The sequence below is a fragment of the Cynocephalus volans genome, chromosome 14, assembly GCF_027409185.1.
Source record: "Cynocephalus volans isolate mCynVol1 chromosome 14, mCynVol1.pri, whole genome shotgun sequence".
In the NCBI taxonomy this organism is placed as follows: domain Eukaryota; kingdom Metazoa; phylum Chordata; class Mammalia; order Dermoptera; family Cynocephalidae; genus Cynocephalus; species Cynocephalus volans.
Genome location: NC_084473.1, coordinates 100,597,614 through 100,719,509, shown reverse-complemented (window position 1 = coordinate 100,719,509; position 121,896 = coordinate 100,597,614). Strand labels below are relative to the sequence as shown.

The 121,896-nt window shown below is 40.7% G+C and overlaps 2 protein-coding genes across 2 annotated transcripts; one reads left to right on the top strand and one right to left on the bottom strand.

The window, feature by feature from the left end:
• Positions 1 to 746: 746 nt before the first annotated feature.
• On the bottom strand, positions 747 to 20,177 carry MFSD9 (major facilitator superfamily domain containing 9). Its single transcript, XM_063078809.1, has 6 exons — positions 19,964 to 20,177; positions 15,772 to 15,859; positions 14,664 to 14,707; positions 9,750 to 9,879; positions 6,823 to 7,032; positions 747 to 2,983 (listed from the first exon to the last, which is right to left on the bottom strand). Exons 1-6 carry the CDS (start codon positions 20,126 to 20,128, stop codon positions 2,190 to 2,192), a joined length of 1,431 nt encoding a protein of 476 aa, XP_062934879.1. The 5' UTR covers positions 20,129 to 20,177; the 3' UTR covers positions 747 to 2,189.
• An 18,965-nt stretch (positions 20,178 to 39,142) lies between these two features.
• Positions 39,143 to 88,672, top strand: TMEM182 (transmembrane protein 182). Its single transcript, XM_063078757.1, has 5 exons — positions 39,143 to 39,463; positions 39,702 to 39,801; positions 41,458 to 41,556; positions 70,850 to 70,987; positions 86,930 to 88,672. Exons 1-5 carry the CDS (start codon positions 39,332 to 39,334, stop codon positions 87,148 to 87,150), a joined length of 690 nt encoding a protein of 229 aa, XP_062934827.1. The 5' UTR covers positions 39,143 to 39,331; the 3' UTR covers positions 87,151 to 88,672.
• The last annotated feature ends 33,224 nt before the right edge of the window (positions 88,673 to 121,896 follow it).

Sequence of the window (121,896 nt, the reverse complement as noted above, 5' to 3'; positions counted from 1 at the left end):
TTTACTGTGCAAACAAATGAGCTAGCAATCTGGTTAAAACGGTCCCCTGCAGGTTTGAGCTGCGGCCTGAGAGTCCGCATGCCTAACAAGCTCCCGGGGGAGCTGATACTGCTCCTCTCTGGACCACACTTCGACTAGCAAGACATCAGACCAGGCAGCACGAACTGCTAAGAAAATACTTACCTAAAAAAAATCCTGCTAACAAAATACTACAATCACTAGGAGAGAGTAACAGAAATGTTTATATACCAAGGTCAGTCTTTGGACTGCAATATTTCCATGCGTCTGATTAATTATAAAGCCTCATTAAGTTTATAGGCTTCTTTTAACGTCAAAAATAAAGTGCTATGATTTTAAAAATAAAAATGTGGCTATAGATGAGAGCTTGTAAGAAACCTGATTATTTCTGAGAGTAAAGAAAAGACAATCTTTGGAGAAACTCTTCTGAAATTTGACTTCATGCATAAACCCCTCCGTATTTACTGTCCTTTTGAGTCTAGTCTCCATGACATCTAGCATGCTCGTTAAGGGCAAGGCCATTTTACGTAATATTCTGGTCTCTGCAAAAGCACTTAGTGCTTGTGTAAAAGCTCACAATTCTAACACCTGATAAAAAGTTAATATTTTCTTTTATAATTAAACGGAAAAAGGACAATCTTCAGACTAAAACATACTTCTAATTAATTTTCATAAATATTTGATTTTATCCTACACAGAACTTATAAAACTAAGGAAATATTTTTTCTGCTGTACAAACAATAAATATTAAAGTTATAACAAATTAGTTTATTCAAATACCTTTTACAGTTATATGTGTGTTGGGTTGCATATTATCTTAGTGGACTAATTAAGAGGATGAAAAGGAATGTGAATTTAGACAGCATGCGAGGAAAAGAGGGAGCTCCTAAATAATTTGTATTAATAAATGATGCAGCCCCAGTGGTCCACGAGCCTGGGACATGCCTTCCTGCTAGTCTATGCTAACCCTCCCTGTGGGCTTCTCACCTGGGCCCTTGGCCGCCGCTTTGGGAATAGCACTTGAAGGAAGACCTAGAAGAAGGCACACCGAAACATTTCCCTGCACATCAACATAGCTTTTCTCTTTTCAGACATGAAATTATGAGATAAAGGGAATGATTTTTAACACAAGACATGGCAGAACCCAGTTCCTCCAATATGGCATGCCACTCTGCATAAAACATTCATCTTAAAAGCATTCCGGCACTTAGGTTTCACCACCGGGTTCTACTGTCAGGATGCAGCCTGAGGGGAATGCAGGCTTCCAGGAAGAGACCAGCACAACCCATGTCCAGGTGGATGCAGTCCGACTGGAAGCTAGCTCAGCTGGCTCAGAGGCAACGAACACGGAGTAGGCCCAGATATCTGTTTGTGCTGTCAGAGGACAGGTGCTGAGAACCGGGAAAGGGGTAACTAAGACACTGTGATTACAAACAATTTCAAGTCCAAATTTAGTCAGCTATTAATAAAAACAGCCAAGTCTCTGGCTGTTACTTTATTCGAAACCAGCATGTGTCACTCTGATCCTTTTTCTACCTCCGTGAGGAACTGTCTGTGGTGGTTGCTGAGAACCACAGATTTCTCCTCCTCACCCAGGCCCCCTGCCTCAGTCTCCAGGGTGGGGTCAGCACTTGAGTTTTAACCGGTGTTGAGAAAGCTTCAACAGGCTGGTTCCAACAAAGGAACTCTTCAGTCTCTAGGATTCTGATAGCAGAAAAGCTCTGTCGTGGCTCATGGAATTTAGCGGCAAGCCCATGCTCCAGTGGTCCACGGTCAGTGTCTGGTTAACATGCCGTATATTTTCCAGCAGGGAAACGCCTGTGGTTTCCACCATTCTTCTGCTTGTCCTCTTCTGTTATTCCACAGCCATTTCCCCATCCTGTAGCTAGTGGCTTTTCTGCCCTTGAACCTTTTAACTTCACTCGCCCAGCAGGGATGAGGAGGCTGTCGGGTAAACGTGCAGGAGCCCCCCTTTGGGAAAGCTTCGCTCCCACCTCGGCCTTCCCACGTGCACTGTGACTTCTGCCCATAACACAGGGGCCACTGAGCCCAGTCGAGGGCCCACGGGGCTGCGCAGCACCACAGCACACCACCTGTGCATAACCCAAGTTGCACTCGCACCACCCACCCTCGTCTGGCCTCTGTCCCTGACCTCACACCTCTGCTGCTTCCTACTCACTTTTTAATGTGTCACTCCTGCCGCTGCTAAGGCGAGGTTTGTTTAGTGACATAACGCACACAGCCGCTAAGGCCAACGCAGCCCCCAGACTGGGGGGGCCGCAAGGGCTCACCTCCTGGGCGAGTCCCGAGAGGAGCGGGGCGATGACGCGGGCCACCGCCGTCACCGACTGCCCCAGGCCGAGGAGGGCGCCTCCGGCCCGGGCGCCGCCCACGGCCAGCTGCAGGTCGGTGACGCAGGTCCTGCCCACGGCGCTGGAGAAAGCCAGCAGCGCGGCGCAGGCGGCGGCCAGGCCCAGGGTGCGCGCGGCGGCGAAGAGCCCCAGCAGCGCGCCGGTGAGCGCGCCCGAGCGCAGCAGCAGCGCGCGGGTGTCGTGGCGGCACAGCCGCAGCAGCGGCCCCAGCGCCAGGCCGGCCAGCGCCCCCAGGCCGCTGCTGCAGCCGATTAGGTAGCCCGTCGTCCTGGGCCGCACCCCGAAGCGCTCCTCCAGGGCCAAGGCGAAATTGCTGTGGTACAGCATGACCGCCACGGCCATCAGCAGGCGCACCAGGTATATGTCCCACATGGCAGAAGATACCAGGCTCCTCATGTCGCGCAAGGCCCGCACGACTTGGCCCCAGGGCGGCCGCGCAGCCTCGTCCCACGTCGGGGCCCCGTGGGCGGGGGCCGCTGCCCGCGCTTCTCTGCAGACTGTCTTTCCAGAAACCGCGTGGCTCTCGCCCGATCGCTGGCCGCCCTTTGTCCCGCCGACCTGGGCTCCATGCCACGGAAACAGCCACACGAGACCTGTTGAAGCAGCAGGAGACCCGTTGTTAGAGGAGGCTGGTGCACTGAACTCATACAGCGCCTCTCCGGGGCAGAAGCAATCGTTATGCTAGATTACTCATCCATATACTTTTATACTAGATTTACTCGTCCGTATGTTCAAATCCAGTTTTTTACCATGTTCACAGCTCCATTTCGACTGCAGGATTCCAGCAAAAGACTCTTCACCTTTTAAAGAAACACCAAAACTATACCTACAAAACACTCACTGTTATCTCTCCAGCTCAGAAGCATGTGACGGTTTGCTGTATCCCATCATTTCATATCTAAATTCTTAAGCATTTAAATTTACATTTAAATTCTTTCCTTCATTAACTTTCTGATTATCTACCATATGCCCATCCATCCAGCCATCCAAACATCCAGTATTTATGGAGTGCTTCCTAAGTCCTACGTCCTGTGCTCAGCGCTAGGAATATATTAACAAACAAGACAAGGCATATGAAATCCCTGTCCCCAGGGAACTTAAAAGGGGGTTCAGACAATAGGCAATTAGAATAGAGTGTAAGGGCCACCCTAGGGAAGCCACGGGCTGCTATGTAACAGTGACAATGGCCTTTGCTTGGAGGGTGGATAGAGACAACCTGACAGTAAGGACCCTAGGAAGTGCCTGCTTGGGTCCTCTCCCTATCAGGGTCACCATGGTTTTTTTTAGGTCACAACTGCAAAACTTCAGGGGGCACATTCTCCTAGGCCACAACACACCAACTTATGCAGCAGATCTGACCGCCATTCAGGTCATCCTACCTCTGCTCTCGGTATGACTGGCACATTCCTGCCTCTTGTATTATTTATCCCACACCATCCAAACAGAATGACCTCTTGCCAATCTGTGTCCAAAACTGTACTTGAAACTGAACTCAAACTTGCCATTCTACGACACTCTTCAAAACTCATAAATACAGGTTTTTAGGCCTTCAGCACTTAAAAGTTCAACCTGGACCAGTGGCTATCTAGTGCTACTTCATGTTGTTTTCAGGGGCTAAATTTGTGTATGTGGTCTCTCCAAATACAGTGCAAGTGCTTCTGTCACGGACAAACATATTACAGAAAACCAGCCACCTGAGAGCACGGGTCTGAACTTTTGATCTATTCATATCTGTAAAAGGGCCCTTGGCCAGGTCACAGAATCTTGATAAAAACGTAAAAAGAACTGTCACTGATGGATTAAAAGAGTACAATTAAAACAATAAAAATGATGATAATGGCAACTAACAACTATTGATGCTCAGCGTGAGCAAAGCACTGGGGTAAACTGCTTACAATGCAAAACCTTTTAGTTCTCATAATGAGTTTTGTTACCCCATTTTATAGATGAGGAAGCTGAGGCAATTTGTCCAAGGCTCATACTAAAAAGTGGCAAAGGAATTCGAACCTGAGTCTGTTAGACTCCAGAGTCTGAGTTCTTAATCATTAGAACAGAAATCATTGGAAAAAAGACATGAAAAGGCTATCTCAGGCAAAGTGACAGATCAGAGCAAGGAGGTAAGAAGCTGACAGGGTAAAAGCTAGCGTCATTGGAAAGGAAAGAAGGCAAACTGGGATGAGAAAACAGCAATACGTTGTGTTACTGCACTGGGAGCCAAACCCTGGGTGAGACACTGTCTGCTGTCTAGCCGGGGTCATTCTCTCACCTCTCCTCGGCTGCGCTCTGCAGCAGACCAGGCCACCTATCCCCAGATTTCTTAAGTGGAAAAAACAAACCCCTATTACTTTAAGCCACTGTAGTTGGAAACCTGTGCAGCGGAGTGACTCAGATCCATTCACTGGCAAAATATTAAACAGCACTATCACTGGAGAATCCAAACTGGAACTCTGTATTCACTTTCTTTGTTCATACACTGACTTTTGATATTGAGTATATCACATTCTTATGCCTTCCTTTACATGTGAAGGTACCTGGCTACACCAGCTGTTCATGTGTTTGAAGTGACTGTATCTAGATATGCATCAATCCATCGGGCCTTCCCTCTTGGCTGGGGCTACAGGTTCAGTTCCTGGCAGAAAATCATGAAGTATTCCTAAGAGGATTGAGATTAGACTGATGAATTTTGCTTCCCACGTCTGATATCCTAACTCAACGTGGAATTCATCACTCAAAATGGAGCCCTGAATACGAAGATTCAAAAAGTTGCAGTAAAGTAGAATATCATTAAATATAAAGAAAACTGAAGCACAAATTCTCTTCTTTATGAAGTCATTTATCCAATTGCCAGCTGTGCACCAGTCTGAGGGCAAAAAGGATGAAAGATGCTTAAAAGCATCTGCATCCAAGAAGCTCACAGTCCAGTATATTTTCACTTATTTATCAAATATTACTGAACATCTGCTACATGCCTGGCCTACTTTGCACAGGGGCAACAGCAGTGTGTAAATCTGACAAAATCCCCGCCCTTGTAGAGTGGCTTACTAATTGTGTGTGTGTGTGTGTGTGTGTGTGTGTGTGTGTGTGTGTGTGTGTGTGTGTGTGTCTGTGCATGTGTGCGTGCGTGCGTGTGTCTGGAAGGTGGAGTGATGAATAGAATATAAGCAGAAAACAAATTAATATAATTTCAGAAACACTAGCAGAAAATTGATCTATTTTAGGCAGAATGATCAGGGAAGGACTAAAGAAGCAGATATTTGAGACCTGAATGATGAGGAGACAGTGCCAGACATGTGGGGAGAATGTGGCAGACAGAGGGAAAAGCCAGTACATTCCTGCAGGAATGCACCTGGCATGCTGACGGTCCACCAGAAAGCCAGTGTGGCTGGAGCCCATGGAGAGAAGGGGAGAGGGAGAGAGGGAGACAGGGGCAGGGCCTGCCCACCCCATGCAGGCTTTGTGAGGCAAGTGCATCGATTACCCTGATGGGAAGCCACTGGCGGGTCTTGAAATAGGGGATGGCAGAAGTTTCTTCCTTTTTTTCCTTCACCTCCATAATTTCATTTGTTTTTAATAAATCCATTAGAAATAAAGCAGATGTTTTCATTTAAATTATAACTGAGAGAATATGGATCATGCAAAAGAATGAAATTAGACCCTTAGCTTACACCATACACACACAAAAAAACTCAAAATGGATTAAAGACAAACATAATACCTGAAACTGTAAAACTTTAAAAAAAAAAAAAAAAAAAAAGAGGAGTGAAACTTCTTAAAATTGGCATGGCAATAACTTCTTGGATATGATACCAGAAGCACAAGCAATGAAAGCATAAACAGACAAATGGGACTACATCAAACTAAGTTTCTGCGCAGCAGAGGAAATGAACCAGCAAAGTGAAAGGCAACTTGGAAACAATCACTAAAGTGAAAAGCAACCCATGGAGTAGATATGATCTGCAAATCATATATCTGGTAAAGGGTTAATATCCAAAATATGCAAGGTGCTCCTACAACTCAATAGCAAAAAAACCCCCCAAATTACCCGATTAAAAAATGGGCAAAAGATCTGAATAGACATTTCTCCAGAGTGGCCAACATCCATACGAAAAGGTACTCAACATCACTAATTACCAGAGAAATGCAAATCAAAACCACAGTGAGAAATTACCCCACACCTGTTAAGAGGGCTAGTCTTAAAAAGGAAAAGAAAAAAGATAAGTATTGGTGAGGATGTGGAGAAAAGAGCCCCCTTTATCCTGCTCATGGGAATGTAAACTGGTGCAGCCACCACGGAAAACAGTAGGGAGGATCCTCAAAATGACTTTCATTTTTGAACAATTCTGCCTATTCTGAGAAAAACACACAAGAAAATAGGTAGATTGGTCTGTCTGAGCATACAAAACAATCCTCTCATGATTAAATGTCAGTTTACCGGCATTGAGAATGAAGATGGAAAAACAGACAAAGGCTGTCAGATAAAATCCGCCATCTAATTCCGTGAGATATCCGCCAACCACGGGGCCCAAAATGAAGCCCACACTGGATGCTGTATTGAACTGTCCAATCACAAGTGGCCGTTCCTTCTCTGTAACCAGGTCAGAGAGCAGAGCCCTCGAGATGGAAAGGGTGTGTTTAAAAATACCTGCAAGGAGACAAGAAACATGCTTTGTAAGTTTTTCCAGATCATAAGCATCTCCCTTGTGATCCCGCACTTAACCTCTACCCCGATCTCCATTTTCTTTGAAACCCTATGGCCTGCAGATTCCATCCCACGATATGTGGATTCCTGGTCTAGCGCCATGATCCTAGGCAGTCACCTTATCTCTCTCTGGCAAGGAAGACCCTGAGCCCTTGGCCTGCCCGCCTTCCGTCATGACGTCCCAGCATCTCCAGTAGTCTCTGTTATCCAACTGCAAGTCATGGTGGCCCCTCTGTTCACTCACAGAACAAATATTTACTGCATGCCTGTTGTATGCCCAGCACTGATATTGACCTTGAGAGAGAGCCCTGCTGTTCTAGAGCCTGTACTTTCCCTGGAGGAAATATAGAATAGATATTAGAAGGTGATAAAGGCTACGGAGAAACAGAGCAGGGAAGGGAACAGGGGAATGAGTAGAAATCTGATGGCACTGTCGTCTAACCAAGACAAACTAACTTCCTACTAGTAAGAGGTTTGCAAATGTGTTGACACCAACTGAAAGCCGTGATATGACTGTTATCAAGAGATTAAAGTATATGTAACAATGCTACACTCCTCACACTTCTATGGAAGCATGTGATTCCTGTGCCCCCAGACAGCCATGTGCAGAACAAACATGCTCAGAACACATTGATGGACTCTGGTGACAGATTGCCTGTCATTGGAACAAGACACAGTCGGAACTCAGTAAAAGCTATGGGCAGGTCAACCTGCATCACTCTTAGACATGATGCAACACAATGGTTTTCCATGACCCCCCTCGCAGGAAGTCTCGGCCCACACATCACAGAGCCGCCACGTGCTTCAATGCATTAGTCCTGGTTCTGTTCCCAGCTCTGTTTCAAAATTAGCGTGGGTGTTTGCCTGATAACCAGCCTCTTTGGGAAGCAAAGGTAAATTAGGTAGAAAGACTCTGTCTAGACCTGTTTCCTTAAATGTGAGAAAGGACTGGGTTAGAAGATGATTCTTAAGAGGTCTTATGGGAATCTTGTAATTATTTTTGAAAATATACGTGTCAGGTTCACCTTACATACCTGAGGGAACAGGACTGTGGTAAGTGTCCTGTCAACAACCCAGACTAGGCTTCTCTATCTTTCAGAGCTGGGGTAGTGGACAGAGAGGGGAGGGGAAAGCCAGGTGTCTAACTCAGGCACATTCGAAGTCAGTGCCTCATTTTCAGGCCACCAGGATCTGAATCCACAACTGCCTCTGTGCAGCAGAACCCTGGCAAAGTCTCCCCCCTCCCCGGCTCCCACCTGTTCAGGAACCACCAAACCCTGTGAGGATTACATGAGCAAGAAGGAATTTTGTGTATAGCAGACCTTGTTTGCAAGCTCATGATGTTCATGTTAACAGAACTATCACTACTTAAGTCAGGCGCATTTCATATTGAATAAAAACATTTTAATCCTCCTCATAAATGTCTACTCATTTTTTAACAGTTCTAGGTTCATATTCATCTCCCTGTTTCTTTAGAATTATGAATAGTACATACCACTGAATGTTGGAGTACATTATATTGTAGAAAAACACATTGCTAACAAAACCAAGAATGCACAATAAATTTGACACTAGATGCACACAGATCAGTTCTCAAGTGTACTTTGTGTTTGGTGGTGTGGTTAGGATGACTGACCACATTTAAGCAAAGACCTTCATAGAGCATTTCTTTAGTCAACAGAAGGCATGGTATAAATTTTGGAGGGTGAACTCAATAGACTTTCAGAGTACAAATGTATGCCACAGAAATGGTGTGTAAATCCCAAATGGGCTGATCATTAACTACATGTTAAAATGACGCAATTCTGCTCTGTTCTTCTAGGGTGTTAGTTAAAAATGAGCAGCTTAACTGAATGTGGGCAGACGTCCAGTGCTGCGGACTTGTCGACCAGGGTAGTGAAGTCTGTTGGTGCTCCAATGGGTAAGGTAAGGAAGGAAACACTGCCACTCCAGGGCTCTAATCATGAAGAAAGGCAAAAAGAACAAAGAGCTTCCACAGTCACATCCACCCACCAGTCACTACCAGGCATTCACGAGTGGTGTTTTAAAGAAGAAACAAAATGCTTCAATGAATGGACAAAACAAAAGCTATCTCAAAATGTGAGTAATAGTCAACACCAGTCTGGAAACAGAAAACTAACCGATGAGCTGCTACACTGCAATCCTAGTCTCCTTCCTAATCAACAGCCAGATTCACAGAAGGCTGCAGGAAAGTACAAAGGTAAATCTCCATTTGAAGTCAGGAAGCCCACTGAGGAAGGAAATAGTAACCACAGTGCTGGCCAAAGACATTTAACAGACTCTTGCTGGCTGAATGTAAAGAGAGGTCAGGAGGAAGGAGACGAGTCCCGATGCAGTAGCACAGCTGTGCACACTGACCAACTCTGAGGAGCTCCGGGCTCCATCAACTACAAGGTTTGTAGCTTGGGAAAAGTTAGCAGAGCCCCTGGGCAAAGGGAAGTGCTCAGTACACAGCAGCTGCTAGTGCTACAGCTACTACTGTAATTGCTGCTGTCATTTACTCTCTTTATGTAAGCTCTAATCAAAGAGGCAATGTGAAGCAGGGACAGGCTTTCTATATAGATACAGATAGATATATACAGACAAATACGTAGATTTATTTTTAATTAAGGAGCACACATGCACGGGCCAAAACTCACCTGCAGGGACTCTTGCCAGGACAAACAGGAACACGTTGGTGGCTCCTCCAAGAAGGAGGTAACCCAGGGCACTGAGTAGAATGCACGCCAGCAAGGAAGACCGTCTTCCGACCACATCGCTCCAGCAGCCCTGAGGAAAGCAGAAATGGAGGAAGCCCTCTGACACACTCTGCAACCAACACAGCCACGCAAAAAGCCAACACAGTACGACCTGCTGGAAGATGTCAGGGAATGTGATTTAAGATCCTTAGCTGCTCAGTTCTGTTATGCCATTTGCCAGAGTGAGTTATTTTCTCTGGTGTTCCCACAAGGTGAGTGGGAAAATACCACGTGGTTTTCTTCATCTAAAAAATAAAGCCTGATGGTCTGGTAGCTGAGAACAGCTGAAGAGATGGTGAAGTATAATTTATAAAGCCTCATTTTTGTCTTCCTTCTCATTACTTTATGTAACCAAACTCCTCAGAATATGAAAGTATGAAAATACCTCATAATCCCAAACCTACATATATTTTAACACAATGGGCATACAGTACACTCGATTTTGTGACTTGCTTTTTTACTTAACAATATGACTTGAACATCATTCCATGTCATTAAAAATTTGACTTTGTTATTTTTCATCTTATTCCATATTCCACTATGTACCAATATTTATTTAACAAGTCTACTTTTTGTTATATTTTTAGTGCTTTTCAATTTATCAAAAATATAAATAATACTATAGTAAGAATCCTTATAGCAAACTCTGCAACTTTCTTTGAGAATTTCCTTAGAATAAATTCCTAGAATTGGAATTGTCAGGTTAAAAGGCAGACAAATTTTTAGGCATTTGACATATATGAACAAATTTCCCTCCAAGGTGGTCTACAATCCCACCGATGTGTAATGAGGAGTCTCCATTTCCCATGCTCCAAACAACACTACATATTGTCAACTTAAAAAATCTTCAAATTTGTTACGTGGCATCTTTTTCTTCTCTTCCTGATGAGAGAGTTCTTTTACGTATGTACTATTTGCATTTTCTGTTGAGAGAAGCAAGCAAAGCAATGTGTCTGCCAGGGACAACTCCCACATCTGAGAAGCCTGGCACCCTCCCAGGCTCGGGCTCCCGCCTGACACACTCTATGCAAGTGAGAGTGTTCACTAGGGCCACAGAGGGGGCCCAGGATGGAGCTTGCCCAGCAGGGAGTGGCCTGTGTGATGGTGGCCAGCTGAACACCCAGCACCTCTCTGAGAGTGGGAACGCGAGGCACACGAGGGCCGAGCAGCCCATGAGCAGCGGAGCCAGAGGCAGATCAGGGAATGCTGAGTAGGCAGAGGCCTGTGAGGAAGAAAGAAGGCACAGAAGGGTGGTGGTCAGTGCTGCACAGAGTCCTCAGGCCCTGGGGAGGGGTCACAGACACCTCCTGGGATAAAGGGCAGCAAGGTGAGCGGAGCTCCAGGGCCACCTTTGCAGTCGCTCTTCTTTCAACCCTGTAGCAACATGCTTAGCTAAGATCGAGCCTCACTCCAGGCTGAAAGCTCTGGCCTTTAAAGATGCAACTGGAAGTCATTGGGCAAAGCTTCTGAGGAAATTCGTTAGAGGTGGGGCGCACGGTGGCCAACTCAGCCGTTTGCTCCTCACCCTCCCCTTCTTCCTGCTTAGAACATTCCAGGGATGCTGGAGGTTGAGCAGCCGGTTGGCTGAGGAGGGTCATGCAGGAGACAGCAGGAGCCTGGGCCTCTAGTGGCAACCCAGACACACGGACGACCTGGGGCTTTGTACTCCCTTTTCTTCTCCAGAGCCTCTGGAAAGCCCGTTACTCCCCATGGACTGCAGCCTAACCAGTGCGCCCAGCTCAGAGTGCTTCTACATACTGAGGTTCTGGGTGAGGCTTTGTTTTAAAAAAAAGAAACATGTTTAAAATAAAAATTGCTAAACACTATGATAGCAACAGAGCACTGTCTGAGGAGGGTCAAGAATGGGGTCCAGTGCTGTGACACCCTGGATGAGCCCGGTTCCCAAGCAATGCGCTGGTCTCCACTGGTCCTGGCTAGGGGTGACTGAGACTGCTTCCTGCTTCCCTCATGCCTCAGTGGCACTCTATAACCTTTCCCCACCCTCTCAGTCAACCACGGATTCTCAGCCCACCTTTCTTCCTTGCCAAAGCCAACTCTACCAGCTCATGCCCTTTACCCATTTTTATTCATGGGTTTATCTTTTTCTTAAGGACCTAAAAGATCTCTTTACATAAGGATATAAACTGTCATAAAAATCCTCTATAAAACATTTTGAGGGTAAATCTTCCAAAAGATTGTCATCCTCCTACGAATGTCATCAATCATTTTCCCCAATTTTCATTTCAATGGATTTTAGAAATTAGCCACACTCTTCTATCAGGGAGAGGAGTCACTGGCTTCCTTGTGCTCACAGGACAGCGGTACAGTCTGGTTCTCACACTCTGGGCCAGCCTGCCTGGGATGAACTCTGGACTCTTATGCCATGACCTATGCCACGACCTCAGACATATTAGTTGGCCACTCTATGCCTTAGTTCCTCTATCTGTAAAGTAGGAATGACAGTAATATCTACGTCAAAGATTATCTTCCCCGCCCAACTCTTATTATATGTGCTTACTATAAAATGAGTCATTAACGACACACACTCACCCTCTGAGACAAGTTATTATAAGGATTAAATAAAATCAAGTGCTCAGACCAGGGCCTAACACATGATAAGTACTTAATAAATGCTAATCATTTTTATTAAAACATATTAAAAAGTATTAGCCAAATCTGAGAACACCTTTTCTTCATAAAGATTTCTTCTTAAAATTAAAATCTTTTTATAAAACTTAAAATATGTATTTTTCAAAGCATTGGTTAAAAAGGAGAAAGGACTTTTTTTTTTTTTTTACAGCTAGTTTTTTTTTTTTTTTTTTTTTTTTTACAGCTAGCAGGAGGAGAAAGGACATTTTAAATAGCATTTCTTTATCTGAAGCTATTAAATTCTAGGCATAAGATTTATGAAATGTGCTTTGTGTAAACATAATAAAACAAAGAATCAATTTGAAAAACAGGGTAGGGTTCAGAGTTGGCAATGAAAATTCACATTCATAAAATGCTATCTATGTACAAAGTGCTCTGATAAGTGCTAACGAGAAACAGGGAAAGATGGAAAGAAGGAAGGGAAGGAAAGAAGAGGAAAAAGAAAGAAAGAAAAGAAAAAAGAAAGCCAGCAAGCAAGCCTGGTCTTTATGTTAATGAGGCCAGAGCCCAGTAAGAAAGAAGCATTTGAGTAATGAACATACACTGTGGCCTAACAGATCTAACATATATACACATCAAGTACTGGAAGTATTTTGGAAGGGAGTTTCCAAATAAAGCAAAAAATGTGCTTACTTAGATGTAGCCCCAATTTTTCTCTCACAAGAACATGAAACACTGCCTGAGAAGTGCATTACTCTCCAGTACAATCCCATAACTTTCGTTATATATTTACTTCTTTACATAATTAAGGCAATGGCAGATGACTTTTAGGAAAAAGTAAAATGGATTTAGTGTCTGGATACTGAGATTAGGTGACTTAGTCAAATTACTTAAACTGCGTGAGTCTTAATTTCCTTCCACATAAAAGGGAGATATCAAACTAGTTTGCTAGATTATTACAAAGTTTAAATGAGAATAAAACTTATTGTTATGCAAATTTAGTACATGGAAGACTTCAGAACAAGATAAATCACAGAGTGGTTATTTACTTAAAAATTCATATGGAATCTGACTGAATTCCTTTACAAAATATATTTTACAAGGAAGAAACTCTGAGGAAACATAAGAACAGTACATGCTGTTCACTAAATTTTAGGCCTCTGGGCCAACTGTGAGAATAAACTGACTACGCCAGTGAGTGAACTGCCTGAACCAGCGTACACAGAAGTCTCCAGACCAGGTGGCCACAGCAGAGTGCACAAGGGACAGAGAAGGGGAAGCTCGGCAGAGGTCTCTGAATTTCTAACAACTGAGTGGTCAGAAGTAGGAGAGTGACAGGATCACTAGTGCATCTTTCTGCTCCATGTTGCGGACATACAACCAACCATTCCAAATGGATTCTTCTGCTCATATCCTTGAGTCTTGTAAATAGTGAAGCATTTAGTTAGAAATGCACTTCAAATGGAGTTCTAGAAATCTGCATGGATATAATTACATTAGTGCCCCCGATCCATTCCACAGTTTTGTTTTCAGTGGTTTCAGTTACCTGTGGGCAACCACAGTCCAAAAATAGGTTAGGGAGCACAGTACAAGAAGATATTTTGAGAGAGCGAGCCCACATGCACATAACTTTTATTACAGCATAGTGTTATAACTGTTCTATCATTAGTTATTGTTGCTAGCCTCTTACTCTGCCTAATTTATAAATTAAACTTTATTTTAGGTATGTATGTCTGTATAGAAAAAAATCTTGTGTATGTAGGGTTCGGTATTATCCGCAGTTTCACACATCCGCTGGGGGTCTTGGAATGTACCCCCTGTGGAGAAGGGGGGACTACTGTATTATCAACTAAATGAAACAAACAATAAAACTGGTAATAACTTTTGTTTACATTCTTTTCTCCAGTATAAAGTTAGCAGAGAATTATAGAAAGAACCTGTTACAATTTAAAAATTATTCTCATCCCAGATCTATCACTGGCTCAGTGTGTTCCATTCAGAATAAGCCATCTGAGCCTTTTTGGCCTACATCTTCTCACAGGTCAAAGGAGGCAGACAGACATCAGAAGGATCTTCTCGATCTAACAGCATTGTGTATTCTGCTAATCTGCACGCCTACTTTTTGGTAAATCTCAAGTGTCCGATTTTACTACAGCCATGATCGATAACTCTCAGAGGCATATAATTATGTCTTCAAGATGCATTGCCAGATGGAAGATAACTTACCACAAATGTGCTAGAAAAGAATTGCAAGATGCCATAGGAGGAGCCTGCAAAGAAATATCAACAAAATCAATAAAGTCAGCTAGACCCATCACGAAAATCGATTAATTCGACAACAACACAGAAATTAACAGAAAAAGGTTAGGGGAAAAAAATACTGTTTTTAAAAAAGGAAATTGCTCCACATCTTTTTCTGCCCCTAGTTAGGAGAATTTAAGTAGTACAATTTTAAATAAAAGGCCTTCAAAGTAAAATTGAGGTTAGGCAAAACAGAGAATAAAATCAAGGTTTGACCTCGGAGACAGAGAAAGATAGTCCTCCTTCCATTATGTGAGAACTGTGTAGCTCCAACTTATAAAACTATAGAGAGAGTACTGAGAAGAGTAGAAATCTGAATTCTGGAAAAATTCCAAGTCTTAAAATTTTTATATTGTCACATGTCTCTAACATTCTACAGTTTTGCAAAATGTTTTAATTTTATAAAGAACTTACAACGTTTTACAGAGTTCTTTTACTTCCATTATCATGTTACGGGTCTCTTCTGCTTTTCCTAAAAATCTTCATGCTCCTGGGTGGTCCAGGGAAATAAAAATCATGACATGGACTATGATTTAACAAATATTATGCACAAAATTGTCCCCCAATATCTGCACGTACAGCTTGTGAATGAGGAAGGGTTGTTAGTCTTAATGATTTCTCATTAATTAGCACAGTCCATTCCCTGCTATCTCCTGCCTCTTTCGTAAATCACAGACTTCCAGATGAAATTTTTATGCTGCAAAGGTAGAGAAACCCTATGGGCCTCTAAGATGTGTCAGTGCTGGTGTAGGAAGCTTATAGCTAATTTGCTAAGTCTTACCAAAGTCCTTTCCCACAAGGTAGATTGTTTCTCTGTCTCTAAAAAACCATCCCACCTGAACATAGGTTGTCTAGGAAAAGATGAATTACATTGCTGTAGGGTAATATTTTAAAACATTCTGGAGATTAATATTATCTCATTTCCCACTTACCTTTGGGTACCATTTGGCTATACGACTCAGTTATTTTCAGGTAAATATTCAAAGGGATTTAAAATTCAGTGCTCTGAAAATGAGCAGTATCAGCCGCTCACCTACTATTCCAGCAACTGTTGGACTTGCTCCAAGAGACCTGACATGACGGCTCAATAAAGGGATGACCATGCTTACACCAAACAAATCCTGAAAGAAAACAAGCACTGATTAACTGAAATAAGTAACCAAAGCCTAAAATTACAAAGTGACTTTAAAAATAAAACCATACCTAAAGTCTTCAGAAAACAAGAAATCATAACTGCCTTCTACAGTATGCCACAGTAATCAGCTGCCACCTGTACCGCTTGGATTACCCTGACCTAGGATTCACTTTAACTTCAGCTTCTTTGTGACTGAGTCTTAAAGTTCTAGGAGGATGTGCTACAGAAGTTCCTCAAATAAAACAAACAAATGAACAAACCCCCAATTCTCTGTGGACAATGAAGTGGGAAAGGATGGAGTAATAAGCAATTCATACTTTCTGGTGAAGCAGCACTTGCTTAAAAATATGAATTTCCTCCAGGAGTTAGAGAAGATGACTAATGTCCTAGGACGTATGGTTTAGTCTTATAAGGTGTATCTAAGAAGAAAGGCTCAGTAAAGCAGGAAGGAAAGAGGAGCCTGGTGTATTGGGGGAGGTTGACCGTTTGCAGTTAAGTCATAGAAAGTGCATGGGCTTTGGGGTCACACACACGGTTCTCGGTTCCAGCTCCATCACTTCATAGATGTATATCCTTGGAAAGTTATTTAATGTTACCAAGCTTCAGTGATATCATCTGTAAAAAAGGGGGTTAATAATACCTGCCTGGTAGAAATATGATGAGTCTTAAGTGACACATGGTTGGAAAAGGTCTGACATACAACAGAAGCTCAAATGTAGTTTCTACTTTCTTAGTCCTGGGGAAAAATATGAGACTATCAGCCAGGTATTCTGACGGAAACTGTTCACTTTTCCTTTTTACTTTGTTCTTATCCTCACTTCACTTGATCAGCTGCTACAACTGGTTTAGGGAAAATGCACTGTACACGCAGAGTTTTCTTTTCATTCAACTTAAATTCCTTCTCCCATAGACCTGCTTAATTGGAAAGAAAGAATATGCACGAAAAATATATTTTCTTTGGTCCCAGAGTTAATCTGTTTGCTTCCTCGACCCTGACCTCCCATCCTGGTAGCTGCACATTCACATACTTACAGAAACACAACTTCCACATTCACTTTTTGGTGGTCCTTTTCCAAGGTTACATCTTTAGATGGCCATATTTCTAACATCCAGTGAGTCTTAAACATCTCATAAATTTACACTATCAGAACATTGGTTTATTATTTGATTTTACTATTACTTAAAACTTCTTTCAGTTCTGAGCCAATTTCTTCTGGACTTTACTGTCAGTTTTGTCCCATCAGCCTTCTGATGCTTACATCATTTAAAAATACATTGCACCAGCCACCTACTGAGTCTTCGGAATCACTCAGAAAAGAAAATCGATGGTCCAAGAAGTTCCCACCCCCAGAATTCCCAGTACCATATATCGTTTAATATTCAAATGGTTATTCTAAATAGAAGATGAAAGAGAAATATTTAAGACAACAGGCTGAGATCTATGGAAAGCAAATATGAAAATACAGACCCATAAGCAACAACTGATGATCGGTATTATTTTAACACTTTGTAAGTCTGAAAAATACTATCTTTCTCCGACAAGGCTAGCCACTGGCTCTTTCCTCTCAGGAAGCTCTGTTCTAAAATTGTCTTCTCCTTTACTATAAAAGGCAACTCCTCCTTTCTCTGAATCCACAGCTTCTTCAAAAGCACCATCTTTGAGTGCACACTACATTTGGCAACTGGTTATGTGTTCGTAACCATTTTTAGGAAAGTCTGGTTACAGAGGGGCACTTAAACCTTTCACTGAACATCAATATCTCTCAATGAAAATTGATGGATACATACATTCAAAAGTTTCAGGACCTTTCTCAGGGTAGGAACCCCAGTATTTCTTGATGAATGGACTACCTCAATAAAAATGAATTATCACCTGAGAAAGGCTGAGGAAACAGAATATAAATCTCACCAGATATCTGGAGAAAAGAAGCGGCTAAAATCATAGCTCTTAGCACCATCTTAGCATCCTAACCAAACAGGCCTAAGGATCACGTTAGTATTCCCTCCAAAACAAATTAAAACCTCAAGTACAAATAAGCTAAAACCAGAACATTTTGGGAAATTATTTCTCTAATCTTGCTCCCTTCCTCTCCCAACGAAAGACCATTTTCCCAAGAGCCTTATAACTAAGTTATATATAATATTCTGTAGATGTTACCTAACAAAAAATCATTAGATCCTTCAAGGATACAAAAAGCCGCATATGTTTTAATTGCTTACAATGTTTTCCATTAAAAAAATTCCCACTCTTTTAACTTTTGGGAAATCTTACATTTTTTCTTAAAGATATTAGACATGTAATGATTCTCTTGAATACATTATTAAAGTTATTAAAATTTTACATCAGACTTGCTAGATCAGACTTGCCATGTGCATGGCGAATGGAAAATCGACGAGAAGCTGTGAATATTCAAAACTGCTTTTTTTTACTGTAAAACTCAAACGATTTTGAATTCTAGGTCATGTTAGTTTCCAAAACTCTCTGAACTCTAGTCTGAATTTTTCAGGTGAGGGCCCAAATCTTTCTCATCTGGCAGAACCAGCCCGAGTAGCTTCTGAGGTAGGGGTGCAGGAGCTTGGGGTCCACATCTCCTACCAGCCAACTCCCTTTCCATATGTGAAGAACCACCCATGCTCACTGGTTTTGACTTCTGGATGACTAGAACTGGAAGAGGCACCTGCATCCCGAGACCAAACTAAAAAAAATCAAAGGTACAGGGGAGCCAGAAGCAGTGTCTGCCTCTGATATGAAAGGCATTGAGCTTGAGGGCGGGCCAGGGCGCAGGGTGGGGCCTGCAATGTTAACTGGAGGCAGATAGATTCTCTCTAAAAAGCTGACGTACCTGAGTCTCATGGCTCTGTGTGTACAATCCTTTGGTGAATATGCTTTTTCATGATCTTAATTATTCAGCACAGAACCTTTATCAACTCTTGAACACCTTGCATGGAGGAGGCAGGAGGGGTGAAGACTGCTTCTCTGCTCCTCTCCTTCCTAAACATGGCTCAGCGTCCTAACTGCTCACCCCCTTGAAGCATCAGACTGGGGGGGGAAGTGATGGTCTTAAACTGCATCTGGGCAGAAAACATCAGTTCCTCTTTGCCAGAGCCCAGGGCCATCAGATACTATCCTCAAGGCCTCAGGAGAGTGCCTTCTCCCACTGACACTACCTAACCATCTCCTTTTGCCCTCAAGATACAGTCCCAGCAAAGAGGAAATCCTACCGAGCCCTTATTCCAGCTCTGTTCTAACCTGGATTAGCTCACAGCCAGGGCTACTGAACCAGGCCTAGACTTGGAAAGGGAGGAGTGAGATGGAGGATCTAGGTAGGGTTCCTGCAGATAATGCCCAGAAACTACCAACAGAGTAAGATTGTAAGCTCCTAGGTGCAGGAAGTGAGCTCCACAGCACCTACCCATGGCAGTTGTTCAGAAATTCCGTGAATCAGCTTACTAAACTTTTCATTTTACCTGAGAAATTACTACTTAGGGACCAAACCAGGACAGGGACACACGAATTATGATGAAACCAAACCTGTGTTGTGCAATAAACAGTTTGTCAAAAGGCAGATGTGTACAATTCACCGTGGTTTGCATTTTCAAACATTCAAGTCAACCAGAAACCCCAATGAAAATGTGTTTAAATCTGTCCACGTGGGGCTATCCATGGCGAAGTTCCCTACCTGTTCTGGTGAAAAGACATGCGTGTCCCCACCGCACCAGCCGGGCTTTTCTTAGCTTGCCCAAGCCCCGCTCTCTGCCCTGCAAGCGCTGCACCTGCCACGACACTTAACACCTGGGATCACCAGGATTCACACCTGAAGCTGCTGCAGGAGCTTCTTAAAGGACAGGGAGGGGCAGGGGCGCGGCACCGGGCCCAGGTGGAAGCTCGCGGGGCGATAAGGCAGCGTGGCCAGGTGCGTCGTGAAGGGGGTGACGAGCAGGAGGCGGCTTGAGAGACAGGGCGGCACCACGCCAGGCAGATGGCGGGTTCCCAGCCCTGGCTCAGCTTTACAAACCCTCGGGAGCCCCAGGAAACAGCCCCGCCTGGGTCCCAGGTCCCGACGGCCCCAGCCCCAGCGCTCGCACTCACCAGGAAGCCCACCAGGTAGAGACACAGCAGGAAGCGGCGCGCTCGCACGGCGCCGGGGCCAGCAGCCCCCGCCTCGGTCCCTGTCCTCGGCTCCTGCCGCGGCTCCGGGGTCGCCGAGGCCTGTCCCACTGCGGAGCCCAGGCTCTGGCGACCCTGGGACTCCATGGGGGCGCTGGCGAGGGGCGCGGACACCACGGCCGCCGCCGCCGCCGCCGCCGCCGCCCGGGCCCGCCCCCGGCGCGCCAGCCCCGCCCCGGACGGAAGCGCGCGGCGCGCGCCTGCGCAGAGGGAGCGGCGCGGGGTTGCTGCTCGGAGTCGCGGGCGCCGAAGCGGCTGCGCGCTGCCGCGAGTTTGGGTCACTGGTGGCTGGGGAGAGGGCGTGCCACCAAGCGTGTTAAGCATGCGCTAGTTTTGTGATGACAGTGGTGGTTCTCTTTGTTTCCTCGGGTTGGAGACTCCGCTGTACCTGTCAGTAGAGGGCAGGAGGGAATTTTGAGGAGCTGTCCCTCCTGTATGGGGTTGTTTGTACTGGGTGGTGGCCAGCTTCAGCTTGGAGAGCCACAGAGCTCTGTCAGTAGTTGGCTGTGACAGACCCAGAATAAGTTAATGTGGCTCTACAAGCTTAGGTTTGCCTATTTGAAGAAAAGAGGAAAATAATGTAGGCTCACGTCTGGAGTTGTGAGAATTCTACATATGTTTATCGAGCACTTTCTCTTGTGCTGTGCAATGTGAACAAGGCAGAGATGGTCTCTGCCTGAGCTGAGGTTACACTCTCACGGGTTAACAATGAGTGCACAATAAATGTCATATGTAAAAAATAATAAACATCCCCCAAAGAAATAAATACAGTACATAAAATAATATTGTGACAAATGGTATAAGCAAACATGGTCTTGATGTGAAGACTAATGAGGTGAAGAGTGAGCTGCTTTAGAAAGGCAGTTGGACAGAGGTGACATGTAAGCTGAGAAGTGTTGAAAGAAGATACGTGTGGCTGAAACTCGGAACAAACAGGTCAGCAAGGTAGGCAGCAATGCTGATCATTCAGGACCTAAAAGGCCATGGCAGTGCTTTGGGGTTTTATTCTGACTGCAATGAAAGGAATTAACTGGGTGTTTGACACCAAATAGTGTGTATAAATCACTTAACATCGTGTCTAACACATGAGAAGTCCTTAGTATTAACTGTTTTCTAGCCCCTCTTTTATTCAGGTATTTGTTTCATTACTTATCCCTCTCTCACTCCAGTATCACGAAGAATTTGAGATTTTACTGAGATTTTGCTCAAAATCTCAACTTAATTGTGCAGTTTGCTGAATTCTGACATCTGTTGAATTCAAACGTGCAAAGTTTCTTATGAGAAAATTAGGGCACTGTTTAGAAAGGAATGTGGTACTGAGACTTAGAGTGGAGATGTGATTAAATCCAGATGAAACTGACAGTCTTGAACCCTCTAGTCATACTGAGCCTCCCTTGCCAGTAGAACTAGTTTGCCCTCCTGTATCTGAGGACACTACCTTTCTGTGCTTGACATTTTACGATGAACTTATTTGGGATAACCTAGGAGAGGAATGCTCATTTCCCTCAAGACCCATCAAAACCACCCACTGTAGCCACTAGATAGCTGGAGTGAAATCTCACCATGCACCGGGGCATAGGTACATACACACACGACCTGGGAAGAAATTGCTTACCCACCAAAAGAATTGAAAGACTCTGCTAAAGTGTAATGAACAGAAACCTTAGAAACATATGGGGGAGAGGTTTCTTAGGGTGTTAGATAAAGGAAGAAAAAAATGTAACACTAAATTAGACATAACTCACTGACATGGATGCATTTGCTAGAGATTCCAGATGTAATATGTTAGCTTGTGCAGCTAGAGGTGGCTCTAATAGTTTACCTGGTTGGTTGACTGAATTTAGACTACAAGGTGGCTTATATCTAATAAAGTTTAGATGCCAGAGTTTTCCTGGCATAATCTGGAGAAGGTAATCCAAAAGCTTGGGGAGATAAGAATGTTAGAGTGGATTTATCATATATGACTTGCAAGCCTAACACCCAAAGATATTGCACAAGAAGGCTCAGAAGACACTGCCTTCACTAAGTCATTGAGAAATGTGTTCGTGGGAGGTGCACTTGCATTCGTGAAAAGGTTTGTGATTGCTTTCTTTTGTAGGTCAGGTCTGGCCATAGGGAATGCCATCATTGAGATAAGCTCTCTGATTTTTTAAAAAATTTTTTAAATTTTAATTTTAATTTTAATTTTTACTTTTATTTTATTTTGTCGATATACATTGTGGCTGATTATTGCTCCCCATCACCAAAACCTCCCTCCCTCCCTTCTCCCTCCCCCCCCAACAATGTCCTTTCTGTTTGCTTCTCATATCAACTTCAAGTAGTTGTGGTTGTTATATCTTCTTCCCCCCCCCCCCGGTTTGTGTGTGTGTGTGTGTGTGTGTGTGTGTGTGTGTGTGTGAATTTATATATTAATTTTTAGCTCCCACCAATAAGTGAGAACATGTGGTATTTCTCTTTCTGTGCCTGACTTGTTTCACTTAATATAATTCTCTCAAGGTCCATCCATGTTGTTGCAAATGGCAGTATTTCATTCGTTTTTATAGCTGAGTAGTATTCCATTGTGTAGATGTACCACATTTTCCGTATCCACTCATCTGATGATGGACATTTGGGCTGGTTCCAACTCTTGGCTATTGTAAAGAGTGCTGCGATGAACTCAAACAACTTTACAAGAAGAAAACAAGCAACCCAATTAAAAAATGGGCAAAAGAGCTAAGTAGGCATTTCTCTAAGGAAGATATACAAATGGCCAACAGACATATGAAAAAATGCTCAACATCACTCAGCATCCGGGAAATGCAAATTAAAACCACATTGAGATACCATCTAACCCCAGTTAGGATGGCTAAAATCCAAAAGACTCTGAACGATAAATGCTGGTGAGGTTGCGGAGAAAAAGGAACTCTCATACATTGTTGGTGGGACTGCAAAATGGTGCAGCCTCTATGGAAAATGGTATGGAGGTTCCTCAAACAATTGCAGATAGATCTACCATACGACCCAGCTATCCCACTGTTGGGAATATACCCAGAGGAATGGAAATCATCAAGTCGAAGGTATACCTGTTCCCCAAAGCTCCCTGATTTAAATGAGGACGAGATTCCCAGATTATCAGAGGCCAGATGGGAGCATTCAAACTCCAAAGACAAAGTGAGCACATTTATCGTTAGCAGAAGAAGAGATGTAGCAGTAATTAAAGTGCCTTGACCTGCAGGGATCTTTGACTATGGCTAATTGACTATAGTATTCCTAGGTATGAAATAGATAGAAAGCCTACTTGAGTATTGATTGCTTAACTTATGTAACAGAAGAAACTCTAGATCTGATACTCAAAACCCTGACTTGATTTGCCACAAATCAAGAGAGTCACAGGCTGTAACTCAATTACTAATTCAACTTACAAAGACCCTTCATTGAAGGGGAACCAAGGTAGCCCTGAGGATGGATCTTGTAGGATTCATGTGAGTACATCTCATAAGCCTTCTTTCATCAAATTCTTCCCTAAGGAGCCTACAGCCATTTACTAGACTGTGTTATAAAAAAAAAACAAAAACAAAACAAAACAAAACAAAAAAACCAAAAAAAACTTTGGGGATTACTAGACACTGACTCTGAATTGACACTAATTCTTGAGGACTCAAAATGCCACTATGTCACACTAATCAAAGTAGAGCTGTACTGGCAGTCCCCAAGACCACCTCCAGATTTAATGATTTGCTAGAAAAATTTGCAGAACTCAACATATAGTTGTACTTGTGGCTAAAATTTATTAAAGGAAAAGACACAAAGCAAAATCAGCAAAGTGGTTTCCATGGGTTGAAGGCTTAAGGAAAACAGGCACAAGATTCCAAGAGTCTTCTCCCAATGAAGTCACATAGGAAGTGATTCACTCCTCCAGCAATGAGTTGTGACAATATGTGTGAAACATTGTCTACCAGAGAAGCTTGCTAGAGACTTAGTGCCGGGGTTTTTATTGTGAGTCCCATCTCTATTGAGCACCTATCAAAACTCTGGTGTCCTCAAAGGAAAGCAGGTGTCCATCCTTAACCACATAGTCTGTACAAACAGTGTAGGCTCAGTAAGTCACTCTTACAAGTTAGGATAATGGTAACCCTCTCAAAATCTGAGTTACCAGCTGCCAGCCAAGAGACAACATTTTAAGCAAATTTTTCAAAGGCTAACAGACCTGCTACATTAATTCTTTATTGCACACATGCTTAGAGTATTCAGTTGACAAATGCAATCTTAGCTTATATCTGGCTCACAGTGGACCCAAGTGATCGATGAATTTTCTCATTTCTTGAATGTGCACTCGACAACTGACAGTATTCACACATTAGCTCTCTGACCCATGGGAGAGCTTTATTATGGTAGAAAAGTTGAAGCCCTAAATTTTCTTAACAAGATAGTAAGAAAGAAGCAATACTTTATTCCTAGGGGAATTAAAGAGATTAAAAGAAGCAAAAATGGTTATACCTGTTATATCCCTATTTAACTCACCTGTTTGACCTGTGAAGAAGTCAGGTGGATTGTGGAAAATGACTGTGTGTTATTGTAAACATAATCAGGCGGTGACTCCAATTGCACCATAGTCATTCTCAAGGAAAAATAGACTCGATGCTCTACAATAGAGCAAGGAGGACTATATCTGGAAAACTACAAAAACATGCAAACAAAAAAAGGCAGAACTATTGAAGAATATGCCCATCATTGTCCTTCTTTGTAATACTGGAATATTTCTGTTCTGTAGACATTTCTCTTTTACTGGAAGGCATAATGTTAAACTTTGTCAACAGATGGTGCTGAGGAACACTGCATGAGGAAGGAGCTTCTCTTCTAGCCTGTGTGCTTTTCTTTCTTCTTGCTGCTGTGGAATGTGGCAGCCGGAAGAGTGCAGGACACCTAGTGGTCCTTAATTCCTAGAGAATTTCAGTGGCACCCATCAGGCAGCAAGTTCCACTGGCACCTCAGGTAGTTGGTATACAAGTAAATCTCACAAGTGTCCCAGCATGTGGTTCTCAGGCCATTTCCACATACATCCCATCTGGTGACTTCCCAGTGAGTTTCATTACTCCCAAGCTAAGTGAAATAGGCAAGAGATAGATATAAAAGACATCTGTATTTGAAAGGAAGAAGTAAAACTGCCTTTATTCACAGACCACATGGTCATCTGTGTAGAAAATCCAAATGAATATATAAAAACAAAAAACTACTAGAACTAATAGAGTTGGGAGAGACTGGAGAATACAAGGTCAATATACACTATTATTCATATGTGCTATTAGAAATTAGAGTTTAAATACAAACTCATTTTGAAAACATTAAATATTAGATAGGGACAAATATAACCAAAAAAATGTGCAGAGAGACGATTTTCATTGGGTCTAACTTCTACACTTTATGATGGGGGCACCAAGATGTCAAAGCTCTCATAGGCTACACTAAATGTATAAAAATATTTTTCTTTCTTCAATATAAATTAATCTTAGCTTACTATAACTTTTTTACCTTAAGCTTTTAAACTTAAAAAGATTTTTTTTTGATTTGTAATAACACTTAGCTTAAAACACAAACTGCACAACTGTACAAAGATATTTTCTTTTTATATATTTTTATTCTATAACTTTTTTATTTAAAATTTTTAGTTTTTTTTAACTTAACCTTTTTTGTTAATAACTAAGATACAAACACACATTAGTCTATGTCTACACAGGGTCAGGATCATCAATATCACTGTCTTCCACCTTCACATCTTATCCCACTAGACGATCTTAGTAGCACTCATGGAGCTGTTATCTCCAATTATAATAATGCCTTCTGGAATACCTCCTGAAAAATCTGCCTGAGGCTCTTCTTGAAATCTGTTTTCAGAAATCTGTTCATGGTGGTTTGCTTTTTTTTTTTCAATCATAGATTTGCTTGTAAACAGATAACGCACCGTAACCACTCCTCACCATTAAAACCTTTCAGTGTTGGGGACCACGTTTACAAATTTTTGAAGGAGCTTGATGAGGTCAGCAAAAGCTTCTGCTAAACCCTTCACTGTAATTTTTCTTGACGTTCTTCTTTTTCTCTCCTACAGTTCATTTTCTCTCACCCCTTCTTCAGCTGTGTGTTACTGTTCCAGTTCCAGTAGCATCTCATTTGTCAGCTCCTCAGGGATCATTTCTAGGAGCTCCTTAAGGTTATCCTCATCCACATACGTATTGAAGTTGTTGGCCATCTCAACAACAGCCTTGTCGAGCAATGTGTTGCCCTACAACGTTATAATGGCTATGACACCACTAGGCAATAGGAACTTTTCAGCAGCATTATTGTCCCGTTGGACAGCCACTGTAAATGTGGTCTGTTGCTGACCAAAACGTCATTATGGGGCACATGGCTGTACATCATGTCTGTCTTTCAGAATCTGCAAGATGCAACAAAAGCAGTGCTTAGAGGGAAATTTATAGCATTGAATGAATATGCTATAAAGAAGAAAGACCTAAAATCAATAATCAAGCTTCCATTGTAGGAAATTAGAGGAAGAGCCATCCTAATGTCTTGGTTTAGAACCAAGTCTCTCTATATACTACATTCCTTCTTCCTGAAGATCTTTCTTTAACCTTTCTTGTAAGGTAGATCTGCTGGCAACGAATTCTATATGTTTGATGTATAACTAGTCTTAATTTCCCCTTCACTTTTAAAGAGTGCAGAATCCTAGATTAATATGTGTTTTATTTTTATTTTTTCTTCCAGTCCTTAAAAGATTTCACTAATTGTCTTCATCCTTGCATGTATTCTGATGAGATATCTGTGGTTACTGTTATTCTTATTCTGTAGGTTCTGTAGGTAATTTGTCTTTTTTTTTTTTTTTTTGCCTCTGACTGCCTTTAAGATTTCTTTTGCTTTTAATTTTCAACAGTTTGAATATGAGATGCCTCATGTGTATTTTTTCTATTTTGATATTTGATACTCTCTGAGTTTCTCAGATCTGTTGTTCAGTGTCTCTCATTTAAGAAAATTCTCAGGCATTATATCTTCAAATATTTCTTCTGCCTCATTTTCTCCATTTTCTAATTCTAGGGCTCCAATAACATATATGTTGGACTATTTTCCATTGCTCAATAGATCTTGAATGGTGTGTTCTGTTTTTTTATTTCCCCCCTCTCTTTTATCTTTTTGCATTTTAGTTTAGATAATTTCTATTGCTCTATCTCAAGTTCTCTGATTCTTTCTTTGGGTTTGTTGAGTCTGCTAATAAAACTGTCAAAGGCAATCTTAATCTCCATTACTTTGTTTTAATATGTAGAAATTGCATTTGAATTTTTATTTAGTTTTCATTTCTCTGTTGATGACACCTATCAGGTCTTGCATGTTGTTTACCTTTTCTGTTATAGTCTTTAACATATTAATTATAGTTATTTTAATGTCACTGTGTAATAGTTTCAACATCTGTGTCCTATCTGGGTTTGGTTGTGATGATTGCTTTTTGTTTTTCAGACTCTTTCCTTCCTTCCTTCTTTCTTTCTTTCTTTCTTTCTTTCTTTCTTTCTTTCTTTCTTTCTTTCTTTCTTTCTTTCTTTCTTTCTTTCTTTCTTTCTTTCTTTCTTTCTTTCTTTCTTTCTTTCTTTTCTTTCTTTCCTTCTTTCCTTCTTTCCTTTCTTTCCTTCTTTCCTTCTTTCCTTCTTTCCTTTCTTTCCTTCTTTCCTTCTTTCCTTCCTTTCTTTCCTTCCTTCCTTCCTTCCTTCCTTCCTTCCTTCCTTCCTTCCTTCCTTCCTTCCTTCCTTCTTTCCTTCCTTCCTTCTTTCCTTCCTTCCTTCCTTCTCTCTCTCTCTCTCCAGCATTATTGAGGTATAATTCACATACCATACAATTCACCTATTTAACACATACAATTTAATGACTTTAAGTACATTCACAGAGTAGTGCATCTATCACCACAATTTTAGAATAGTTTATTCACCTCCAAAATAAAAACCCATACATTTTAGGCATTACCCACAAAACCTCCAAACCCCTTCAGTCTTAGGCAGCCACTAATATACTTTCTATCTCTCTATATTTGCCCATTTTGTATATTTCATATAAATGGAATCATACAATATATGTACCTTTGCAACTGACTTTTTTCTCTTAGAGTAATGATGCCAAATAATATTTTATTGTATGGCGATACCACATTTTATTTATCCATTCATCAGTTCATGGACATTTGTGTTGATTCCAATTTTGCAATATTATAATGCTGCTATGAAGATTTGTGAACAAATTTTTATATGGAAATATGTTTTTATTTCTCTTGAAGTGGAATTACTGGGTCATATGGTACCTCTATGTTTAAACTTCAGAAGAACTGTCAAACTGTTTTCCAAAGTGACTACACCATGTTACATTACTACCAGCAGTGTTGAGAGTTCTAACTTCTCCATATCCTCATCAACTTTTTTATCATGTTGATTATAGCACATTCTAGTGGATGTGAAGTGGTATCTCATTGTGGTTTTGATTTACTTTTCCCTGATGGCTAGTAATAATGAACATTTTTCAGGTGCTTTTTTTGCCATTGCATTTTTTCTTTGAAAAAATATATGTTTAAGTACTTTGCCATTTTGAATTGGCTTTTGCTTTTTATTATTGAGTTGTATGAGTTCTTTATATGTTCTAGATACAAGTTCCTTATCAGATTTGCTAATATTTTCTTCCATTGTGTGAGTTATCTTTTCACTTTCTTGTTAGTGTCCTTTGATGCACAAAAGTTTTAAATTTTGATTATGTTCAGTTTATCTATTTTATTTGGTTGCTGTGTTTTTGCTGTAATATCTAAGAAACCATTGCCTAACCCATGGACATGAAGATTTATGCCTATGTTTTCTTCTAAAGTTTTATAGCTTTAGCACTCACATTTAGGCATCTGATTTACTTTGAGTTAATCTTTTTTGCTTATTTTGTAAGGGAGGGAAGGAGTGGGCCATGGCTCAAATGCCACAGACTCTTGCCATTCTTACTGAATTTTTGGTAGATTTTAAAAAATAAATGTTTCATCATTCACTATATGTCTTTTGGACAATTTCCTTAGACTTTAAATGGTTGGGAGTTTTAAATAGTTTTCACCAGTTATGCATGATTCTCTGGGGAGTAGATTAATGGAAGTACCAAGTGCCATCCTGCAGGTGGAACTCAGACTGTTTTTTCTTGCTTCTTTCTGTTCTGCAATATTTTTTGAAAGCTTGTCATTGTATAGAACAGCAGATAGTGATATATACTGGTTAGAGGTGAGTACACCTTTCCGTCTACTGTTCCGTCAGTGTGAGGATGTGTGTTCATCTAATCTCTTCGGATATTGTCTTTGCCAGTAAAAGTGCCATAATCTGTGTAGTCTCAGTTATGAGAAATGTAGAAAATAATACAGATCCAACCAGTTCTACATCTTTGAGTACTATTTTAAGTATAGGGATGATTACTACCCAAATATTAATGAGCAGGGAACATGCATATTAAGCTTATATACAGGATGGTATTGATATCCAAACTTACCAAATATGGTGACAGAGGGCCTGACAACCATACTACTCTGGGTAGTAGTTAGAGTCAGGAAGGTATACGGTAGGTAGAAAAGTGGTCTTTCCAGGTTGAGTTGAGGTGTCATGTAAATGAGAAATGTACAGCCTAAGGGAAAATAAAAAACCCAGAATCCTAGGTGCCTAGCAAAGTATAGAAACAATGAAACAAAGAAAAGACAAAATCCCAGAAGGCCTATTAAGTGAGTCCAGAGCAACTTGTATAGACAGATTTGGCTGTGACAGGATCTCTTTTGAAGCCACTTAGACCTATTACTTTGTACATGACTCCTGTAGCCTTAAATATCTGACATTGCCATTATTAGGAACTTCAGTAACTATTCTGTGCTGGAATAGTATGAGTATTGAAGGGCTTTTAAGATAGACAATATATTTGTCAGAATAGGCTAGTTCTTATGCCACATTTGCAAATCAACCCCTGAAACCTCAATGATGTAAGACAGAAAGCTTTATCCCTAGATCATATTACACCCTATGAGGGTCAGGTAACTCCCCCAGGTGGCTTTCTCTCTGCGGTGATTCAGGGATCCAGGCCTCTTCCATTCTGTAGCTCCTCTGTCTCGATACTTAAGTTTTCACGATTGCCTCCGGAGGCAAAGTGGGAGATGAACAAGCCTCCCCCATTCTCAAAAGCCTTGGACTAGAGGTAACTTTTAACATCTGCACAGATGACCAGAATCCAGACAGATAGCTCCAATCCAATGTCAAGGAGACCTGGAGATCCAGGGGACACTAACTGTCTCTGCCACAGACAGCTTGTTTGCCCCTCAATTAAATGCCCTCAGCTAACTCGGTTCTTGAGGTTCTGATCTGTCTGTTCCTGTGAGTGGTCCTCTCATTGCAACTTTCCTTGGTCTCTTGGTTCCTAATCTGTTACTGTGTCCTGTATACAATTCTAAGTCAACAAGAAAAAGCATAAGTTTTGATCTAAAAGCAACTGGGGAAGTACTCAGGTTAAAGTGGGAAAGGGTATAGAACAACTTTTTAATAGATTATGTGCAATGTGACGGGTCCTACGCCAGGCACTGTCTAAAGATATCTCTTTTTAAATGCTTAGATTCTATTGGTCAGTCTACGCTGGCTTTTACTATGACCAAACACAAACAAAATAAATCCTTAATTGCTTTCTGCCTCAGTTTTCCTAATGTGAAATAAATAATGTTAAAAAAAGAAGGATTGATATTACAAGTGCTTTGACCTCCTCAGTTAAATGAGGACTTTTTCCTCACCTTTGTTCTCTTTCTTCTTTTATTTTTTATTCTGAGTTCTCAAATTAAACTAATAAAGTAACAATGACACTACTTAAACAGTATTTACTGTAACATTAATTCCAACCAGGGCTTTCTTTCACACTTTCATTAAAACTAGTCTTAAATCATCTTCCCATTTATTGAAGCTGTGATTCTACACCCACTCTTAAAGCTTTAGAAAGGAAAAAAATAATTTTAAGCAGTCAAATTTTCAAGGACAACTCTGAAATAAATAATGGGTGAGGCAAATCCAGGACTACTAGTGGAATTTATCATAATAAATGGACCAGATTCCTGGGTTTATGCTTTTTAAAGAGTACTCTAAAGTTAGGCACTGTTTAAAGAATTATTAAAAAGAACAAGAATAACAAATGCTAGTGAGAATGTCGAGAAAGGGGAACGCTCCTACACTGTTGGTGGGACTGTAAAAAGGTACAGACATTCTGGAAAACAGAATGGAGGTTTCTCAGACAACTACAGATAGAACCACCATATGATGCAGCAATCCCACTGCTGGGTTTATACCCAAAGGAATGGAAATCATCATGCCGAAGGGATACCCGCATCCCCATGTTCTTCATAGCTCTATTTACAATAGCCAAGATATGGGACCCACCTGAATGTCCCTCAGTGGATGACTGGATAAAGAAATTGTATTTGTACCCAATGGAGTACTACTCAGCCATATAAAAAAATGAGATTCTGCATTTGTAGCAACATGGATGAGCTTGGAGAAAATTATGTTAAGTGAAATAAGCCAGACAGAGAAAGAGAAATACCTCATATCCATACTCATATGTGGGTGCTAAGAAAGTGGGAAAGAGAGAAAGAAAGAAAAAAACATAATACTATGTTAATCTTTCAGAAGGAAAGAACAAATGTATGGTTGTTTAGAGGTGAGAGGGGGCAAGGAAGAAGGGGATGGAGAGAAATAGGGTAAGGGGCATAAAGAATAATTAAGATTTGTAATATGCTAATGATATTAATTTGATCAACATGTGTTGTACACTGTTGATGGTAGTCAACATTGTACCCCCAAAATATGTATAATCAATTATGCTTCAGTAAAAAAACAAAAACAGCTTTTTACTCATAATTATCTTGGAGCTTAGGATCCTGAACCTACTTTTTTAAAAGTGGCATTTTTTTAAAAAGTAGAATGAGGGGTCAGCCCCGTGGCTCACGCAGGAGAGTGCGGCACTGGGAGCGCCGAGGCCGCAGGTTCAGATCCTCTATAGGGATGGCCAGTGCCCTCACTGGCTGAGCGTGGTGCAGACACACAGTGCCGAGGGTCGTGATCCACTTACCAGTCAAAAAAAAAAAAAAAAGAGAGCATGTTTGCTTTAGAATTCATAATAGTATAAAAGAAGTATGTAAATACAGTGAGCTATTATGCAGTAATGAGAAGAAATGAAATACTGACATGCTAAGTGAAAGAGGCTAGTCACAAAAGACCACATATTGAATTATTTCTTTTATATGAAATATACAGAATAGGCAGATCTATAGGGATGGAAAGTAGATTAGTGGTTGCCAGGGGCTGGGGGTGGAGAGGAAATGAGGGGTGGCTGCTCATAAGTGATTTCTTACTGGGGTGATAAAAATGTTTTGAAACTGGATTATGGTGATGGCCACAAAACTCTGTAAATATACTAAAAATCATTGATCTGTACAGTTTGATCAGGATAATTTTGTGCTATATAAATTATATCTATGAAACTATTTTGGAAACAATTTTATAATTGTATAGAAAATAGTATTTACATGCATGTGTACATATATATTTCACATAGAATGAATTTCACCTTATTCAAGAAAAAAATCATTTCTATTTACATGATGATATAAATTCTCTGTAAAATTTAAAAATTATTTTAAATTTCTATGTAAAAAATACAAATATTTGCTCTTTTCCACTCTGCACACAAAAAAATTAAATGTGCATATGGTACAAGTAATGAATGTACATCAAAATGTTTCCAATAATAATATCTGGGTGGTGAGATTACATGAGATTGTATTTTCTTCCTTGTGTATTTCCCTGTTTTCTATTCAGTGGTCATATTGATTAATTTATAATAAATAAATGTTTTTAAAAATAAAACAGGAAAAGATAGCTGCCTAACTCCTCAACAATGAAAATAAATTAAATTTTATCTAGTTAGTATGCTACTTGCACAGATTCAGTTCCAAAATATTTCATTTTCTGGTTTGAACTCTGAAGCGGTTGCTTTCTGCCTATTTTTCTGCTAGTAAAAACAAAATAAGCATTTTTGCTATCTCAATTAAAAAATTCAGTGTTTAAAATAAAGTGGCATGATAGAAGCTTTGCTGGACCTTACCCGGATCTGTACCATATTAAATACAAGGCTTGAAAAGTGAAACAGACCAACTTGCATGCGTTTCAATGGTTATAACTAGGACAGTCATTCTTCTACCTTCTTTCTGTTGATGTTACATCTGTCCTGAGGAAATTCTGCCATCTGAATCTTCTTTGAAGCAAAAGCACTCTTTTCCAGAACTATCTTTTTTTTTTCTCGTGTCCATCTCCCTGATGTGCCATAATAGATCATTCTCCCAAAGGTCAGTCAAAAGCTTATGAAAATGAGTTTTATAATGATCCATACAGCAGTAGTTCCCAAGGGGATATGTGGAACCTCTGCAGACATTTTTGATTATCCCGTCCTGGGGGAGGTGCTATTGCCATCTAATGGATGGAGGTCAGGAAGGCTGCGAAATGTCCTACAACACACAGCAAAGACTTATCCATCCAGTATATCAACAGTATTGTATTAGCTTTCTTGGGCTGCCATAACATGATACCACAGACTGGGTAACTTGAGAGATATTTTCTTACAGTTCTGGAGTCTGGAAGTCCAAGATCAAGGTGCCATCACGGTTGATTTCTGGTAAGGACTCTCTTCCTGTCTTGTAGACAGCTAACTTCTTGCTGTGTCCTTACTTGGCCTCTTTTGTGTGTGTGCCTGAAGAGAGAGCTCTCTACTGTCTCTCTTTATAAAGGCACTAATCCTGTTGGATCAGGGCCCCACCCTTATGATCTCATTTAACCCTAATTATCCGACTTAACAGACCCTATCTCCAAATATAATCACATCAAGAGTTAAGGCAACACATAAATTTTGGGGGGATACAATTTAGTCCATAACAGGTGCCTAGGCCAAGAAACCTGCCATAAAGAGGTGTAGAGTTGCCTCATTTTTCTCATCCGTAAAATGGGGAAATCACAATGCTTCTTGAAGTGGGTTACTGTGAAGATTAAATGAGTTAATAAGAACGAGGCACTTAGAACAGTGCTTGGGACAGAGTTGGTGCTCTGTAAGGGTTGAACATTATCATTCTGTTGTCATTTTTGTTGTCTAGCTATTGTGTTATTTGAGTATCCTATGTTCTAATTTTTAAGTGCTTACCCCATACTGCACATGTAATTAAATTAAAAAGAACTTAAAGGACTTGGCTGAGCAAAACATAAAGAGGAGACTGTAGAATTGTCTATGCAGGCACCGTGGCAGCCCCTTCAGCGATCCTGTGTCCATGGCCTCTGCATGGGCCACTTCTGACTATTGCTCACCAACACAACCCCAACTACTTTCTCCTCTAGGAGACCTGGTGGCACTATGGTCACACCATGCCTCCTTGCCTCCACTGTCTTTACCAACTGGATTGTCTTTCCTTTGGGGCATGTGACTGAAACTTGCTCGTACACCCTGGGCTCATTGGAGCGTCTTACAAGAGCCTCCTCTGGAAAATCATCAGAAGAGGAGCTAAGAGTCCATCTACATCTTTCCTGATAAAGTAGAACCTAGTTACAAAGGTTAAGGGGAAAGCAACATACCCCAGAGCCAAGCATAATAAATTTTTTTCTCTCTTTAAATTAAGACTCAAGCCATTGCACATAAGCATTACGCAAAGCATCTTCACAACCAAGGAAGAGAAGAGGGCAACCTAGCTTATGGAATGTAACATGTACTCTCAGAAAGAATTATTTTAACATCAACTAAAGAGATAAGTAAATTAAATTGAAATTATAGTTGTTTAAAATGCACATTTGTTTATAAAATAGATGCATCATTTGATTTTTAGTTTTATGTATGAAATCATTTCCCCTTTGGTCCCCAGTATTGTGTCTGAAATGTTTTATTGTGTGTTGATTGCATTTGAAGGCTGGTTTTTAACAAACAAATTCTAAGTTTTTTTCTCCCTTTCAAGAGTTACTGTATTTAACTGCACTAATAGAATCTCTCTTGGGAACAGATCCTGGAACTAGGCTGCAAACCCTTTTGTAAAGTAAAGGATATTTTTGTAATGTAATTTCCATTGTGTGAGTTACTCGAGTAAGAAACTCAGTTTAATGGAGAGTAAACTGCCTGAATTAATGAGGTGCATAAGCTTGTGGATCTTGCTATAGTTGTGTTAAATGTGAGCTATTCATCAGGGCATTGCTACTTTAATGACAGCATATTAGTTAAGGCTGTTCAGCATCAAATGCTATGAAATTAGTTAAGTCCTTGTTCTGCAATATTTGTATGATGTAAAAATCCCAACTGACCATAGTGTACTGAGGAATGTAAATTTTACCTGTGGCCAGCAGATGGCAGTGTTCAAACCAATTCAATCCAACTCAGTAAGATTGATAGCTGAATTTTTCTAGAGCACCTGCCCTAGGAGTTAGGGTTGTAATAGTAAACAAAACAGAACCACTCTCGCTCCCATAGAGTTTATTGTTTTTGTACTGTGTGTAAGACTAGAAAGCCTGTGAATAGTCCCTCAAAATGTTTACAATGTGGCATTTTTGTCATTTTAGTGGGTGGGTGGGGGAGGCAGTGGGAATTATGCCCCCCAAGAACCATAAACTATAAAACAAAACGAAGATACGGAGACACATGGTTCATAGGCAGTAAAAATCTGTTTCAATAATTATTGTAGGGAAGCAGTTGATTCTCAGGCTCATGACTCCGTCTACTGACCTATGTCTAGGACTGTGGACCACGATCTCTTATCTGTAACCCTTTGAGCCAGGTGTGTTAGAACTCAGAATTTGGTGGATTTTAGAAAAGTGACATGATGTGTATACTATACATGACCTAATGGCCCCAGTGGAACCTGGGGACCCTGTAATGAAACACGTTCATATTTATGAAATAAAGTATATGAGAATCCACGCTACAATTTATATATAGCCTCATTTCATTCAGGTCTGTTTGCCAAAAGATTTTGGTTTTCACAGACTCTGGGGTAATGGAACAGCAGAAAATGTATTGTGGACCTATAATATATTATCCCACATAAAAAAAGAATCTGCCCTAAAATCTCCAAAAAAAGATGTTGTAGCTTTCCTTGGTAAAGCATTCCAGTTTTCTGTAATACAGATTCCTAGACTGTGGAAGCCATGAGAGTTTGATTTCTATATTTGTTTACAAATTTGATCAGCATTGTTGGGTACTGAGCACTGTCATGCTTGTGTTTTTTAAAACTAAAATGTACCAGAATTAATTTTGTTTAAGAATGTTTAAATAGTTTCATTAAATATTTTGAGATAATGAAAAACGTTAAAATATCAGGATTAGAAATTTTGACCCTAGAAAAAAGAATGTTTTGCCCATTATCACTCACAAATTAAATATGACTTGAGATTTCTGCTAAGTTTCCATGTATCTAATTGATAAAAACAAAACAAAACAAAACACACAGTTAACTAAATAAAGAGGCATAGGATCAATACAGGCAGTCTTCCAGTGTTTGACTGACTTCAACCCTTTGCCGATGCAATAAAACTATTCATGACGGAACTATTATGACCACTAACATTTTCCACACTTTTATACACCATTGCACCTACCCTAGCCCTCACCCTCATGCTAACTATATGAATTACCAATGCCCTATCCACTAATTAATATCAATGTAGGAATATTATTCACCTCAGCCACATTTTGCCTAGCAGTATGTTCTATATTCTAATTAGAATGAGCATCAAACTCAAGACATGAATTTCAAAATATTCAACCAAGCCTTTGGTTGCCAAGTTACAATTTGTGAAAACCAAGGGGACAGCTTACTATAATGTCATGGAACGTTCATGATTTTAGCATTCTCTAGGTTTTAAAAGATTGCTTTTTTAACTTTTATTTTATAATTTAAAAAAATTATTAAAAACATTTTTACCACAATTTCTCTAAAAGACTTTAAAAGAGATGTTATTCCCAGAAAATCAGGAGGGTCTCCAAATAAAATTATGGCAGTAGAAGTAAGCAGGATAAGGGAAGGAAGGGAGGAATGCCCAAGGAGTTCAGGAAGGTTTCCAGATGAAAAAACTGAACTAAACCAAAGCAGCGTTCCTAACAGGGCATGGTGCTCCTTCTGATACCGGATTTCACAAATTGTCTTTGTTGGTTTGCTTCATTGTTGGGTGTTTATCATGTTCTCAAAAGTACTTGAAGCAGTGTGCACAAACGCACGTAAAATAACGAGCTAAAAAGGCCTGTGCATGCGAGGGAGAGTCAGGCTGTGCAGGAGGGAGCCGTGAAGTCTGGGCCATGGCTGCAGCGCCTCTGTTTGTGTGTTAACCTCTGGGCTGTCCAGGGTGCTAAGTGAGGAGGCTGTTGTGATGCTCGTCCCAGCATCCAAATAAGAAAGGTGGTGGTGTTAAGTTGTTAGACTGTACCCAGAATATTTCACCATGCCTCCCTTCAATCAAGTACTTGAAAATTCCAGGAAAGAACCAGAACAGAGGAGATTTGGAATTCTATCAATCCAAGATATTTTTAAAGGAGCAAAGTGTTTAACTTAAAAAAAGAAGATATATATTTAAGGATGGGGCGGGGGCTGTGGTTTGAGGTGACATGAGATGACGGCCGTCTTCAAAATACCAGAAAGTTCTCTCACATAACAGAGGATTTCAACTTGTCCCATGCAATCTCAGAGGACAGAATAGGATAAATACCTGGAAACTCCTCAGATGCAGCTATTGGCAGAAAGTTAGGCAGTGCAGGATGGCCATTACTGATGTCCTTAAACGCCATAGGCTAGAATGCCATAGTTGATGGTTTGGGGAGTCTTACAAAAACGATCTGAACATTAGGTGAGGGATCAGCTCAGACAAACTCTGAAATTCATTTTAACTCTTCCAGCTAATGATTCTATGGCTTAGAATTCCATTCATAGCCTTTGAACACCTCCATTGCAAATAGCTAGAGCTGGTCAGGGCCCTTCATCCTTACTAAAGATCTTATTGCCCTCACAAAATCTGCCATAACAAGCTATCTCATGCCAGACAAAAGGGGAGGTGAAGGAAGCTGGTGCAGTTCAGATGCCTCCTTAGAAGATTAAGTGGCCCACAGAAACAACAGCCAAAGGGACAGTATGAGGTTTTAAATAGCACACAAATACTTAAACAAACAACAACAAAAAACAACTCTATGGCATATTCAGACATTTAAACAAAACAAACTGTAAAGAGAAAAGGCTTGAAGAAAGTGTAGATTTATTACTCTTAGGTGGTCTGCATGGGTATTAAGTACGAGGATACTTTAAAAAGTTCATGGAAAAATAGAATTAAAAGATAATATAAACCCATATTCAGAATTTAAAATATAGAAAAATGAAAGAGTAGGCCAAATTCTTTCATCTTAATCCAGAAAACAATATGTGTTTTGTGACTTTTTCAGTCCACTTTTGGGCTGGTTATTTGGAATAACTTGTATAAGATTTATGAGCTGCTGTAGAAAGTACTGTTTTTACATCACTAGTGTATGCTGCATAAAAGTAGTTTTTATACTTTCAAGAATTATGTTCCCATGAATACTCTTGATCTTTTAAGTGCACATCTGAATGTCTAAGTTTTAAACCTGAACTATATTCTGTTATGTTAGACCATTGACCAAAACATTTTTTTCTATCCCCAAAATGTCCAAAAGGAATTAAGAAATTAATAACAACTTCAGTTATATTCCAGAGAAATCTTTTTGGTCTTCTATAGCTGCAGTTTATATATTTTCAAAGAAAGTCTTAAGTGTCTTTGGGGTTGTCATGATCATTCTAGAAGGAGAGGAGCTTAACCTTGGGGCTGATGCTGTCAGTGACATCCTAGTTCTTCCATCTTTTTTCTGCTTGTATGGATTACCCAGCAGCAATAATGATAATCCAAGCCAGCTCCTGATACTTCTCTCTATAGTCAGAGGAAGGTCAGCTATTTTTTGATCCCCAGAGGAGAAAGACAGCTTCTCAATCAGTATCTTAAAATAGCCAGCCATTCTCAGCTGCTGGGCTGGAGCCCCTCCAGGGCAGAGCAAAGGGAATACGAATCAAAACGAGAAGCCACCAAGACACAAGTGACAACAGGCTTCTCAAGAAGATTCTGCCTACTCAAAAATCTTACTCTTTTTTTTGTTGTTATTGAGAAGCTAGGTGTCTGCCATTTTTACATTTCTTATTTTATTTAAAAGGAAATCAGTGAATCAAAAATGCGGCTAAATATTGCCATTTTCTTTGGGGCTGTCTTTGGTGCTTTGGGGGTTTTACTCTTTTTGGTGGCTTTTGGATCAGATTACTGGCTTCTTGCGACTGAAGTGGGGAGGTGTTCAGGTGAACAGAATGTGCGTCTCTTCTTCAACATATGAATGTACCTGGTAGAGATGAAGCTAGCCTTGTGTATGCTCTGGAAACCAGAGAGTAGTAGTGAAGTGTCTATTTCTTCATAGAAGAGATACATAGAAAGCTAATGATCGTCCTTATTTGAGATAAAATGCATTTCTTTAAAAAATTCCTGGTTGTGATAATTCTGATTATATTCCTTGTGTTGACAGCAAGTGACTTCATTTGTGTTCTGTGCAGATAGAAAACGTCACTTTCCATCACGAAGGATTCTTCTGGAGATGTTGGTTTAATGGGATTGTGGAAGAGAATGGCTCGAATATCTGGAAGTTCTGGTACAGTAAGTGCAATTTAGCTTTGCTTTCCCCTTTGTCTCTGAAGTAAAAATGAATTGCTTCTTATTTAGTACATGTCACTTACAAGAGGATTGGATTCTTAATTATAAAATTTGAATAAGATGTCTTCAAAAGGTTCATGAAGAAGTTCCTTTTCAGTAAGTAGAAATGGCTATAGGAATAATCATTTTATCTTCTACTATGAAATAGAAGTTTGAATATTTATGACAAAATGGTATTATCTGCTGTTTCCCTGCTCATATTTAAAATAATAACACTAACAAACACAGCAGATATTATCTCTAGTATTTTTTTTTCAAGTGTCTTTTATTGCTATGCTACAAATAAATTTTTTTTGGCTATAAACCCTTGAAATCTCAAATGTAAAAGTCCAGAAATAGAGATGTATTATTTTATATTCATAGTTTCAAAGTTAAAAGAGGTTTCTCTTTTTTTTACGTAATGAAACTTAATTACCAGAGCGGCAGATGAAAGCTTGTTTTATTTGGTCTTCAACCAAGTTTGCGGGTAACAGCAAGAGGAGTCCTGCTTTTGATGTTGTGTTCTCTCAAAGAAATGTTAAGGTTCTTTTCCAAAGTAGAATACATTTTTAAACTATGATGAATTTTTTTCAACTTTATTTCTTATATTGCATTAATCTTTGAAAGTCAATTCATTGAAAATAGCTAACATTTATTTTTGTTTTATGGCATCCAACCTCAAAAGAAGTATTTATTATCCTGTGACTTATTGAGGGTCAAATTTATTAGTCTTCTTATCAAACACCACCGTGAAAAATCAAAGTATGGTATTTACACAGTAGTTCAGACTGAGGAATATGTCATAAAAATATGAGGTCACCGAAGACTTCAGCAAGCTGATAGCAAGGTGGCTTATATAAAAGCAACAAAGTAGTGGTGAAGTGGCATTATTCTAAGAGGATATCTGATAGACTATCACATAGTGCGTTTTGGACAGAATAAGCATGCAACTTGCCAATGAAAGTCAGACTTTGGTGAAGTGGAGAAGTCAGTGCAAGAGGAAGATTTTGCCAAAGACTTAGAGAGATGAAGACCATTTCACTATGCCTTATAGTGTACATAATTAAAATTTTAAGTTTTCAGATAGCATAAAAGTTTCTTCCTGTGGTTTCTTCAAATACTAAATATATGTTTGAATGCTTAACTTGTATGATCTACCGTTTGCATGTTTTTCCTAAAACTAGAATGAATGTAAAGAAATTTTCTCTTAATGGGAACTAATCAAGTTTACATCTGCTTATTAGATTTTTAAAACAATAATTTTTGAATACTTACTGCGTGCTAGGCATTATGTTAGGTACCACAGAACACGTGAGAATAAATAAAACATGGTGACTTCCATTTTAAGGTGATATTAAGGGCATTTGAGTTTATTCCATTGACATATCATGTAGTGAGTGAGATATTCTGGATGAATCCACCTTCCAGGTCGCCCATGCTTCTCAGCAGGAGTTTTTTAGGGGGTCGTTCGCCATCACGAAACAACTCTCTGAATGTGGTTTTGAAAGCAGCAGTTTTAGTTTGCTTTGTACCCCCTAGCCTCTGCATTGCTTTTGCATTAGGAGTCAGTCATCACTGAGCTGCTCAGTAACAAATACCACGGTCTGCTCTTCTTCGTAGCCAATCAGCCACCGTCCAAGAACTGCACCCACGCTTACCTGTCGCCGTACCCCTTCATGCGGGGTGACCACAACTCCACTTCCTATGACTCCGCAGTGAGTAAGTACCCGCTGTTGTCTGCAGAACGCCTCTGGGAGGGACCCAACTTTCTGAAGAATGCCCATTGCAGAATTTTTGTGGGCAATGAAAACATAATTTAACACTTGTAATTCCAATATTTTCTCTGATAGCAATCTGTTAGATATAAAAAAAGAATTATTTTTAACACACCATTGACAATGTTAGTAGAACATGACTTTGTTCTAAAAGTAAAGCTATTGTAATTTATTTGCTACTTATAAAAATAGTTTTTTAAAAATGTGTTTTCCAACATGAAGATAACGATGTGTACTAGGAAGAACTCAACTCCTTCTTTTTTTTTGGTGGGTGGCTGGTACAGGGATCTGAACCCTTGACATTGGTGTTATCAGCACCGTGCTCTAACCACCTGAACTAACTGCCCAGCCCAGAACTGCTTTTTAAGAGTTTAACTGACTCACAACTAGTCTTATAATTAAAAATATTGCCATATAAATTCTACTTTTAAAACATTTTTTTGCAACTATTACACATGAAAATATGATTATGCAACTGTATCTGTACAAAATGTCTGAATTCTATTGTGTGTGATGTCCCATAGAAAATAGATATCAATTAGAAGGTGTATGAAAAACATGAAGGTTTTAATAACCCTAAATCCAAGGGTTCGTTCAGACAATCAGTGTCAGATATGGAAAAACTATTTGTTTTCCGAAAAGAATATCTAATGTATTTAATATTTTGTACAAATTATATTAGTCAGTGTTTTCCAGAAAAAGAGAACCAACTGTACATATCTCTCCCTATACGTATATATGGAGAGAGACAGAGAGAGATTTTAAGGATTTGGCTCATGCAGTTGTGAGGCCTGGCATGTCTGAAATCCATAGGATAAGCTGGCAGGCTGGAGATTCAGACAAGAGTTTATGTGCAGTCTTGAGTCTGAATCCTGGAAACTCCAGTATATTTTTATGTTGCAGTCTGGAGGCTGAATTCCTTTTCCTTCTTTCTTACAAGGAAACCTTGTAAGGCCTTCAACTGATTGGATGTATCCCACGCACATTATGAAGGGTCATCTGCTTTACTCAAAGTCAAAGGATTGTAAATGTAATTGCATCTAAAAAATACCTTTACAGCAACATCGAGACCAATGTTGGACCCAACAAATGGATACCATAGTCTAACCAACCTAACACGTAATATTAAGCATCACAGAACTTAAATCTTTATGTTATCCAACTATTTTTTCATTTCTGTCAAATACTCAATTCCATACATTATAATTTGTTTTAGGTTTATCAAAGAACATAGTGTTTGATTATATTACATCATTAACACAATACTTTACCGAGCGGTTGTGGGGTCTGGACAGGAAAAGAGGTGAGAGGACCTGTAGCTGTACTTGTCCACATGGGTTTCTTGGATTAAAAAAAAAACTGTGGCTATTTTCCTTGAAAACATGTGTAGTGTGGATAGCCCCTTCCATTAAGTACTGCATGCCTGAGGCATCTAATTTGCATTAGTCAATACCCCTTTGATCATGGAGCATGTGGACTCTCTTGCCGGGAAGAGAAGAGATGGATGGCACAGGAAAGAGTAGGACATACAATTTGTTTCACAGAGAAGTTACAACAAACGTGCCCCTTCCTCCACATTTTTACTTTTATAAAAAGAACTAAGAAGTAATAGAGGGTTGGCTTTCTGGAATATTAGGTATTTGCATAAATATTAGTATTGTTGTTGTTACTCATATGTTGAGGTCCTGTGATGATATAGATATCATAGGCATCATATATTTTAAAAGGAATATTTGAAAAGTCTGTGCCTTAAGGAGATAGTGAAGATCTTGAAAAACAAGGTAGTATAATCTATGCATAATAATTATGATGGAGATGGATAGTAAATACATGTCAGAAAAATTATACTGCAATTACTCTTAGAATTATTATGTAGCACTGCATATAATTAGTGTGTCATTTTTTGGATCTAGTGAAAAAACCATATCCAATTTTTAAAATTATCAAACTCCTCTTTGGAACACATACTGTAACTCCTTATTCACTTTAGGCAACTTTGTCAAGCACTTTAAGTAAAAATAACTGAGATGTCCAAAATATGTCCTGCAACAGAATTTGTATAAAGTTTTATTTATCCTCATAGTAGTGCACAAAGATATCTGATGTTATATGAGTGTTTGTGTGGTTTATGTTTTTGTTTGTTTGTTTCCTGTATGCAAGAGGCATAGATTTCATCAAAAATATTCTGAGTTTTCAGTATGTTTCTCCTATTTAGTGAGACTACATAGTCTTCACTAGACTCCAGAACCACTATTTAACTTTAAATAGCTTCATAATTATCAGGTATTATATGCTTTCCAAGTTATCTTTGATAAATTGAAAGTATTTAAAAAATCTGAAGTATCATGGTCTAGCAAATTATTGGTAAAATGCCTTTGTATTCTCCTGAGTTTTTATAATTACAATTGGAATTCAGTGAAAATAATATAGTGATGTATGATTTTTCTGGAGTGACTATTTTAGAATCATAGGACACTACTGATGAAATTATTCTTCTTCATGATAAGATCACTGAGATTTAGAAATCACGTGACAATCTGCCTTCACATAGCTGATTATTGGTAGACCTAATGTGAGGATCTAAGTCTTTGGTTTTTGTTTTATTGATAATCTTATAAACTGCAGTGAACAAAAAAGCTGATTGTAGTGCTTATTATTGAAAAATATAAATCTTTTATTTGTATCTCAATCAAAGAATAAATTAAACTTAAATTGCCTTTTTCTACCTTTCTATCTGCACCTGACCTGAATGTGCAGTCAGGTCTAATTCAGTGTTTCCTTTCATTTTTTTTTTTAAACTTCAAATACATACTATGAAATTCAATTATTCTCAAATCTAGTTATTTGAATGATTGCCCAAGACTAGTGAGGGTGGTCTAATTCTCAGAATTATTTTTGAAGCAGGCTTGTGTACTTCGAAGTCCATTAAATAATTCCATTATCCTTTAAGACTTGTCAGAGTTTAGATTTCTGGTTTGTTTTATGCTTACATTCAGTCACAGTTCATTTATTTAGTATCATTTGGTAATGACGTACTGAACATAAATTAATTTTCAAGATAATTCAACCCTGAGTGAATTAATTTTTCCCTTTCTTGGTGTACCCCTGGCCTTTGGCCACCCCTCCATCAAGTAGCTGTAATTGTTTGTTTACCTCAGTTTTTTCATTATTTATTCTAGCCCCCTTAAGGTACAGAATATAACCTATTCATATTTATATCCCCAGAACTTAGTATGGTGCCTGATAATTAGTAAATGCTTAAAACTTTGTATAGAATAATTTTATGCAAAACTTACAGTTGGTATTTTTAGCAACAAAGTACTTGAGTTTTATTTTTTCCAAGTGGGATTTTTAAAATCTAAATTACACATGGATTTTCTCCTTAAGCAGAATATATTGAAAATAATTTCTTGAAGAGTTGGAATGAACACGCACAGGCAGTTGGCTACCCTGTCCTTCTCTGAGCTCCTCAAACTCAGTATCTGTCCCCTTGCCTCAGGCCTTTGTATTTACCCTCCCCAGACACTGTTCCCCTTTTCCCATCCCTTCTTCTATTCATTTTTCTAACAAAGAAGATTTATCCCTTTAGCTAGCTCAAACTTCAGTTTTCTAAGGAAGGCTCCCTTGCTGGCCCCCTTCCCCACTAACACATGGAGTAGGCCAGACTCTCCTTTGTAAAACTGATTCTTTATTTGATAATTCATATCACAGATTATAATTATTTACTTGTGTAATTATTTCATTCATGGATTTTCTTCCCAATTCAATTCTAAGCTCCATGGGGGAGGAGGTCTTGATGCTTGGCTGAACACTCTACCCACTGTAGATGGATAGTTTTCATCTAGAGCTAAATGAATATTTGGGGGAGACTCCATTATTACCTTGTACTGTGGTATTAATACTGATACCCCGAGTAACTATTGTGTGTAGGATTTTGTTAATCCTTACTATGTGTACCTAGATTGCTCTTAAGAAATTTTTTTCTTACAGACTTTTTGTAATTTTCAGTCTTCCACAGTTTTCACCTGTTAGCTGTCCTTTGCTTTTACGGTCAAAGCGTATTTCTCTAGTGTTCTTTTCCCATCTTTCCTTCCTTCACCCTTATAAAAAGAGGAAGCTAAAGTGAATGGCATGAGACTGGAAACAGAAAGGTGGCTGGGTGAGATCCTAGCTGGCAGTGCATTGGGCTCTAAGAGATAGACAGCAAAGAGTCTGAAAAATGAGGGCTGTCTTCCTCCCATGACGAGAAGGTCAGAAGAAGCTGCCCTGCTGCTGCTGCTGCTGCCAGGGAGCCTTTTCTTCTATCATCCCTGGCAGGTGCACTGTCACCTACATGCTCTTCCATCTGTATAAAAGCAGAACTGTCCCGAGTATTTGCCACTTGGCTTCTGCCAATGCTTTGTTCATCAGAACAGTGTCCTATGTTTCTTAGCCTGGGACCTGGAGATTTTGGCTTTGTAGCCACTCTAACAGAGAAGAGCAAGGGAGAAGGGCTGGGCGTGAGAGCTGAGAAAATCAGCAGAGAGACTCCACCTCGGCGGTGGCATCATCATCCTGCCCCAAAGTCATCAGGGGTTGAACACGGCTGGGATGGTGAAGGCGAGCAGGAAAGAATAGATATTATTGATATTTAAAGAGTTAACATGCAAAGCTTGGGTGCAAACAAAAGAAAGCTGGAGGAATCTAGAATGATGGAGAAATTTCCTTTTAAAGAAGGTGTAATTCAGTTTAAACAACATACAGTAAAAGGGACAATGTTCACTTACTCCAAACAATAATATTATTTAGTGTTTTTATTTTCAGTCCTTTTTATTTGCATATTGTACATAGTTTTAATCAATATGAATATAAATCTGTATCTTGCTTCTCTGTTTTTATGTTAGCACACATTTTTCCATGTTTTTACTTCATGGTTTGTCAAATTGTAAATATGTTAGTTGCTCCTTTCACATTAAAAATAATTTGATGCATGTAACATTTTTCATAATTAGTATTAATTCTTTGGGTTATATTTCCAGAAGTGTAGATGGAGAATCAAAAGGTAAGAAGAGGTTTACTTTGCTGCTGATATTGTATATGAAATTGTTTGCCAACTGGCACTGAACTGTGAATTATTTTCAACTAAGAAAATCTGGTAAGGTGGACAGAAATGCTAGAATTAAGAGGAGGGAAATGTTTTGAGGTGGCAGGTGGAGATGTAGTTTGGCTTAGACACAAAATTTGAGTTGATGGTGGAACAACACTATGAAATAATTCAGCAGGCAGCTTGATGTGCAAGGGTTTTTTTTGTGAAAGCCATTAGCACAGCAGAGGCGGTGAGAAATTGCAGAGGTGAATTTTTATATCAAATGTAAGCTTTAAGAAAAAAATTACAGGAAAGAAGAAAATAAAATATTAATTTTTTTTAGTGGGAGAAGGAAAGGAGTAAAGACAGCCCACAAGTGAGGAAGAGAAAGAAGCATCGAGAAACCAGCCAGGTGGCAGTCTTGTGTGTTGTCAGAGGAGCCAGAGAGGGACAGTCTTGGGAAGCAGGCAGTGGCCCTCAGCGGCAGAGGTGCAGAAGGGACGAGAACGAGGAGTGAGCAGAGACTGGATCATGTGCCAAAGTTCCTGTGGCCCCTGATAACTCCTCCCAGCAGGGGCTCAGCTGCAGACACCCACAGAGGCTGCTGTTCCCAGCACCTGCTCTACACCCCAACCACATGCCCGGCCGGCTCACCCCAGCCACCCAGACCTTCTGCTCCGTCTCCCAGTCCAGCTCACTGCCCGCTCTCCAGGATTGGACCCGAGGGCTCTGTCCTCCTTTCCTGGTACTGCCCTTCCTCCCTCAGGGAACCCCTTCCATTTTCCTGCACATTTTGTCACCTGATGCTCCTCAGAGAGCCAAGCCCTCCCCAGGCTCCCTTCTCCCTTCTCTTTTCCCAAGAGGAGAGGTCAGGAAGCAGTGGCTGTCATAGAGGGGGTGCAAGAGAGCGATGGGATGTGAAACCCCACAGGCGGATGTTTCCGGAGTGAGCAGCGGGGAAGTTGAGACCTTTGCAATGAGCCAATGCTTGGGCTTGGAAGAGCTACCAAAGGAGCACAGCATTGCAGCGACTACAGAGTCACTGCAAAATCAGCCACACATACATGTGAACACACATGCAAAACTTGCTGTATTATACAAGGCACGATAAAACATAAAAATGTATGCCCTTACACTTGACAGTTTGCAACAGCACAGATATGAATTTCAGTTTGGGTGTAGAGTTAATATAAATGTAAATAACTTCAGTAACCTGAGACACACCAACGCGTCTTAGGTATCTGATCTTATCAGGATGTCCCCTCACCGCACCCTGGCTTGCAGATCGATTATTCTGGTGTAGTTGGGTCTTCCTTATCAATTTTCTTTATGTGTTCATACATGATGATTCTGGACATCGTCCTAAATTTGCCAAGTATTTTAAAATATTTCGGCACTGCTTTAGTTGTATAGAAAAAACACGCATGGCAAAATCTACTGGAAAACGCAATTCAGTTCTTTTTGTTTGTTTGTTTCACTCAACTTAATTTCCTACTATTTGTTCAGACACGTGGGATCACACAGCCATGACCACAAACACAGCATCATGTTACAGGGGTGGCTGCAGTTCCTGGTTAACATTTGACTCTTCCTCTGGGCCCAGCACAGGCTGCGTGGCATTCTGAGTTGCACACCGCTCCCGAGGCAGTGCTCCCAGCTTTGAGTTTGGCAGTTCTACCCCAACAATAAATCTGTAATTAAAAATCTCTTTCTTCAGAGGTACTATTTTGTATTCTCTACCGTATATTCATGGGCTACTAAGGATTGCTTGGAAGTGTATGTAAAGTCCCTCCACTAACAAGAGACTGTGTGGTTATTCGTGGCAGCGTGGCATGGCTTCCCTCAGAGGAGGACAGGGTTCCACGTCCATGGAGGCTTCTGGTGGTCTCTGAAAATGCCTGCCACACTCAGAAGTAGGAATCTCATGTCATGATAGGGGTCTCCTCGTGCTGTGGAACAGGATTTCTCAACCTTGGCACTGCTAACATTTTGGGCTGGATAATCCTTTGTTGTGGACTATTCTGTGCATTGCAGGAGGTTTAGCTGTGTCCCTGGCCTCCACCCACCAGATGCCAGAAGCTCCCCCTCCTTGGTGACAACCAAAAATGTCTCTGGACAATGCCAGATGTCCTGGGGGTGGGTGGGCATAAAATCACCCTCTGATGAGAAGTACTGGAGTCTTCTAGACATTGATTCCCTGCACTTCTGACCCAGGGCCCAAGCTCCTCTTTGAAGTTGCACTCATCCTGCCTACACTGTGTGCCCAGTTCCAGTTCCGGGTCTGAAAGCACATACTAACATTTTCTTTCTGCCCCTTCTTTTATGCAGAGCATTCAAACCAAAAATGAGCACATAGCTCATATAGGCCTCTCATCTTTAAACATGATATCTTCTGCCCCAAGCTTTGGACCTTTCCTTAGAAGAGAGTATTAACTAGATTCAATGAAAGAAAATTATTGAGTGCCTATTGTATGCTGGCACTGTTTTGGATGCTTCAGATTGATCAGCACTAAATTCTTGCCTCCATGGAGTTTTCATTGCAGTGAAGAGGCGTAAGTCAGTTGAGACTTGGAGGGGAAATAAAAGATCAGAGGCGTGTGTGTGGAGGGGGTTTCAATACTACCCAGGGTGGCCAGGAAGGCCTCATGGAGAAGGTGCTGTGTGCGTTGACTTGGACAGCCCTGCTGGAATGTGGCCTCTCCCATCCTGCTAGCTCTCTCTGCTGGTTCCCTGATCCCTCTTTTGGGATCTCTGTACATCAGTGCTGTACAGAATATTTAGCACAGGACAGGCTCCTGGTATGAATTCCAAGCCACAACAAGCTGGACTTTCAGTTTGTGTTAATCCCCAGGTGCCACCACCCTGGCTGAGAGCACTCACGCAGGCTTAATCTCCACACACCGGTTTGTAAAGAGAGCTAAGAATAGTTTCAACCTCATACAGTTGTTTTGAAAATGAAAAGAGATAATACAAATGCTTAGCAGAATGGTTGCCATGTAGTTGGTATTCAACAAATGTCAGCTATCCTTATGATGATATGCCAATTTAGAGCACCCAAAATAAGTCATCGGGGCACATGAATTCATCAGAGCTTCTCCCTAGTGAAATGCATCCTGCTGTGTGTGTGTGTGTGTGTGTGTGTGTGTGTGTGTGTGTGCGTGTATGCGCGTGTGTGCACATATAGCCACATCAAGCATTTGGCAGTTTCTGGCAATGAGTAAGCTTCATAAATAAATGTTCATTATCATTATCCTTATCACCAGCATCCTAGTACATGACGGTTAATATTATGCGATCTGTACTGGCCAAGATTTGCTACTCTTTATCTGGTAATATCAATTAAAATTCACTCAAAAAATACTTGCTGAGCACATACTATGTGCCGGACACTCTTTTAGGTTCTGGGGAACAGTAGTGAACAAAACAGATCCCTGCTTTTGGGGGACTGACATTCTAGCGAGGGGTGTCAGAAAAAGCAACATAAATTTGGCAGTTGTTAAGTCTGTTTGAAGACAATGGCCCTGGAGAAGCATGAACCAGGGGAAGGGGCTGGAGACTAAGAGCCTGAGGAAGTAGGGGGTGGACAGGTAATAACTCTATAATGTGGTCAGAGGAAAGCGTGCCCCTGTGCAAGTGATATTTGAATGGGGACCAGAAGAAAGTGAGGGAGTGAGTCTTGTGATACTTGGAAGAAGGGCGTTCCAGACAGAGGGAACATCAGATGCCGGACATCAGATGCTCCCAGAGGCTGCAACAAGCCTGCAATGTGCAAAGAACAGAAGAGAAGCTGGCATAACTGGAGAAGAGCAGTGAGGGGAGAAGACATGGCCAGGAAGGTAACAGGTGCAGGGGACCTGCCATTGAAGGACGTTGCCTCATACTCAGAATGACATGAGAGGGGTGCCCGTGGAGGGTTTTGGTCTGATTTATATTGTGAAAGCATCTCTCCAATTTGTTGCATTGTTAACAGCCTGTGGAAAGGGAAGGGTGGAATCAGGAAGCTCAGGTAGGAGATCTGCTCTATTGCAGATGGATAAACCCAGAATATTAGGAGTGAAAATTTGTTTAACTCTAGCCTAGTGCTATTAAAATTATTTAACAACCAGTAAGAAAATCTATCAAATGGACATCTCCTGTAGACAAACAAAACAAAATAAAACACCAAAAAGCTGTGTATGTCTGGGTTGCTATGTACCTTAAAATGTCAGTCCTGAATTCGGAGTTTTTTGTTTTGTTTTCTTTTTTGATTGTAAAACTATTTTATTATAGAAAATTTCAAATGTTCATAGAAGTCAAGAGTATAATGAACCCAAACGTTGCCATCACCCAGCTTCAATAGTTATCAACATGTCTTGTTTTATCTATATAAATCTATATAAATAAACTACACTGGATTATTTAAAGGCAAATTCCAAATATTGTATAATTTTTATCAAAAACTGTATCAATGTAAATCTTTATCTTTAAGGTTCTACACCAGCTAATTGTTTTTAACTTTCTATTTTGAAGTAATTATAGGTCCCCTGTGCCTCTCCACCCAGTTTCCCTCACTGGTTGCACCTTACGTCACTTGAGTACAATATCAACACAATACCAGTGTGATGCATGTGTATATTTCTGTGTCATTTATCACATGTGTAGATTCATGTGATCACCACCCCATTCACGATACAGAACTATTCCATCAACACAAAGATCTCTTTCATGTTATTATTGTCACCTCTCCTGCCACCATCCCTATCCCTTAGCAACCACTAATCTGTTATCCATGTCTGTGATTTTGTCATTACAAGAATGTTATGTAAATGGAATCATACAGTATGTGAGCTTTTCAGACTGTTTTTTTAAAAAGCCTATGCCATTGAGATCCATCCTGGTTGTTGCAGGTGTCAATAGTTCATTTATTTTTATTGCAAGGTAGTTTGTTTACTAATAGGGCATTTTGGTTGCTTTCCTGTTTTGGGCTATTACAAAGATTGTGTACTGTTTTTATGTGGACATAAATGTTTATTTACCCAGGATAAATGCACATAAGTGAATGTTTAGGTTTTTAAAAAACTGCTGAACTGTTTTCCGGGGTAGCTGTGCCATTGTACAAGCCCATGGGAAAAGTGTGAGAGATCTAGGTTCTCCGTACCTTCACCAGCAGTCGTTACTATTACCATTTTTTGCTTTAGCCATTGTGTAGCCTTCTAGTGATATCTCAGTTTGGTCTTAAATTCCGTTTCTTCAGTGTCTAGTGACGTAGAACATCTTTCCATGTGCTTAGTTGACATCCATATATCCTCATGAATGAAATGTCTCTTCATGTCTTTTGCTCATTTTCTAATTGGGTGATTTGTCTTTTTTTACAAGTATTTATTTTTATTTATTTATATTTTTATTTTTTAAATTTTATTTTATCAATATACAATGTCGTTGATTTTCTTGTCCCTTTACCAAATCCTCCCTCTCCCGCTTCTTTTTACTGTGGAGTTTTTAGAGCACTTTATATATTCTAGATATGAATCCTTTATCAGATATGTGGTTTATAAATTTCTCTCATTATGTAGGTTATCTTTTCATCACCTGTATTAGGACATTTCTGTTGCTTATAACAAAATACACAGATCTGAGTAATTAGTAAGAAAACAAAATTTATTGCTTACACTTTCTGAGGCTGAAAAGTCCAGAGTCCAGGGAAGCCATCTGGTGAACATCTTCTATGGTGGTGACTTTACAGCAATGCAGGGGTCTCTCATGGCAGGAAATGGCAAAGCAGAGAGAGAGAGAGAGACTCTCACATGCTCTCCTTCCAAAGCCCTCAGAACCATGCCCCTGACCACCATTATTAATCCATTCACTACTGCACGGTCCTACAATCTAATCGCCTCTTTAAGGCTCCACCTTTCAATTACCATAATAGGATCTCCCACCCACTTAACACTGTCACAGTGGGGATCAAATTTGGAGGGGACATGCAATCCAAGGCATTGCACCCTGGCCCCCCAAAACTCATGTTCTTTTCACATACAAATGCATTCATTTTGTCCCCAAAGTCTTAACTTGTTTCAACTCAAAAGTCCAAAGTTCAGGGTCCCATCTGTGAAATCAAAACAAGTTATCTTCTTCCAAGATACAATGGTGGGACACACAAAGGATGCATATCCCCATTCAAAAAGGGAGAAATAGGACAAAAGAAAGGGGTAACAGGTCCCAAACAAGACCAAAACCCAGCAGGGCAGACATTAAATCTTAAACCTGGCAAATCATGTACCTTGACTCCATGTTTGATGTCCTCTTCATCACCTTAATGGGACTTTTGCAAAACAAAAGTTGTAAATTTTGATGAAGTTCAGTTTATTGATTTTCAAAAATAGATCATTCTTTTGGTGTTATGTTCATCAATCGTCAAGTCTTGAAGATTTTCTCCCATGTTTTCTTCTAAACATTTTATAGTTTTATGATTTCCACTTAAATCTGTGATACATTTTGAGTTAACTTTTGTATAACTCATTTTTGGGGGAAATGTATGTCCTGCACCCTTCGTTGAAAGGGTTTTCCTTATTCCATTGAGTTGCTTTTGCATCTATGTCAAAAAATAATTGATCATACCTTGTATGCGACTATTCAGAGATTCTGGGTTCTGCCTCATTGATCTATGTATCTATTTCTCTGCCAGCACCACACCATCTTGATTATCTTAGCTATATAGTAAATGCTGAAATCAGATGGTGTGATTCCTCCTATTTTTTAAAAAATTGTCTTACCTGTTGTAGATCCTTTGACTTTCTTTATAAATTTTAGAATAATGTTTTCTATATATCTACAAAAAAATATTGCTGGCATTTGAATAGGAATTATGCTAAATCTGTGTATCAATTTTGGGAGAACTGATATATTTATTATATTGAATCTTCCAATCCATGAACATGGTATATCCCTCCATTTATCCAGGTCTTTGATTTTTTTCATCAGCATTTTGTAGTTTTTGGCATTCAATATTGTGTGTGTTTGTTACATTTACAGCTAATTAATTCATTTTTTGAGCAATTGTAAATGGTATTGTATTTTAAATTTCAGTTTCCTGGTGTTCAGTGCTAATAAATAAAAATGCCATCGATTTTTTTAAATTAATAGATTAATTTAGGGGAGTTTTACATTTACAGAAAAATCGAATGAAAAATACAGAGTTCCCATGCCACCACCTACACAGTTTCTCCTATTGTTAGCATCTTGCCTTAGAGAGGCACATTTGTTACAACTGATGAGCCAATATTGATACATTATTATTAACTAACATCCATAGTTTACGTGAGGGTTCACTCTTTGTGTTATACATTCTAAGAGTTTTGATAAATGTATAATGACATGAATCCACCACTATAGTATCATATAGAGTAATTTCACTACCCCCAAAATCTTCTGTACTCTGCTTATTTATCCTACTCTCCCTGCAACCCTTGGCAACCACTGTCTCCATAGTTTTGCCTTTTCCAGAATGTCATGTAGCTGAAATCACACAGCATGTAGCCTTTTCAGGTTGGCTTCTTTCACTTAGCAATATGCATTTAAGGTTTCTCCATGTCTTTTCATGGTTCAATAGTGCCTTTATTATGTTGAATAATATTCCTTTCTATGGATGTATCACAGTTTGTTTATGCACTCACCTATCGAAGGACATCTTGGTTGCTCCTAAGTTTTGACAATTATGAATAAAGCTGCTATAAACATTGATGTGCAGGTGTTTGGACGGCCATCAGTTTTCAACTCTGGGGTGAATACCAAGGAGGACAATTGCTGGATCGTATGGTAAGAGCATGCTTAGTTTTTAAAGAAACTGCCAAGCTGTCTTCCAAAGTGGCTGCACCGTTTTGCATTCCCTCCAGCCATGAATGAGAGAACCTGTTGCTCCAAATCCTCACCAGCATCTGGTGTTATCAGTGTTTTTGGACTTTAGCCATTCTAATAAGTATCTCACTGTTTTAATTTACAATTCCCTGAAGACATATAATGTTGAGTATCATTTCATACACTTATTTGCCATCTATATATCTTCTTTGGTGAGGTTTCTGTTCACATCTTTTGCCCATTTATTAATTGGATTGCTTGTTTTCTTATTGCTGAATTTTAGGTTTTTAAAAATATTTTGAATACTAGTCTTTTATTAGATATGCGTTTTGAAAGAGGTATTTTTTGCAGTCTGTGGCTTGTCTTTTCAGTCTTTTAATGGAGTCGTTCACAGAGCAGAAATTTTTAAATTTTAATACAGTCCAACTTGTCATTTTCTTCTTTCATGGACAGTGCTTTTGGTATTGTATCTAAAAAGTCATTGCCCAACTCAAGATCACCTAGATTTTCTCTTGTCTTCTAGGAGTTTTAAGTTTTCCATTTTATATTTAGCTCTGTGATTCATTCTGAGTTAAATTTTCTGGAAGGTGTAAGGTCTGTGTCTAGATTCATTATTTTGCATGTGGATATCCAATTGTTCCAGCATCATCATTGTAAAGATTGCTCTTCGTTCACTGAATTCCCTTTACTTCTTTGTCAGATTAGTTGAATATGTTTTTGTGGGCTCTTTTTGAGCTCTATATTCTGTTCCATTAATCTATTTATCTATTCTTTCACCAATACTACCATGTTTTTATTATTTTAGCTTCAGAGTAAATCTTGAAGTTGATTGTGTCAGCCCTTTTACTGTGTTCTTCCCCTTCTACAATTGATTTTTAAATGTTTGTCTTGTATCTTGCACACTAACATTAGTTCTAGGAGGTTTTGGAGATTTTCTACATAGACAATTGTGTCATCAGAAAAATGGGGCAATCTTCTTTCTTATTTGTATACTTTTTATTTCTTCTTCTTCTTCTTCTTTTTTTTACTTTTAGTATTATATTTTTGGGTTGATTTCTAGTTTTACTCCATTGTGGTCAAATAACACACTTCATATGATTTCAATTTTATTTTTAATTGATTGAGGTTTGTTTTATGGCCCAGGATATGGTCAATATTGGTATATATTCCTGGACGTTTGAAAAGAATGCATATTCTGTTGTTTGATAGAGTGTTCTATAAATGTTGATTAGATCCAGTTGGCTGATGGTGTTGTCTAGATTTTTATATACTTTCTAATTTCCTGTGTAGTTGTTCGATCAATTAAAGAGAGAGGGGCTTAAAAGTCTCAAGCTGTAATTGTGGATTTGTCTATTTCTCTTTTCATTTCTGTCAGTATTTGCTTCACATGTTGTATAGTTTTGTTTGTTTGTTTGTTTTGTTTTTGATGCATGCACATTTAAGATTGCCATGCCTTCCTGGTAGATTGACCTTTTTATCAGTATGTAATGTCCTTGGTAGTTTTCTTTGTAGTGAAGTCTACTTTACCTGATATTAATATGCCACTCCTGCATTCTTTTAATTAATATTTGCATGGTATACACTTTTCCATTCTTTACCTTCAGTTTACCTGTATCATTATTATTGAAGTGAGTATCTTAGAGACAGCATATAGTTGGGTGATGTTTTTCTTTCTAATACCTGATCTGGGAAGCTCTACATCTTAGTTTGTATATTTAGACCATTTATATCTAACATCATTATTGATATGTTAACGTTTAATTCTGCCATATTAATTTTTGTTTTCTGTTCTGTTTTTCATTTCTTTGTTTTCTTTTTCCTGCCTCCATATAAGTTATTTGAAAATTTTTAAGGATTTTTATTTATCTATAGTGTTTTTGAATCTCTTTGTATAACTCTTTGTATGACTTCTATAGTCATTGCTCTAGGTATTACATTATAAATTCATGTTATCACTGGTCTACTTGTGTTGACATTTACTAATAAAAGTGAAGGTAAAAGTTTACCTTCCTTTATGTCCCTTTACCCTCTGACAATTATAATTGCCTCCAAATTTTTTCCACATATATTGAGACCCACATATGATGTCTTACTTTTTTTTTTTTTAAAAACTTCAGTCATCAGGCCTATTTTTTCTCTGTCATTCAGCTGTCATTTCAGACTGGGTAATTTGATACTTTGAAACTTCAAGATAGAATAATGAAGTTCACTGATTGTTTCCTCTGTCCCCTTCATTCTGCTGTAAAACACATCCATTGGGTTTTTTATTTTGATTACTGTATCTTCTAATTCTGAAATTTCCATTTGGTTCTTCTTTATTCTATTTATTTATTTATTTATTTATTTAATTTATTCTTTTCATTTGATTCAAGCACTTCTATATTTGCTATTGAAACATTTTTTATCATGGCTGCTTTAAAATTCTGATCAGGGCTGACTGGTTAGCTCAGTTGATTAGAGCATGGTGCAGATATCACCAAGGTTCAGGGCTCAATCTTTGTATTGGCTAACCAGCAGAAATAAATGAATAAATAAAATAAAATGAAATAAAATCCTCATCAGATAATCTCTACCATCTAAACTCATCTACTATCTCTCTCATCTTGACATTGGTGTCTATTGACTGTCCTTTTTCAATGAAGTTGTGATTTTTTGGGTTCTCAATATTACTAGTGTTTTTTTATTGAAACCTAAACTTTCAGAATATTATGTTATAAGAACAATGTAGCAAAACTTTTGACCCAATGTTTTGCCTTCTCAATTTCTTATCAGGCTCACCACCACATTTCATATCATTCATAAATGATAAACTTTAGTACTACTTGAATTCCAGTGCTGGCATAAGGAATTTGACCCAATGAAATTATCAACAGTTGGAGCCATAAAATGCTCAGAGGCACCATTGTAATTCCTTCTTAGCTATTTATTTATATTTTTGTTTGTTCTGTCTGTTTATTAATACCTGCTAACATGTTGATAATTCATTAAAAAAGAAAAATAATTTTTATTTGTTATTTTATAAAAGTCACTAATACCACAAGAAAAATGACTATTTCAAATTTTTTTTTTACTACAAATTAAATTAAATGATGGGAACATATATGGGACTTGTATTATATGCAATTGTTGTGCTGGCCCACCTATTTTATTTTTTATGTATTACCCCTTTGAATCTTAATGACTGCCTTGTGAGGTAGGATTTATTGCTGCCATTTGAAAGCCAAGGAAACTGAGAGGATTTAGGTGTTTCAACCCAAAGATCATGCTCTTCAGTGAGCTGCCTCCATTTCCACAAATTTCTCTGTAATCAACTTCTTGATAACTGTATTAGTCTGCTTCTGTTGCTTATAACAAAATACCTGGAACTGGGTAATTTGCAGGAAAATGAAATTTATTGCTTATAGTTTCAGAGGCTGGAAAGTCCAAAGTCCAGGGTGAGGGTCTTCTTTGATGGTGGCTTTACAGCAATGTGGGGACCTCACATGGCAGAAAATAGCTGAGCAGAAAGAGAAAGAGACTTTGTTTTGGTCTCCTTTTAAAGCCCTCAGAGCCACATCCATGACCTAGGGCTCAGTCCTCAGAATCTAATCACCTCTTCAAGGCCCCACCTTTCAATTATCATAATAGGATTTCCCACCCTCAACAGTTACAGTGGGGATTAAGCTTCAATGAGATTGGGAGACATAATTCAATCCACTGCAATAACATTATAGAGAAAATTGTGTCTTGTGTTCCTCATAACCAATATGCACTTTAAAACAAAATCTATTTGTTAATTAGAGAAGATTTGGAAAGTTCTACTACTTTACTTTTTAGCTTTGGTATAGTGAGTCAGTATCAGTTTTTCTTTTCCTATTCACTGCTCTTCACCAACAAACTAAAGTGACTTTTAAATATAGTTATTTTTACATTTGATTGATTTTTATCAGGTGCTTTTCCTAGTACCCAAATTCATTGCTTTAAGTCTGCCCATGGCCAACACCAAGGCTATTATTTACATCAATAGATACTTGATTTAAAATTGTTAAGGAAAGAGAAACAATTTTATGTAGAGCAAAGCGTTAACTTGTTTCCAGAGCAACAGCTGTTGTTATGCAATATGGAGGGTATTTGCTGAAACAGCTTGCTATGTTGAGTAGCCAGAGAGGGAAGTCATCCAATGATGTATCCTATCACCGCAAATAACTAAGTAAAACTAGCCTCCTATTAAACCATGTACGTAGTAGCTATGGGAATACTACGTTTGATTTGTGCAATGATTTTCTGCTTAAAATAGGCAATTTTAGAAGGCTGGTCCTTTCAAGTGAAGACTTGGAAGTTTGATATATGCAGTTCATTATTGAAGTGAAATATTGACAATCTGCATGCTGAGACTCTAAGCACAAGAGTCAGAGGTGACCTCAGAGCTGCTGGTTCTACCTTTTCCTAGAGAAGCAAGCAGAAAACCAGGGAGGCTGGTTAAGTGATCTGCTTCTAAAGAACACATGGTAAATAGTCGTTAGTGAGAAGAACTCAAGGTGCCAATAGAAGTTCCCACCACTTTTCTTCAGCTTCATCCCCCGAAGAGACCAAGTCAATGAAAGGTGCCCAAGGAACATTTTGCTAGTGTACTTAGTGAATGCTGACTTTGAACACCAAAGATCATGTTTCTTTCTAAGTGGTGGAAATGTGACTCTCAGTCTGTCTGTGAATAAGCAGAGTGTGAGAGTTTGTTGCAGAGTAAACGAGGCACGCTTGCCCTGCCAGAGATGCCAGTGGTGTCCCAGCTGTCTTGTCTGTCCCAACGCAGCACCCCTCTTGCTCTGGCTGTGCTGACACTCCTCGCATGCGCGCTTCCCATCCCAGCCTTGCCAGGTCTCGCTTCTGAACTGACCAGCTATTTTTCTGAGGCATTTGCTGCCAGCACAGCCCTCCCACCTCAGCAGCTGATAGCTACTCTCATCTCTCTATCTTTATTTTCTTCCTAGAAATGTTTTTGCTTCTTTCCCTTTTTATTTTAATTTCTTGATAGGGTCTCTTTGCTCATTTCCTTTGCCCTACCAGGTGGGCTAGTTTCCATGAAGTATTGCCAGTTTTTTTTTGTTTTTGGTGACTTTTTCTCTTTAGAAAAAAAAAAATCAGGGTAATATACATTTCTGTAAGAAAGGAAAGGGAGTATGTGTTTTTCTGCCTTTTCTTTTGTCTATTTTTTCTCACCAAAAACACCTTCCTCCCCACCCCAACCAGAGTATGAACTTTTTATCAGTGGTTTTGGTCCTTAGAGTTGGAAGCTCCAGGTGGATAAAAAGCCAATTTTAAGTTAATCAGTGGTTTTTCATATTTGTATGGAAAGTTCACACAACTCAGGCCAAAATGCCCCATTGGAAAATAACCACATCTGACAAGGACTATATGAGGTGTCTCCCGCTTGCTGCCTCCAGCCGCTTCCCCGGCACCAAAGCTTTTCACTGATCTGCACCTTCACACTGAGCTCCTTGCAAGCAACTCTCCAGTCCCCTCCTTGCTGTCCTTTATGCTTTCTGCTCTGGCTGGTTCCGCTCTTTACTTTAAGAATCACCTCCCCCAAGAAGCCTTATGCAATGTGCTAAGACTGGCTCAAGCACACTTGCTCTATCCCTGTGTAACATCCATCTATACTTTCACCTTGCACTTCCACAGCTGATTGCCATCTGATTGTGTGTTTCTCTCCTCTTAGGTCATGTGGTGGGACATATTGCACTTTTTCCATGTTGTATCACCAGTAAGTGTTTCCCTAACACAGTACCTGATACAACATAGACTTTCAATCAGTGTCTGAGCATTGGGTAAATGAAAGCATGGAATTAAATTTAGTTGTTAATCCCTTCTTTTGTGGGTGTCTTATGATACAAATAGAGGGGGAAATATCAAATCATTTTAGCTCCATGTAATTCCTAAACTAACTCTTCTGATGTAAAAATGGTAGAAATTACTTTTAAGTCACACCCGTAAGAGGATGATTCCTGGGTATGTAATAGCAAAGTAATAAAAGACCCTAAGATTCCCTGGATAAATGTGATTTCTAGGATTTTAGAGATCTGTAGAGGCAAATCATCTGAAAGACAGGAAAATGAGGACTCGGGGGTCCTAAAATACTTAGAATAGAATACCTACAACTAAGTAAGTAAACCTTTGCTGTAATTATTTCCTATTATCTGTACAAAAGCTTTGGGCAAGCAGATTCCAATGTAATGTTCATAAAAAGTATATGAATAAAATGTCCTTAAAAATGTTCCTTTCATGGCTTAATATAAAGGAGAATAAGTTTTTGCAGGTGTAGGTCAGATTTTTTTCTTAAGGGATGGGTGAGTGAGGAAATTTTTCTCTTCTGGCATTTTTAGAGCTGGGCAGGAACACTTACGGGAATCCCTGATGTTCTTGGTTCGTTTTCGAGCACTGCTGTTCAGGTGCATGAAAAGATGATTACACAATCCTCAGTGCTCTTCTGAGGACCCAGGTGTTACCATCTGATCACTTGATTCCTCAGCTTCTCTTTTTCAATTGCCTTTTTCTCCCTGGCAGGGATTTAGGTGATAAATACTGTCCAACCATTGTGGTAATGGGTCAAGACTGTGGATTCATTTCTATTTTGAGTCAGTTCATTTCACTTTGCTCCATGGCCGTTGAATATACCATTAACCTTGAGATTACAGTGGGGATTGAGTGATACATTATTGATTATTATATTTCATTGAGCATCTATTGTATGCTGAGCATAAAACTTCCACTAGGCTTAGAAAGATGAGCAAGACTGAGTCTCTTCCCTGGAAGAGATCACAGTCAAGAGTGGAGGTGAGTGTGTAAAGAGATGATGTCAACACAGAGTGCTCAGTCCAGTGACCAGCAAGTGTCTAGAACACCGCACCCTCTTTCGAACCTCCTAATTGCACTATAAAATAGGTATTGTTATTAGCACATTTTAAGGAAGGAAATTGAGGCATGGAGAAGCAAGGTATCTTGCCCTCGGTCACACAACTGGTAAGAGGTATTCTAACTCTTGAGTCTGTATATATTCCTAGTGATTCTCCACTCTCCTGCCTTTTAGTGGAGATCTGATCCTGATGGATAACTTGTGTCCGTGATTTGGGCTGCTATAACAAAATACCACGGTCTTGGAGGCTTAAACAACAGGCATTTATTTTGAACAGTTCTGGAGGCTGAAAGTCCAAGATCAGGGTGCCAGTATGAATGGGTTCTGGAGAGGGCCCTCTTCAGGGATATAGTTGGCTGCCTTCTTGGTGTGTCCTATGGCAGAGAGAGAATGATCTCTCTCTCTCTTCCTCTTCTTATAAAGTCACTAAAACCATCACGAGGGCCCCACCCTCATGACCTCATCTAAACCTATTTACTTTCCCAAGGTCCCATGTCTAAATTGAGAGTTAAAGCTTTGATGGATCAGTGCCAATGTATTTGAAAAACAGAACAAAATAGAGAATAACGGTAGCTGAGACTCCAGATCGCCCTGGATTAAAATCTTGATCTTGTCATTTACTGGCTGTTTAATTTTTTGAATGTTATTTAACCTCTCTGAGCCTCATCTGTAAAACACAAAATAGGGATTGCTGTAATGTCAGAGGTAAGAATACCTGTGAAGCCTCAGCTGCCATGTGGAGGGCAGTGCCTTCTCAATAAAAGTGGCATCTCAGAGAGTTGGTGGCTCTTAACCTGACTGCATAGCACAATCTCCTAGTGGGCTTTAAAAATGACTGATGTTGGTACCCAGTCTCAGAGGCTGTCATTCAGTTGGTCTGTTTGGAATCCTGGCATGGGTATCATGTTAGAGCTGTCCACGTGGCTCTGATGTGTGGGCAGACATGGGTGCCACTGATGCCTCCTCCAAGGCAGCAGGGGACAGGGGAGGAGACCTGAGCTGGAGGTTAAGCCCTGGGAACTCACCTGGTCCCCTGGATAGGGCGTGAGTGGCTTTGAACATATCACTTCTTTTCCTCACCGCTGTGACTTCGAGGATTCTGTCTGCTACTGCTATGAGTCGCGTTTTACTGTTCCTCCTCTTCCGACAGCCACCACTCCTCCTCCGACAGCCACCACGCCTCCTCCGACAGCCACCACTCCTCCTGCCTCTGACACTGGAAAGCCACCTTTCCAGTGCCCGGGAAGCCTCCCTGGCTATGGTGTGAGCTCATTAGCAGGAGCAAACAGGATAACGAACAGGGAAGTGCTCTCAAACCTGGAAAGCTCTGCACTGTGTGAAGAAACCCATGCTCCTCCTGCTTCAAGGACTTTCCCAAGGTCACAGAGTGTAAAGCGGGGCCCTGCTCCTCCTGCGCAGTGTGCTCCTTCTCTCTCAGCTTTTTCTTCTCTAGCCAGTGTTTATAGCAGGGAGGTAAATAAACTCCATGAGGGCTCCCAGTGATCCTTTTTCCTGAAAAAAGTCAATGAGCCCTGCCGAGCACTTGACTTGGCATGTCCTCAATTCTGAAGTTCGGATGCGGACATACTGTACAGCCCGTCCTTCTGCTTTGGTGCAGGCACTACTGTATTTTTAGACCTGCCCGGCACTGCCAAGACAAGTGGTGTCTGGAGACGAAGGACAAGCTTGCTGGCCTGCACAGCAGAAGCGTGTTGCCTAAAGCTATGGCAGCACATGCCAGAGGCCCTCATTTCCTGTGCGAGGGAGGGGGTGGGGGTGGCGTGTTTTGTTTTGGCTTCATTTAAAACGTTTTATAGCACTTCACACTGCGTGTGCTTAAGGATGTGTCGAAACATAGGATTAGCTTTATGAACTAGCTTTGTGGGTGTCTGAGGCAATATAACAAGTTTTGAAAAACGGATAACACTTTAGTTTATCTTTAGGCTGCAGATAAAATATTGACATTTTTATATGTACAACAAAATCACGTATCAAAACATTACAAATTTGAATTGTGATCATCTGGGTTGACTCTTTCCTCTATACTCTGTATGAAAGAAGGTTTGTTGTATGAATTATGACATTATGCAAAATCAAGAGGAAATTTGTTAATATCTTAGCAGAACAAACTGTTTTGGCATAAAAATGAAAAGCTGTAAAGACACCCTTTATTCCTGCTGGCTTCTCACCCCCTGTAACAACAGTAATACCAAAGCTCATTTCACCTCTGTCTGGACCTTAGGATCGCTCTGGGCCAGCAGCCCTCAGTTCCCTGTGAGGTTGCAGCAACAGCGACCTCACTAGTTTTCCTTGTCCTATCCTTTTCTAGGCAATTCATTCTCCAGTTACAGAGTGTTGTGCCCGTACCAGTTTGATTGCTACCTCTGATTAATGACCTCAGTGACTCCCAAGCACCAGTATGACAAGGGACCAGCTCTCTGGAATGGCATGCAGGCATCAATCACCTTTCCAGTTTCCTCAGTTTCTCTTTCCTACATCCACCAGGGTGGTGGACACACGGAACTGCTTCCTGTACCATCTTCCATGGAACTCTTTCCTACTCTGATTGCAATGACTTTGCTCCTGTCCTCCACCTCAGGAAATCCCAGCAAACATAAAGACCCAGCACAGTACGGCTTTTCTCACTGCAACCCAGCACTGAGTAGTGGCCTCTCTGTGTGGTAGTCCATGGGGCAGCAGGGGATCCATGAACACCTTTAGTAGGGCACTGATCACACCATGTTAAACTTACTTGTGCTCCCCCTGCCAGAATGAATTCATGAGGACAAGGATTGTGTCTTACTCTAGCAGTTGTTGGTGCTTTGCATGTGGACAGCCCTTGGCATATGCTTGCTAAATGAAGGGGTTTCTGGTTGTCAGCCACACATGCATTTGCTGAGCAAGCCTGGCAGGGCGGCTCCTAAGGTCCCTGGTGAGGCACCAGTATGAGTTATTGAATACATGTGAGTGGCTTGGCATGGACTTACTCTAAAAGCTTAAAGCTTCAGGCTGCTTTTGCCCATTGTCTACATTAATGAGGTTTTAGTGTGTTTTTACTATATTCCTACTACCAAAAAGATACCATTGGGTTTTATTTTTCTAACCTTTTACGTGGGATTCAAAACAGAGGCCCATTGTGCCATTAGCTTCCCATCTGTGGTAATCTGCACACAGACACACACACACATGCACAGACATACGGACACACAGGCACACTTACACAAACACACACACTGGCATATGCATGCATATTAGTGTGCATAATTAACAGTCCATTTTAGTTCATGGCTTTCACAGTCATGTGTAGGTTGGGGTAATTTTTATGTTTTCTCTGTGAAAGATTCTTAACAGTTGTTTCCCTACACTTCCCACTTATGACACTTTGGAATTTGACCTTTCAGATATACCCTAGATAAGAGTTCCTTTGACATATGTTTAAATCTGAAATTTGAATTTGCAATGCAGTTAATTCCTTTTATATTATGTATTTTTTATGAGTAAAACATAGACATCATCAACATAGTTTTGCATTCCGTGTACACTCATACTTAACAAGCTATGTAATCTCTAATGACTTGATGCCTTTTTCTCTATAAATAAACAGAATACTCCTCAAACAAAAATTAGAAAATACTGTGTGTAAGGGAAAATATCATAAAAATATGTAATGGTATAAAGAATATGTGGGTATCATATTTCAGTGCACTCTGGGCTGATAATTTTCAATCTAGAGCTACTAGAATGAAGTTACTAAGGAAATTGCTAATGAAAGGGTAAAAGTTTAATCTGTTTGGTAAATGAGCTGTGCACTCTAGAAGAACCGTCTAGGTGGCATCTGCTGTTAGACTGATTACCATCCGGTCTCCTCAGCTCAGCATCCAGCTAAGGAGAACTTTGTTAGGTCAAGTCACCAATTTATTTAAAATCAACAGAACTTAATTTCTTTGAAAACAGTTTTTAATTCTGCCTTTTCACTGATTCAGATGAAGCTCTAATGAATCTAAACTGTGATGATATAGATTACATGCAAATCTACATTGTAAATCTTGCTTCATGTTCAAATAGGAATTAATAGAAGTTCAATATTGTTCAAATTAAACATTGAATTGTATTTAATGGGACAAGTGGATTTTTAGAGCTGATTTCACTAGGCACAATCCAAAATCTTCAAAGAGAAGGCTTTACAGGCTTATATAAGGAACAGGAAAATGAACTCAGTTTTCTCTGCAATACATTCAGGATCTAAGAATCTGAAGCAATATAAACCACTAAACGAACAAAAATATCCCCTCCCCAATTTTATAGTTATAAAGTTATATAAATATGCCATATCTATAAAATTATATAAATACACCATATAAACTAGAAGCCTGGGACAGGCGTTCAGTTTTAATTTACAGGTGTGTGTATATTTATTTTTAGTATATAGCTGTGTGTAATATGTAGGTGTGTGTGTGTGTGTGTGTGTGTGTGTGTGTGTGTGTGTGTGTGTGTATGTATGAATTGAAAGCTAGTCCCCATCTTAGATCCATAAGATTAGAAGATATCTGTTAGGTCAACTGCATGGTCGACAAGACCATTTTATTGTAAGGTGCAATAATCAGCTAAACAAACAGGAAGTTCCCAGAAATTTTGTAATATCCTTGAAGTTATGCACTTTTAGATGTTAGAAGCATAGGCAGAAAAATAAAACACAGGATGACAACACTAAGGAATCTTACTTGGAGGCTATCTCTGTATGGTCAAAAACTCTCCAGGCAGCCAGAGCCCCTCTCTCCACTTCCTTGAATACCTGCATCTGCCTTTTACATGCTGCATCTGCCTTTTACAACAGATTCAGCATCAAAAGTCAGGCTATTTTGCTCGGGCAAATGAAAGGGCAGGAACCCGTAGATTTCAGGAGAGACAGCAGCTGTGAGGGGCATTTATTCCCCATGTGTCTTGCTCTCTCTTCCTCCTCTACCTGACCGTTTTCCCACTTTCTCACACTGCTCGGCTTCTCTCTTTGCTGAGGTGCATCCTGCTCCCCCTGCCCTCTCTGTGGCCTGATTCCCTAGCCCTGGGCTCGTGTATGGCTTTGGCTCACCCTGGCTCTTCTGGACCCAGCTGCACCAGCGCTTTCTTGAGCTTCACCTCTGCTGCTCCTTACCTCACTTTTCCAGTTTTCCTCTTTTCAAGGGATCACTCTAATTATTTCAACTCATCTTTTCAATCTGTAGAACAGAGGTCACCATGTATTGGCTGTCTTTGTGTTAAGTGTCTGCTCCTATTTAATTATGTTTTAGGTATTTAGAAGCAGAGTCACATGATATAAAACATGACCAGTGCCTTCTTGGAAGGTTAATGAACAGGGAAATTTCCCATGAGAGACAGTATGAGAACTTCGTGGAACTTCATGTATTGGCACTTGGCTTTACCCAAACACCACTTTTGTACTGCATCTAAGCTGGAATTTAAAGGGATTTCCTGACCTCAATGGCACATAAAAAACAGTGTACAAAGCCTTTCTGAGGGAAGTAATTCACATTCCTATTGCTGAACACGATACCACGTGCTGTGCAGTAGTAATGCAATTTTAAGAATAACAGCAATAAAAAGCTAGCACAAAATAAATGCCATTCATTGGTCTCTAAACTACACCACACACTTCACATACATTATGAATAATGACTTCAATAGCTCTAAAGGATGGATAGAGGCATCCCTACCTTATAGAAGAAGAGACAGTTTCAGGAAGCTTTAGTAACTGGCCCACGGGTACACAGCAAGAAAGTGGAAAATATTTGGGTCACTCTGATTCCAAAACCTACATTTTTCTGCTGTATTATGCTAACAATTTTTTTTTAATTTTAACAGTAAAATATATATTTTTTAAAAATTTAGAGGAGAAAAATGGTCTCCTATATTTGCACCGACACTAACCATTTCTGTTTCTCTTCCTTTATTTCTGAGGTTTCAAGTGTGCTCTGGTGTTATTTCCCTTTAGTCTAAAGAATTTCCTTTAGCATTTCTTGTAGAATAGGCCTCCTGGTGACAAATTCTGTTTCTCTCCTTTACACATGGCTTTATTTTACCCTTATTTCTCTAAGACATTTTCACTAGATTTGGAAAGGTCTTTCCTTTCAGCAGCTTAAAAATGTTGTTCCACTGTGCTTTGGCCTCCATCATCCTGATGAGAAATTTGCAGTCATTGGCATTGCTGCTCCCCTGTATGTAATATGTCATATTTTTTTCTCTGGCTGCTTTCAATACTTTTTTTGTCTATAGTTTTCAGTAATTTTATTATGATGATCCTGGGCTGATTTCTTTGAATTTATCCTCTTTAGAGTTTGCTGAATTTTCTATACCTGTAAATTCACCTTTCACTACTTTTGGGAAATTTTCAGGCATTATTTTTATATGTGTTCTTCTATACCAGTATCTTTTCCCTCTGCTTTAGGCACTTCAATGACACAAATGTGAGAACTTTTGATATTATTCCACAAGTCTCCAAAACTTCATCCATTTTACTCTCCATTTTTCTTCTCTTTCTGTTCCTCATGTTGGATAATTTCTATTGTTCTACCTTCAAGTTCACTTACTCTTTTATCTCTCATCTCTGTTGTGCTATTGAACCGATCTCATAAATTTTTAAATTTCAGATATTGTATTTCCAATTCTAAAAACTCAATTTAGTTTTTTTCTTGTTGTTGTTGTTGTTGTTATAGACTCTATTTCTCTCCCAAGGATTTCTCCCTTTCAATTCATTTTGATAGTATTCATCTAAGTTCACAGAAAATGCTTCTAATATCTGCTTCAAAGTGTGTCTCATAATTTACACATCTGAATCATCTTTGGGTTGGCACCTACTGATTGCCTGTTCCTTGAAAATTGGTCAGATTTTCATATTGTTGGCATAACAAGTAATTTTAGGTTGTATCCTGGACATTTTGAATATTACATTGTCAGACTTTGCATACTGTAAAAATTCTCTGGAGAATATTGATATGTTGTTGTTTTAACAGGCAATCAACCTGTTCATTCTGTCATTATTTTCTGTGATGGCAGTTTTAATATCAATTCAGTTTTAAGAGTTTTTGCTATGCTATTATTAGTGTCATGCACCCTGGGACATGCACCACTCAGGGCTTGCTATTTGGGTGGTTTTTATACTGTAATTCAGTTCTCAATGCCTTTGCTATCCTATTTTCTGTGCATTTGCAACTTGGGGGTGAGCTTGGTACTTGTTTAGGTTTGAACACAGAATTTTAGATTCTCTCTCTAGATATTTCCTCTGTAGGATTTCCTTCACACACTCTGGCTTCCCCTTCCCTAGTTTCTCTGGCCAGAACAGGTGGTTTCTGTTAAAGTTATAGCCTCTTGTGCTGTGGCAAAGTTCTATGCAATAGTGCCACACAGCAAAGCAGCAAGAGAAAAGGGAAAAAATATAACAGTGATTCCCCCCTGCCTTTGCACAAATTAGGCCCCTTTTTCTGTTACCACTGTCAAGAGGATTGAGTCATCTTTTGGGATCTTAAGTTCCCATACTTCCACTGGGGTAGCAGTGAGTGCAGATCTATGTTTGAAGCTGACCTGGAGGCAGGACTAGGGGAATTAAAAAAATGGGTATTTTTCCCCACTCTGGCTTGCAGGCCAGAAAGAATGAGGATTTTCTCCCTTTTTTGATCTCCAGCCAGGATGATGAACTTCACTAGGGTTTTTTGCTATTTGCACATTTTACACAATTCCCAATTTGACTTGCATTCAGGCCAAATCTGGGAGGAGAAATAAAAGAAGAAAACCCAGAAAACTCTTTGCAGTGAGTTTATTTTTCTTTAGGGTTTGACTTCTCTCCTCAATCCACTTGCAATTGTTTGCTTTTCAGAGTCCTCAGACAGTTGCTTGTCATACTCATCCCACTGTAGGTGTGATCAGGGGCATGAGAGAAGGGGCTTCTTAGTCCCTGGACTGCCTCTTCCTAATGTTTACAGCTCTAGCACTTGGTGTAGAACCCGCCATGTGATAGACAACCCCATCGTTTTTGTAAATGAAGTGAATGAAAATGTAAAATATGAGACTCACCAATTATCTAGCAAACTGTGATAGGACATAAATAGCAAATATTTGGCCCACAGTCTGTCACTCTTACTTCCCACCCTCAACGTTGGTATCAGTATTTCTTCACTGCTCTGCTCCCTGCTGAGCCTAAATAACAATCTCAGAATCCTTCCTAACACAGCAAGCCTAAAAGCTATGGCCAAGTGGTCAACACTGGCGTGTGAGGTGAAAACCTACTTTTTACTCCTGTCTTCAGGGCTTAGCTATTCACACAAAAATTCCAGCCTTCCTTTTTCATTTAATTCCAGTGATGCCTTTTCTCAAACTGCCATCTTCCCATCCTTTTTTCTCTAAGATTCCAGTCGATTGGTATATTTCTTCTTGGCCTTGCAGGCTTGTTGAAAAAAAAAAAGTTTTCTTTGCCATCTTATCAAGTTTCCATATTTTCTTAAAATATTATAATTTAAATAATATGTTTCACTGAGCTTTCGCCCATTTACACCAACAAGAATTTATTATAGTGTTTTAGCCTTTGGGAAATGATGAATTTGTTTAATAGATTGGTAATTATCCAGCTCAAAAATCATTATTATAATTCATTTTTATTTGATTACTGCATATCCCCAAACCCACAATCCATTTATCACCAGCTGCATCCATTAATCCAGCCTTGCTTGTCCTTGACTAAAGACTCCTGTACTTCTCGTTGTGGATTTTTCAAAGTACAGATATTAATAGAAAGTGAAATGTCTTAAATATATCTGATTTAAAATCTCAGATTTGCTTGGAAAGCACAGTTATATAAACTTTTTTAAAAAAAATAGTTTTGATTAAAAAAAAAAATCCAAAAAAAAAAAATAGTTTTGCTTGCCGTTCTTAATTGCTTTAGACAATTTTCCAATAGAACCACAATCTAAAGAGAAGTGAACTTTTTTGTTAGGGCTTTGGGGTGATCATTATCAGCTTCTAAGGGATCACTATGGTACAAAGGCATCTTAACAGGAGAGAGAGGCAGTGTTTGTAAATAATTTGAATGCCTTTTTATGTCTTTGGACATTTGGCGTGGAACTGTGGGCTTGCTCAAGAGAATTCTTTCTAGAACTTTAGGTGTTTCCACTTTTAAAATGGAAAATCTGGTCAGAAAAGTGAGCTGCCTTAATATATTAAGTATGCATGTGGTCCAAATATGGAGCATGAGGAGCTGATTGAAGGTCACCAATGTGGACATCACTGAGTCCAGGGTTGTTTGGTGAGATCCGCTGTGTAAGACAATTCAGGACCCATAGCCTGGGATTCCGTCAAGCAGTGCTGCGGGTGAAAGTAGACAAATGAAGAAAGAAACTTACTGTGTGACAGTCTTCTGTGTCTACAATCTAACCGTGCTTTCCTTTTCTCCTTTTCTCCTGGGGTCTCCAGTTTACCGTGGCTTCTGGGCAGTGCTGATGCTCCTGGGAGTAGTCGCTGTCATGACCGCGAGCTTTTTGATCATCTGTGCAGCCCCCTTTGCCAGCCATTTTCTCTATAAAGCCGGGGGAGGCTCATTTATTGCTGCAGGTATGTACAGTGCAAAGGCTGGAATTTCCACCATGGCTTTTCTTCAGATCTTTATATTTGCCATTTCTAGATTCAGGTGTCAGTCTTCTAGTATTAGTAATATAGTAATAGTCATACCCAGTAATTCTTGAGTGCTAACAGTATGTCAGATGCTTTCCAGAGGCTTTTCATTTGCCACATGCTAGTCTTTGCCGTGGTATCTCACTATGCAGGTGAGAATACTCAGACTTAGAGGGGGAAGCTCTGCCATTGACTCCCTTCGAGGTGTGCAAGAGCCTTTTAATCTCTCTGACCCTATTAATTTTCCATCTGTAAAATGGCATACTAATATGTCTCTCTTTAACTATCAGGATATAGGTGATTTTTTTGTGTGGTCTTAAAAAGATAGTCTTATGATATTCTTGATAAACATACCTTCATGATTTATTTATTACAGGTTAAAAAAAAAAAAACAAACACAAAAATTCTACATCATCACCGCTCAGTTTTCTTAATTGTGGCTCATGTGCGTTATCTAAGCACATCTAAGACCTGCATTTATTTTAGTCAATTCCTGCTACAATGAGCATAGTACAAATAGAGAAGTAACTGGATAGGTGAGTCTTGTGAATTTGAAGCCTTTTTCATGTAATTAGGAAATAAAAGCCAGACCATTAACTTGAAAACTTAAGCACAAGGCTCTTATTTGTAAAGATAATTCTAGAAAAGTACACAAACTTCAGTATGACTGAGACCAAACTATACATGACTGTGCTGCATTGTAGGATCAGACCAGGAGATTGTTTCCATGTGGGACTGTAGGGACAGTTAAAGAAAAAGAACAGAATAGATAGGTTTATTGTCTTTATAATCTTTGCAAAATGCTGCTCATGCTCATTTAATCAATGGTTAGTTAAAAACACTCTTTTGCATAATATGGTGCTTAGAGATAAGAAAAAAAAAATCAGATCCTCTGTTCACAGAGCTCAAAAGAAAAAAAAAAAAAAAACCCTGTGAGAACAAGAGCCCTGTTTATCCCACTTTCTTCTGTCTTTTATTTCAACTTTTTTCTTTCACTGGATTTACCCATTCGAGCTCATAATTTTTTAACAACCTTTTTTATTGAGATATAATTCACACATTATGCAATTTACAATTTTAAGTGTCTAATTCAGTGGGTTTTTTTTTAGTACATTCACGAAATTGTACAACTATTAGTACTGTTTGATGTCAGAGTATTTTCATCACCCCACAAAGAAACCCCATCCTCTCCCTGCCTCCCTCCCCCACCAGCTCTAAGAAACCACTAATCTACTTTCTGTTTTGATGGGTTTGCCTATTCTGGATATTTTATGTAAATGGAACACAATATGTGCCCTTTTGTGTCTGGATTCTTTGACTCAGATCTCATAATTTATAATCCCTCTGTTTCAATTTGAAATTCCATAAGACCAAACCCCATATATCCCTTAAAAGTGAGTGTCTTCATTGCCAGATCTTTTTTCTCCCCCAAACCACATTCCGCTTTTGCCTCATTCAGCGTTCTAGTTAGGGTGCATGTTATTCCACGGTCTTCCCAGAAATAACGTGCTTTGCTAAAATGTGTAAATGTTTGTTTCTTCTCATTCCTTGCTTTTTTTTTTTTTTTTTGTTTGTTTGTTTTTTTAATTTCAGCCTGTCAACAAAGGGAACATATAATAGCGGTAGTTTAGTACTAACACATTTTGGGCAGCATGATTGTTTTAAACTCAGAAATGCTTTGATCCTGGGTGTGAGGAAAATGGAGACGGACTGGCCAGGCTCCCTCACCTCATACCCCGCTGAGTATAACTCAGCACGTCTGTTGTAAATACGTTAACTGCGCATGCATGTCCAGGTGTTCTTTGGCTATCTGACTTGCACGCATGTGTTCCTTGGTTATCTGACTCTAGTACAAAAGACAACAGCTCTGATCCACTGGAGGGGCTGAGCTCATGTCCAAATGGGGCATGTCAACTTTGCCAAACGCTCCCAGGACCTTTTTCCAGTTACTTGGCTTGCGACCTCATATGAGGGGTCTGTGATCCAGTGAATTTTGCATGTGAAGGGTCTGTGACCCAGTCTGCACACGATGGGTTTGAAGCGTCTGTGACCCAGCAGGACACTGGGTTCCTGGGTTTGGTCCTGTTAGGGAATTGCATGTGTGTGTGTGCATGTGTTTAGTACTTTTGAAAAAAAATTGTTGGTCATTTTTCTGTGTTATAATATGTACAAGAAAGTAGTATATCTAAAGAATTGTAATTGGCTGAGAACTCTGTAGGAAGATAAAGCATTTGATATTTACTTGTATAATCATGTGCCCGTGACCAGTGGCTTTTCTTTTTTCAGTGAATCTTGTTTTGTGTGTGGTAAGGGCCTGAGGGCCTCCCTGCTCTGGACTTTATGCAAAAGCCCCCTGGGAGTTCCGAGGTGTGCCAGGTGTTCAGGGAGCCCTTTCTGAAAGCCACTGAACTAGACGATTAGAGGACACTTTCTTAAGATTTTTACTTTTAATTTCCTTCTTGGCACAAGTCTATATTGTTTGTGTGTGACTGTTTGTATCCCAAGAACAGAGAGAGGTCTTCTGTGACATGAGATAAAATAATTCTATTCATTTTAGCATTTTGGGCAGAAAAGGCCATATGTTCAGGGATAGCTAAGGTTTGTTCTCTACTAGCAATTTTTACCATGAAATACATTCTTTTTGAGCAGTTATAGACCCAATAAATCATCCTTAAACACGGGCACTTATTGACCGAAACACGTTTTAAAGCTTACAATTGTCTATTACTAGCATTCCCCGATAGTGTTGATAGGCAAATCATCCTTTCAAGGTGAAGAAGGAAACATGCATGCTCTCCTGTGTGAAGATGAAAAATATAGAGTATTTTTTTGTCCTGGTTTTGTCAATCAGCCAGGTTTTTTCTGTGCCACATTTAATACAGAATTATGCATACACAGTAGTCATTTACTGAACTCAGTTGAATTGAATTCATAATGCTTTCTTTGGTTAGACTTTATATTTCCAACATAAAAAGATCTTTCGCATGTGTCATATGTTCCAGGATGTCTTTTTTTAGGCCTTGCCTCGTCATTCCCACGCTTGCCCTTGGCCAGCTCACTGAGCTCTGCTGGGCAATTGGAACAGGTGCTGCAGGGCTCAGGGCTGCTGTGTCTCTTTATCAATGCCACATACAGGGTTGGGCACCCTTTATTTGGGCACATGGCCTTAGGGAAGGGCAGAACCAAATTCCACATGGCCCTTGCTGGGCATGTGTGCATAGAAGAACCCTTTGGCATCAGTGTGAAGACCGTTTGGGGGCATTCCATGCATGACAGAGGAATGTGGGTATCACAGCTGTGGTCTGTGAGCAAGGGCTGGGGCCCGTGGAGTTCTTCTTGCCCATCAGCAGGCCCAGAGCATGGCTGGAAGGCTGGGAGGGCGGGGTTGCCACACCCTGTGCTTGGACAGAGACTTCCTCAGGCAGGCCAGGCCACATGTGTTTTGTGATGGGTCAGTTCTGGACAAAGTATATAGTAATTGAGCTCATGTTTTGGTGCGTCACTGCAAACCTCTCCAAGCCTGAACAACTGCTGTCATTTGTTTTAATGTGGACTCAGAAGGACTTGCAGATACAAGGGGGTTGACACTTGTCGTCTCCTATCCCTGTGATACGGGACGTGATAGGAGAGGTGCAGGCATGGTATTCCAAACATTTGGTTCTGCAGAGAATATGGTTATAGAGTACTCCTAATGCCTGGGCAAAGCGACATCGATGCAGCAATCGCTGTGCATAGTAAGAGTCTAAGTGTGTGGAGAAACATAATGACTTGGTCTGTACGTGATAGGACATTCGCACTGGGGGATAAGCTGTAAAAACTAGAAGTCGGTATTTTACCAGTAAGTCAAAGAAGACACGTTTATCTGCTATAACTGAAAATGCCTTTTCCTGAAAGGCGAGCTGGGGTGTCTGCTGTTTCTCTGCTGAGTGTAGAGGTACACCTGGGCAGAGGGGCCTGAAGAGCTTCTGAATCTTGGCTGAATCCCTTGTTAGACTCTCAGGTTGGTGAGACTACGCAGATGTCTTGGAAATCAAAGGATGAGAGCAGCCCCACTCCCCCAGGCTCAGGATGTGTCAACCTAAGCAAAGGATTCCTTTGCTTTGCAATTTAGTCCTTTGGAGCAGGATGGGAGCAAAGTTGTTCTCTGCTTCCAGCGTGTGCCCCCAGGGTGTGCTCTTCTCCCTTGCAGCTGTTTCACAAGTGAGTGTGGCTCCCCGGGGATGTGAGCAGGGCTGTGAGCAGGGCTGTGAGCAGGGCTGGCTGGGATGGACTGTGGAAACCCTCTGCCTGCGGGACCAGCAGCCTGAAGTCCTGCCTCCCGCTACTCACCTGCCTCCCGCTCGGTGATGGGAGCCCTCCTGAAACACTAGTGTGGGAAGGGTCAGCGGATTTAAAGGGAATACAAAATGCCCATCCCTAGCAGGTAAGACTGACTTAGAAGGAAGTGGGATTTGTGGTTTTTCTTTTTTGTTACAAAAGATAGAGGGAAACTATGAGTGAACCGTGCTCATTTCTGCAGGAGATAAGAGGAGTGTGATGGATACATAACACAAGAGGTTTGTTTCTGCTTAATTCTAGAAAAAATAGCTCATAGAAGCTGAGGGCCATAGTGCAGATGCTCATTTTCTTTGGCGTGGACACGTGGCTCACAGACCCCGTCTTCCTCCAGACAGAGCAGGGCGTGGTGGCAGTGGCAGTGGGAGAGGAGTGTGTACAGGCGACAGAGGGGCCCAGCAGGGAGGGATCAGGAGGGAATTGCTGAGGGCCTGGCCCGGAGGCAGGTGCTCTGAACTTACAGGCACACGCACCTTCCGTAGCACCTGCAGTTCCCACAGAGATCCAGGCTATAGACAGCCTTCCCACGGACAAGCAAAGGGGACTCCGTGTATGGAGAACAGGCCTAGAAGGCCAGCGAGTGCCTGGCTACAGTGGCTTTTCTAAAGCTTCTGCATCTTTCCTAGCATGCAAGAAGTAGGCTTTGAGGAGAAAATCGAAAGCATCGCTTCCCAATAGGGAATGGAATATTTCACCAAATCCAGGACTTAACATTTTACTTAGAGCTCTGGTGAAGGTGGATGGTGGAAAGAAAAGAATAATTAATACAAACTATGTGTTACTGATATAGTAGCGAGATGGACTTCTGGTAGTGGAATTAGCGTCTCCAATTTTGATGCAACATAAAATGGTAGTTTGGATTAGTCCTTTGCTCAGATCGAAAGGCTTAAGTATATTTATTAGATCTGCTTTCTAAGCAGGAGAGTAGAAGACCTAGTCATCCTCATGTTTCTAAAAGTACCTGCTTTGTATATTCTCTTTGTGCCTTCTGTTAACATATTTAGGAATTTGTCTAGAAATATTGTTGTCTGGACACTGGTACTATTAGAATATGGAAGGGCTTTCCTTCAAATTTTATTGTGGATTTTCTAATATCCCTTGTCTGACATTCTACATAAATGCCAAGTGCTACAATATGTCAACCTGGCTTAAGAAAGAGCTGTAAAGACTTTTTATTTACGAAATATTTAAACATGTCATTACTTTTCTTTCTCAGATTGTTCTTTGAAAGTTTGTTTCCCCCGACATTGCTTTTCAGTTGAAATGTGTTTAAGAGGCTGTTAGAATCAGTTTCAAATGGGGCACTAAAATGTCAGACACTAAAATGAGGGAGACAGATTCCCAGAGGAAGAATCCAAAAGGGTCATCTCAAACCACATTTTATGTGAGTCTGAACACCCCAGTCCCTGAGGGTCATGGAAGAGAATGCGCTTGTGAAGGCGACAGGAGACACCGCTTCTCTGGAGAGCGCTGTCGCTGTTCTAGTTGTCTCCACCCCAGCCTGGGCTTGTCTCGCATGTTCCTGTTGGATACGTTCCAAGCCATGGTCTAACTCCCGCCAGAGAAATCTAGGGAGTGAGATGCCAGCCCAGTATGAGTTTTGGAAAACCTTGAACTTCATCTTTGAATAAATGTTTCTCCACACCCCCCAAACACCCTCAAAAAAAAAAAAAAATTGCTGTTCTTCGGTGAACTAGAGCTGCAGCCTGGCAAGTGTGGGCTTTAGCTCACATGACGCATGGTTATGGGGTGCACTGAGCCTTCACCCTGAAAGGGAGTTTCCAGATGTGTAAAATGGCAAGATTATTTCTGGCCTATAAATAGTGTTTCTGGTCTGGAAATAGGTGTTGTCATGGTGGAAAGGAAGACTGAGTTTCCATCTGCTTTATTCTCTTTTTCAAAGTATGTGTGTCATTAACATCTGCTATTTACTCAGCGCAGTGAGGGATTTCAGTTCTTTGCAAATATTTCCTTTCTTTCTACACCCTCCGCAAATAGTCACTTTGCTCAGAAATAACTAGTAGTGAGTGGCTAAGGAATATTATATCGGTTTCTTCACTAAATTTTGTGATTTTTTTTCTGGGGGCTTTTTTCCCCCTTTACACTTTCTTGTGTGGAAAGAGGAGCAGGTTAGATATGTAGTCATCTAAATGACCATATTGACCTAAGGCAAGAATCTGTCCCAGAAAGAATTTTTACTTCCTATAACTAAAGGGGCTGGTGGGAAGGGGCAGGAGGTTTGTTTGACTGGACACAAAGCAGAAAGTGTCCTGAATATGAATGAGCACAAATTTGGATTAACCTTTGCTCGGTAACGGGACTGTGGGGCGACTGGTGCCACCTTGTGGAGAGCTTCAGTAGCACACTGAGAGACAGGTTTGAGGTAACTGATCCCTCCCTCTCTTACGAAATGCTGGAACTGGAAGGCCCCCTGGTAAGTTTATTCTTTTGCCACTCGGCCAGTCCTGAAATATTCCAGTCCCATGAGGATCTCTGCTGCTTTAGAAGATTTCGGAGAGTAATGCTTGCTAGCCATTAGCAGGAGCTTAAGGCAAAGCTTAATAATAATAATGGTAAAAGAATTAGCCAATGCTTATTAGGTGTTTGGCATGGTCCAGACACCGTGCTCAGAGCTGGACCCCAGTTAATCCCTCATGACTACGCTCTGAGGTAGGCACTTGCATTATCTCTATTTTACCAATGAATAAGCCGAGTCAGAGAAGTAAGAAACTTGCTCAAGGTTGCTCAGTAAAGAATAATGCTTTCTACCTGGTAAACCTCTGAGGTGGGATTTGAACCCAGGCAGTCAGCATCCAGTCTTGTGCCCTTTGATCACATCCTATTTCCCGAAACTCTGTTATTGTGAGTAAACACTTCCCTGGTGTCAAGTGGAACTCTGCTTTTCAGATTAAATCCCTAATTACTTGCAGAGATGGATACACCCTCATGATCATTCTCTGTTAATAGTTGTTCCTCAATAGAGTACAGATTATTGAGAATACAGGATGCTTAATGCTGGAAATTATTATGCCAATCGAAGAAACTCATGAATGTTTGAGAAATCCAATAGGCATTATGTAGGTCTAGTCGACAAAATAAAAATATAAATCCAGAAAATGAAAGAGAAGAGGCAATTAACATATTTGGAAAGTGGTATGTTGAAGTGTGTAGGAATGTTTGAAAATCAGGCAGATATAAGCATGCTATTGTAACTATGTAAGGAATTAAGGCTGTCTCAGAAACTTGCAGAAAAGTCATTGGAAAACAAGTCTGAGAAAATGCACAGTGGAGATAAGTGGAGAATGCTGACCATTATGCATTAGTTGTTCTACCAGTTTTGAAATAAAATACGTAAAAATGAGCATAATAATACAGTAAGAGAAAACAAGAGCATATTAATGAAAGAAGGAAGAACTAATTATTACAAAAACATAATTTAAATTATTTTTAAGGACTTCTAACTTATTTTCCCCCCAAAACTGTACTTTTTAAATGAATGCAATACTATTTATGAGGCTAGGTTGAAAGTGCATTACCATATAATGTCAAGTATTGCTCTTTAGCAAATGCAGAACTGGCAAATTTCCCTTTTCCCATCATGTAGTGTACGGAATGATAAATACTGTGTTGGACTCTGGAATGGATCTGTGAGAGTAGGTCAGCCTGCACTAATCCCTGTATTTCCTCCTTTAGCATGGCATGAAGGGCTTCATGGAAGTTGAGAAAGGCCTCAAACACTGCAATTTTTGTTTCCTAGTATATATATGAAAACAGGTTTGCAAATATTGTGGCATTTATGAAGCATTTATATTTATTGCGTTAATGCTCTGTGCTTTCAAAATACAGAAAAAATGAAATAACCCTGTGTATAATGTAATTTTCACACGTCATCCAAAGTCTTAGTGGGAGTCTTTTATGAATGTGGGGCTCAAATCAAATAATCCTAATGAACCCTAATAGTTTCTATAGCATGAGAGAGCCCTTCGACTCCATCCCAAAAGGATAAGTAACTTGCCTGTTCTCACACAGCCAGCTCCTTATGAGTCTAGCTCTTTCTCTTTGGTTGTAATTTTTGATCCTCTAAATGAAAGCCTTGAAATGCTCCCTAAGTATTGGTGGGGAAGCTCTCTTTCCAAGGAGTCCCAGAAGAAATGGGGCATGGGTGGGTGTTGTCTGGTTCCTGGTCTGGGGACCTGTTCACAGGTGTCCATTTTATAATTAAGCCCCATAATATTCATTTATGTGTCATTTTTATATGTTCCAAATAGTACGTTACAAAAGTTTTAAAAAGAATGAAGCAACTGGAAACAACCAGCCACAACATAATCCTGTGCTCTAAGCATGTGGAAAGCTTAGCTGCTCAGTGAGGGCTATCGAATGACTGTCAAAAGTTTATTGAGAAAACTGATGTTTGAGGAGAATAACTGAGGCAGTGCTTGCTGAAGAGCTGTGTTCTCAGTGGGCCTCCAGGGCTGCTGCACTGCGGGGCTTGGGGGACAGGGGGCAAGCTCCAGCAGGTGCACTTCAGGTTTCTGTCACAGCACCAACGCGACCCAGCACCATCTTATCAGTTTGGTATAAGATCATGCTCTGTAAAAAGATTTGGTTGCTATTTTTCTAAAAAACCCTTTGTTTTTCGAAAACTCCATGTGTGAGTTAGAATATCACAAAGCAATATATTTATAGTGGATTAATTCACAGTAGCCAACCGCTGGAAACAACCCAAGTGCTTCTCAGTAGCTGAATGGATAAACCAATCGTGGTATGCTCATACGGTGGAACTTCACACAATAGAATGGTACTCAGCAATAAGAAGAGTGAACTGCTACCACATGTAACAATATGAATGAATTCTTAGAAATTATGCTGAGTAAAAACAGCCATAAACAAAAGACTACATATTGTTATGATTTTTATTTATATCACATTCCAAGGGCAAAACTAAGCTATAGTGATAGATGCTTTGGGTGGCGAAGTAAAGAGGCTTGAAGAACCTCTCTGAGTGATGAATACATTCAATTTTTCATGGATTGTGTCTGCATGGGTGTTTACATTTGTCAAATCTCATCAGATCATACACTTGAAATCTGTACATTTTACTCTCTATAAAGTATACATCAATTAAAAGAGTGAGAAAGAGAAACAATACACCTAGAATGTTTTCACCCATTAGAAAAACCTTCAAACGATTAGAGTTTAATATAATATAGTACCTTCAGCTATTAGGTGTGAGCTAATTGAAGAAATGTTCCTGTAAAGGCAATGTATGTTATCATCTGCAAAAGCTTCTCGTGGGGGCGTTGTCCGTTATCCCGCTCAGTGTCCCCGTGCACATCTCCAGAAGGCGTTCATTACATCTTTCGTGATGAATTGATATGTTTTCTCTTACAAAATGGTAGTAAATACGTAGCTCGTCCAGTTTCCTTTGTGTTCTTTCTTCCGGACATGCTGGATCTAGGTTTACTGTTCCATGAATGCTGCTATCCTCAGCCCACTTCACACGCCCCAGATTTTTTATTTGTTTCTAAACTCAGCACAGACTCTCTCCCTGCCTTCCAGGTAGATCCACCTAGGAAAATATCCTAGCCTCCTACTGCTTCCTTGGAATCTTTTTCCTATTGTGGGATGCTTGGAACTGTCTTCAGCCTAAAGTGTGACACCTGCAATCAGGGTTTTAGTGTGAATTATGCCACACGCTAAATGGTTTTTTTATATTATTATTATATATTTTTTTGACCAGTAAGGGGATCACAACCCTCGGCTCAGTGTGGTCCGCACCGCGCTCAGACAGTGAGCACACTGGCCATCCCCATATAGGATCCAAACCTGTGGCCTCCGCGCTACCAGCGCTGCACTCTCCTGAGTGAGCCATGGGGCCGGCCCTTATTATTATAATTTTTATTAATTTTAACATTTACTTGTACATATTTGTGGGGTACAGTGTGTTGTTTGAGTACATGCATATACTGCACAGTGATTCACTTAGAGTAGGTGGCATAGTTTTGTACCCCTTAGTCCACCATTTCTCTCCCCCCCCCCCCAGCCTCTAGTAACAGGCCAAATGTTTGGGCAATTAACTACCGAACAACTCATTTTCAAAATAGCCCCAATGAGTAAACTGATACTATCACCCCCCAAATTTTGTGTTGCTTATTTTCTGGTTCTGTGTAGATGCCTTTACAGAATACTGCCCTGTCTCTAGAGTGTGTGATTCCTCCCAGTACAGATTCTCCTGATTCTAATTCAATTTTTACCTTCACTTCTTTCTTAATGTGTTTTTTGATTATGGCACTGTATGGCTTTTTTTATGCCCACTGAAAGCTGCAATGAGTTGTCCCTGCATTTGTGAGGTAGCATGTCTAAAAGAGGTTAATGAATCATCTGGAATTTCTGATTCTTCCCCACGTAACCGATAACTGCTCATGATCAAGTTGTCAAAGCACATTTAAAGACAGCTTAGTTATATTTAAGCAGTCAAACATCAAGGTGATCATTTTTAAGTAACTCCAAAATACCCTCTCTCTCTCTCTCTTTTTTTTTTTTTTTTAAGAAAAATACATGTGGATGTACTTCTAGACAAGAATATAGAAGTTTGGAAGTTTTCTTATCTTTTTGAGAAAGAAAGTTTTCACTTCTACGGCTAACCTACCCCCCAACGCCTGATGTATTTTTAAATCCAGTTTTTATAGTACGGTAAAAATGTTTTGTAGTATGCCCCCCCTCTTACATTCTTGTTTTTGTGAAATATTGAGGATATGCAATGCAATTTCTCAGTCTTTGACTTGGTCTTGGGGGGATCTGTTTGTCTGTGTTCCCACGCTGGGATTATTTCCTTATTCCTAGTCATCAGCAGTTGTGTTCCTAATGGCCATTGTTGACTAAATTTTATGTCCCCTCAGTTTCAGAAAAAAATGTTTCTAAATTGAATTCATGACATTTAAAGGGAAAAGTTTTCAGCTTTATAAGAGAAGCCATGCAAAATTATAAATTTAAATGATCCTTCCACACACTGCCAATACGAAGGTATCCAACGTGTTCTTGATCCATGGTTTTATTATGATTGTAAATCTTCATGGGCTTTGGGGCCATACTTTGATTCTGCCTTCAGTGAGCAATTTATGATTTTTTTTTTTTGTACTTCAAAAAACAACTATTGTAACATTTAACTGGAAATGAATTTGTGCTTTTAAAATATATAACTAAATTTAAATATAATTTTATTTAAGAGAAAATTACTACTAAATGCTTGCAAGATTTTCTATTCTTGCTAAAGTCACTGTGGCAAGTGGGTTTGAAATGTAACTCATTTGTTACTGGAGCCACTCATTGTTTATGTTTTTATAAGTAAGACTCTTAAGGTATCAAGAGATCACAATTAAGATTTTTGCACAGTAATAGTATTACCCAGAGGAGGAACTCCACTGGATAGGGTGACCGAATGATTGACAATACTGTTTGTTAATAGTCACAATACCCACCAAAGGAAGATACACTTCTGACACATAACCCCCTGTACTCTCCTCACCCATGTGTTCTTTGCAGCATATATGGTCACAGACACTTGCCACACTTTTTCTTTTGTGTCATGCATTTGTTTTTGTTTTGAAATATTTTCAAGTTTACATAGAAGTTGCAAGTCCCTCCACCCAGAGACTCCATTCAGGTTTTTCTAACTATCCCATTAATGTCATTTATAGCAAAGGGTCCAGTCCTGGATCATGCTTTGTACTTAGTTGTTTCATTTGAGTCTTCACCAAACCAGAACAAGTCCTCTCTTGACCTTCATGACCTTAACACTTTTGAGAAGTGCAGGGCTGTGACTTTGCAGAAAAGTCGTGCATTTGGGTTTGTTTGATGTTTCTTACAATTGAACTCAAGCTCTGCATCTTCTGGCTACAAGATCGTAGCAGTGGTGCTGTGTTCATTGTGTTTTCAGCACGTTGCATCAGGCAGTGTGTGGCATCAATTTGTCAGGTCACTGCTGATGTTAACATTGATCATTTGGATACACAGCATTTTTTGGGTTTCTTTAGTATAAAGTTCTATTTTCCCCTTTACAATTAATAAGTATTTTGTGGGAAGAGACTTTGAGGCTAAGTAAATATCCCATTTTTCACCCAGATTTCATCCACTAGTTTTAACATCCCTCAATGTCTCTTACCTGAATTAATTATTTTTGAAATGATTGTCAAGTGGTAATTTTAAATTCTGCCATTTCTTCTGCATTTATAAGTTAGTTTTCTTCTGTCTTTCCCGTCTCTTCATTCGTTTATTCACTCATTTATGTATATCAGCATGGGTTCCTGGTCCATTCAATGAGATATAATATGTTGGTATCATTAGTCTTTTGCTGATCAAATTGACTTGGTTTGGGATATGGGAAGCCCCATCCAGCTGGCTTCCCAAATGCCTCCATCATGCTTTGAGCACGTGTGTCCTTTCTGGTACAACAAGATGTTTCAGGCTCATCTTGTACTTATGCCCTGGCTGGGATTCAATCATTTCCTTGAGATGTCCTGGCTCCTGGTATTTAGAAGACAAGATCTGGACACTTGGTGCTACTGGGGTGTTGATGCTTGCGGACCCTTTCGGGCAACAGAGCTAGGAAGCATATCTAGTTATATGCACACGTGGACACTTTAAAACATGCACACATGCTTTTACTTCTGTGTTCATTACTCTATGATCTATCTCTTGAAAACCATGAACTCTCACTGATGTATCCAGTTCCAATCAGACACCACAGGGCTCCTTCTAGCTTTCCTCCTTTTCAAATTTGTCACTCCATTCTCTGACAGTGAGGCACATGACTCCAATTAGCCTTAGTGCATTAATTTATTTGACCAGTCTACCTGTATGTAGCAGCCTCCTGACTCCTCTCCTGGCCACAGACCTCATGCAGGCCCCCATGATAAATCAGCTAAACCACTGGCCTTTGGTGTCAGTATTTTTCCCATGTTTGTTAGTTCATTTTTCATGTCACTGTCTTCTGTCTGTCTGTCTCTCTCTCCACACACACACACACACACACACACACACACACACACACACACACACACACACACGAAAAAGTATTACAGTATTGAACCCTTGACCTTAACAAGTGATATGACAGAAAGGCTTTGTGATCCTGAAATTTGAGAATACCACTAAGCATGTACTTTTCCTTGGAACTGCTACTGTAATTAACATAAGGGAGTAATGCCGCTGTGCTAAGCAGCACACACACATACAACACTGGCAGTTTAATGGGTAGAGAGGCACTGACTGTTTTACCTCATGAGTGAGATATAATCATGAACTGATCTGATACAAATTGAATGGACGATATCTTCAATTAGGAAAGAAGTTAAAGACAATAGTGATAGAAATGATTATTCTTCATTGCTTTCAGGATGTAAGTCCTCTTCACATTATGGTAATATTTAAGTATGAGTTAATTATTCCTTATTAAGAATCATCAACATGATTACCCACAATACATTTTTTAAAAAATACTCTAAATTCAGGAATAAGTTTTGCAATTTTTGAAAAAAATATGTCTAAGACTACTGGTTTTTCACAAAGGCCATTTCCTTTCTTCATAAAAATATCTGAAAGCACAAGAGATTCACATGATACGAAGAAGATAAAAACCATATCAACAAATAATACAAAGGTTGCAAGGTATTTGCATAAGGCAAGTGATATTATGCAAATACCCAAGCCAAACCTTTACATTAACAGAGAACACCATCTATATACTTGCTGAAACAGGTATTGAAAAGCACAGTAGCCAGAAAACACATGGCATTGCCATATTGCTGTCAAAATCTAAGGTATGGCTTTGTGGGGAGTTTGCTTGTGGGCTCTGCCTTCCCTGTTTCTTGGATATATAGTTGTTGTTCAGTGGCACATTGCTCTACTCTATGTGCCAGTACTTGTGTGTGCATTACAGAGCATGGTGTGAATGAAGGATGTTTCTTATTACTGAAGCATCTATGTTGATTCTTCATTGCTCAGCAGCTTGTGTCTTGATGATGGGAAAGTTTACTCCCTGAAACTTACACACCTCAACATATTTATGGGCCCTTCTTCTTTTGTGTTTATTCCTCCAGCTTCTTTACGAAATCGATGGCCTAAGAGAGCGCAGGTATCCTAAATACTGCAGGAGCACAATTAACGTGAGAAGTGTGATTGCTGGCTGGGATTTAGAAGCTGCTCCCAGCACAGAGTCGCGTTTACCTTTCAGACATACTAGCAATTAGACTATGGAGATTTTATACCTAGTGGTTCAGCTCATTAATTCAACAAGTGTAATAGATTCTTGGCATATTTGGATTGAACTTTAGGACAAATAGCAAGTGCCCTCAAGTATATTTTGCTTAGGGAGCAATTTGAATCCCTTGAGCTGTGTGGTTTGTGTGTGGAGCCTGATGTTTGCTAGTGAATCAGCTTAGCTGACCCTCCAGAGTCCCCAGCTCAGCACAGCACTGCTGATCCCTTCTGGTAATTATGGTAACAGAGGCAAGGAAAAGCACACACTGAGTGGCCATATTCTCAAATTTCAGGATTCATAAAGCTTTTCTGTCATATCACTTGTATACTGTAACATTTTCTCTACTCTTACAATTCTAACCGAGTTTTTGAACTGGTGGATTACAGTTACGTTGGAAGTGATAAATTGTGACGTTGCTTTCTAGTTACTGGTTAGGCATTTTTTCTCCTTCCTTCTTTCCTTCTTCCCTTTTCTTTCTTCCTTCTCCTCCTCCCTCCCTCTCTTTTTCTCTGTCCATTTCTTTTGTTTAATAAAGCTCTTGATCTCAAACCTGTGGTTTTATATTCCACAGAATCTTTTATCATCAATTCTCCTCCATTATTCTGTCAAAACAATATTTCCTTCATGGTGTAATCAATCTTCAGTGTATATAGTTCAGTTTTAAAGAACCATGTATATTCTCAGTGCTTTCATCTCTGTTCTTGTCTGGTGCTTACCTTGGCTTCTATTTCCATTGCCATATTTAATTGCAGCCTTAGTAAGCTGAGTTGTAATAGTATATATGACAAGAATCAGAAAGTTCTGGGCTGAAAATCAGCTCTGAAAACCACTGGCTGCATCTGTGTACCTAAAGCTGGGGGATAATAGTCCCTATTTCACTGGTTTATGGTATGTATTGAAAGAAATAATATATTATAGCACTCATTCCAAAGCAGGCATACCATGAAAAAGGGATAAATGTTAGAATAGAAACTCTACGGGGACTGGGATCTTTGACTCATATTCACAAACACCTAATACAGTGCCTGGCACACAGTAAGCACTCAATAAATGCATGTTAGTGGTTGCTGTTGTTCTTATGCTGCTATAGCCCTCCCCTCAATGCTTAGAAAACTAAAGATAAATGGTGTGCCTATAAAATACATAATAAAGGGTCTGATACAGAGTCCTTGATTTAGCTAGAAATGTATTAGTAGAGGCTCACCATTAGGCAAATGATTGGTTTAAGACAATGTTCTTGGGAAAACATCTTCAGAAAGGCTAAAGGTCTTCTGCTTTGTTTTTCCCAGGCATCCTGTTTTCCCTGGTGGTGATGCTGTACGTCATCTGGGTCCAGGCAGTGGCTGACATGGAAAGCTACAAAAACATGAAAATGAAAGACTGCTTGGACTTCAGCCCTTCTGTTTTGTATGGCTGGTCATTTTTTCTGGCCCCAGCTGGGATATTTTTTTCTTTGTTAGCTGGATTACTATTTCTAGTTGTTGGACGGCATATTCAGATACATCACTAATCAAATTTGTCACGAGTACTTTCTTGGGAGATTTTAAAACAGTATACTTTTTTTTCATTTTATTTCAGTGATCCCAGCATAGAATTAGTGGATGTAGCTTTTTAGTTGCTGCTCAGAATAACCATTTTACTTGTGATTTTCTCTGATAAGAAGGTCCCAGTTTCTCTCCAGATGCTAACATGTTTTCATCTTATCTAAGTGCTATCAAAACCTAGTGTTTTAGGGAGCGGGTGAATGGGCCTCCTCTTCATTGCACATGTTGGAGTTTGTGGAGGTTGTGAAGGCTTGGTAAGAGCATCATACCATCACATATAGTTTGGTTTAAAATCTCCTTGACATTCGCTTCTGCTGCTAATTAAAAAAAAAAAATCCTTGGAGAATAAGAATGGAAAACAAAAATTATTTTGTTTCTTCTCCACACATGTACATATCCATATACAGGTGCACAACCCCTGTGAGCAAATGATTCATTATTTAAAAATAGACAGGAGTTGCTCATGTTAGCAGGAACCATATACTCATCAGTTAAAATGAGCCACCACAAACAAAACTGAGTGTCCTTATTCTGCTTTCTTACCAGCAGTAGTTTGTTTACCTAGTATATTCACTTAATTGTGCATGGTCACATAAGCCTTAAACTATATTTAAAAGTGGCAAATCTTTAACCAAATTATGTATAATGCAGAATGGATTTTTATGAACTTAAAATGAGTTCATTGTATAATGTAATATGGTTTAAAATATGGAAAAACCAAGTGCCTCAGCTTAGTACATAATTCTATTTGATATTTTAAAATTCCCACTTAAAAATTATATTGCTAACATGTTCACCATGTGAATATTTATTGATGAACCATGCTTTTAAATTCTCTAGCTATAAACTTTCAAAATACTTCCATATGAGGATTATAATAGCCTTGCTTTATTAAAAACCATGAAATACTGACTTTCCCTAAGGTTTTATGGTTTCCAGTTCTTCTGATCATTTGGTTCCCTTAATTATTGTCCCTCAATTTCTTCATCTTTACAATACATATATTAACATTTACAGATTCCCTGTTTCCTTTAACCTCCTTGAAGAAAAGTTTTTGTAAGAAAAAATAATTCTTTATTACTCAATAGTTGTAGTGGATTGAACTACGTCCCCCCAAAACTCATTGGAATTTGAACTGTGCCCCCCACGTTTTATGTATTAGAAACTTAGTCCCCACTGTGACTGCTAAAAGGGTTGGAAATCCTATTATGGTAATTGAAAGATGGAGCCTTGAAGAGGTGATTAGGTTGTAGGACCGTGCAATAGTGAATGGATTAAAAATTGTGGTCAGGGGAATGGTTCTGAGGGCTTTAAAAGGAGAGTGCATGAGGAGGTTAGTCTCTGCTCTGTCTGCTCTGCCATTTTCACAATGTGGTACCCTGCCATCACTGTCACCACCACCAAGACGTTTACCAGCTGTGTTCCCTGGACCTTGGACTTCTTAGCCTCTGAAACTGTAAGCAATAAATTTTGTTTTCTTATAAATCACCCAGTTCTGTGTATTTTGTTATCAGCAACAGAAATGGACTAATGCAATAGTGTAGACATTTTGCATATCAAAGATGTTCCTTTGGCACTAATGTTGATTGAAATCAAACCCATCTGAGAGGCCTAGGTCCGATTTGCATTCTGAAACCTTCATCTCAGAGGACATTGTTGTTCGTGAAGACACAGAGCAGCTGCAGGTGCGTGAGCGCTGTCAGAGGTGCAGTGTGTCCTTCTGCAGCTGTGGAGAGAAAGACAGGCAGGACTCAGGCGAGGCAGTCACCACCCAGGAGGTGCCCAGGGAGAAGTGGACCATTGCTTTCCATCCCGCTGTCCTCCCCACAGTGGAGAGCTTGCTCAAGACTTCTCTGCACGTTTTGTGTTTTTCCATTAAGCCTTGTTTCAGTGGCAGGGAGCTTTGGAACAATAGCAAAGGCCTGAGGGGTCATGAGGGCATTTTAGTGACAGTTAGGACTTGCTTGTAATGACAACAATAACAACAATAAAATATTCCAGGTGTTGTTTAATTGATTTCTCAAGTCATTTCAGTAAACTCAGAAATATTTTTGTGATCCTTTTTGTCTTTCTCTGTTTCAATTTTATACGGCTTCATTTACTTCTTTGCTTTTGGCTTGATTATTAGAAAAATAATTATGAGTTCTGTTACACATAGTGACTGTGATACTAAGTTATGGCATGCCATTAAGTTTTCCAGATGATGCTAGATGTATTTGATTAGTGTATGTCATCTGTAAACACAATTCTTTTTTGTAGCACTTTGGAATGGAGCCTTGTAAAGCTCTTTTAATCCTGTTCGTGATGCCAGTCGTAAAGCTGGGGCTCTTGTCAGAATCCTGCAGACATAGCCAATTGTCGTGCTCTTTTACCCGCCCATAATCCTGCACCGACTGTGCCAATTGTCGAGCTAGGGCTGGGTCTGGAGCTCACAGACCCCTCAACCCATTCCAGACTAGGTCACAGACCCCTCACACACCAGGCTGGGTCCCCAGACCCCTCACACGCAGGTCTATGAGCTAGGCAACCGGCAAACAGCTCCTCGGAAGCCACAGGTTGAAAGCATGGCCGCTTGCGGGGTGGCCACGTGCGGGGTGGCCGCGGAGGTAGTAAAACTGCAGCCAAGGTGGTGTGGTGGCACCGCGCAGGCGCACTGACTCTGCTGCCCCACCCCCAACCTGCCCCGAGGCGAGGGGGCCTGATTAAATTATCCCGTTTTCCCAACAAGCCTTTGTCTGGTGTACTGTCTGCCATTTTAATCTCACATACAAGCTGCTTTTAGTGAAGGTCTGAATATTCACAAATTTGAGAAGGTCGCCCTCTCTTGTAGTACACTCATGCGGCCACCATATATTTATCACATGGCAACTGGCTGACGAGCTAATGAGTACAAGGCACCTTCAGGCAGATCTACGCTTCGGAGGCATTTTATGGTTGTAGAGCATCAACCACATTGATTTCAAAGGCGTTCCTTGATCAATTTAGCTGCAGTCGTCGGAAGCAAGGAGGTGAGTGGCGTTTGCTATGTAACAAGTAAAATATACTCAAAAACAGCAGAGAGGTGCAGTGCACGGTTGTTAACAGCCTTATATCTGATTGAGGATACCATGTGGTTAAACGTCTGAGCTGCGTTTATCTCTTTATTGGGTGTAATTGATCAGTTTTCAGAAGTCTTCCAAGTGTTAAAATCTTTTTTAAAAGTGGTGGTTTTGCATCATAAAGTTTCAATTTAACAAATGAGGTATCTTCTCAGAGACACTTCTAGGAAAGTGAACAAGAGGGTCGTGAGTTATATGCTCTTGGGCTTTGGTAAAAACGGTGATTTCTCCACGTTGTGTTTGTCTAGGGGTGCGAGCATGTGTGTGTGTTATAAAAGTTCGGGAAAGGAGAAATACATTGAATGGTGCAAATCAATGTATTTGAGCAACTTTTTAAAAATCAGTTTCTCGTGGAGGGCAGTAACATGGTTGCTTTTCCATGGATGCCACGTTTACTGTTTTACTCTATTGATGATGGTTTATTCAGTTCAACACATAATTCGATTTATATTTTTCATGAAAATAACCAAATTTGGCTTGCAAAGAGACTCGGAATGTGAGAGGTTTTAGCAAATATGGAACACTAGAAAAATTAGCTGGACATGTCTGTAGGTGGGTACAATCATGGGGAAAGACAACTAATGCTGGAGTTTCATGGAAAAATACATATTAATGACAAAAATCAGAGCCAGATTTGATTGTGGTGGGACTCCACCAGGAATGCAGGGGCTCATAAAAAAGACATGAAAGAGAAAAGTAAATTTTTATTGATTGTCTGAAGGAGTTGAATATATGGAGGCATTTCCTCAGTGATTATCGAATGTAGGTGGACAAATTCCAACAGGAACTTAGGACAGTATCTTAGATATGTTAAAAACCAGGGAGGGTGGGGAAATAGCATCTTTTATATTATAATAAGCATAAACTAAGCAAAGGCACATTTAATCTAGTTAGCAGGGACAAGAGGAGAGAAAGATAAACATCCAGTTAGTTTGAAGTTTCTGAACTGGTTAACCAAAGAAGTGCCGGAAACTCTGTCTTCAGGACCATTATAACCAACCTGGACCAGCCTCTGTGATAGGACATATTGGAGAAAACAAGTCTGAAACGACAATGGAGATGCACAGAGAGGTCCGCTGATGGAATTTGGCTTATTGTCCTCCGAGAACTCATGTGCAAATCTGATCCCCAATGTGGCACTGTTGGGAGCCATTTGAGTCATGGGGGCAGATCCCTCATGAATGGATTAATGCTCTCCTGGGGGTGTGGGGGTGGTAATGGTAGTGAGTTCCTGTTCTATTAGTTCCTGAGGCAGGCTGCCTGCTGCTTTCCCCATGAGTAGAAGCAGCCTGAGGTCCACGCCAGATGCAGCTGTCCCAGAATTGTGAGCCACATAACCCCTCTGCTCTTTATAAATTACCCAGTCTCGGGTATTGTGTTATAGCAACACAAAATGGACTGATATGTCCACCCTGGCTTTTGCCAGTCATTTCCCTCCCTAGTGAGAAGCTATGACTGGAAAATTGGAGGGACAATTAGAGATTTGAGCTTTGTAGAATGAGCTACTTCTGGATGTTAGGAATCATATGGAGTATACATAATAATTCTATTTAATTCTATCTATCTAGATAAATTATACATAGATAAATTTGCCTGTATAAGTAACTAAATTAGAATGAGTTTGATTCTTCAAGTGATGATGGATTTCCTAATTCACACAAATGACAAGGAGGGTCTAAATCACTTTATGAAATAAGCATGGTCGGAGTAATTGGCATTGTGCACTGATCCCAAATGCTATATTGATAATTTAGTGGGGAGACGCCTCACTGGATTAGAATAAGTGCACACATAGCAAAGATTTAAATATTCTCATTCTTCTGGGAGTCCAGGAGTTATTGTGACATAATTTACTGAAAATGTAGGATGGTTCTCCCTTTACATGATAATTCCTGTTTTCTTTTCTTAGCATTTCTTTTTTTTATTAGTTCTAAAGAGAGTTTGCCACTGTTAAAAAATTCACCATTGCTTGCAGATAGTATCAGCATTAAAAACTACATAAATGATAAGTATTTAAATGACATAGCATAAAAAAGAATTATGTGGTAAGAGTAAGGCTTATTGCTCATATTTTGGTGAAGCATATACAAAGACACTATAAGAAATAATGATATATTGTCTTCACCCCCCAAAGATATAAAGGAAGTTTTTGTCAAGAATTTTGTGGGTATATGTATACAAATATCTGGGAGAGAAGTGAAGTAGAAAGTTGGATTAACCTCTGTGTGTATGTGTGTGTGTGTACATATACCCACCTGCCTGTGCATGTAGTATGTATGTACGTACCTCTGTGTTATGTATGCATATCTACATTTGTGTAGGGTTGTGTGTATATATATATGTCTGAATACACACACATATGTGCATATAATATATATGTATATAAAAACATTTTGTAAACTATAATCCATATGTATATATGAATTATAAGAGTAATTAGAATGTAAGAATTGCCTATATTATATGTACATATACATATATTCAAATATCTCTGTCTCAGGCATTTCTGAGTTCTTCAGGTTTGCTGAAAAGAGGGCACATTTCTTTTTTGTGCTATTGCTAGCCTGTCCCGGTGGTGAGCAAGGGTCCAGGGGAGACTCAGGGATGGTTACAAAAAATATGTGGCAATCCATGTGCCTGGTCACGTCTTACCCTATACATGCCCAAGGGCAATGACTGTCTTTGAGCATCTTCTGGTTACCACCTAGTCATAGATAGCTGTTGATAAATATTTATTTAATAGTTATAAACGTTGTTGAAAAAAATAATTTCTTTCTAAAAAAGCATGTCTTGTTTCGTTTATTCATTCAGTCCCCCTGCAGAAGATAAATTAGTTGGGTTCCATGTAACTCCTCATTTGAGTCATCTGCAGGGGAGCTCCTGTTGTATGGTGACGAAAGTGACAAACCTGTGTCTGAAGACCTGGATTGTAAACTTACAGTGTAACAAGTTATTCCACCTTACTTTGACTCAGTTTCTTCAGCAAATATGGAAGAAGAGTTGTTTTTACTACCCTTTATATAATTGGTCCAATGACTACAAGAACAGTCAGTGACTAGATCTTATACTTAGGGATACTGTAATTCTTGACTAATCAACACCACCTTTAACAGTTTATGATTTCTAATGTCCACAAGCATTGTTCATAGACTGCAAGATATTTCAAATTAATCTAGTTGTTTCATAACGTTGTTGTTTTAATCATAAAATGGTGAGCCCTAAAGACAAAAATTTCACTATCTACCAAGCTTTCAGAAAAACAGTTTTCCAGATCTGTTACTGCCTATTTGATAAGACAGGGGGAGAAAAAGATGCTAAAGAAATCTTTTAATTTTCCAAGCTGTTTTTCTTTACCAAACTAATATGTATTCATTAGACAATTCATAAAATACAAAGGAACTGAAAGAAAGAACCAAATTTTATCCATAATTCCATCTCTAGAGTCAGGAGGTTAAAATAGTTCTAATGGGTAACCAGAAGAGGGTCATGCAAAGTCTTGTAAACTTTGTTTTTTACTCAACACTATAGCTCTGACATTTTTTGGTCATTAAATATTTCAAAGATTATCTGCAGTATTTCAACCACAGACAAACCAGCATAGCTCAGACACACACTGACCTGATCTGTGTTTGGGTCTTTGACCTTGAAAGCCCATTGGTTCTTTGGTCATTTTGCTGCTCTCCCTGAGGGCATATGTAAAAGCGGAGGAATAATAGTGACCGTCCACGCACGGTTATTGTGAGTTAAAAAACTGCGGACAATTGAAATTCTATTAGAACAATAAAGAGTGCTCTCTAAATTTCCACTGAACGAAAGTCAAGTGAAGATTAGCAGTGGTGAAAACTCCTATTTTTGAGCACTTTTTATGTGCCTGTAGCTTTTCATAGGTTGTCTGGTGGTGTCTTTCCCAGTGGAGAGTGGGGGAAACTGAAACTGAGAGGGCATGTGACGTGCCCATGGCCACACAGCTGGGAGGGGCTGGAGGTGGGCTTCCAGCTGCAATGGGCTTCTCCGTAATAGTGGAGGGAACATGATTTGAACATTTTTGAATGAAAACAGAAAGATTTCTTAGGGCTCCATGTTGGATTCATTGCATGAATGAAAAACCAAATCCCACCAAGTGGGCCACTTTTAAATCCTTTGCCAGCCAGCCACTCGCTGTGATTCGGTGTTTGGACGTGAGGCATTCAGTGGAATGTGCAGTATATCAAGGTCCCTGTGACATCCTTAATGACCTCAGTGACCTAGAATTTTATGTGAGGCCATAGTGAGCCTGAAACCACTTGAATGGCTTATGGGCCACTCTGAGGGAAAAACAGGAAGTCCACTACTTAGAAAGGGGTTGTTGCCTGTAGAAATGGCTCCCTGGTGTTCTTATTGGCAGCCGTTGCTCAGGGTTTGAGAGGGCTTCTGGCTGTGTGGCACAGGGAAGAGCATGGGCAGTTGGGTCTGAAACCTACCTGTGTGCCCTCATGCAAGGTACAGACCCTGTTCACTTTCCTCCAAACGAGAGAGTCGGGCACAGCCCCCAATGCAGTGTCCAGTCTGCCATGGGCTTTTAACAGTTCCCACTCAAAGCTGATTAGGGTAGTGGGGGAGCATTGTGGTTAAGAGAGAGTGCGAGAGAGAGAGAGAGAGATGGCAGGGTTTGGAACCTGAGTTCCACTGTTAGCAGGGTGACAGTGAGCAATGATATAACCTCTCTATGCTTCAGTCTCCTCAGCCACAAAGTAGAGACCATGAAATATTCACCGAGGTGTCTGGACACTGCCTGTCACAAAGTAAGTGCTCAACAAATGCGATCTAGTATTCTTCTTCTCCTAGTTTTGAATGACTATGTTTCTGTAATTTCTGATCTGGGATTTCTCCCTTGACAATTCAAAGGTCACTGGATATAGTTTTGCCAGTACCATTACTTTTTTTCTTCACCCCCCCCCAATTCATCCGAGGAACACCTTACATCTCAGAGCCTCTGCTGTCTAAAGTTGCCCAGGAGTGTGTTGAAACTAAGAAAAACTTGAGGAAGGGTGTGGCTCTAGTGACATGAAGTCCCTTTTGGAGAAAACAGACCACCGAAGAAGAAAGCTCATCTCAGAACTTACTTGGGTGGGTTTTCAAGTGTGGTTGGACATTCAAAAAAAAAAAAAAATCCAAATTGATTTAGTTCCCTTTTAAAATGGGTAATACATTTGAATATATATAAAAAGGAAAACACAGAAAGATAATGAAAACCGGCTCCCCTGCTCGTCGGCTTTTCTTGCCCTCGTGTTATGTGGCTTCACTTTGAAATGGATCGCTCTCATTGCAACACGGAGCATGCTGCCAGTCACCACATGGCTATTTGGCAGCTATTTAAAGCACAGATCACATTACCATGCTGCTGTGCCAGGCCCCCTGTTCCAACTGGTATACCACTGATCTAAACAGAAATCAGCTTCAGGTCCTCTTCTCCGAAATTAAATGTGAAGGCATGATTCTATGATCCTCTTTTCCCTTTCTTTTTTGCATTATTTGTTTTTGGAACAACATCTTGCTCACACCACAGGGGGATTTCCATCAGGTTTTCAGTCTGATATATGTTAGCTCTTTGTCCCTTCTACATTTGCCTAAGAGCTTATAAACCTCAGGGAATAAAAAGTGCTAAATGGCACGCAATGAGCTGTCCAGGGGAGGTGAAGCATTTGCGAATGACTTAGAAAAGTCCCCAGCTTCGAGGCCCTCCTGCCTGAGTTTCTGTGACATCTTGAAGCTGAATTCCTTTTCTCTTTTCTTCTCCTCTGCTTGCTCCTTTCTAACCAAAGTGCTTTGTGTGTCATTGATCTTGGGGGATTGTTTCTTGAAAAGAAACCATTTTGCCCCTGCCTAGGAAGCCTAAGACAAGATTTGGAAGTGTGGTTGGGTATTGAACTTTAGAAAGGCAGACTTAAACCTTACCTTCATTATCATGACTAGGTTGGAATTTCACAGAATATTCAAGAAAGACAAGCAACTTACACAAAGTTTTGGCTAATACGTGTACTGGATAATGGTGACTTGTGGTTTTAAGGTTAGAGAAATAAAAATGTCTTGGAATGTGGTTTGGTTAGGAGAGAGGGCTCTCTGCAGCTATTAACCAGGGAAGAGAAATGAAATCCCTACCTGATGAGTGCTCAAAGGGTGTTAAATATGTCTCAGATCACTTGGAGCAGAATTAACCCCTGTGAGAACAAGCTGTGGGATAGAGGACATGGGGACACTGCCTCTACTCATGGCTGATGATGTCATAATCTCAGGAAGGACATTACTTGTTTTTTTCTATCTGTGAAATTGAAATATGAGTAATCATTTAGAGAGCTTGAGAAACTAGGTAGTCAGTTCATGTCCCAGGTTGCCGTATGTTATCTTTGCAAAGAAGCCATCAGGAAAACTGTTCACGACTTTGACATCCCTTCTAGCTCTTTTACAACATGACCTGTTGGTCACTGTAGTTAATCGTGTCATGGTCATTGTAGTTAACTCTTCCAAGTGATTGCCAAGGTAAGGAAAGTGTCTCTGACAGTCTGCCCAAGATTTCTACAGCCCTGGCCTCTGCCCCTCACTCTTCCCATTAAATCCTCTCTGACTAAGTCTCTACACTGGGCTGTGTCACAGTAGCTGCTCAATAAATGTTGGCTAAATGAATGACTGAATGAAGTGAATAGGTCACGTTGCTGTGAAGTTTTGGCCCAGAACAAGATCACTCTTACTGATGACTTAGAAGAAACTGAAAAATGAAAAACTAAGGGGTGACACCTGAAAAGAAAAATGCTAAACTTTAAGCCTAAAATTGCCTAAGAATTGATTTCCAAGGGATAGAGGAAATCTCTCTTATCTTTGCATATATTCTGTGGCCCACTTATGGTATTTAGAAAAACAAAAGTTGTTCTTTTAAAGAGGCGGAAAAGAGCAGAAGTTAGCCAATATTCTGAGTTCTGTCTTTCTCTTTTAGTGTCTACTGATGAGCAAGTTATTCCTTCAATTTCCAGCATGAAAAGCTTAAGCAGAAGGTTGAGATTTGAAGGTAGCTGGTGTTTCTGACCAGGTGGTACTACTAGTTCCTTCATCTAAACTGAACATTACTGGACTGAGAATTTCTTACTTCCTTGGAGCAGTTTGTTGAAATATACTTCATAAGAAAAGGTGCTAATAATGTCACAGAGCAGGCTCCTGTTGTACTTTCTAAGTAGCAGGTCCCCAGTTTATGCATTGTGACCAGTATGCTAATTCATCGGGGTGGGACACATGACCTAAGAACCACCCACCTCTGGAACCACTGATAAGTTATGACCAGGGCCAAAGGTGAGTTGGGTAGCTAGGGTCTTTTCCCTCTGCCCCCCTCTTTCTTTCTCTTTTCCTCCCCATCTCCTGCCCTGATAGCAATTTACTCTGGGGACATATTGAAAGGTGTTAGGAGTAGAGACTGAATCCCAAAGAACACATCAGCAGTGGCCACGGGAACAGCAGAGACAGTGACAGGCCATACGTGGGCAGAAGGCTGAGGGAGTCGAGACCATCAGAAAGCACATGAAGATTTTGGCAGCAGGTCAGAAAGCCACCCATGTGGACAGCATAGAGGAGACCTGTGAATACCAGAAGGCTGTTGTGGGGTCCACAGGTGCCTCCAGCCCGAGGGTCCAGGCAGCCGAGGTCTTTATGTTTCCTGTTCTTGGCTTTTTGTGGGACTTTGCCTTCTTGCATCGTGTATTTTGCTTGACCACCTCCCTCCCCAAAGTAAAGTAGATTGAGGGGGTCCCCATACTTGGCAACCTAAAGAGCGAAACCAAAACAGAAAAGGGAAACTTAGGGACAGTTTTTCCCTGTAGGTTAGTGTCCCTGTTACCTGTAAGAGTAATAGCTGAAGTCTGAAAGGAGGTATGTTCATGTTGCTTGTATCGTACATGACTGAGAGACTCAGGGAAGCTGCGTCTGCTGAGAATTTACTACTCACCCAGTTCTGTCTAATGGTTTATGTCTCTTGTGATACATTTGATTTCTAATCTGTCCCTCATTCATTGTGATGGCCATAGAGGTGTCTTAATACTTTTGCTATTTTCATTTGTCTGAACCTTTATCTATTTTTTTCATACCATAATCCTCAGACATAATGAACAATCAATTTTTGACAACCGTTTCATACGATTGACCATTGTCACCTCGTGGACTCGAGACTCAGTACTCAGGAGAGCTGGGTTGTCAACAGCGAGCACTGGTGCTGTGTGGACTCACAGTGATTTCAGCTCTTGGGTTTTGAGTGTTCTGCATATAGACGTGGTCAAGGCCATGACACCAACTCCGATCACGGATTTGGTGAGCTAACCTGGGAAGTAAGCTTTGCTTACAACACTTGTGCTAAGGGAAAGTGTATTCTAAGTTTTAACCAACTGACAAATGGAACATAAACTGTTTACAGACAGGGTCCAGCCTGCACCCATTTTCCATGCAGTCCTGTTAAGATGGTGATGGATGTCCAGTGCAGAACTGCTGGTTCTTGGGATATGCTTTTTAAGGTGGGTTTCCACCAGGACTTATTGCGAGTATGGTGTGTGCAACCATGTCAGTGCTTGTGAAGAAGGGCTGGGCTCACTTCTTGACATAATGTTCATTTTTTTCCCCATAGGACAAGAGCTACTTTTTCTTACATAAAGGTGAATTGTGAATACCAAGTAGAGAAAACTCAAGAAAAAATGGGAAGTATTGACATATTTCATGTTGCTGTGCCCTCACTCCCCTTGCCCAGCATGAGAACATGACCAACCGACATCCATTCTTGATGGATCCTGTGGTCTTATCTCCCACTCAATTTTATCTGCCCGCATCCTTTATTCTGCTATGTTTCCACTTTGTACACATTATTTCTGAGTTGTGAATTAACTCCCCCATTTCAATGATTCTTCTCAGTATTCCTCCAAGTTCTCTCTCCCAAAAATACTTTCTACTGGTGGTGTTGTAGTTGCTGTTTCTCTCTCCACTGGACTGATAAATCAGCACCTGCATCACAGTCATTTCACAAATCAGATGAAAAAGGTCCTACCCAACTTCACACAGTGCAGAGTCCTGAGTTTCATTCTTCAAAGGCCTTTGGAGGGAGGCTTTCATTCCAGTTTCATTCCTAAAGAATGAAGACATTGAGCTAAGATGTCTGAGCCAAAGGCAGAGTCATATACGACTGTGTTCAAGTCAAGCACTTAAGTAAAAGCCAGAAGAAGTTGGAACTATTGCAAGCCACATTTATAATATCAGTTGAGGGGCAGCTGGGGTCACTGCTAAATATTAAATTATCAGATGCAGGGAGGCAGCTCTTGCATGACAATAAGCACAGGCTGTCATATTGAGTGGAAAATAACCACATTTTCACCTTGGAAAATGTATTCTAAATAGGACAGTAATTGTTTTTAGAAAGCTATTCAGTTATTTACTTTTCCTCCCTACACTCAAAAATTACCCAGGAATAAGTTACACTTTTTAATTATCATTTATACAATGTGGTAATTTTTTGAATAGTTTAGAATTTTTATCGTGTGATAACAGATCTACCAAACTGCACACAGCCATCCCACACTGGCAGGGGGACAGGCTTGGATGACCTGCCGGGTCTTTCTCATCTCTAATGTCTGTGAGTCTTTGAAATACTTCCCGGAGCTTAATTATGACAGCAGCCTTTATTATTTTGAGCCCCCAATGCCACACTTCATGGGAACAATGTGAAAAGAAAAGAGTTAGTGCTTTTGCCGTGGTTTACACAGAAATTGGAAAGTGCTGTGATTTCAAGGAGCAGTCCCCCCTTTACAGGCAGGCGGCAGGTTGGTGGAGGAATGGTGGGTTAGGGAGAGCAGGGCTGCTGGCAGGTGCTTATCAAACTAACTCTCAGTTACTTGCTCACAGTCTGGTATAAATCAGTCATGGATATACTTTTTGTAGAGATAATAACCTTTTTAAGTATTTGCATCAGTTTAGACAGCTTAGATATCATTCTCCTCCTACCACCATATCCAGTCCTGGCTCTAGCTTCTTCCTGAATTTGTTGTGCTTCAGGACTAGAACATCAAATCAAGCAGGGTTTTGTTGTTGTTGTTGTTTTTTAAACTTATTTTGAAATAAATTTACACTTCCAGAGCAGTTGCAAATATAGAAATGGAGAGGTCCTCCCCACACTCTCACCTGCTTCCCCCTGATGTTAACATTTCATGAAGCCATGGTGCAGCCTTCAAAACTAAGCAGTCAACCTTGGTATGATGACACTCACTAACCTACACGCCTTGTTTGGATTTCACCAGTCTTCTCTCCACTGCCCTGTTCAGGATGGGATCCAGGACCCCACACTGCATGCACTTGCAGTGTCCTCTTAGTCTCATCCAATCTGTGACAGTTCCCCAGTCTTTCCTTGTCTTTCATGACCTTGATACCTGTGACGAGTACTGGTCAGGTGCCTTGCCAAGTATATCTCATTTTAGTTTTGTCTGATGTTTTGACAGATTGGAGCACGGATCTGGGGAGAGAATGCCACAGAATTGATGTGCCCTACACAGTTCATCTTATCAGGGAGCACAGGGAATTAATAGCTCCCGTCTCTGAAGAAAGTAGCATTGATCTACTGGTTTAGGTGTGGTCTGCTAAATCAGTGACATACAACTTATCCCATGTATGTGAATGGAGCCCGAGCCAGCAAAGGAAAATGTAGAACTATTAGTTTAATAGACATTTAGGCTAAACAGCATACATGTGTCTTGAGCAAGGATTCAATGTTTAAAATCATTGGGTAGATTTGCATTTTTAACTTCCCTGCCCTATAATCTGTGACCATCAAGGTATATGCAGGTCCAAATTTATCTCTGGTAATACCACAGCAACTTGTAGCCATCAGCGACTTGTCCCTAACTCCAAGGCTGAAGGATTATTCATTGGTGAGCTTCATGCACAATAGTCCACTTAAAGAAAGAAGCACTCATCCAGTTACCGTCCTAGAAGCTGCCTATTTTTATCTGCATGTGCCACATTTATCTTTTTTTTTTCTCCTCAGCTTCACTTGGGATCCTCTACTAAAAACAGAAATCTACAGGATGGGGAAACGAAAGAAGTGAAAAGGAATGTAAGAATGCCAGCCAGAGCCCCAAGCCTCCAACACATTTGCAAATACGCTGTGTCATAGGCGAGCCTCGGGAGGTGGCACATCAGAGAGAGAGAGAGAGAGAGAGAGAGAGAGGAGAGAGAGCTCACTCTACAAATGAAAGAAAAAAACCAAAACTGATGCTTACACAGGTTCAAGGTCTCGGCCACAGTCCTATGGCTGTGACAGTACAGAATCAGTTATAGGATCCAGGGTCTCTGATCTGCCTCCCCACTCAATTCATACCAACAAAAGAGGCCATGGCTCCTGCAGGCCCAAAGCAGTCCAATGTATAAGCAGGTGGCTTAAACTCTGAATTTATTACCAAGTTATTAGAAAAGCCAAGGGTCCTTAATCACTTTGGGTTTTCCACTTGGTGGTTATCTCAGGAATAAAGTATTCCTGGGGTCTATTTCTAATCCAATGCCAAGATGGGAATTGTGCCTCACCTGTTTCACTTGAGGTGCTATTTATGCCCAAATAACACCTCCAAAATGAGGACCCCTTGTGTCTGTTTCCTCCTTTGGAAATTAAGGATAATAACAGTAATCAACTGTATGCAAAGCAATCGTGGGAGGTGGGGGTGGGAAAGGCTCAATAATTGTAACAGCTCTCAGAAAAATCAAACTCAGGGAAAAGCACTATGGAAGTGCTAAATGCACTGGTAAGAATTACGATGTCGCCGCAAATTCACTGCCAGAGGCCAGGCGAACCCAAACACTTGGCAAACATTAACTTCCTTCAACTAATGTATATTGGCTACATATGACATCAGAATTTAAAGCCAGAAGGGATTTTAGATAGCAATGACCATAGCTCAATTTTTTTTAGTAGATGTTACTTTTTTGGGTTCACAGCAATACCGAGCAGAAGGTATAGAAATTTCCCATATACCCCTTGTTCCCACAAATGCACACCTTCCGTGGTCAGCATCCCCCACCAGAGTGGCACATTTGTTATCATTGATGAACCTACATTAACTCATCACCATCACCCCAAATCAGTCGTTTACATCAGGGTTCACTCCTGGTGTTGTACGTTCTTTGGGTTAGGATGAATTTATAATGACATGTATTCATCATTACGGTATCATACAGAGTAGTTTCAACGCCCTAAAGATCCTCTGTGCTCCACCTGTCCATCCCTTCACATTCTCCCAACCCCAGGCCACCCCTGTTCTCTTTATCATGTCCGTAGATTTGCCTTTTCCAGGTTGTCATATAGTTGGAAACATACAGTACGTAGTCTTCTCAGATGGACTTCTTTCACTTAGTAACATGCAGTTAAGGTTCCACCGTTGCTTTTCATGGTTTGATGGCTCATTGTTTTTATCATTGAATAATATGCCATTGTCTGGATGTGCCATAGTTTATCTATCCGTCCACCTACTGAAGAGACATCTGGGTGGCTTCAAAGTTTTAGCAAGTATGCATGAAGCTGCTGTAAACATCCACGTGCCGGTTTCCGTGGGGACATAAGTTTTTACTCCTTTGAGTAGATACGGGAGCAGTATCGCTGAATCACATGGTCAGAGTACGTTTAGGTTTGTGAGAAACTGCCAAGCTGTCTTCCAAGAGGCTGTAGATTTTGCATTCCCGGCAGCAGTGAGTGAGAGCTCCCGTGCCTTCTCGTCCTCGCCAGTGCTGGGCGCTGTCGGTGTTCTGATTTCTGGCACTCTAATGGGGGTGTAGCGGCATCTCATTCTGCTAAAGGGTTTTGAGTGCTTAGTGTGTGCATTGGGGTACGTACTTCAAACCACAACCTTATTTAAGCCTCACAAGAACACTGTGAGTTGAGTGCTACGATTTTGGCTCTCCACTTTGCAGACAGGTAAAGGGAAGTTTGAAGAGCTCACATAATGTTCCCGGGTTCCATAAACAGCAGGCACAGAGCCAAGGGTTCAGAGGTGCTCTCCTGGAATGGGAAGCAGCCCATGCTCTTGGGACAACGCTGGTCCCCTTGTCCTCCCCCTCCCTTTACAGAGGAGGATGCTGATTCGAGATCTGTTAGAACACTCAGAGTCACACGGCTATTTAGAGCAAAACGGTCTCTGTTAGCAGTGCTTGCTACACCACATATGACTTCTCGGCCATCAGTCATGTCAGGATAGACCTCCAGCGGAAAGCCTGCAGTCCTTGGCTTTATACTAGGAACCCTGATATATGATGACTAGTCCAGGCTTCTCCAGTCCAGGGCTTGAATGCATTTAGTTTAGTGCTCAGATTAGAGACAGAGGACCTCTCTTGAGTGCAGCACCTAAAACTTAGTGTCACCTCACGATCTGGTTCAGATATGCGGCCTACCCTGGGCGTGAGCACCAGTGGCAGAGCTCTGCGTTATGACGGTACCTCCTCCCATGCTAATTGTCTTCCTAGGTAGTTTCTGCTCCCAGTTCTCTGATACCCTGCGGTGTTTCTAATTTTTTCATATATCAGGGAATTCTTAGAACATTAGTTCTAACCCAATTCAGTTTAAAAAACAAATGTTCGACATAAGGTGAAATTTGTGTGTGTGTGTGTGTGTGTTTAATTTAGGGGATTGTAATTCCAACAATGTCAAGAATTATAAAGTGTTCATTAAGACAAATAAGAAAAAATTATTTATTTTTGACTTGAACTAGAGATAAGAAAAGTGTCAACAGCAAAGCATTGACTAGAATCTTCAAGTGTACTGTGGAATGAGTTGCTGTTGTTAATAGGGTGCAGATTCTCTTCTAGAAACTACGTATGAGAACTCTTAAAACTGATGAACAGGCCAGGGGTGTCAAAGGCCAGTGTGGGCCTTGTAGAATCTGTGTGGAGAGGGCTCTGGGGGATCTGGTGGCTGCAGTGGTGCCACCTTGTTGGGGCCACAGTTCCTGCTTATGACATGTGGTTTATAAAGTGGCAGTGGAGATTGGAGCAGGGATCTCCAGTGAGCTGCTGCACATGCAACTGAGCAGCAGACAGGGGCCAGGGGGCTGTTAATGCCTCATGTGTGTCTGGTTCCAGCCACAGGCTCCTGCTCCATGAGGCCCAACAGCTCTGCTCTGGGCAGGGGACTTCCAGAGGTGGCTTCTGAGAGCACCCCGTGGCAGGACTGTTTATATAATCCGAGGATCCCAGTGCAAAATGAAAACGTGGGGTCCCTTCTCAAAAAATTCCTGAGAATTTCAAGAATATGCAGTGGCTGCATAGCCCTAAAGCAAGTGGGGCCCTTCTTCGCATGGGGCCTGGGTCACAGCCCGGGTCACACACCCCTGAAGCCAGCCCTGCCCCAGTGTTAGTGTCTCCTCTGATCTTTGTACCACATCTATGTTAGGGGGGAGGCAGGCCTCTGTTTTCACTGAAACCTTCATTTTATCAGAAATAACTTAAGTGAACATGAACAAGGCACGTTGCTTTAACTCCTCATGTTTCAGTATAAAGAAACATGTAATAGAACTCCACTCACGGATTATCAACCCCTTCACAGTGAAGTCAGTGTTTATAAGAAATACAAATTCCCATTTTTGAATGATCATTTACAAATACACAAAGTCTTTTACTTGATAAGCCTAATTATCCAATGTGGCCTCTATGTGTTGATTTTCCCCCAGTTTGATGTAAGTTTCATAAAATGTCACAACAGGAAACTATAAAACTCCACCATTATTTTGATGGATAGTTGTAGTTTTAACTTAAGGTCTAACTTAGTCAGTTCAAGGAAGTTGTTAATTTTGTTTTCCTTTGTTCCACTGCCTGGTGTGGGGAACTACAAACATGGTTAGGTATTGCTCCTCCTCTCAAGAACTCTTATTTTAACAGTATGTGAAGCATGCAACTAAATTAGTCTTTCCCAATGTGGTGTGTATACATGCACATATAAAATGTTCAAGGTATGCAGAGGAGGGAGGGCTGACTTCAGCTGCAGGTGAGCAGGGAAGGCTCTTCAGAAGATCCCGGGATGGAAGGGTCTGTGCAGCGCCTTCATTTATCCCCTCTGCCCTCTGGTGATTCACAAGGCACGTTTCCCATTTCCCAAATGTGTAGCCCCTTTTCATGTGTCAGTAGTAACATCCGGAGGAATCAAAATCCTGGAAACACTTTGGCAACTGCTGTAGTGGATAACAGGTGGTCACCGACCATTTTTAAAGTGCAGGGATCAGATCAGATGAGCATTTTCGAAATGCTCTAGAGCTCTGTGGAGAATGGATGAAAAGGCTCGAGGTGAGAGGAAGGGAGAGAATTTGAGTCCGTGAGCGTCTCCCAGCTGTTCAGGCAGAGAAACCTGGAGACCTCAACCAAGCCATTGGCAGAGGAAGGGTGGCGAGAGAGTGGATTCGAGATACACTGTGCATGTGAAAAATGAAAGAAACAGAAGTCAAGGATGGTTTAAGAACCACCATCTTCTCAGAGGTGGTGTAACCAAGGTCCTGTATTTCATCTGAGTGATACCCCACGTAGGATCAAGCCACGTGGGAACTGTGCTGGGGTCTTCGTGCTTCTGATGAACAGGTGCACCTGTTTGATTTCCTCCCTGGGTCACTGGACCGTCAATACTGGGTAATGAGGATTCTTCCTTCTTGCCTTTGCACCTACATTTCTTTCACATGGTGTTAACAGTGGGTGCTACAGACATGCCATTTTTCTGACTGATCAGAATCACAAAGAGACATCAAAGCTGTTTGACACGGCCATGTGGATTGACCAGATGCTTGGAGCAGAAGCAGACAGAGCAGTGTGCAGCCGCTGTCAGGTACGTTTGGGATAGCAGTGATTTCTTATGTCTCCTCTTAGTGGTTTCACATCATGCCCATGGTGAATGTCTAAACTAATTTTATTTTATTCTTAATTGACAAATAATAATCATATACATTTATGAGGTACGATGTGATGTTTTGATATACGTGTACATCGTGGAACGATTAAATCAAGCTGTTAGAGTAGATTTTAAACGTCTAAACTTCCCAGCGCCCTATCCTAAATTTTCAAAATTTGTCTTTTCGATTTTTTTTTTTTTTTTGAGCACCATAAAAACTAAAATGTAGGTATCAGATATGACCAGTAAGAGGGATGATACGACCTTTGGGGTAAATGCTGAAACACCAGGAAACTGAAACGCAGGGTATCTCCAGTTCCTGGGCACACCGTGGAGCCAGTCCTCCGTGAGCTCTGCAGTGACTTCTGAAGTCGCCCAGGGAGTGGGAGGGCCCTCCGTTGTGTCATTGGTCCACGCGGAAGAATGAGTCACACAGGTTATAAGAGACCAAAGAAAGATTCTCGGGGATGCTGCTGCAAACTGAGAAAAAGAGTGTAGCACTGTAGGGTTGTTTTGAGGGAAAGCAGTAACAAGAAGGGACAGCAGCCTCAAAATCATAAAAAAGAGGCTGCAACTTTACAAATTGCCACGAGAGGGCGCATGGCATCTATCGAGAGACCTTTTTGGTGCAAACTCAGGAACTTTCCAAAGGCTTTTGCACACATCTCAAAGGGATGGGGCGGTGGCGGCGTGAAGGAAGTCACCAGGCTTATGGATGCTGTATTTTCCTGTTGTTGTAACCTCGGTACGTACCTGCCGCACACATTCCAGGGAGACATGAACGTCTGCTTATCCCTCATAACTCCACTGTGGACAGCCCCAGCCTGGGTGCACGCTCCATTGTTCTGCACTGGGCCCGGCCACCAGACAGTAGATGGCACTGAGGTAGTGACAGCCAAACCAATGTCATAGACAGGCTCCAATGAAGGGCTGAGGGATAAAAAAGTCCACGAAGAACGGTGGGTGATAAAGAGCCTTTGCCAGACAATGTTTAACTCCGATTCCTTTCAGAGAAAACAAAACATTCCCAGAAGGCAGAAGGTTCCCGGCGACAGGAGGAGTGACAGCTCCACTGAGAGCTCTGACTTTAGGCGTTCACTGTCGGTGATGCTTCCGCTTTGTGAGGTTTTCTAGATCTGCCACGACGTGAGCTACATAACTGACAAATCTTCAGTTCACATTATGTTTAAGTGGTTCCCCATCACTTCTCACAGTTAAAAATACATTACATCAATTACTATCCTGCCTGCAGAAATATGCGACAACTCTGTTGTCTGCCGTTTATTTCTAAAACATTTTGGCACTTTCCACGGAAGTCGACGTCTTCTCATTTACGCCAGGGGATTTTTTTTTTTTTTTTCCTTTCAATTTTACTTTGTTATTAAGTACAGGATCACAGAGATCTGTGGAGAAACAAACCGCGGAGTCAGGAGCTGCATGCTGTGGTGGGAAGTAATGGCCCCTCAACAGTGGCAGGACAGGGGGCTGGTACTGAAGCAAAGAGATGGGACAATGCCGGGGTCCCCTTCATCAGCCAGTCCCATGGACGTCTCTTTGCTTGGGGACCTGCTGAAACTCTGGCCCAGCTCCGAGGGGCACCAGATCTGGGTATTAATCATGTGGCAGAGGTCCACCCTCTATGGGATACACCAACTGCCACTTGTGGAAGGACAGGGGACAACCAGTGACCAGTAGTTACACAATTGCTCCACAGCCCTGCGAGCTCTGCTGCTGGGGATCCGGGGCCTGAAAGGTTCTTCCTTCCCAGCAGGTGCCACTGTGGAATTACCAGAATAGGAAGAAGAGGGAGGTGTACTGTAGCTAGCTGTGCCCCAAATAAAGGACCCTGAACTAGGCTGCAGTGACACACAGGAATTTTTTAAAACTCCTTCCGCTGACTCTAATGCTGTGAATAGGCAATGTCTGTTGTCTTTGAACTGTTAGTTCACCTGCTCTTTCAAGTTTCAAAAAGTAAACTAGAAGCAGAGCAAGTATCCATACAAACATTAAAAAGAGATTTCTACATGCCAAAGTGTCAGTAGCGATATAGATGTTTGTCCTATTTGCTGTTTGGACAGTTACTTGGTTTTTTAATTAGGGGAGTTAACTTGATGTCACGGAAAGAACGCAGGAATCCAGAAATGTGGGTTCAGACTCTCCTCACCGTGCCTACTTGTAGGTTACTTTGGGCCATTTACATAATTTAGAGCTTTGAGACTCGGGTCCATGACAGGGTAATTGCAAAGGTTAAATAAAATAGTATTCATGAAAGCACCTAGGATGGTTAGGTAAATCTGAATCCAGAGACGTCGCTGAAATACTATTTAGATTTCATTATGGTTTTAATATTTTAATTTCATTCTGAATAGACCCTCTTCACACAGTCGTGCCCACGTGTGGAGTATAACCTCTTGGAGGATAACCCCTTCGTTCCCTTTTGGCTCGGGTTCGTATCCCCAGTGACTTCTGGCCCTCTCCGCTCAGATGTCCCGCTAGACTCAAATGCAAAATTATTACCGATGTGCTCCCCACCCGTCTCCAGTCTCTTTATTTCCATCTGATGGTGCCGTCCCCTTTTCCTGAGCCTCAACTTCTCCTTTGTCAGTATCATCCAGACAGACTTTGAATGTTGCCAATGTCACTTTGAATGGTGCCCTGTCTTCTGTGTCTGCTGCTGCCCCACGTAGCTCATGGGCAGGATTTCCACCTCAGTGGCTCTGGAGTATCCTGGGAAGCTTTCCCCAAACACCACTTCCAGGGCTCCACCTACGTCCACAGCAGAAGAATTGCAGAGGGGCCCATGGTGACATGGCTGTAGCACACACTCTGGACTTTGTTGGGAATCACTGTCACATACATCCCTGACCTCAAGTGAGATCGCCCTTTCAGTCCAAACTTCACTTCCCTGACAGATGCTCTGCTTAAAGCTGCATTTCTGTTGTGTTCCTTCCTGCTGCACAGCTTTGTGGCTTGCCATTTCCTAGAGGATTGGATTCCCTTCATAGTCAGATGATGTCACTTGAAGGTCGGGACAGTGTGCATCTTGCTCATCACTCATAGCAAAGTGCCAGGCACACGTTGGGTCTTCATCTGCAGTAGGTACCACTTGGTGCTTGCCTGGATCACAGCCACTTCCTCTGACATCCATACAAGGGCCACTAACGCTGCTCCTTGGCCATAGCTGCTGACACAGAGTGCAGGCTTCTGATCCAGTGCATGCAGATAGAGGCTATTGCCAAAGAATGTGAAATCTGACGTGGGGAGACCCTGAGATTGGAAGTCATGGACACTGAGTTCCATAAACAGTAAGCCCCTGTGCTTGAGAACTCTTGCTGCTGAGGCTCCCAGAGACGTCCCAGGTCTGCCCATCTGGAGTCTTGGTTGCTCAGGTCTGCCCCATCATAACATACTGTGACATCTCCCAATAAACGGCCTCTTTTTTTTTTTTTTTTTTCAGTGAGAGAAACTAGGTGTTTAATTATAAGGCCAAGTAATTAGAGCAAGGGCAGCTAATGCTAAAAATCTCAAGCTCCTCAAAAGTTTACCAGCAGAGATTTTTTTAAAAAAAATTATTTATTCATGATAATCATTATTTTACATTCTAAGATGTTGTTGTGGAGCAGGTGGGGAAGGGGGAGAAGGGAAGGGAGAGGGGGATAAGGTGGGGGCATGATCAAGGCCCGCGGCACCCCCCTCATTCAACAGGGGAGCCCAGGGTGCTTCTGGCAGTGGCTTGGTGGTCATTGCTGGGCTGGATGTGGACGTCGGAAGGGACATGGTTGAGACCCTCAGCCCCCGACAACCCTGGCTTGGGGGCCCAAGGTGATTCTGGCGGCAGCTCAATGGTCATTGCTGGGCTGGATGCGGAAGTTGGGGGGACGTAGCTGAGACCCTCAGCCTTCTCCCAACAGTGGCTTGGGAGCAGAGGGGCTTTTGGTTGTTCTAGGTTTTATCATTGTTCTTTGGTGGTGTTAGATCTTTACTGGTTAATATCAGAACTTTGTCACTGATCCGTCGTTTTTTTTTTTTTTTTTCTTGCAATTCGGTGTTGGCTTATTCACTGTTCCCATTTAAACTCTGCACTGGAACTAATCTGTTGTCCTTTGGTTACTTCTAAAATGGGGGAACTTCCTGTGGGGACCAGCACTTGAGCCCTGTGGTTGAGCTAAATTGCTGCTTTGCTGCTGATTGTCTAGGGGAGGCTTTTTGTGTAACTCAGGTTTTAATGGTTGACCTTGTATGTACTTCCAGGTCTCGTGAGGTCTGGTATACTTGGGTCATGTAGAAACTCTGGTCTGGGCCTAAGACTTTTCAACTAACTTCTCCCCCTGCAGTTCTGTATTTCTGACCAGTCTCCACTGAGTGGTCCTGCACTGACTGGAGGCAGATCAGCTGTCCTTCCTGTGCCCCCGTGTTCCCCCAGTGACCTGTCTCTCTCGCCGCCCACACTCCAAACACTTCCCATGGGACGGGCTGTGCGTATGTGCCAGTCCCCTGCGGTGACTCACCGGCCTCTGAGTGGCTCCTTTTTTCAGTTGTTGTGGCTCCTTGCTCCTGTGTGGGTCCACAGGAACCCTGTTAGTGGTCTCGCTGGCCTGGGGACCAGCAAAACCCTCTTCTCCCCTGCCACCTCCAAGAAACTTCATGCCTAGCTCTAGCTCTTGCTGTGGCTCTTGCCAGCTCTTGCTCCATGTGCTCACCAGAGCCAGCCTGGAAGCAGCTGAGGCTTGAAATGGTCAGAGCAGTCCTTTCTTTCTTTCTCTCATTGGTGCTTCCCCCACCTTCATGAACTTTCCTCCTCATGTAAGTCTCTCCTCCTCTTCTCCTGAGCTCTAGAAGCCCCAGCTTGGCTGTCATTGCTTTTTAATAGTTGTAAGTTGGTTGATTGTGGGAAAGGGTGACGCTGGGGACCATCTATTCTGCCATCTTGCAATAGCCTCTTTCCCCCCCTATTTTTTCAAGTCACCCAGAGTCAATCTCTCTTTCTAGCAAATGACAGAGCATAGTCTGATACATTGTTGGGGATTTAGTCTTTCCCCACAATTCTGACATAATTTCTTCTATAAAACCGGGTGATTCTCCTACTAAATTTCACTCTTTTCTACATGGAATTTCCTCTTCTCTCTATTACCCAAGTTTCCCAGAGCCTTTATATCCCAGCTCCTTCTGGAAACTTCTTTAACTGTCAATCTCGCTCCTCTAAGCTCTTATACCACAGCTGGGATGACCCATTCACCAGGCATTGATTACACGTGGTCTTACTTTGTCATTTCTCCTCACGTTTGTATAGAATGCACCTTCCCACTGAAAGCACTACTCACGGGCTTCCAAGCCACTTGGTAGCAGAGACCAAGTCTTGCATTTGTTTTTAATGTTTTTCTCTTAAATGTTTAATACTTAAATGTTTATGTACTACTCTTATTCCTAAATGCTTATTGTTTAAATGTTTCTCTTCTACTATACCATACTTATAAATATTTATCAGATAAATGGGTGAAATGCATTCCTGCTTATATTTCTAATTAAAGAGAATTGAGAATTATAGTATATTTGTTTTTCAAAAAACGCTTCCAATTACCCATTCCCTCATCAGTTCCCATGTAGCTTGGAAAGGCAACAGTCTCTTGGTAGAATGTCCACTATGGAATTGCTCCTGTCAGGGTGATTAATGGATAGTGGTCTGTGACCAAGAACCTCTATGGTGACCTGTGGTCAGCAGAGGCCACCTTGTCTCGGATATTTCTATCCCTGCATGAGGTTTTAAAAAAATTATGGCTTTGGAAAAGAACTAAGTTTGCAGTATGATTACATTTGCATGCAGATTCCAGGAGCCTGTTGAAAGCTAATTGCATCCAGGCGGGAGGCTGCTCTGCTTGTCAGTCCCTCCTGACTGGTCACTCCAGCTGGAGCCAGGCCAGTGCCGTGGGCCAAATGTGTTTTCTCCCTCAGGCTGTCTGTCTTCTGCTTGGGCCTGCTGTGCCCTTTGCTGACATCTTGGGCTGAGGATCTCTTTGCTGGCCCGGCAGGGCCAAAGTTGGCCTGGGAGGGGGCAGTGGGCACGAGGGGTTCCTCCCACCTGCTGCACTGACTTGGTGTCCGGCAGCCAGGGTGAAAGGGATTCCTGCCCTAACAGCCACATTCCTCTAACTGTTGGTTACGTTTTTCACGCTGCTGTTGAGAGTGTCCTTGTTTCTCTTCTGTGTTTCCACAGTTCCTCTGGGCCCCAACTGCTTTGGTCACCTGCTGGAAAGCAGCTCCTCCTCCCAGAGGAGAAGAGCAGCAGTGCTGGGACCGAGGGTGGGAAGGAAGCAGAAATGACACGTTCAGACTGTGCCCCCTGGAAAAGCCCCAGGACTGCCTTCTGTTCCTGCTCTCGCCTTCCGACCATGCTCCTGGCCCTCGGGAGCTAGTGCGCTAGCACCAGTGTGCCAGTATTAGTGCACCAGCGTGCCTGAATTGGGTGAGGACTGTTGCACACATTCAATGGATCTTGTCATTTAACTCACACAATGACCACATAAGGCAGCTACTACAATTAATCCCATTTTTCAAAGGCAGAAACTGAAGCACAGAGAAGTTAAATAACCTGTTTAAAGCCACACAGCTCCTATTCTGATAAATACTTGTGAGAGTAATAAAAGTACCCCATGAATGCTCTTACTAATTAATGCTTTCCTAGTAATTACAGAAATCTTGCATCTATATGTTAGGAACCAGTTTAGCAGTATGTTAGGTAAGAGCCTTCTATCTGATCAGTCAACAATTACTTACTGAGCACTTATTAACATGTAGCCCTATTGTACAGGCTAAAGGAAAGGCCAGAAAAAGTAAGTGTTTACAATAAAGTTTAGGAGAAGAGATCCTTTTCTCTGTGCATCTCTATTTCTCTTCTTAGGTGAGGGTGTCTGTACAGCTGTCCACATGCATGTGGAAGTAGGCATTGTCATAGGTGTTGCATAGGACCGCACTGCACAGTGGTTAGAACAGTCCTCAGACTACCCAAGTTTGTCCATAAGTGACTCCATTTCTCACTAGCACTGTGACCTTAGATATTTGTTTAACTTCCCTGTATCTCAATGGTCTCACCTGCAAAGTGGGAATAATTATAATTCCGAAATTCTTTGGGACTGCTGTAAGGACTGGAAGAATTAATACATGATGACTGCTTAGAATAGTGCTGGCCACATTGCACACAGTCACCTGCAGCTACTATTGCCCTTATCTTATTTGCACCTCTCTGTATGTCCTGCTCTCTTAGAAAAAAGCATTTCCTCCTGGAAGCCTCCTCTTATATCTGCTCCCCTCCAGCACCTTGCCCAAGGATGGATTGGCTGTCCATGTCTGGAAAACGGTGTATGTTCTCTGTACAGTGAGTGCATACTCCTATCACATGTCCTTACTCAGGACCTACTATGTGCCAAGCATGTGGGGTGCAGCAGTGGAGATGACAGGCACCCCCTGGCCCTGCTGGAACTTACTGCTCAGGTGGGAGTGGTGTTCAGTTATTAAACAACTACTCTCACTCACTAATAAGTATTCCAAGTGCAGGCATCATAAGGAGACGTCAGGGGGCTTCACCTTCTTGGGAGCAGGGTTACCTGGGGTAAAGAAAGGCTTCCAGAGCAGCTGACGGTGAAGCTGAGACCCAAAAGATAAGCTGGAGTCAGCACGGGGAGAAGAGTGCGGGAGAGTTTTCCAGACAGAGGGAATAGAAGGTGCGGGTCCCTACGTCAGGGAGGTGGGGAGGCAGGAGGCAGGAGTCCAGCCTGAGTTTCTTCCTTGTCGCAGAGACTGAGTCCACCTGCAGCACCAGCGCGAGTGACTGTGGAGGGGCTGGGCTGGAGCTGGGGCTGGGGCTGGGGCTGGGGCTGGGGCTGGGGCTGGGGCCGGGGCTGGGGCTGGGGCTGGTTGCACTCTCACCCGTTATTTCTCCCGGAGCACTTTGAGGGAGTAGAGGCCCCTGGATCCTCACAACTTTGGCATAATTTGTGCCCATTTTTAAACTGAGGAAACAGAGATGAAATAAGTCACTCTGGTCACCAAGTTAGTAGACCGCGGAGCTGGGATTTGTGCCCAAGCCATAGAGCAGAGCATCTGCCCGTGGGGTGATGACAGACCAGGTCCAAACTTAAGGCAAGAGGACAGTTAAGGTCCCCCTGCCTAAGGACAAGATCAGAAATGGAGATTTTTCTGAAAGGTGTGAAGCGAAACCAATCTTCCTCTCTTGGGTCAAGAGCAATGGCTATTAGGGGATTACTGACATGTATCCAGTGATTTTTTTCAGCATCTTTTAACCATCTGAAGTGATCTGGATTCAGAAACATAAAATGCCTGATTAATGGGGAGAGCTACCACTGCACCCACAACACATGCTGTGTTTACTTATGTCCCACCCCATCAACCCCCCAATGAAATAAAGCAGAACACCAAAAACCGAGAAATATTTTTGGAGAGAAAATTTAGCTGATTTTTAGTGTAATTTTTTAAATTCAGAGAAAAAAATCTTTATTACCTTTTCCTGTTTGGAAATTTTTCCTTGTTCTTCATATCTCTAACCTTTTGTAAACTGATGGTGACACTATCTATGGTCAGAGTTCTTATTCTTATGAAATTGAAAGCAGAAAATCAAAGCAGGCTGGTGCTGTTTCATGAGAATGATCTGATTTGTTTCATTTCCAGCACCTATAAATAAGGTCTTATTCTGTGGGTGCTACTCTTTTGGAACTTGATACAAAATGTCAATCTCACTTTCAAAGTTGGGATACTATGCTATATCATTATCAAAGATGGTTAGTGTTCTCCCCCCAAGTACTAGAGAAATATACTCCGATACGTCCAAGGAATGAGATTTTTAAAAAGAGAAATAGACATCTTATTTGCTTGTTTTCTGTCTTTCCATGTCTTAGAAATGAACCAAGAGTGAAATATAGATTACAGAGTTTCAAGTGTTTCACTGAGAAAAGACTTTAACCAGAGAAGACAAAATAGATTCCTAATACTGCTAGACTTTTAAAGTGGAATTGTGATGCTTTGGTTAATAAAATTGTTACTATTTCAAAAGCCACCTTTCTTGTGTAGGCAACACAGGGGACACGGGCAGCAACTGATACAGTGAGTACGTGTGTCTGTGAGTGAAGAGTGGAAAAAGCTCAAGAAATTTGTCATGAGATGTATAAAAGAGCAGTATTTTAATCTAGCATTATATTTAATTTATCATTCATGTCCTTATAAATTAGCAGACTTAAAAAAAAACTTTTTATTGAAGATACTTTTCAATATACAAATCTAAAGAATGGTGTAATAACCCCCATGTGCCCATTCCCCAGATTCAGCAGGTTGTCAACCTTCTTCCAACCTCCTTTTCATCTATTTCCAGCCCCACTTTTTTCTTGAATATTTTTTCCGGGATTATATCATTTCACCAATGGACAGAGCTCCTCTCCCTTTTAAAAATAAACCTCAGTACCATTATGGACAAAGTTAACAGTAATTACTTAGTATCATCTGACATTCGGGCCCTATCCAATCGTCCTGAATTGGCTCAAAAATATCCTTTTACAGTTGGTTTGTTAGAATCGGGATCCAGATGAGATCCACACACTGAGTGCACTTGGCTGGTGTCTCTCTAGGTGCCTTTTTCAGTACTTTGCCCTCCCCTCCCTGCCTGCTTACGACCCCCCTTTCATTCTTCCTTCCTTCCTACCACTGATTTGTTGAAAAGGGTGAGTTATTTGTCCTGAACATTTGCATGTCCTGGACTTGGCTGATTGGACCCTACCGTGTCATCTAGTGCATAAACTTATGATTGACCCGGGACTTGATTAGATTCTGATCATTAGCAAGGAAACCTCGCAGGAGGTGGCAGTGTTGGGCACAACATTCCCTTCTCGGGGGCGTCTCCAGATTACTGGTCACCTGGTCCCTCCTCTACCTTGACTTCTCTGTAATTTTCTAGTGCCTGCTGGCCCGGCAGCGCCTGCAAGTACGAAAGAAACAGGTTCCAGCCAGCTGGCTACTCGTCCCCCACACGGCTCCTCTTCCTGGGTCTGCCCAGCGCATCTGGGCACAGAGCTGAGGCCCGAGAGGGCAGGTGGCTGACGTGCTCCGACCACCTGGTTTGCCTGCCTCGTTGTAGAAATAAATCACCAGCTCTCCTCCAGATTCACTGGTTCAAAAATATAAGAAAGTTATTGTAATTAGAGCTGCAGTAGATATGGGGGTACATGTGTCCTTTCGTCATGATGATTTCCATTCCTTTGGGTATATACTCAGCAGTGGGATTGCGGGGTCACATGGCAGTTCTATCTGTAGTTGTTTGAAGAACCTCCATACCATTTTCCATAACGGCTGCACCAATTTACAGTCCCACCAGCAGTGTAGAGGAGGTCCCCTTTCTTTGCATCCTCGCCAGCATTTGTTATTCTCTGTCTTTTGATAATAGCCAGTCTAACAATAGCAAGAGTTGGAACCAAGCTAAATGCCCATCATTGGATGACTGGAAAAAGAAAATGTGGTATATTTATACAATGGAATACTACTCTGCCATAAAAAAAAGAATGAAATAGTGCCATTTGCAGCAACATGGATGAACTTACAGAAAATTATGTTAAGTGAAATAAGCCAGGCACAAAAAAACAAATACTGCCTGTCCTTACTTTTATGTGGGAGCTAATAAAATAAATAAATACATACATAAATAAGCAAATAAATAAAAGAAAAAAAGACACAACAATCACAATAGTACGTTGAACTTTTTAAGAGACGAGAACAGAACTGAGGTTGCTGGGAATGGGAAAGGGAGAGATGGAGGGAAAGGGAGGAATTAGTAAAGCACCACGAAAATAGGTTACATTGTATAATGAGGAATATACTAACCATCCTGATTTGAACATCACTTATTGAACTCTGGTATTGATATTCAATGCTGTACCACACAGATATGCACAACCAACTATGTTCCAATAAAATATATATATATATACACACACACACACACGCACATATATGAAAAAAAAGTTTTTTGGTAGAAGACTGAGCACTTTCAATTTGAGTTAAAATGAGTGATACAATTTTTAGAATGTTCCAGACAGCAGCTCATTTGATAGAAAGTGATGGCAGGCCAGTATGTATATTTCAACCCCCTCAAAAGATAACCACCAACTCTGGTACTATGACTCTCAATTACTGAGACAGTTTCAGGGAAATAAAAATTGCTCATCTATTTACGGAGATATATCAGGCAACTCCTGGACATGGCAGCTACACCTTTTCAAAACCGATTCATCAGAGATCTAGAACGGTGGCCAGGCTAGCACAGGGAACAACAGTGTTTACTTGGAAGTGGCGTCTACGTTAAAGCTCTGGCACCAAATTACTAAATCACACGTAACGGAACTTTATTCCCCTGAAGAATATGAGGAACAATCACCAAGTAACATTTTAAGGACTAAATGAGTTAATTAGTTATTGTTCAGTTAGCATTAACGAATGAGCATTATTAACATGAGCTCAACTTAGACTGGGTCTTCAGAGTTGGAATGTGGTGAATTTCAGGCCATTTGAAGAACTGGGTCATCATACTGAATATCCTGACATTAGAATGATGGAGTAGGGCAGTGTTGGTATTATTTCAAAATTAATAAATGAAGAGAAATTAATTCACTAATAAGTGACTGGTGCACACTCAAGCTCTAAACTGGACAGCTGCAGTTTATTTGTTAGTTAAAATGAGGTAAGAGCTATTTTACCTGGAGTAGTTCCTTCCTTGTAATTTAAAATTAAGTCTTCCGCCAAGGAAAGTGACTCTAATTAGAATGAATTTCGAACTCCCCTCCCGTTCTCTCCCTCGCTGCGTCTTTCTCGCTGTACAGTCATTGTGCATTTGAGCATCTTTGCTGATGAGGTCAGTTCATTAAAGCAATTTATATTTTTAACAGTTCTGAGTATATTATTCAGAGCGTTTAAACTGCTTTTAGGGAAATTACTGAGAAGCATACTTAAATTAAGAGCCAGGTCACTGTAAAGAAGAAAAAGAGGAAAAAGATAAACACCCTTGTTCGACATCCAAAAATCGTAATTATGGTTGTAAATATCATGGGCTCTTCTAATAAATTATTGGGTGGTAAGCCAATATAACTTGTACAAATCATTTGAAACATTTCCTGAAGTAAAAAATTTTTAAAAAAAATCAGTCATATGGTCCTTTCTGTCGCATTTTGGGTTCGAAATAATTTATTTGATGATATACCAATGATGAGAAGAAAACAGGAATATTTAAGAAATTAATGATATAGTGCCATGAGTACTCTGCCAACCACTTACAAAAAGAAGCCAAAATATTAATGGTATAAAATATGTTTATATACATTCAGAATTTTAATGAGATTCTCTTGATGTGTTGTAAATTAGGTGACAGATTTGTCTGCACTTAAGCAGATCATGTAGGTATTGAGGAGAATTTGGGTAACATGTATAGGGCAAATTTAAAAGTTCATATTTAGAAAATTTCAGTAAAAACACATTCCTCAGCTGAATGGGTAAAATCCTTAGAGGTTATCAGTTTGTGTCCAGTGAAAGACAAAAGTTTAGAAATTTTATGATTAGCTGAGAAAAGCTCTGGTGTTTTTTCCATTACTTCCCTCCCCCCCCCACCCCCCATTTAGACTCTTGCTGGATTATTCTCATTTCTACACTGTAATTTCCACCTTATCCTAAATATAGACTCTGGATTCGAGCCATCCTAATTAAACCATGAAATTCTTTTGTAGTGAGTTCTGATGCTTCGGAAATCAATTTCAAGGCTCACACAAGCAGTATATGTCACCTTCCTGGTTTTCTTTCTCTTTAAGAATTTATCTAGAAACGGTAAATTTCAAATAACATTTTATTGGTACATTTGTACTATTCTCTTTTTTTTTGTCCAAGCTGTTTTAAAAAAAACCAAAAAACAAAAACATATAAGCTTCCTTCTGTTTTGTAGAGATTTAATTCATTCTTTCAAAAGTTTCCCACTCTAAAGTACCTATCCCCCTTTCTGCTCAAAGTTAAGTCTTATATTATAAATGAAGAAAGTGAGATAAAATGGCTTTGCCTAAGGCTACCTGGAGAAACAAGTATCAGATCCTTTTGTTGTTACACAAAATTCATGTCTTTTCTTGACACACAGATGTTGGAGATAATGGGATTTTTCACTAAGGGAATAGAAGGTAAGAATCAAACACAACAATTTCAGCACAAGCCAACCCACAGAGTAAGGCGGGGTGCAGAATCTTGGGTGTTGGCTCAGGGGAGCGTGCCTGTGAGATTGCATTCGCCAGCTGAGTGGGGCCCAACGGTTCAGTTTCTGTTCTGCCCAAGCTGCAGACTCCTTCCACGCTGCCTTCTACTTGGGGAAGCCCCAGGCTGCAGTCCTACTGGGATTATTGGAGACCAAGTTTGCTCTGACTACAGCTTGGAGCAGGGAATAAGAGAGGCAATAAAAATTCCATAATAAGGTTGTAAACCATTTTTAAGGAAACCCGAAGTCCTATATGTGTTGGAGGTGCAGTTTAAGAGTAATTCTAAATGGACTCCGATTTTTCCTTTGACTTCAACTTCCAGAATGTCATTTTACTAGAACTCTTCATGATAGTTGTGAAGTGCCGGTAATGGTTACTATCCTTTTAAATTGCCTTTAAAAGGCAGAAACATTTGAAATAGTAAAGTGTTCACCCCAGGGCTTATGAGGTCAAGGAGCAAAAATCAGGCACACTATGAATAGAGTTGAACTCAAAGTGTTTCTCCACCCTGGCTACTAGTAGAATACCCCGTGGCGCTTTTGAAATAGACAATATACCTGGGCCCACCTCCAGACCATCTAAATCAATTTCTTTGGGCTGAGGCCAAATGCACGGGTATATTTTAAACCTTCCTCAGATGACAGTCACCTGCAGCCAGGGGTGCAGATCAAAGCATGGATTCTCAAACTTAATGCTGTCAACAGCCCAGGGGAGCTCTATGGATCTCTAGGTATGTTATAAATGCCTAAAAATTAGTTTTAATATGTTTTATTTAAGACAAAGCAGTTATTATTTTAGATAGCAATCTTGGAGGGTAGAACAGGCATGAAGGATACAATGAGAGGTAAAATAAATCAAGTACTCAACAGAAGGATGTCTCCATTCTAAAAAGGCAGGAGCCTCTTTTGCATGATCTTTTCTTTTCTTTTCTTTTTTTTTTTTTTGGTGGCTGGCCGGTAGGGGGAACTGAACCCGTGACTCTGATGTTACAAAACTGTGTTCTAACCAACTAAGCTGACTGGCTAGCCCTGGGATCCTCTTTTGATCTAGAGGGTTGAGTTTCCTCTACGTTGATCTAAGGAAGAAGCAATATAACAGGAAGTGGTAGTTTAAAAAAATAGAAGTGACAAATGTGATATGCAACATTTCTTTTTTCAGTTGATTTGGTACTGTGACAGAAATGTTATATTTTAGCTTCTAGATATATTACATTATAATATTGTCAAGTTACTATCATGACTTTCACCTAAGAAATGGTCCATTCTTGTGCTGAGATTTACCGTGCTATTACATTTTAGGAAGCAGAAGATTTTTCCAGTTCTCATTGCCCGGGTGAAACAGTGGTTCTCAAACTTGAATGCAACAGAACCATCTGGAACATGTTAAAACACAGATTGCTGGGTCCCACCCCCAGGGTTTCTGAATTAGGTGTTCTGAGAGGGAACCCAAGAATTTGGATTTCTAACAATTTGCAAATGATGCTGATACTGCTGGTCTGGGGGCCACGCTTTGGGAACCACTGGTGTAAAAGCATTAGAGTTGCCATTAGTGGGCTCATTTTATATGGTGTTTGTCTTGGCTCAGGTTCTCTAGAAACAGAGCCTGAGGCAGAAGCTTACATGTAAATACCTCCTTGTAGTATGCAGTCCTGGGAAGCTGGAGTGCTGGGGGAAAAGAGCATGAATCAGGGAAGGAGGACAAGTAGATTTGAGGGTGTGCTGTTGAGCTGCTGAGCTGGCCCTCACCTGGTAATGACCTCTGTTTATTGCCTGGATAGAGAAAAGCAGAAAGAATTCATCTACCAGCTCTCTCTGGTCCATTGTTTCTGATCCATTCAGGTTGCTCCAGGGGATGTCTCCCCACTTCTGGACTGTGTTACCTTCCTTGCCTGAGGGCAGCTGTGGTGGTTGGCACCATGCATGGTCTACCGGCTTGGTAGCAAGTGTGACCTGTTCAAGATTCTGCGAAGCACCAGGCATTGCTAGGGTGACTCTAGCAGAAAGAAGAGCAAGGCCCCAACCCGGAGAAGCACATAAATTGACACGAATGATCATTGCTTCTCAAATTATTTGTTGTGAGAGATATGATTTCAGTGGTTCGTAGGTCCCCATCCTGCCCTGTCCTATTGTGCCTGACTAGCATGCAGCATGCCATGTGGGGACTCAGTATGTCAGCTTAGGAAAACCTAGATAAGTCTAAACCTGTTCAGCCAGAGGAGTCCACTGGCCACACACTTGATGTCATGGTCATGTCAAATTGCAGGAGAGGTTTCAGAATGCTTACTCTCGACTTTTGTTTTCTGTTCTTTTCTCCTCATGAGCTGGTAACAACTGGCAGACCGGGTTGTTTGTAGACTACTCTTTGAGTAGCAGGAGTTTAGATTATTTTTTACTAGATTCTAAACTTATAACTTTGTTTCATTATTGCAAATATCAT

Coding starts and splice junctions, on each gene's coding strand:
- MFSD9 (XM_063078809.1), bottom strand. CDS start 20,128: ATGGAGTCCCAGGGTCGCCAGAGCCTGGGCTCCGCAGTGGGACAGGCC. Junction 15,860..19,963: donor TCTACCTGGTGGGCTTCCTG/GTGAGTGCGAGC, acceptor GTTTTCTTTCAG/GATTTGTTTGGTGTAAGCAT. Junction 7,033..9,749: donor CCTGGCAAGAGTCCCTGCAG/GTGAGTTTTGGC, acceptor GTCTCCTTGCAG/GTATTTTTAAACACACCCTT.
- TMEM182 (XM_063078757.1), top strand. CDS start 39,332: ATGCGGCTAAATATTGCCATTTTCTTTGGGGCTGTCTTTGGTGCTTTG. Junction 39,464..39,701: donor GGTGTTCAGGTGAACAGAAT/GTGCGTCTCTTC, acceptor TGTTCTGTGCAG/ATAGAAAACGTCACTTTCCA. Junction 39,802..41,457: donor TATCTGGAAGTTCTGGTACA/GTAAGTGCAATT, acceptor TCTTCTTCGTAG/CCAATCAGCCACCGTCCAAG.